Here is a 144,179-nt window from a genome sequence, read left to right as displayed (position 1 = left end):
TTAAGCCTGTGAAGCTGTATACTAGGCTGTGAAGCCTCTGGTAGCATGGTTGATGATAAGTTTCAAATTTCCTCCTTGTCCCACCCTTAAGGATTATTAAAAATGGTTACCCATCCAAGTCTTAGTAGGGAACAGATCAGGGATTTGTGCTTCCCTTTAGCATAAACTGGCACACAAGGCTTGGGGAGGTTCAAAAGGTAACAGAAGGTTTATTTACAGAAGGTTAAAATCAAAAGGCAGATAGGCAGGTGTTTGAACTGAAGAAACAGAAAGGTTTTTGTACAGGAACTTCACTAGTGTGAGGCACAAAACACTTGGTATAACACTAGGTTGCTGGCTTCTTTCAGAGGTTGACACTGCTTCACAGATGTTACACTTTATATACTCAAACACAAACACAGCGTGACTTTCCCTCCTCTCCGGACTTAAGGGTGCTCCACTGAGACAAACCCTTCCTAGATACTGGGCAGGCGTTATAGTGATGAGCTATAACCCTGTTCCTGGCACTGAAGGGGAGACTCCTCTCTACCCGCTTCCTTGGCCCTCTATAATTCCCAGATCTCTTGAGTCTAAGTAGGAGTTAGTGCTGGTTTTTCCCACTTTAGTCCTAGGACTAAAAGTGTTTCACAAACATTATTTCCTCTCATAGAGTATTCTCTGGCTGACCCTCTCTGGTCAAAAGCCAGACCCCAACTCCCTTTCACTCTCTTGTTTTCCCTCCAACTCCAGCTGACAGCTTCCCCAACATTCCATCCCCACCTTTATTGGCATAACAGGACATACATTGCACAGTCAGCAAGGAGGTGCTTCACCTACAGGATTGTGGTCACTTGGCGCAAGCCTGTCTCTTGAAAAGTTCAGGAAAGTCCTTCGTAATAATTAATGTTTATGTGCCACCTTGTGCTGCTAAAGAAACCTTGACCTTTATTGGGATCCATCTGATGGACAACATAGAGTGGAACTACAAGTGACAAAAGGCATAGGTTGGACACTTGTCAGCTTCCCTCAAGTTTTGATGGGAAATGTAGGCATCCTGGTCTTGCAGCTTGGCTCTCTGACTGCTGTTCAATGGACTTTTCAACTATCACTTGTCCAACATTCCGCCAAGTTGCCTACATTTCCCATCAAAACTTTTATTATAAAATTTTTTATTGGATTAGATGTCATTAAATTGTACATTGCAATCAGTTTCCTTTAATTTTTCCAATTCTAACCCCCTCCCTTTCCCCCCCTTTTCTTGACTTCCAACAGTTTTCCAACCCCTTGTCCTTTTTCCCTTACTCATTTTAAATTTATTCTATCTGTCAAACGTAGACTTTCACTTTCTTCTAAGCTTATCTATATAACACAGTGCTCCTTCTGTCTTCCTACTTTCTTTAACAACTAAATAATACATAACTAAATAATACATTCTTGGCATATTTTCTTTTGATAATAATCATTTAGCTAATTTTGGTACTCTATACTCTATCTTATAATCTCATCTTCAATATGGGACAAACAATTTATCCCTCATTTAGCATAATTTTAGATACTTCTATAAACAGTACATTCAATATAAGTCAACCAATTTAACTTATACTCTCTATATTACTTTTTCTACATATCTTATCTTCATACTGTTTTAATTATATAATTATATTATTCTTTCATTATGCAACTATCCACCAAAAATAGTCAACCAATTTGACCCATATATACCTCCAAACCAATTCAATCAATTTAATATATTAATATATATTTTCCCACCTTACTTAAATTCCTTCATTGCAATTATAAAGTTATCTCCATTATACAATTATTGCCAGAAATGAAATTAATTAGTTTCTATCCTTATAATTAGTTAATTTCTATCATTATAATTCTTGTAATAACACCTATAATACTTAATGCTATATATAATAGTCTAATAAAGTAGTTGCTTAGAAATTCTCATTTACCTCTCCACCCCCCGGTAAAGTCACCTCCCTCTACTTTTATTGTATTTCAGTAATTTTCAAACTGCCACAGTTCTCCTCCCACCTCCCATTTCTTCACCAAATATTGTTTCAGCTTCTCCCAATCCGTATTGAACTGTCCTGGATCAAGGTCTCTCAATTTCCTTGTCATTTTGTCCATTTCCGCCATGTACAGCAATTTATATATCCAGTCCTCAATAGTTGGCACTTCTTGCACTTTCCACTTTTGCGCGTACAAAAGTCTAGCCGCTGCTGTCATGTAAAATAGCAATGTCCTATATTTTGCTGGAATGTCCTCCATTCCCAAGTTCAGTAGCAGGAATTCTGGGTTCTTATTAATTTGAAATTGTAAAATCTCGCTTATTACTCTTATTATTTCCCCCCAGTACTGCCTAGCTACCTCACAAGTCCACCACATATGATACAAAGATCCCTCACGCTTTTTACATTTCCAGCATTTATTAGACGTGTTCAAATTCCCTAGCGCAATTTTCTTTGGTGTCATATACCAACGATAAATCATTTTGTAGACATTCTCTTTAATATTAGTGCATGTCGTGATCTTCACTGTATTCTTCCACAAGTATTCCCACGCCTCCATTGTTATTTCCTTATTAAAGTTTATAGCCCACTTCACCATTTGCACTTTAACTGTTTCATCTTCAGTATACCATTTCAGCAGCACTTTGTATACCTTAGAGATTTCCTTTTTATCCTCTTGTAAAAGTGCCTGTTCTAATTCCGAATTCTCCATTCTTATCCCTCCCTTCACACAGTCCGAATTATAAAGATCTCTGATCTGTCTGTACTGAAACCAATCGTAACTTGGAGACAACTCGTCCTGCGTCTTTATTTTGGGTTTAGAAAATTCCATTCGGGTTATCTCCTTGTATGTTAAACACTGTTGTTCATTATCGACAGTTCTCGGATCTATTACTTCATATGGAACCACCCATGAGGGGATTCCATCTTGTAGGTAATTTCTGTACTTCTTCCAAGTTGTGAATAGGCTTCTCCGAATATAATGATGTAAGAACATAGAGTCCGCTTTTACTTTATCATACCATAAATATGCATGCCATCCGAATATTTTTTTATATCCTTCTAAGGCCAGTAATTTCCGGTTTTTCAGCATCATCCAATCTTTCAACCACACTAAACAAATTGCGTCATAATAAAGTCTTAGGTTGGGCAGTTGCATTCCGCCTCTTTCTTTTGCATCTTGTAACACTTTCATTTTCACTCGAGGCTTTTTGCCTGCCCAAACAAAATCTGATATTTTCCTCTGCCATTTTTCAAACTGCTTAGAGTCTCGGATAATTGGTATTGTCTGTAACAGAAACATCACTCTTGGCAACACATTCATCTTAATTACTGCAATTCTTCCCAACCATGACAAGTTCAGTCTGTTCCATTTAATCAAGTCTTGCTCTATCTGAGTCCACAGTTTCTCATAGTTGTTTTTAAATAAATCTATATTCTTTGCAGTCAGTTCAATTCCCAGATATTTCACCTTACTTGTTACTTCGCAGTCTGTTATTTCCATTAATAGTTGTTGTTTTTGTTTAGTCATATTTTTACATAATATCTTTGACTTCTTTTTGTTTACATAAAATCCTGCCAAATCTCCAAACTCCTTAATCTTCTCTATTACTTTTGGCATATTCTCCATTGGATCTTCCACAATTAACATTATATCGTCCGCAAATGCTCTGACCTTATAGGAAAAGTCCTTTATTTTTATTCCACGGATTGCATTGTCTTCTCGTATCTGTATCATCAGTATTTCCAAAACCAAAATAAACAACAGTGGAGACAACGGGCAACCTTGTCTTGTTCCTTTACCTATAGTCAATTTCTTGGTCACCTCGTCATTCACCACAATTGCTGCACTCTGGTCTCTGTAAATTTCCTTTACTGCTCTTATGAATCTTTCTCCCATTTGTAGCTTTTCCATGGTGGCAAACATAAAGTCCCAGTTCAAATTGTCAAACGCTTTTTCAGCGTCCACAAAGAAGAAACCAACCTCCTTGTCACAACGTTTGTCATAGTATTCAATAGCATTTATAACTGTCCTTAAATTGTCTTTGATTTGTCTATTTGGCAAAAAACCAGCTTGCTCCTCCTCAATAACTTCAGAAAGCCATCCCTTCACTCTTTCCGCCAGTATCTTCGCAAAAATTTTATAATCATTATTAAGTAACGATATAGGTCTATAGTTTTTCACGTTAGTCAGATCTTGCCCCTCTTTGGGGATCAGTGATATATTAGCTTCACTCCAAGTGTCTGGGATCCATTGATCCTTTAAAACACCATTAATCACATCTTTTAGGAATGGTGCCAGTTCATTAGCCATTACCTTATAAAATTTGGCTGTAAGTCCATCCGGTCCTGGCGCCTTTCCCAAGTTTGTTGACTGTATTGCCTTTCTTATTTCTTCCTCCGTTACTTCATTGTTCAATTTGTCTCTCCAAGCTTCCGAAATTACTGGGAGCTTCATTTTCTCCAAATATGTCGCTATTGAGTCTTTATTCACCTCTTTTTTATTATACAATTTGGCATAAAATTTATAAAAGGCTCTGCTAATAGCTGTCTGTTCCACGTACACTTTATTGTCCTCACAGATTTTATTTATTATTTTCTTCTCCTTTCTCTTCTTCAATTGCCATGCCAAATATTTCCCAGGTTTATTTGCGCCTTCAAACGCCTTTTGATTCATTCTCTTAAGATTCCATTCCAATTCTTTGTTATTCATTGCTGTCAGCTGTTCTTGAAGAATTTTAATATCCTGGTAGATTTTCTTTTTCCCTGGTCTTTTCTTTAACTGTATTTCTTTGGCTTTTATTTTCTCCGTGATCTCCTGTCCCTTCTCCTCTTTTTTTTCCCTGGCTCTTCCATTTAAGTCCATTAATATGCCCCTAATTACTGCCTTGTAGGTGTCCCATACCTTGTTGGTTGGTACTTCTCTGTTCATGTTATATTGTATGAAAAACTTTGTTTCTCTTCTCAACATCTCCATATTTTCTCCCTCTTGCAGCAAATCCTCATTTATTCTCCATCCTTTCCTTTTACTCCTTTTCCCCAACTTCCACATAATTGGATTGTGATCTGAGCCTACCGTAGGCATTATTTCCACATCCTTAGTCCAAAGCGCTAAGTCTTTTGAGGCCCAGATCATATCGATTCTTGATAGCGTAGAGTGTCTCGCGGAGAAAAACGTATATTGTCTGCCTTTGGGATTTTGTCTTCTCCATACATCTTCTAAAGTTTCCTGTTGCGTTAATACAAAAAACGTCTTTGGTAATAGTCCTCTTTTCTTTTGTGCAGTTGCTGACTTTTTATCTAGTTCCAAGTTTGTCACTCCATTGAAGTCTCCTGCAAGAATTATCTGGTCATAAGAAAGTTCATCTAATTGCTTCCTCAAGTCCTCAAAGAAGCTTTCTTTTGCTCCGTTAGGTGCATAGATTCCAATCACCAATACTCTCTTTAAATTGCATATACATTCCACTGCTATAAATCTGGCTTCCGCATCTTTCATCACTAACTTTGGCTGTAGCTCCTCTTTTATATACAATACCACTCCCCTTTTTTTCTTATTAGAGGCCGCTACAAAATCACTGCCCAATTTATTCAATTTTAGATACTTTGCATCCTGTTTTCTAATATGAGTCTCTTGCAAACATACAATATCACATTTTTGTTTTAATAGCCAGTGGAAAATACTTTTTCTCTTATTCGGTGAATTAAGTCCATTTACATTCCAAGATAAAACTTTGCACTCCATATTCATAATCTTGTTGCTGGTAAGTCCTTTTCATTGTCCCTTATAAACTGCTCCATCTCTGATTCAGATCTAATGCGCTTTTTCGCTCCTCCAAATTCAAAGGACACTCCTTCTGGTAGTTTCCACCTGTACCTTATTTTCATGTCCTTCAGAATCTGAATTAGAGCTTTATATTTTTTTCGATCTAACAACACCGATCTGGGTAATTCCTTCATAATAATAATCGTCTTGCCATCAATCTCCAATGGATCTTGAAACTGTTTAGTCACAATCTTCTCTTTTATATTTCTGGTCATGAATTGCACAATCACATCTCTTGGTAGTTTCCTCTGGGTCGCGATTCTTGAATTTACACGATATACCACATCTAGGATAGCCACAACTTCCTCCTCCTCCTTCCCCAGGTATTCAGCTAACACCTCAGTGATCTGTTCTTGAGCTGTCTTTCCTTCCACTTCCGGCAAGCCGCGAAACCTCAGCTGCTTCTCCATATGTTTACTTTCCGCAACTGCCATTCTCCCCCTCATCACCCTCATCTCTGTTCGTTGCGTATCTGCTAAGTTCTCCACTGCGCTTTCCACTACCTTGACTCTTTGCTGTGTTCCCCGCAGGTCATTTTGCATTGTTTCCATACCTTTCTTCACTTCTGCCAGCTCATTTTTCACTGTCTCTTTAACCTCTTTAACCTCTTTCACCAACTCCGGTTTCATGTCCTTGAGCTCTTTAATCACTTCTAAAAGTTTTTTATCCAAATTCTCTATCGCCGATTGCCACTCTTTTTTCGACATCGTGGGGCTTGCTTTGGCTCGCTCCCACGAGTCTGCTCTCTTCCTTAGCTCCGTGGCGTTTAATTTAATGTCCTTTTAGTTTAAATGTCCCGGTCTTTCCAAAAAAAAACTTTTAAAGAGTCCAAAATGCCAGGCATCTTTTCTCTATGGTTCCTCTATGATTTTTGTAATCCAATATGGCTTACTTCCTCTTTCACTGAAGCCGCGGCTCTTCCCCTTTCAAAAATGGTGATTCCCTACTTCCTGCCCTCTGGCAAGGGCCGCCTCTCTCCAGCAACTCTATTGTTGTTACATACTTCCTGTTTCCCGACTTCCCACAGCAGTTCTCGCGATGGTGAAACTTTCTCACAGCCTGATATCTCCTTATAGCCACAGGTATTCAAAACAATAGTCCAATTTCTTTAATAACTTCGTTAAACTTAGTCCTTTTTCTAATATAATTCTTGCTGGGTCCTCCCCTCCTTATACTTAGTCTGTTGCAGTTTAAAAGTCTACTTTAATTCTTCTTTACTTTTAGTAATCTGTCCCGTTTCAAGAGATAGTGATCTTTACCTTCTCATTCACTTTCCTTGGGTTGTAATCGCTGTTTCAATCTTAGATTCCCATCCACTCTTCCTTCCCCTGTTGAAGCTTGGGCATGTAGGTCTTATGCCAACCGCATTGGCACCAGGACTGCCGCAGAGATTGTAGCCGACCTGTCTTAGGGTGGGACCTCAAGGGTCGGGAGAGGATCCGTTGCGTAGGACCCCCCCTCGCCTGAGATCGACGCACCCTGAGGTGCTTGAGCGTTCTATGCCTGTTCTCCACCTGAGAACAGTCGGCCGCAGGCTGGATTTTGCCCCGCCGGCTGCTTAAACGGCAGCCCGGTCAGCTCCACGATTAGAGCTGCGTTAGACCTTCATGGATCCCGAACCGGAAGTCCATTTCCCATCAAAACTTGAGGGAAGCTGACAAGTGTCCAACCTGTGCCTTTTGTCACTTGTAGTTCCGCTCATAGTGATATGGGGAAATCACCATGGATTTGTCCCCAACAGGTCTCCAAAAGACTATCTCATCTTCTCCTATGGTCCTTCTCCTATCTCATCCATCTCCTATGATCAAGTGACAGGCTTAATGGATTGCAGGAATACCATCAATATAGTTTATCTGGATTTCAGTAAAGCTTTTGACAAGGTTCCTCATGATGTTCTGATGGTAAACTGGAGGACTGGACTCTAGGATGGTATATGGATAGGGGACTGGCTAGATAACTATGCCCAAAGAGTAATTGTCAATGGTGTCACATCTGTCCAGAGGGAGGTATCTACTTGAGTACCACAGAGCTTGGTCCTGGGTCCAATGCTTTTCAATATTTTTATAAATTATCTGGATTAAGATTAGAAGGGTGTCAGTGTGTCAGTTTGCTTGTCAATTCTCTAGCCAGAGTCATGCCATTTTAATTTGCGATAATCTGTAGTTGTTTAGTTTTCCTCCCTCTAGGCCCAGGTGGTGCCCAGGCCGCGTATATCCATGGGAGCGAAGAGTTCTTATCAGCCCGTTCCAGCCAAAGACCTTGACGTCCTTGTCTTCCCATGCCTTCGCAGACAGGACTAAGGGGGGAGGCTGGGAATGGGTGTTTGTTGTTACTTTCATTTCATGTGTCATTCTCAACAAAGCTTTCGTTCAGCCAAGGGCCTCAAGCCTTTGGATTGTGGACACCTGTATCCTGAGCATAATCTTCCAATAAACCTTTTGAAAACAAGAAACCTTGTGCTTCTTGCAGAAGGGGGAGACGAACTCTAGATAACTGGGATTCCATAGTCTGACATTTTGTTGAGAATCCCCTTACTCCCCCGACCCCTCACCCGGGAAGAATAGATACTGGATCTATTCCAACAGACCCGTCTGATCCTGGCACGGAGGGTGCGGGGCCAGCTACCTTGCCTGACGGTAAGACCGGATACCACGAGTGAGCGGTGGAGGTGCCTGGCTGAGAGTCAGTGTGGAACGAGGCTTCAGCACGTTGACATCATTGCCAACGCCCCGGCAGTGGGGTTCGAGACCCCAGGACACCAGGGAGAGGTGTGCCAGGACCATGTTTTCCCGCTCCATGATCGACGCGAACCTAGCCCCGGTGTCAGAGGACCTGGGGCCAACCAGAGGCCAAGTTTGGGAAACTGGCCGATTTTCCACGCTCTCAGCGGGGCTGACCAGAACCAGCACTCAGCCCTGGTACCGCAGGGATGAGGAAGCAGGTTGCCTTGTGAAATGGAATCTGCCGGAGGAGACTGGCAGTCTCCTGGATTGGAATACGCCACGCACAGAGTTAATGAGCTGGGACTAAGCCGATGTAGGTTCAGCCGGAACCTGGGAGAGCAAGACTGGAATCCCGGCGGGAGAGGGGCATTGGACTAATCTGCAGGATCAAGCCCAATAGTTGCAGTACGGAATACTGGCTGTGACGGGAATGGTCAAGGGCTGGGTCGCCAGTAGTGGTGTGCAAGGCCTGCCTGTTTCGTTAAACCTGATTCGGTTTTAACTGAATCAGGAAACCGTTTCGGTATTCAGGGAATACCGAAACAGCAAGCCAATTCGGTATTCGCATTTTGGCTTGATTTGGCCATTGTTTTCAATGAGAAAACCTTCTCCAGGCTTTCCAGGAGTCGGGGGGGGCATTTTCTGTCCAAATCACACCAAACTTGGTGGAGACCTTCTCCTAACTCTCTTCTAACTACCCCCCTCAAAAACACTTTATTTCTTGAACAGCTTGAGGTTGCACAGCAGGGGGGCACACCAAAGGGCATGCCAGCAGTATCTTACAAAAAATATAACAGAACTCACTTCACATTAAAGAATCACCCAAAACACAATTGCTGTCAAAAACACTTTATTTCTTTAACTGCTTTAGGTTACACAGTAGGAGGGCACAACAGGGCATGAAAGCAGTGTACTACACAAAATAATATAACTCACATCACCGTTTTTGACAGCAATTGTGTTTTGGGTGATTCTTTAATGTGAAGTGAGTTGTGTTATTTTTTTTGTAAGATACTGCTGGCATGCCATTTGGTGTCCCCCCACCCCTGCTGTGCAACCTAAAGATGTTCAAGAAATAAAGTGTTTTTGACAGGAATTGTGTTTTTGTGATTCTTTAATGTGAAGTGAGTTGTGTTATTTTTGTATAAGATACTGTTGGCATGCCCTTTGGTGTGCCCCCCTGCTGTGTTACCTAAAGCTGTTCAAGAAATAAAGTGTTTTTGACAGGAATTGTGTTTTTGTGATTCTTTAATGTTAAGTGAGTTCTGTTATTTTTCTGTGTGGGGGACTGCTGGTGTAATGTGTCACAATGTTTTGCCTACTTGTACTTTGAAAGTGAGAAAATATTTTTTAAAAAAGTTTATTCAGTGTGTGCTTGTGTTTTATTCTTTGTTGTGCAGTTGGTTCCCATCATAGGGAACAATGGGGCTGGCTGGCCAGCCATCTCTGTAGGTGGTGGGGGAATTTGGGGGAGGGTGTCTGTGGTTCAGGTGCTCTTTCACAGGGACAAGCTCGCACTCAGGAGTGTGCCCACCATTGTGGCACCCCTGGGCTGTGCATAATTGCCCTGGGAAAGAGAGTTTAAAAGTTCCCATCACAGGGAACAATGGGGGACGGCTGGCCAGCCTGCTCCTGAGGTAGTGGCTGGTGTGGGAATGTTGGGGAGGGTGTCTTTGGGTCAGTGTGGGACTGTGGGGGGTGGATTTAAAAGGGGGACTGTTCCTGTGGCCATAGATGCCACATTCCGTGGGTTGCTACTGTGGGAGATTTTCCCATAACAGGAATCAATAGAAAGTGGCTGGCCACAGGACAGGGGAGGTTAGGTTTTGGGGACGGTGCGTGTGGTATTTGGCAGTTTGGGTGCAGGTGGACTGTGGCTGTGGCCATTGGCAGCCCCAATCCCATGTGTTTCTACGGTGTAGAAGTCTTCCCCAGAGTAGAAAGACAAAGTGGAGTGGCAGGAGAACCACCTTTGGGGGGGCATAAAATGGCCTCCCAAAGTGAGATCTGCTTGAGCCTTGGTGGAGGATGGGAGGACAGGTAGGAGGAGGTCCTCTGAAGTCTGGAGGCATTTTGCATGCAAAATGCCACCCCTAGCCAGACAAGCCACTCTTATTTCCCCCATAGGGAATAGTGGAGTGGAGGTGGATGGGGCACCTTCTTTGGGAGGCCGTAAAATAGAGGCACCTCCCCCAGATGAATGGCATCCAGAAAAGCCACTGCCCCACCCAATGGTGATAGACGGCCAAATCCACTACGAGATAGAGGAAATCTTGGATTCCAAACGCAGACACAACAAGACTTTTTACCTGGTCAGGTGGAAGGACTTTGAGGAGGGGTTTTGTGAGTGGGTGGAGGCTTCTCATGTAAATGCCCCTAAGCTACTCACTAAATTCCGTAAGAAAAACCCTGAGAAAGCAGGGGCTGAAGGGTGAGGGGAGGGGTCTTAAGGGAGGCAGAATGTCAGAGTGTCAGTTTGCTTGTCAGTTCTCTAGCCAGAGTTACGCCATTTTAATTTGCTATAATCTGTAGTTGTTTAGTTTTCCTCCCTCTAGGCCCAGGTGGTGCCCAGGCCGCGTATATCCATGGGAGCGAAGAGTTCTTATCAGCCCGTTCCGGCCGAAGACCTTGATGTCCTTGTCTTCCCATGCCTTCGCAGACAGGACTAAGGGGGGAGGCTGGGAATGGGTGTTTGAAGTGTTACTTTCATTTCATGTGTCATTCTCAACAAAGCTTTCGTTCAGCCAAGGGCCTCAAGCCTTTGGATTGTGGACACCTGTATCCTGAGCATAATCCTCCAATAAACCTTTTGAAAACAAGAAACCTTGTGCTTCTTGCAGAAGGGGGAGACGAACTCTAGATAACTGGGATTTCATAGTCTGACAAAGGGATTATGCAATACATTTGCAGATGACACCGAACTAGAAGGAGTAGCAAAAACTCTTGAAGAAAGAGATACAATTCAACAAGGTCTGAGCATACTGGAAAAATGAGCAGATATGAAGAAGATGCGGTTTAACATGGACAAGTGCCAGGTTCTTCACCTGGGTAACAAAAATGAAAAGTATGTATACTGGATGAGGGATATACTTCTGGCTAGTAGTGTGTGAATATAATCTTGGGATATGGATGGATCGGAAGCTAAATATGAACCCTCAGGGTGATGCAGCAGCAAAAAAGGCAAACATAGTATTGGGGTTTGTCACGCGCTGGGGCGCCCCCTGGCGGTGTTAGCGGCGGCGCGGGTTGGGGCCCCCTCGGCGGGTCCGTCCTGCGAGCGTCAGGCCGCCGTCGCTAGGCCCAGGGCGCGAGGGTCTCTTCCCAGGTGGCCTCAGAAATGGGCGGCCCTTGTCTGCACTGGGAGTCCAGGCAGCACGTGGCTCCACCCAGCCGACTGCGCCTTAACGTCAGGGCAGCCAGCTTCCTTCTCCTCCTTGACCAGCCTGTGGAGCCCTCCTAAATACCCTCTTCCCCCTTTAGCTCCACCCCCTGTCCCATGCACCCCCACCCAGGGCCATCCCTACCACCTGAGCCAGGTGTGGCCACGCCCGTCGGCCCCACCCGGCCCCAGCCCGTTGGTGGGCTTCGTGGGGTTTTCCCGCCCCCTTGCCTCTGCTGCCCTCCCCCTCCCTGATGGGCAGCGGGCGGGGCCTTTCCCGGCCCCCGCCCCAGCATCCAGCTCGGCCCGGCTGGCACCCTCCCTTCCCCCGCCCCGTTGCGGTGGGGAAGCGCCTGGGCCGGCCGAGAGCACCTGCGCCGGCGTCCGCCCGCTCGGCCCGGCCGGGAGCGGCTCGCCCCCGGCCCTTTCCCTGTGCCGGCACGCCGCCAGCTGCCGGAGCCGCCGCGGAGCCGCGGGGGCCGGCGGTGGCTGGCCGCGCGGCGGCGGCTGGCCGCGTGGCGGCAGCGGCGGCTGGCGCCCCGGGAGAGCGAGGGCCGCTCCGCACGCCGCCCCGCCGGGCCGCGGAGACTGGCGGCGGCCCACCCGGGGCCTCGGTCGGCGGCGCGGCAGCCACGGCGGCGGCCAGCGCCCCGGGAGAGCGAGGGCCGCGCCGCACGCCACCCCATGGGGCCTTCTCGGCAGCCCCTCCGCTGCCCTCCCCTCGACCCCCAGGTAGGTGGCAGGGGGTGGTGGTTGCTGCCACGGGGGGGGGGTAGGGGTCCGCGGAGTCTGAGGACCCCGAGTCGGGCCTCGGACAGGGTTTATTAACAAAGGTATAACATCCAAATCACAGGATGTCATTGTTCCACTATAGACTGCATTGGTCAGACCCTGCCTGGAGTATTGTGTGCAGTTGCTGCCTATGGCTGAAGGTGGGGACGGGAAAGGGGCACGGCAAAATAACGGAGATCCACACCCAGAATGGAATAAAACAAGGCCACAACTTTATTAACAACAGCAATGAGGAGTATTGGCGCAGCATGTGGATCAGATCTCCCAAATAGCATCAGCTGACCCGCCTGCCAGCTGATGAACCCCTGCCCCCCCAGACCCAGGCTGAGGGGGGGAACCAAGGAGTGGCATTAAGGGGGAGATCACCCGGTGTACACCCCTCGCTGACTCCCCTGCCACCTGGGAGTGAGAATGCCCCGGCAGCCCCCGAGCTGGGCATGCACCTCCATAACTTACTCCCAAGATTCCTTACGGGAATCCCCTCAATGGGGAGCCTGTGCTGGAGGCCCAAACTCCCTCAAAATGGGATCTGATCCAATGCCAACTGCCCACAGGTTGTGACAAAAAGAAACATTAGAACCTATAACAGGGAGAGGAGGGTGGGTGTCTGCGTGCCAGAGCCGAAGTGCGGGGCGGCGGGGCCAGCAGCGGAATAAATACCTGGCTGCCAGACCTGAGAGAAGCCTGCGGATCCAAGGTCCGCCTAAGCCCCGCCCCCATCACTCTCCCAGGCCGCCTCTGATTGGACGGCCCGGGATTCGAACGGATTGGCTGAGGGCCCGCCCGTGGCATGTCGGGCGAGCCCTCCAACATGGTGGCCGCCGAACCCCGCTCCCTCCTGGCCACCAGCAGCAACCAGGCCCCCAGGTAAGTCTGGAGCCTCCATTTCTAGAGGCCTCACTTTAAAAAGGATGTGGACAAATTGAAACGGACGCAGACGAGAGCAACCAGGGTGTTGTGGGGCCTGGAGACTAAGCCCTACAAGGAAAGACTGAGGGACCTGGGAATTTTTAATTTGGAGAAGGGGAGATTGAGGGGATACATGATTGATCTCTTTGATTATTTAAAAGGATGTCACTTAGAGGAAAGGAAGGGAGCTGCTCCTGTTGGCAGCAGAGGATAGGTCTTGAAACAATAGGTTTAAGCTACAGGAGAGAAGGTACCGGTTGCACATTACGAAAAACGTCTTCACATTCAGAGTAACTCAGCAGTGGAATTTTCTGCCCGGGGATGTAGTGAGTTCCCCCTCATTGGCAGCCATCAAGGACCAGTTGGATGAATACTTGTCAGGGATGCTTTAGGCTGTTCCTGCATTGGGCGGGGCGGTTGGAATAGATCAGGGGTGGGCAAATTGCGGCCCGCGGGCCACATGCGGCCCGCTACAGAGCCACATGTGGCCCGCCAAGCCAGTCACCTACTGGGCACCTGGCACCGAAAGAGCAACACTCTGCAGCTTTTCTCCCTCACACAATAAATAAATTGAATAAAACTACCACTATTTTATTTAATTTATATTTATTGATTTTTATGATATAATTTATACCTTTTCTGAAATGCAAAGTTAACTAATGAATGCAATCATTTTAAAAGTTGCGGCCCTCCGCTAACCTCCGCTCCCACAAAGTGGCCCCCGAGCCAAAACAATTGCCCACCCCTGAAATAGATGGTCTGTAGGACCCCTTCCAGTTCTATGATTCTATGAATTACTAGCATTTTCTCCTTCCCTCAGCAGTTTTCTGAACTTCCCCAAAAGCTGTTGCTGCCAAACCTTCTAAAACAATATGCAATGCAGCCTAAGAGGAACAGAAGCAAGAAAGGTTAATCACCTAAAACTGACCCTCCCCCTTACTCTTTCTGAAGCAGAACAAACTTCGCAGTATAACATCACACTGCCCTGTCTGAACTCATGTACAGGGCTATGCGAATTTATATTATTACTGTATTAGTATGAATTTAAATAACTGACCCTCCCATTTGTACAGCCAGAGAAATACCCTACATCGTCAACTGGAGTTGTCCCATGTAACTGTTTTATAGTAATGGTAAAGTTAGGGAACTAAGAATCCAGACAGCTGAAACTCATCATTTTCCCATCACAGGCTCTGGTAATTTCACCCTTCATATGCTCACTGTTTTGACACATCATAGGTCCATCAACTGAAAAGCTGTACTTCTTTTGTGATTATTTAGCAAGCCTCAATCCCCAGATTTCACACTTTCAGGCCAGTTTCCCGGGCCATAGGTCATTTCCTTTGCACTATCCAATTATTTCATAATCTTTTTGAAATGATGCCATCAAAACTGCATTCTTTATTCTTTCAGTAGCTCCTTCAGTGCTGTGGGTAAGTTTCCTACTTTATCATCATTACTTAACTTTTGACATATTTTATGCATGGTACAAGATTAAACTATCTCCCCCTAGTTTCTCCCCCTAGTTTCCTTTTACTTGTGATGTTTTCATAATGAAGCTATTTTTTTTAATGATTAAGCATCTTAACAAGAATGAAGTAGACAGATTATGGCAACTATTAAATTAACTATGTCTGAAGATGAGACAGAAAGCTGGAAATGCATATAATTTTTCTGCAGGATCATGCTTAACTATATATGCTGTTGAGCAGACTTTAAATGTACAATCAATAAATCTAAGTACACTATCCAGTTGTTCTTCAACTGTATAGCCATTGTTCCACACAATCAGTGGTTCGAATGTCCCCTTAGCCAATTCAAAGAAGAGACAGATGCGGAGTCCTGTGGAAGAAGCAAGTCTTCTACATTTATTAAACGTGGAGGAATGCTAGTTACATGGAGAACGAAAGAATCACACGTGCACTGCGTTCATCATTCTTATAATAGCTGTACAAGATACTTTATACCCTTTGGCTCATTACAATATTGGGGTTCTATTGGCTTAAGCATAATGATGACCCCTCTTGGTTTGTCCAGGGGGCCAACTCTAATGACCCGGTGGTCACTAATTGGCGGAACAATTCTTCCCAGCAACTTAATTACAATATTTCCCAAGTAGCTTTGCTTATCATGTTAATGCATTGTTTTCTTTTTTCCAGGAACATCTCTTTCTGCTCCCGCATTTTCCCATTCATAGAGCTTTCCCTTATTCCTTGTCGACTTGACAGTGTAACAATTTACCAAGGGCGCCTAAGTGTTGCTTCAGCAACATTGTACCATGCAGGCAGAGATGGTTCCCTTTAGAGTATTATGGGAGAGGAGCACTTTCCCCTCCTCTGGAATGTACAAAAAGTAACTTTCAGTGCCGCACATCTCTTGCTAGGGGCTTCTCACAGCCTTGGGAAGTTTAGTTAATCTAATTAACTAGACACAGGCTCGTTCCTTTTACTGAGGGGTTCACTGCTCTCTCCTTTGTCCAGTGTCTAGGGACAGGTGTTCTGATCCTCCCATTTGTAGCTGGCTCCCTTTGCCTATTCTCAGTTATTCTTGTGGCTGCATTTAGTATGCACCCTTCAGGAAAGGGTTTCCCTTATCAATTTCTAAGCATAGCATCATATAGCGCATAATGAGTACAGGTGCATTTTCCTTAGCAGCAAGCTTGCTTGGTAAGCATATCTAATGCCCTGGGTTATCCCTACTGCAGGCAGCAAGTTTGTCCCAGCGCTCCCAGTGTCTAGCATTCATTCATGTGTCTCCAGTGCTGGTTCTTTGCATACTACAATAGTACCTGAGAATAACATAGGATTGCATAGGAGTTAGCATAGGGATAGCATAAGATTGCATAGGGATAGTAAAGGCACATAAAATGTTCTAGTCCATTAAATCCATTTCCATCACCATGATATAATCTCCTCCTGCTCTTCTTCTTCTAATGGTCTGTCCATTCCACTGCAGGAAGAGGTGGAAGAAAGGCACAGGCGAAAAATGCAGAGCTGTTCTGGAGTGCCTCATGTACCAAAGGAAAGTGCTTGTGTCATTTAGCTTCCTAGTTGCAGAAGCAAAGCAAGAAAAATTCCGAGCCATCAAACTTTAAGCTGAAAGTAGTACTCACCAAAGGCTTGATATTAGTCAAAATATAAGCCTTCCAAATGTGTGCATAACTGGATAAATAAATGAAGTCAGGTAAGCGAAACATCTTGACAGAAGGTCATACAGGAGACGACTTGAGCATACTTGACTTCTGCTAAGACTGCAGCAAACTTGAGGATCACTGCCATCTATTGGTAGATATAATATACACAATATTGCATTACCTTCTCATAAATGCAAAGTTCAGCAGGCCCAGATGGCATACACCTGATGGTTCTTAAAGAACTCAAATATGAAATGTTCATCTGCTAATAAGTATACGTAACTTGTTGCTAAAATCAACCTCCTTGCCAGGTGACTAGAAAGTAGCAATGCCACTCTGATTTTTAAAAAGTGGTCCAGGCCAGTTAGCCTAGCATTTGTTCCTGGTAAATTCGTAGAAACTGTTATTGAAGAGAGAATTACTAAGCACATTGAGCAGTAACGTTTGAGAGGGGAAATCAACATGGCTTCTGCAAAGGGAAGTCCTGCATCACCCATCTTGTGGGGTTTTTTGAGCATGCTAACAAGAATGTGGATAAAGGTGATCTGGCAGAGAAGAGGGTAAATTCAGATTATGGATTCAGATTGATTAGATAGCACCCCATAAAGTTGTTGGGAAACAGGATGATGACAGACCAAAGGAAATACTTCTTTACTCAATGAGTAATTAAACTGTGGAACTCATGGTCAGTGAATATAGTGATGGCCATAAGCATAGATGGCTTTAAAATGGTGTTAGATTCATGGAGTAGAGGTGCATCAATGGCTAGTAGCCATGGTGACTGAAGGCAGCCTCCATATAGAGGCAGTAAACCTCTGAATACCCCGTGGTGGGATGCAGCATCTGGGAGGGCCTTGGCCTCTGTGCCTTGTTTACTTGGCCCTCCAGGGCAACTGATTGGCTGCTGCGTGAAACAGAATGCTGGACTAGAGGGACCACTGGTTTGATCTCATATTCAGAGTCTTGATATGGAACTTTGGGGCTGAACATTTCCCTTTATTTTATTTTCATTTTTTCAAACTTAATTTGATTTTGTTTAATTTGCTATTGGGTTTTTTTAATTGCTTTTGTTTTCATTTCCATTGATTTCAATGGGAAACACATTTCTATTCTGGATGTAATTTTTGTAGTGGTTGTTTTCCGTACACTTGGTCAGTGCATTTGTTTGTTTGTTTTAAAAAAGTGCCAGTACTTACATATAAAATTGCTCTGATTTCCTCCATCAGTACTTGGGAGAGTGCCATCACACACACACACACACACACACACACACACACACACACACACACACACACACACAGAGAGAGAGAGAGAGAGAGAGAGAGAGAGATTTTCAAGAGATTATGCTTACTGAATTTCAGACAGAAAGCTTTCCTGACCATAGGAAGCTGGTTTTTACGGAGTCAAACCATTGGTCCATCAGCTCAGTATTGTCTACTCTAACTGGCAGCAGCTCTCTAGGTTCTCAGGCAGGTTTTTCATATCATTTCCTACCTGATCCTTTTAGGTGAAAATACTGGGGACTGAGTCTTAGACATTTTGCATGTCAAACAGATGTTCTACCATTGATACATGATATCTCCCCCTGTTATGTAGGTGAGGGAGGCATTGGTTTAAACCCATTCAAGAGAATGAGGAGCATGACAAAGGTGACATAAATAATATGTAAATTATGAATGAAATGTCATTGGATACTGTGGCAGGTATAGGTGGCTAGACACCCCTACCTCACAGCCACACACAACCCTTTCACATTCATGTCACCCAGGCAGGTAAAGGCCTGCCACATGCCACCTGTCTCCTGCCACATGCCACCTGTCTGGCCTCCAGCAGGCAGACTCAAATCCTCACAGGGGACCCTGTCTTATCTTCCAGCTGCTTCACCAGACAGGCAGCCAGTTCCCTGTGTTTGCCTCTGCTCACTCAGCTACAGCTCAGGGCTATTGGGGAAAAGAGAACTCAGAAGTTACTTTCCCTCAATATACACTGCCACCATTTGATGCACTAGGCCCTTTCCACATGACCAGAGTGTTTGCGTGTGTGCCTTATTTCCTCCTCAGCTAACAACTTCAGGCCAGCCAGGCTTAAACCAAACAAAAATGAACTATATTTATAAGAAGGAATATAGAAATGAACAGATTTTAAACTAAAACACATACTTGGGTTAGACAGGAAAGGTTTAAAAATAAAAAAACAGATTTACAGTCAGCTAACTTTCTGCTGCCTCTCTGAGCAGTGGGTCTTTTCGCTCTCAGTCTCCCAAAAGCCCTCTTTTCCCTCCAATGGGTTCTAACTCTGATTGGCCCAGCATTCTACCTGTACCTATTGACTGTCACTCAGGAGAGGCAGAGCTAGAGCCAGTCCTGTCCATCACAAGTACATTTTTAGCAGGAATACTGTGCCATCTGGACATATAGGACTGGGCAAGACTATAGGTGGCAGAGCCACCTACCAATCTATCTATTCATTCTGTGGCAGTGGTGTTTTCATTTTTCCTCCTTTACATTTTCCTTAAGGCTTAACTAGATGATCATGGCTGGATTGCCTGATGTCTTTAATTGCCTTTAGAAATAATAATAATAATGCTTATATACCTCTGTTCTAGACAGATTAGTGAACAAGTTAGTGTTGTTATTATCAATTATGAATACAGCTGGAAAGCTGGGGCTAAGAAGAGTGGCTTATCCGAGGCCACCTACTGAGCTCATGGCAGTAGTGGGATCTGAACCATCAGAGAGCTGATTCTCAGCCAAACCACTTAACCACTGTGCTACAGAGCCATAGGCAGTTTAGACTGGGGATGCAATCAGGGCCGGCGCCACCGCTGAGGCAGTGAGGTGGGCGCCGGGGGCGCTGGGGCACTGGAGGGGGCGCCGGAGGGAGTGCCAGGGGCGGAGGCGCGCTCTATGGAGCTGGTGTGGCTGGCCCGCAGCTGCTGCAGCTGGCCAGCCCCGCGCCACCAATGGTGCCACACGCGCCCGGCTGGGTGCAGCAGCTGCAGGCCAGGCACAGCAGGCAGCCGGGGTGGTGTGCAGAGCACGGGCAGCCTCCGCTCGCCGACCCAGCCACCCACCAGCCAATGGGCCCGGCTTTGCTGTGTGATGACGTCATCACATGGTGACATCATCACGCAGTCCGGGGGGCGCGTGCACTATGTGACTGCGCATGTGGGGGTGGCCACAGATGCCAGAAACCCTGTCGCCAGCGGTGGATGCAATACTGAAGTGCAGTTAACACCTCCCACTTCCAATACCCTTTCCCATACAGAAATCTACTCCAATCAATAACCAAGAAGGAAAAAAGAAAAGCTTCTTTCCCTAATGGGATTAACAAGCAATGTATGGAGAAAGGTTTCTATCTGGGAAATGGTGTGTTGAAAGAGTTGGCTTTGTGAGAGTGCGGATGTGGAAGAAGCCAGTTATGCTGTACTGTATATGATTAGGAAGGAATACATGAAGCAGCCTGTTGAATGGCCAGAAATGGGCCAATGAACTGTCAAATGTCAAAGATCAGTTCCTTGTTCATGACCTCTGAACTGGACATGAGCTAAATTGATATGTGTTTGAGCATCCCTATTCCCCTCTCAGCCAGCAGTGCTACTTGTCATCAAAATGTGCAAGCATAGCATTTGCATCTATCCTCCTCCCCCTGTCCCCTCTTCCCCAGAAAAATCACTGGGGGGATGCCAAGCAAAACAAAAAAGTCTTCACTTGCTGGCAGAAGATGGCAACAGAAGGGGACAGGCAATTTTTTCAGGGGAGAAAGTTCCAGTAGGTGCCACTACTGTGAAGGCGCTAATCTTGGAAGGCAGGGGTACCCAAAACAGGGCCTCCAGAGATGACCTCAGATGTCGGGTGGGTTCATAAGAGAGTAGGTAGTCCATCAGGTATGTCAGTCTCAAATCATATGAGGCTTTAAGTCAGCATCGGCACCTTGAATTGTGCCCAGAAACAGATTGGAAGCCATTGTAGATGAACCAAGACTGAAGTGATATGCTCCCTGTGACCCACTGCAGTCAATGTCCTGGCTCCAACATTTGACATCCATTGAAGTTTCCAAACACTTTTCAAAGGCTGCCTCATGTAGAGTTTATTGTAGTAATCTATTCTTTGTAATGCCAGTTATGGCATGTAGTTAATTATGGTGATCAGATACATACAGTGCATCAATTTTCATTGTACAAGTAAGCACTACACATTCAAATCAGTGCTGGTGCTATGATGGGATTCTCTCAAATGTAAAAATCAGCAAACACAGTGAGATAAGGAAAGGGCAGCAGAAAATACTGCTTCTCACCACCAATACATGATCCACCTAAACTGAAACCAGTGCAAAAATCAGAGAGTTAATCCACAGGATTATAGAAGATGGAGGTACCATTCAATGGCTCTGTCAGTCAGTGCCAGTTTAGTGTCATGGTTAGAGTATTGGGCTTGAGGAATCATTCAGCTACAAAATTCATTGTGCGATCTTGGCCAGTCATTTCCCCCCAAGCATCATTTACCAGTGTTGTTATGTTGATAAAAGGAAGGTGGGCAAACATCTTCGTTTTTGAGATCCTTGGAGGAAGGGTGGGATTAAAATGTGATAGATAAATAAATGTGTAGCAGTAACCGATGTCAGTGTAGCTTTCCCTTTCCCTTCTGAAACCTTTTAGCAGCCTCCCACAAAAATTTCATTACATCCCTGTCAATTATATGCCTAGTTTCATTGAGGTAGTACACCTATGTCTGGGTTGTACCATCATATGGTAGATAGGCTCACATATTTTAAACTTTCCTCTATATAATCCCTTCACTTTACATGGAAAACTGACACAGTAGGGAGAGAGCCAGGCCACTTCTTGACATCTGGTTTTCTGTTTGGAAGACCTTTCAGTCATGCTGAATAGACGGGACACTGGAAATTCATCATTGTTTTTTTTCCTGATGTTTTTATTTAAAAGCAGCTGGAGGGCATTGTCTTGATCCATCAGGCTGGACAAAGAGATTTAACCCTTTCCCCCCTGCCCCGTGTTTTTTCCCTTCCCAAGTTCTCTCCTCCCTTTGGACAGTTCCCCCACTACAGAAAATTCAGGGAACCAGTCTTTTCCCCCTCTTGGGCGGTAATTTCTGTTGGGGAAACCATACAGGGCAGTGGTTGAATCGGGAAGTTTAAATAGCCCAGGGGCAAGCCAAGCAGAGCAGCCCCTGTGGTGCTGTGGTGCTCTGAGGGCCACTGATCTGCAGAATATCTTCTAGTTGTACCCAGAAATCATCAAGCCAAGATACAGATTCATAAGCAGCACCAAGAAGCTTCTCCGAGTTGTAAGGTGGTCTCTGCTCTCCATTCCTTAAAATTCACCATGGGGCTTTGTTAAACAAATGAATCATGAATGTGATTTAGTTGGACCTGAAGTAACAGTTAGTAAATTTGTAAGAGATAAATTTGAGGACATTTTTCTTCTTCAAATCCCTCATAACCTTATTCAAGTTGGCAATGGAGACTAAGGAACATGGAGAGTTATGAAATAGGGTAAATTGTGTATCAAGAGGGATTTTCTGGAAACTTAGCTTTCTACTCAGGCAAAACAAAAAATGTTAGAAATGTGAACTTGTGTAAACTAAAATACTGGATATGAAACAGGGCTGATGATATCAAAGCTGAAATGCCACTCAAACAGTTGAGGATTTGCAATGTATACGATAGCCCAATGTAACATGCTAGCCTTTGAGTTTGAGTGTGCTTATGGTAGTATGGCAATGGAGCTGAATGTACCTTTGTGAGAATTACATAGGAATTAAGCATTTCTTAGGATCTCAGAAATCACTGTGTGATTATTGGCATCAGCAAGCCAGAGGGTTAAAAAAAAGGTGAGATATGACGTATATGATATCAAACGCAGCACTGTTGTTAGAGGAGCATGTTAATGCAGCTACAAAAAAAGCCTTCTTCCAACTCAGTCCAGCCCAGAAAACGCCCCCTACCATGACATGGCTGACCTGGCCACCTGGATCCATGCCCCGATAACATTGAGACTAAGCTACTGTAATGCAGTCTACATAAGTCTCCCCTTAAAGGTAACTCTGAGAACCTAGTTGGCGAAGACAGCTGCAGCTCAGTTATTATTAAGAGCTAGGCAGAGCATACATATTACTCCCATTCTGCAGTCACTCAATTAGCTACCTATCAGTTGTTGGGCTCAATTCAAGATCTGGCTGTCACATACAAAGCCTTGATCCTCTTATCAACAAGACCACCTCTCTCCGTATGCTTCATCATGGTAGTTTTGCTGATCTGAACAGAACCTTCTGCAAGTGCCACTCTGCAAACATGCAAAATCAAAAACTGCCTGCACACATGCATTCTCTGTTGGGGCACTGACCTTACAGAATGGCCTGCCTGAGGAGATCAGGAGTGCTCCCACTCTCCTAGTGTTCTGCAAACTATACCATACTGAATTATTGAGGATGGTTTTTTGATGCAGATAGGAAGGCTGTACCATAATGAAATGGTTCAGGAAGATGCTTTGGTAAAGGGATAGGGACTGTGGACTATACAAATGTGTACTGTCTGTTGCTGTAAGTATGTCCTTACTAGGTATTTTCTGTATCATTTGACATGTCATATTTAAAATGCTTTTTCCTTTGTTTCAGTAATTGGATGTCAGCAATCTGACATTCGCTGAGAAGTCTCTTCCTGATAGCTATGGTCAAATAGCTGAAAGCAAACAAATTGAAAATGAACCCAGTCAAGACAGAAGTGATGCTGGTTAGGTAGGTGGAGATACTAAAGGACACTGTGGTCCATACTTTCATGGGGTTCAGTTGAATCTTGCAAACTTAGTTAAGGGCCTAGAGGTTATACTGGATCCAGCATTACTGCCATAGAAGCAGCTACAAAAATGCCATCTTCAATTTCAGTTTAGCCTGAGAGATGACCCTCTACCTTGAATTGGCTGATCTGGCCATTTGGAACCAGGTACCACCCTGTAAATGAACAAAATCAACAGCTGCCCATACATACTCATTCCCTGTATGGCACCTACCTAATGGAATGGCCTGCCTGAAGAGGTCTGGATAACTCATACTCTACTGGCTTTCCACAGCTATGTGGCAGGGCCGGAGCTAGGGTTGCCGGCGCCCAGGGTAACCCTAGTCCGACCCCTCGTGCATGTGTACAGCACATGCACGCTCCCAGCGCTGTGTGATGACATCATTTCTGTGATGTCATCATGAAGGGCAGAGCGTGCCGCCCGTGCAGTGTGCCGGCAGAGGCAGCATGCAGGGCTAGGAAGCCGCCCGTGCTATTCGTCTCCCTGCAGGACAGGGAGTGGCTGGCCGCCCCCTGTCCTGTGGGGCAGGCGAATGGCGTGGGCAGCCTTGCAGCCCCCCACGCTGCCTTTTGCCTGTCCTGCAGGACAGGGGGTGCACGGCAAGCCGGCCGCCCCCTGTCCTGCAGGGCAGGTGAAAGGCAACGTGGGGGGCTGGGAGGCTGCCTGTGCTGCCACCCGCGCGCTCCTGGCAGCTGGCAGCTGCTCCCAGGGCCCCCTCCTTGGTGGCACCAGGGGCAGACTACCCCCCTGCCCCCCTGATCCGGCCCTGTTATGCGGAACTGAATTATTTAGGAGGGCTTTTTAACACAGATAATAGGTCTGTGCTGTAGGGAAATGGTTTAGAGAGATGCATTGGGTAAAAGGATAGAGACTGTTTTAGGGGTGTATGCCAAGAAAATTTCCATTTCAGTTTTGGTTCTGGAGGGTACCAGAATAATTCTGTTCTATTACTGTTTCTTGTGGCTGGGGCGGTTCTGGCTCAGAACTGATCTGTTTGGTTTTTTTTTCATTTTCATGAGTTTTGGCCCATTGCGCTTGTGTTGTCTGCACGAGTGCAGATACACACTGTTCTTTTCAAGGGGGTTGGGGTGGGGTGGGGTGGGGAAATGAATCTCTAGGTCAGCTGTTTTTTCATGCAATGGCACCAAGACCACACAGAAAACAGTCCTCTTTCTAAACCATCACATCACTGAGTTTGAGAGCATGCAACAAAGGGGTTTCATGTTTGTTTATGGACTCCAAGGAATGCTTGGGGAAGGTGTACATCAAGGTGAGTGTTGGCCAGCTGTGCAGTGCACATGCATGCACACACTGTTCTTTCGGGGAGGGGGGCTTGGGGAAACAAGGCTTTATTCACTCTTAACCAAAAACTGCATCATCCCCTAAACCATTGATCTAATGAATTTCCCCTCAAAGACATGAAAACTCACACAAGAACAGACCCCAAAGAAGGTGAGTGTTGGCAGGTACACACAATGGTGGGAAACCTACAGGCAAGGCAGCACAGGTACAGCATGCCAACATGGCTCACGAGCTGGAAAGTGCTCCATTGTCAACCAGTGTAGGACAGTGTCAGTCTATGGAAGACAGGATATGTTGAAGGTGACTCCCAACCCTTGCAGCACGAAATCCAAGCTCTCTTGAGTAAATGCGTCTTTATTGAGTTATCATAGGCTTCACCATACATATGTCCATAGGTTACACAGAAGCAAGCAAAGGCTTCTGGCTGTACACAGGTCTCTTGTTAAGAATTGACGCACTGAGTACAAGATACATTATATCAACCCTTCCACATGTCTCCCCACCCCTCCGGTTCTCCCAGTCGAACACAATCAGTAGCGGGACAGGAAGGAGCTGTCCCAAGGCTGCTGCGACGAGCCATCCGAGATAAGGGCTCGACCGTCCTGGAATCTGGAAAGCAACCAGGGAACAAGTGAATGAGGCTATTGCAACATGTTACAAGCTGGGTAACAATATGGAGGGACAGTGGGCAACAGACCTGACCTTTAGCAATTTTTTTAAAATGCTTCTTTATGATAATGACAAAGCTAATAAATTATTGTTTACCTATGTATACTATTTGGCTTGTAGATATCCCAGGGCATCTTTTATCTTTGCTGGCAATTTTAATGCACATACTGGCACTATCCTAGAAGTCTTTCATTCTGTATCTCCAGGAATATCAATGGAGGAAATAAGCTTTTATAGTCATGCAGATCATCTTTAGAGATAATAAGGTCAGCCTATCAGGCAAACTAATAACCATATTTGTAGATAATAGAAAATTGATTATTTTAAAGGAAAAGTAGACTATGGGGAGTTTACTTGTTTGAACAATTCTGAGGCAAGCATTATAGATTATTTTCTTATTTCTACTGATCAGTTAATTTGGTAAACTATCTTGAAGTGGAGAAGACTATTGCTAGTGATCATATGCCCTTACTTCTATTAAGAAGTTTGTCTAATAATCTCTATATCCAAAATAGTCATTTGATACCCACTTGTCAAGATCAAAACAAATTGAAACCAGTGAAATGGAGATTGGAATCTATACTTTATGTACAACTCTGATTAAGAGAGAAATCACTTTAGGATCTTATGTGCAAGATAACTGTTACAAATTAGACCAAATTTATTCTCACTTGCTGCCTGCTTATTCTAAAGCAATTCATTGAGACAAGGCCTTGAAATTCAGAAAAAAAATAGCTGGTTCAACTTGGAGTGTAACAGTGCCATCCTATGGAGAGTTACTCCATAGGATTGCACTGTAAGTGTCTAAAAAAAGTCTGCTTCTTTTATTTGTCTAAGGCTCAATATATTCTAGCTGCAATTAAGCTCTTCAACGCCAAGGTGGCTGTGCAAAATTTAAAGGGGCTGGTATTTCGATTGATAAAATAGGTGAGTCCTTTGATGCAATCCTTCTTAAATTCCTATGCTCCATCTGTGGAATTCTTAATTATGTAGTAGCAGGGGTGGCCCTCTGAACCGAATTGGGACAATCATCTCTTGAAGCTCAGACTTTGATGAAGGCTTTCCCCCTAAAAGTTAAAATCATACACTTTGACATCCAAGAAGGCTACCTTGGCTTGATTAGAGAGGACACTTTTGTTTCCCATTGGGATAAACTTGTAGAGCAACGACTTCAACTCCTTAATCTTTCCTTGGACTCCCTCCATTCAGTCTCCAAACAGGAAGCTAGGAGCATGATTAAGAACTGTGTATTTTGGTATGATTATAACAGCATGGTTTGTAGAGCGTGACACATTTGCTCTACTCAGTTTGTTGGTATTATTCCATCTGGTCAGCTTCTTGACTATTCATATCTGACTGTTCCTCAGTATAGATATGCCTTTATGTGGGCATGTCTAAATGCCTTACCATCTAGAATTTTGCAAGGAAGGTATTGTAGGGTACAAAACTCTGACAGAGCATATGACAGCGGTGTAGGTAATGTGGATACTCTATATCACCTTGGTTTTGAATGCAGCTATTTTTCTGAATCACTTCATTTTTTCTTTGCTCCAAAATATAGATTATATGGAGACATTACCTCTTTCATTAGAAGATAATAATGGACCCATTACTCTTTCAGTTGCAAAATTTTGTGTTTGTGATTGATTTTTGCAACTGTTTAAATGTGGTCTAGTTTTTATATTTTAGTAGTCTTCTTAAAGCTAGTAAGTGAAGAAGCAGAATGAGGTAGAGAGAGAGAGAGAGAGAGAATAAATTATTACCTTTGAGTCCTGCTGTTATGCCATGTCTATCAATACCTTGAAGTTTCATTTCGATGAAGAGAAATTAATTCCCCCTAATCTGCTTTGCAGCAGCAAGCCCCAGAACAGTACAGGATCTAGGGTTGCCCACGCTCGGGGCAACCCTTGCTGGGCACCTCGCATGTGCGCACAGCACGTGCGCGCGCTCCCCGAGCTGCGTGATGACGTCACATCGGTGACGTCGTCATGCAGGGCAGACCGGAGGCAGTGTGCAGGGCTAGGAAGCCGCCCATGCTATTTGCCTCCCCACAGGCGAATGGCGCGGGCAGCCTCGCAGCCCCCGCGCTGCTTTCGCCTGTCCCGCAGGACAGGGGGTGGCCGGCTTGCCAGGCAACCCCTGCCCTGCGGGGCAGGCAAAAGGCAGCGCGGCCACCTGCACTGTTCGCCTGCCCCGCAGGACAGGGGGTGGGCAGCAAGCCGGCCGCCCCCTGTCCTGCGGGGTAGGCGAAAGGCAGCGCGGGGGGCTGCAAGGCTGCCCGCGCTGCTGCCTGCGCTCTCTGGCAGCTGGCAGCTGCTCCCGGCGCCCCCTCCCTGGTGGCGCCAGGGGCAGACTACCCCCCCCTGCCCCCCCTTGATCCGGCCCTGCCCCGGAATAAACTTGTTGGCTGCTGGCCTGTCCTTGCGTTGTGAGTAAAAATGCACAGAAAGGGAGGGCTGGATGTTGGCTGGTTTTTCTTTCATCGGAAGGGAAGTGCTTCCTATTTTTTTTACTAACATAAGTGGGAGACTGGACAGGTTGCTGGCTGCCCATTTCCCTTTCCGACTAAACCATTAACCAAGAGTTGAATGAAAAGGAAAAAGGAGAAATCACAGGAAGACAAGCAGAAGGGAAAAAAATCTGACCAGATGAATCCTTCCATGTGGAATACTGATCTGGAAAGACTTGGGTGTGCGTGTGTGTGCGAGTGGGCAATACAGATGCCTGCTACTTCCCTGTCATTTAACGCTGGGTTAACAGTTTTCATCAGTAAAATCCCGAAAGCCAGAAGGCTTTCTGGGCAGGATGAAATTCCTCTTGGTGCTCCTCAACCCGCTTTCTTTGGATGACATCTTTAGTCACACTGATGACCCTGCACCATGACACCTAAACAAAGGACAGGAGCAGCAGCAGGCCACTGAACTGATCAGCACCACATGCTTGGGACCTCCTCAGTGCAGTTGTCCTTTAACAATTGCTTTTTCTTTCCAGTTTTAATGGTTCTATACTGTACTTTACAATTTCTTTCCAATTTTCACCTCAATCTGTATAACATGAACCTTTGCAGCAGCCAGGGGCTTGGAGGGTGAAAGCTACGCCCCTCTCCTCAAACCACACATGCATGCCTGTGTTGGTGTTGCCAGCCTTTCTGTTCATTGCGTGTAAAAATGCACAGAAATCGATTGTCATGGCGATGCTGGTGCCAACAGTATTGTGCCATCTGCTGCTCCCCTCCCTGGTGCAAAGCAAACCTTTTGTGGTTTGATCCCTATGAGTCACTCAATGCCAATGCCATAACCCCATTACCCAGAAAGTATTGAAGAAAAAAGTACTCATTTGTGCCACACACATCCCCTTCCCAACAGCAGAGTTAACGCTAAGGGCTCTATCTCTTCCATTTGGATCCAATTGGTTGCATGATGAGTGCAGACAGACTTGCTGTTAAAGAAAACAGGATGCTACTGGATGGCCCATTCCACTGCCTGGCCTGCCTACACTACCCCTGTGAGGTAAGGACCAAAACAAAATACACAAGCTTTTTGGAGGGGGGCAGGACTCATTACAGCCTCTTTCCCCAAATTTATTGTGCAATTCCAGAAGTTGCTTTAATGAGCTGAACCAGTGATTTCTGTGAGTGTTTTAGGCTCTTTTTTGTTATGCACACTCCTATATACTACTGCTTACTGCCTGTTGCTGTAAGTATGTGTCTCCTGAATAGTTGTTGTTTAATATGCCATACTAACTTGCTTTATGCTTGGTATTGTTTTAGTTTTAGTTCTGTATCAGATTTCTGCTTGCTTATACTTTGCTTCAGCATTGTTTTAGCTATGTATCAGATTTCTTCTTGTTTTCAGTTTTTCCACTATCCAATACACTATTGCATTGTTTCTGGAATGTTCCAGCCATCGATCATAGTGACTTACACTATGTAATCCACCTTGAGGCTCAGTGAGAAAGACGCACTATAAATAATGCAATTAAAAATAAATAAATAAATCACATTTGAATGGATGCTAATGAGCAGAAAGAAAAAAAAGGTCTATCACACTTTTTTCCAATGAAGTAACTAAACCAGCGTCAAGGTTTTTTTGGTGGTTTTTCTTTTTAAGTTGTCTGCCACACTGTCTGATGGCTGGCAAATATATCAAATGAATTATGCGCACTGTGTGTCTATGTACTTTACTTATTTCCTAACTAAAAGGCAGCATAAATTGGTGAGATTAACCCGAGTCTCTATCTTTGCTGCTCTTTTAGAGGCTTTTGCTGGCAACGGTCACCCTGGGATTCTTTTTTAGATTAATGGGGGAGCCCTTTGAGGCTTCTGCCAGAAAGGACCTGCTGCTGTGCCTTAGAACAGGATTTCAACTCATCACAACTCCCTGGGATTAAGAAAGCCGCCTCCTTCTCCCAGGTGCTGTCTGTGTGTCACTTTTCAAATACATTCAGAAGACACATGCCCAAATGCTCTAAGCAGAGATAAGGCTTTGCACAATAAAAGAAAATAAATTTTAAAAATATCTTCGGCCCATGGGGCTGTTAAAAACAGAGGAAAAGTTATTTAAAATGGAGGCTTAGGCTTTGTAGTGTTCTTAGTACGTTCTTATTCTTTTAGGACTTGTTGCAACTTCTATGTTACTTTTTGGTTTTACAATGAGCTGGAAAAGATTTTGCCTCCAGCAAAAGTTTAGTGTTTTTCATCACACTGGTTTACCCAAATAAATAGGTAGTAAATAAGAATAAAATGGTGGTGTAATTCCTGTCTAAATTGTTAAGGAAAATGTGATTTTTGTACATTTTCATTTTTGAAGCAAATATATACCTCTGGGGCAGGAGGAACAATAATATCTTGGTAGCTCACTTAACTACAGGCCTCTTATCATGAATCATGGATTCTATAAAAAACAGATACAGTATTCAGTCGTATGCTTATTTTTTTAAAAAAAAAACTTGTATGTCACATTCTACAAAATACATCCAAGATGGCTCTCAAAGCTATTTGTATTTATTCAGTAATTTATTAAGGAAATTTTAGCGCCGCTGCTCCACCTGCTGAAGGCTTCTTACATGTGAAAAACACCAGATCTCTACTCCCTCCCTGTTCACCCTGCAGCCTTTCTCAGAGAAACTCCACGAGAGCACAGGAGGCTGCACTGAGGAGGCAGGATCATCCGAGGCACCTTCCCTTCCCTTTTCTGCTGGAAAAAGAAGTACAGTGGAGTAAACTTTCCATTCCTGACAGAAGGATGTGAGGGTTCTTTTGCCCGGTTTCTACTCCTTACTACATAGCCCTGCTATTAATGCATTTTTAAAAATAAGGACCCCTTGACCCACAAGAGAAGATTTGGCTAGCATGCAGGTGACAGCTGGGGGAAGAGGGAGGTGGGAATAAAATTTGTCTCCATGGGTTTTCTGTTGGCAGGAAATGTTTTTACTATTTTTGCCTTATTCATCTGAGAAACTTTCAAGTCATTCACTTTTAATACATTTTGGTGTTACATTTTCACTGTGAAGGAAAAAATGAAATTACTATCATTGTCTCTGTACAACATTCTGCTTTCATGTGGATGTATAGCAATTAATTATTGTTTTATAAATGTTTATAACCTCTGATGCTTAGCACATCTTTTTCTCTTCTCCGTTCAGAGGTTTCTCCTTCTCCTTTTTTGTGGCAGGAACCAACCCAAAATTATGAATTAAAAATAGTTACAGAATATCAACTAAACATAAAACATAAATAAAAATATGTAGAAAGATGCACAACCTTTTACCCCACTTCTCCAAAGCTCATTCAGATACAATTTTTCAATTTGTCATTGAAAATTTTTTAAAAAAGGATGCCAGCTAGGCTTCTCTGGGGTGAGTTCTGAAATATGAGGACATAGCAGAAGCCTTGATCATAGTTTCCATCAATCTTGCAGCTGCCATAGGTGGGCCTGGTGAAGGTGTTAAATGAAAATTCCAGCACTGAAGCGCTTATTGAAGGAGGTAGTCTTTCAAGTACCTGTTCTCAGGCCATTTAACATTTTAAAGGTTAAGCGTTTGACTTTTGCTCAGGAACCAATTGGGAGCCAGCAAAGATCTTAACACTGGTAGAATATGTTCATTTTTATAGGCTCTGATGGCTGTTACATTCTCAACTACCTATAATTTCTGAACACTTTTCAAAGTCAGCTCCATATAAAACACATTGCAGGAGTCTTTTTGGAAAGTTACCAATACATAGACAATAGTGGCCGTGTTGTTTTTCCCTGGGAGAAGGTACCACTGAAACGCTAGCCAAAATTGAGAAAAGGCACCACTGAGCATGAAAGCAACTTGGCTACAGAAGAGAGCAACTGGGGTCTGGTACATAGGGTTGCCAGGTCCCTTGACTCCCCCAGCGGGAGATTGGGAGCCCGGCACTGACCTTGCTGTGCTCCTGGGTCCTGGTTTCACGCAAACGCACAGCTTGCACATACTCCCGGCAGAAAGTGACATCATCATGCGGGTCAAAGGGTGGCTGGGAGCGCTCCCGCACTCACCAAGGGGCTGGATTGGCCCACTGCAGGCTTGATTTGGCCCGAAATGGGCCCACTGCCAGGCGTGTTTTGGCCTGAATCGGCCTACTGTGGGCGCAGGAGTGCTCTGCGCTGCCTGGGGATGCCCTGGGGAGCATGTCCCCCCACCAGCCAAGTAAGTGGGGGGGGGGAAGGTTGGGATCAGGGGATCCCTTGACCCAGGAGGGGGAATGGCATGCCTACTAGCACATCTAATTCTTAAATATTAGGATCGGGACAAACATCTGTTCTAAAGTCAGTTAAACATATTTATTTATTTCATTTGTAGCCTGCCTTTGTTGCCAGTGGGGACCCGAAGCAACTTACATTGTTCTCCTCTCTTCTATTTTATCCTCACAACAACCTTGAGAGGTAAATTAGGCTGAGTGTGCATGACAGGATTAAAGTGAGCTTTCATGGCACACTGGGGATTTGAACCTGGGTCTCTCAGATGGTAGTCCAGCAATCTAACCACTATACAATACTGGCTCAACACAGTTTTAGAAAACCACAGTCCTTTCGGGGATCTCATTAAGAAGTTGGTCCCAATGCTTTCGACAATAGTGAGAAGTTATTTCATTTTTCATTTTCAGTGTAATTGTTCATAAACATTTGATTCAGGGGCAGGCATTCCTACTAATATGTATCGTCCTGCTGACTTGTTCGGTTCAAATGTTCACACTGGACTACAGCCATTAATGGTTTTTCTGCCTTCTCTTTGTACTATGCTAGTCAAATGGGCATCACCTTTGGAATGAATAATTCTATTGCAGATTAATCTGTTTCTGTTTTTATCAAGGAAGGAGATTGACACTGCCTTAGTCAAAACTTTTTAACACGCTCTTCTGTATTTTGATATCTAAATTCAGAACTGTCGTTCTCCATAGATTAACTCAGTTTTGAGCAATTTATATAGTCTTCCCTCCTTTATTCAGCTCTAGAAGAGAGATTAATTTTTATGCTGTGTTTCACTTTCCTTCCATGAAGACATCAATACTAGGGAAATCCCACCATCATTAAAGAAAAAAACCCTCTACGCAAAGCAAAACAGCATACAAACAGAAGATATATGAGCCTGGAAGAACATCCCCTAATCTGGGTGACTGTCGCATTTTACAAGTAGCTGAGAGTCATTCTCAATTGATGGCTCTGAATTGGTGTCCTCAGGGGGACAAGTGGGGAGGAGGAAGTTTGTCAGGGGAAAAGACCCTCACTGAGCTGAAGAAGAATGATTAAGAGAGGGCCTCGTTGTCTACCACCCACCTAAAGTCGATAGCACTCAATGGGCAGGAGGAGAATGAACTATATAAGCCAGGTGTATGGCTATTAATTCCACGGGCTGCTTTTGAGCGCACCTGGAGAAATCTCGAGTGGGGAAGACTTTCTGCAGGAAGAAACAAGTCTTGCACGGTAACAAACAAATAATCCTCTCATTATCACCATTTCATTAATTGAAACAGCAAGGGCATCATACGAAAAGACACACACTCTCAATAATATTACAGGCAGCTCTTTAAATGTTATGGCTGTAAGGCACGTAGGTATTATTGCTTTTCTCATATGATTGGTATAATATTGTGGCTTGGAATTAATTAGGATGTCTCTTTCATGGCAATGAATGAAGTAATCTGTTCTCATTGTATGAGCTTGCCAGAGAGAAGAAAGGAGAAGTTTAAATATTTGGAGACAGAGAGAGGTGTGGGTATCTTTTAAGCTAGTTCTTTGGATAAAGGGATTCTGACTTATAAATCAAAGTGGGTTTGTAAGTAACTGGATTGATTTTCTGCCCCTTTTAATCATAAATGTTCGATTTATTCAGAATGGCTTACTGAGAGCATGACGGATTAAGCAGGGTAACTCAGCCCATCCTGATTCGTTTGCAGTGTGCTTTTGCGAGTTCTAACAGAAGCAGTTGTCATTGGAAACAATGAAAAAGAATAAAGAACGAGAAGTAGTCTTGAAAATGACAGTACTTTCCAATGCCAGAGATTTAACCAAAAGAGAGTGTGTGTGGAAGAAAGATTTTGTCTCAGCCTCATTCTGAGAACAGGAAGTGATTTTTTTAAAAAAATATCAATTTGAAAAGAGATGATTAAAATAAGCGACATGTCCTGGAACCAAATTTCAAATGGCATCCTAGAGGAAAAACAACAATAAACTGAACTTGATTTATTATCCTATTATAGATGTAAAATGGTTTTTTTTCAGAGTGGTGTTAAAACAGACACTTGGAGAGGGGAGTGGTAGAAGCATAATGGTCCACCTCGCCAGCCTCCCTCCTGGGCCATGCGTAAAAATAACTGCGTAAAAAAAGGCAGGCAATGCCAGCGGAACCCTCCTGGACGTTTTCTGCAGCTTCTGCTCTTCTTTCTCTTTCGAGAGAGCGAGAAAACGCTCCGCCCAGTAACTGGGTCCGACTAAGAGTTCAAACGTGTCCGGCATCGACCGCCTTCAACCCGCCGTGGGAGCGCTTGGGAGGGAAAGCTCGGCAAATCCCCCGGCATACGCCATGCCTAGTCCTCTTAATACCCTTCCCTCCTAATCCGTGTCTATAAACGTGCCTTCAGGGCGGCTAAGCGGGAAGCGGCAGGCCGGTGGGCGGAGTAGCCGCGGCGGGAGCCGTCAAAGGGAGCACCTCCCCGCCCGGCCCAACAGAGAGCTGCTGGGCGGGCGACTGGCGAGGCCCCCACGGGACCAGTTGGCGAGGCGCGCCCGAGAGCCCTCGCATGAAGCGGCTCGAGCGGACGAGAGCGCCGCCACGGCCTGATCCCAGGCAGCAGCTCCAGCGCCCCCCTGGCCGCGCCACGTGCCTTTGCCGCCACTGCCACAAGGCAGCCTTGCGCGGCGCCCCCCTCGCCAGCTGACCCCCCGAAAGCGGCGGGGCAAGTGCCCGCCTCAGCATGAGGAGAGAGCCGGGGGCGGGCAGGCGCGCGACCAAGAGCTAACCCCCGGGCGCTGCCCCCTCTCTCTTCTCCCTTCTCCCAGGAGGCCGAGAGATGCCCGAGGCCAAGAGATGCCGTCCCGCGCTGCAGACCCTCCTCTTCATCCTCCTCTTCGCTTCCGTCGCGACCCTCACGCCCGGGCTCGAGGGCAGCAGCGCTCCAAGGAGCCGACCCCGGGACCTCCAGGCGCCGGCGGGAGACAGAAGGATGCTGCTCGAGCTCCTGCTCAAAGCTCTGGGGGATGGCGGCGGCGGCAGCCACCAGGTGCTTCCACACCCCTTCGGGCCCGAGCGGGTCATCGCCCGGCGCTACAGCGGCAGCGGCGCCCTTCACCCGGCACCGGCTGTGGATCAGGAACCTCGAGGGTTGGCTCTCTCGTCCGCCTCGTCCTCCAGGGAGCGAATGGCTGGGCAGCCGGCCAGGCTCGCCTCCATTCCCAGGCACGGAGGTAAGACAGCAGCGCGCGCCCCTCCCCTCAGTTCTCTCTGTGTCCGAAGTAGGAGTGCCTCTAGACCACGTGCGAAATGTTTGAGCAACTGGAACTAGCACCGGCTTGCTGGCCGCGGAGGTGAGGCGGCGTAGAGCCTGCCTCCCCTCGGGAACAGACGGGGCCCTCATCAGCACCAGCCCTGCCACCCACGCTTAGCTCGCCCCAGCCGGCGTCAGTTAGCCCGAACTTCCCTTGACGGGGAAAGTTACTGAGAAGTTGAGCAAAGTTTGAGCCGTAGTTGACGGCTCCAGGCTCTCTTCCTGAGCCGGTTACTTGGAAGTTAGTTCTGCCGCTGTACTTAGAACAATCCTAAGGGCTACTCAGGTGTCGGTCCCCTTTTGATTGTTTGTGTTCTTAGGCCTGCTGGTGTCTTGCTTTCAGATAAAAGCGTGCTAATAAAGAGCCAGAGCTGCCGCCTGCGGGATTTCTCGCGCTGGCTGCCTAGACCCTTTGCGACGCAGGGAAGTTTTCAGCCTGCTGCGTCGGGGCTGGCCTTGCAGCGCTTCTGCGGTGCTGCCGGGGTGCTCCTTGAGCTGCGCGTCCCACCCGCAAGCCTTGCGCAGGTGATGAAACTGCCAAGCTGTCTTCCCTGGCCGCTCTGGGTAGCCGTGCTCTGTTTTGTCTAGAGCTTTTGATACTTAGCAGAGCCACCTCACTTTCCCCTCCTCCTTAAGCCCAGCTGACTTTCAAATCCAGGAGTGCTTGTGTAGCCTCTAATTGCTACAGGACTCCTAAGGCTAAGAGCTTCAAGTCACACTTGCAGGCAGAGATTTTTCTATATGTGCAAAGAGTTCTGAGAGAATCCTCAGCTGAAGTGGCAGGCAGGCTTTAAAGAAGCTCTGGCAAACAGATCAAAGGAAGATGGAGCTGTGGGGCTTGACATTTTCTCCTCTCGCTGTTTGACATGAGTTTCTTTGGGCGATTCCCACTCTTTTAAAACTGAGAGGGACGAAATCATGTTCCTTCCCATTTTTCACCTCACACATTTTGGAGACTTAAAAATGTAGACTTATTATTCCCATTTGCTTCTGGCAGCACATCTGTCAAGAAAAGAAAATCAGTCACTTGGTTAGAAGGGAACTGCTTGTCCCCAGCTATGCTGGTTACACTTTTTTATTTTTCTTTTAAAGAATGGGATAGTCCCTTTCTAAACTGCTGTAGGTCGTTGCAGTTAAAGGATAGAATGAATCTCAGAATCATAAACTACTATGCTGGCTTTTAGGCAATGTGTAATGAGGTAATTGATATCTAGAGATGAATTTTGTTGAATTTTGCTTTCTGTTCTCTAAAACGATACAGGAATGCTTAAGAGAAAAAATAGTATTGTTTAATTCTACTTGAACTGAATTAATTTCCGCTCTAGAGAAAATTATTGGGAGTGCAGGGGAGTGAGTGGAATAGGTACGTCTAAGTGATGGGAATGATGTGTCTCTTTCTGCTTAATTCCTGTTTATTCCAGTGGTGCTTAGGTGTGTCTTTCTTTAAATTATACTCAACAATAGTCATTTTTTTTCATAAGAGCAGAACCTGTGTGCAAGTCAGTTCCGTTTACATTGGAAAGTCAATGATATATAATTATCACATCCAACCTTATGTTATTGGACAGTTTCATGTCAGATGTATGCTAGTGCATCATCAGGTCACATGATCTATACTATAGACAAGGCTAGGCCTTGTATACTTATATTGGTGCTCTGGTTTTGGTACCAATTTATCCTATGCCAATGGTGTGTATGTTGACTATTCTTGCTCCAAATTGTAGAGATTCAGCCACTGATTTCAAGGATAGAGGAAGTTGTAGATTAGTTAGTTATTAATGGAACATTTGTGTTTCTAAGCTTTTAAAAAATTGTATAAACTACTCCACATGCCTTTTATTTTCGCCCTCCCTTTTCTAGAATAACTAGTTTCTACCAAAACTTTTTTAGCCCATTCAGCTGTATTACCAAGGCACAGAAGAGACTATGGATTTTGATAACTGTGTGAGAATTATTACAATTGATCAGAAACAATTGTATAATTGTGTAATACGTAGAGATTTCTGGCTGGTATCCTGAGTTCTGAATTACAGTAATTAGGTGTGATGTAGAGTAATTCATTAGACTGTCAGGCTTTTCAGAGTCCTTTGTGTGCAGAACTGAGTACATTGTAGCAAGCTGTGTCCTTTCACAAACAAAAATGGACTTTAAAAATAGAAAAATTGCAGAAATAGCTCGTATGTATTCTTTGCTTGACTCAGCTGACGATGGAGTTTAGAATGATTTAGAATGTCTTTATATTGGAAGGATTGTCAACCCATGACTGTTTCCTTTTGTGTATGTATATACTTTTCCTTTATCCCATGTCAGTCTGCTAAAATGCATGGAATGCAGCCTGTGCAACCTGTACTCTAGCACTAATATCTATTTAACCAAAACAAAGAGCCCTATGGTGAAGGGGTCTTGAATATGGAAAGCAGTAACTAATTCACTGATTCCACCTTTCTAAAGTAACAAAATCCTACTTTCAACAGCTAACTGTGTTATATAAATTGTGAAAGACGGAGTGCATATTTATCTAAAGTTTATTGTAGTTTTAAAATATATAATAAACAGCACTTACTCTCAAACAACCCTTCTCCTCTCATAAAAGATTTCTGGTTCCTTAAGGAGCAAATTACATGTGATTTAAAACTTTAGAATGGGAACAGGTATCCAAACGTGATCAGAGTAGTAGCATAGTGAGAAAAGATGTTTAATTTTTCCCCTCATGCTAATTCCTGGTTTAAATTGACCCTCCCAGACTGCTGTTAGCATATGGAAGGACAAATGAAGATACAGATGCTAGCAATCACAGAAGCTAATAGATGCAGAGGAGTTAGCCGTGTTAGTCTGTGGTAGCAAAATCAAAAAGAGTCCAGTAGCACCTTTAAGACTAACCAATTTTATTGTAGCATAAGCTTTCGAGAATCAAGTTCTCTTCTCGAAAGCTTATGCTACAATAAAATTGGTTAGTCTTAAAGGTGCTACTGGACTCTTTTTGACAGAAGCTAATGTGCTTGCTAACCTATGCATCATTCCAGGTGCTGAATTTCATTGAATTTGATGTAAAGATTATTCTAGGGTTTAATTAATCTCATGATTTTTAAATACATATGTCTTTTTTTTAAAGTAAAGGTCATTGTGATATAAAGTACGTACAAGCATGGATCCCCTGCTTCTAAGTCTCATCCACTATACCTTTTTCTGTGGAGCCATTTCCTTTTACTCATACCTGGTCAACCAATTTCCCAGTTTTTTTTCCTTCTCCTGAACCTACCCAAATGCAGTTTTCCTCATTCTCCTTGTCCATCCTTTCCTGTGTTTCCTCTCCCACCTGACCCGTCTCCTACCTTTTTTGTTTTTTATATCTTTGTGTGGATCTAGACAAATCAAAATGTCAATTTTTTTCTTAATATAATGTCACCGCATGTTGTTGGTTACTTTGCTGAAGTTTTAAAACCTTTTTATGTGTTTCTTTTTCCTCCCAAGTCCCCACATTGGCAGAAACATACACTCTAACTTTGCATGGGCAAAGCTAGCTAATGCCTTAACGGAAAGATTATGAGAACAGAAACCTGTAATCATTACTTATTCTGGGTATTTACCGGAGAAATGGCTACTGATACTAGTTTTTTGGGAAAAATTGAGTTGGAAAATTTTCTAATTAAAATTGAAATAAATAATCTAAACATTAAATAATGTTAGCAAAACAAGGTAAATACGCTGTGTGCAAGCTTCGACCATGTACTAGCAATGGAGCTTGTCCGTATTTCATATCCCACACTTAGCCCAATTTGATTGAGTCATAGCACAACAGCCATGACAACTACAGACTATGTTTACATATTTGGAAAAATATAGCAGTGGAAAATTTTCTGCCTCACATCACTGGTTACTCAACTCCTAAATCTGTAACAAATTGTTACAAGAATTAAAAGGAAAGATTATCTGATATTTTAGCCTTTAGTTCTGTTCATCTGCTCTGATATGCTGATGATTTCTGATAACCCTGTGCATGGATTAAATTCAGACACACACAAACACACACACATCACACACACACACTCATGTGGCAAAGCTTTACTCTATTAACACAATAGCTTCTAGAAGCCTTTATATATGCTGCAGGGCCTCTTTTTATGTAACTGTAAATCCACATTTAGGCCAGACTGTAATGCTGATACATAAGTAGTTTTGTTCTGTACATGATGGTCACAGCACATGTCACCAGTACTGGGGAGCCACTATGCACAGGAATTTGAAGTAGTACATCAAAATATTCATAAATCAAACCTTAGAGAAAATCTGTAACAATATTGTATAAAAATGATTGCATAAAAATAGAAAACAGTACACTAATGTAATAATGCTCTTGTAAACTCGATAGTACCTCACTGAGGGCCAAACTAAATTTGACAGTGTCCTCATACCTGAAATGGGGACACTGCTGCCATTTTAAAACCTAAACCAAGAGCCAGTTTGGTGTAGTGGTTACGAGCAGCAGGACTTTAATCGATAACCAAGTTTGATTCCCTACTCCTCCACTTGAAGCTAGCTGGGTGACCTTGGGTCAGTCACAGCTCTTCCAGAGCTCTCTCAGCCCCACCTACCTCACAGGGTGATTGTTGTGAGGATAATAATGACATACTTTCTAAACTTCTCTGAGTTGGTGTTGAGTTGTCCTGAAGGGCGGTATATAAATCAAATGTTGTTACTGTTATTAAAATGGGCAATTTAAAAATGCTGCAAGGGTCCAATTCTGTTCAGGCCTGTAGTGCAGCAGGTCATGGTGCTGTCCCCTTGTGCCTTTTCAAGCACAGAAATGGCTGGGTCTTGCTTTAGCCCTCCCAACTGATAGACACAGGCCTCAAATGTAAATAAGAAAAAGCCTCTGCCAAACCACTGAGCCTGGTGCTGGGCCCTGGCTCTTATGCTGGAGTTTGAAGGTAGCAACCAGCTTTTCCAAGGCAGCTGCTGCCGCCTAGACCTGAGGGCCTTCAGTAAAGCCAGCTCGGGTGTGAGAGCTTGAGGTGTGCTCTTCTCAGGCCGAGAATGAGGCACCTCATTCAGTCCCACAATAGTATTCCATTCAGGGAACCAAAGAGAACAGTGATGACCATGGACACAAGTCTTTGGGGGTGAGGATCCCACACCCAAAGTAGAATGGCATAGGGTATCTGGCTGAAGAAGAAATGATCAATAGTGTAAACCCTTTGGAACTCAGAGCTATCAGACGGGTCTGGTGGAATCTCAGGATCTTCCCACAGGTCACCATATGTTTATACAGATGAAAGATTACCTTGAATGTCTGAAAGAAGTACACGTAGCAGACCAGGGCAACTCCCTGGTGGGCTAGCTAAGCCAGAGATGATGGACCAAGCAGAATGGATGCTATCCAGAGAGATTCCCCAACTAGCCTCCCATAGTTTTTGGCAAGGCGCAAGAAGAAGAAACCTCAAACAACAGGGATAGACACTGTGAGTGGCAAGCTGCCTTCACATATCCTGTACGCTTTCTCCAGTACAGCTATTGCATAGAGCTGTTCAGAAGATCACACAGTAAAGTGTAGAAGTGATACTAATAGCAATCTTCGGGTCCTGAAAGACAGGGTCTCAAAACCTGAAGAATTTTCCAAGCATGGATACCTGGCACCTCCACTGAAGGAGGGCCTATTGATGCAGGGAACAATACCACACCCTCAACCAACTCTGACAAGCCTCCCAGCGTGGAGGTCGAACTCAAACAAATAATAGAGTTGGATTGAGTAGAAAGCATAATTGATACTATACTAGCCTCCAGGAAGAGCTCCACAGAGTTTAAGAAAATTCCTGCCAAGTTCTCAGAAGAGTGCATAGATAGAGACATGTAGCCTTTCCAGGCTAATTAGGGAGTTACTATCCTTCCTTCAAGAAGGGTTGAAGAAAAGTCTTAACACCAGCACTCTTAGACAACAGGTAGAGGCCATTTTGACAATTAGGGGTTATAGGAAGGGACATACATCACCCTCATGGCAATAGATTGTAAAAGGGGACCTCTGTGTCGAATCCTCCAAGGACTCACCGGGTTTTCCCATGTGAAATCTTAATCTGGTATTGAGAGCATTATCCAAAAGATGCCTTGACTCTATGATCTCATGTCCTTAAAGGAATTGACCTTTAAAGCCATCTTTCAGATGGGAATAAAATCAGCTAGACAAGTGACAAAATGGCAGGCATTAGCAGTAGATAGAGATCCATGCCCTTTGCCCCCCCTATTCGGAATGAAGACATGGATACAAGGCTTGGGTGAAAAAACAGCCATTTATTGACCAACAATAACTTTAGAACGGCAAGGGGTATAACTAGCAGTATAGGTCGGGCCAAGGGGTCAACTGGACCTCCTCCTCGACCTGCCCGGGTGAGCATCCCCTGCCCCAGGCGCGAGCCATCCAAGTGCATGGCTGTAACCTGGCCAGCCAGATGAATGGTTCCCCCCTTAAAGCTCCATACACCCATAGCCGTGAAGCCCGAGGGCAGAACTTGTACAGGGGGTCCCACGGGCAGTCTGCCCTCTCAGCTAGCAGCCATACAGCCCGCCAGCTGATCTGAGACAGACCCCCATTCCCCACCAAGGGGGAGGTGCCACCGGGTGCTCACCGGCCCGCTCTGTCTACCCAAACTAATCTGCCAACGCAAGGGCCAAGCCTCTGCTTAGGCCTTCATGCCCCACATTTGCTACAACGCCGGCCACAACCCTTGCCGTAAGTTGATCAAAAAGATGTCATTGCCCTTTGCTGACAAGTGCACACTATCACCTCCGTAGAGGTTGGCAAATGTGTCCCTGATCCCAGGATGGGGCAAGTAGACCCCCAGGCCGGAACCCAAAGCCTTCTGAATAGCCTTATTGGCTTTACGCCTAGTGCGTTCAATCCCCTCATGGTCCAAGGCCTCCTGCCACACACGGCGCGGGAGTATGGACGACCAAAAAATCAAACCCCAAACCCCAGACCACTGCTCTGATATATAACGTAGATCAGCGTGAACCTGCAGGGAAAGAGCTTTACCCTTAACTAATCCTAAGTCATTCCCCCCTAGGTGAATGATAAGAAAATGAGGTGGAGGCACACTCCTCCCCTCAAACAGGAGTGGTAGTAGTCCCGGCCACCGAAAGCCCCAATGGCCCTGCCACTAAACCTTGGCCCATCGACTGAGGCCAAGCTGGGACCCCATTGGCATCCTCTTAGCCTGATGGGCCGCCCAAAAAACCATGCTGTGTCCGCATATGAGGATTGACACCTCCCCCAGTGAAGCACAGTATCTAAGAAGAAAAAACAATTAGGCAGTGGTAGATGAAATTGCTGGCAGTGGCAGCACATACTTTCGATACGCAGCTGACCGCCACTGGCCAACCTTCTGTATGGCTGCCTCTGGGTATCCCATCGCGGCTGCAGTAGAGGCCGCCCCAATCTGAAAGGAGTGGGTACAAAATTAGACACCCACCAGCCCCAATTTAGTTAGTGCCTTCTCTATCACCAACCAAAACTGGTACTGTGGGGGGGGGGTCCCATCACAGTGACAAAACAAAGGTCCTTTGCTATTGCCCCTGCTCTTCAAGTATGTACATAGAGCTTGAACCAGGCACAATTCAGCCTCCTCACATGGGCCCAGCTGCACTACAACACCCCGCTGGCGCTGATCCATCTTGGACTGCCGGATCCAGAGAATCACCTTATCACCCTTAAACTAAACATCCTGCACCAACAGTGCACAATTAGACTGATCCCTACGGGATTGAGCAACCAACTCGCCTACCCTGAAAGCTCCAAAAAAGGCCGTCAAAGATGCTGCATGAAAAAGGGGAGCTTCGAACTCTGACAAGCACACCTGCCTCGAAACAGCCCCTAAACTCCTAAGTATAGAGGGGGAGAGAGGCTGCCTACCATCAGGTTGGAGTTCGGCCTCCCTAGACCAACTCTCCAACATTTTTCAGAACCTGAAGTCCCCAGTAGCTTCAGATAACTCACAGGCCTTGCTGGCAAAGGCCAAGGCCGCCAAAAGCCCCCCTAATAGATTTAACAGACAAGCTCCTGCCCCTCTGTTCAACGCAGAACTGTATAGAATGTTCTGCTGGGATGGGCTGGACTTGCTGCAAATCCGCCTCAATCTGAGATCATGCAAACTGCCTCACTGTGCAATCGTATGACTTCCGCGTGCTGGCGGTGATGGCTAGTTGGATGGCTCTCTGCGCCTCTACCCTACAAGGTTTCACAAATCCTGGGGCATCTGAACCGGCTAAAGGTCAGCTTCAGGGGCAAGCTGATGAAACCGTACCATCTGCTGGCGAGACAAACCATCTGCCACCCAATTGTCAGTTCCAGGAACATGTTTCGCCCTGAACAAAATGTTCAACCTGAAGCACTGGAGAGTGAAAGCCCTGACCAGCCTCATGACCCTGGGAGACGTAGATGAGAGGGAACTAATCACCTGCACAAACACCATGTTTTCACACCAAAAGTGGACTGCATGGTTGGCCAGTTCATCCCCCCACATCCAGACCGCTACCAGGATTGGAAAAAAAATCCCAAAAGATAAGGTCTTTGGTAATAATGCCATCCTGCCAATTTGTAGGCCATTGCTCAGCACCAAGTGCACCCGGAAATAAACCCCCAAGCCTGTGGATCTGGAAGCATCAGAGGCAACTTGCAACTCAGCCTCGAGCCAAAGCTCCCCCCACCCAAAAGTGACCCCATTGTCAGAAAGTCCTCCCAGACTGCCGTTCACAGACCCCACCCCTTGGAAAGGCCAGGTGATGTATAAGGCGGTGTTCACCTGCTGCCTTCTTGGGCACCACTCCCGGGGGGGGGGGACACCCTCAAATTAGGAACTGGAGGGGACGAAAAAGGCCCTAAAACTCTGCCCTCAGAACATGCCTTAGAAATCTTAAGCCTGACCGCCTCCTCCATGCTGATCACCAAATGCAGATTGGAAGACATGAAGGGGGCCCTTGGCCCTTGAAACGGAATCCAAAACCCAACAGTGGTACTGCATTGCAATTAGGATATCCCTGAAGAAGGCATTTAAGTACCTTTGGCTTTATGGGTGTGGGCCCCCATGTCAGTACCAAGTTGACCTGAACTGCCCCCTGGCTTCTTACCACTCCCACGCTGCTGAGCCCTGGGACAAGCGGATAAGGAGTGGGGCTGGTACACCGGGGGCATTAATGCCTAAACATGCATCCCTTTCGGGAGCACACCCCCTGATAAGCAAACTCCCAGCAAAGCAGCTGGGGTGAACTGGCTGCCCCACGAAGGCGCAGTTACCAGGAGGGGTGGAAAGGCATTGCACGAGATGCCCACTGTTGGACCTGTCACCTAAGTTGGGCTGTGCTGGGGCTATAAGCTGCAGCCAAAGCTGCTGATGAATTTGGTTTCATGACAGATCAGGGTTGACCGCTGCCCTCATGTGGAACTCTTCATCATACTGCAGTCAAGCTGCACCGACAAAGTCTGTGCACCCCCAGTAAATGATGTCTATATATTGAAATAAGGGGGCTGCTCTATGGGGCTGGGCACGCGCAATAACCCTGGTGAAAATGAGCATGTCTGGCAACCAGTTAGTCCAGGTGCGGTCCACCTTCCTATGCCTAAGCCTCTCCTTATCCTGATCAACCATCTCCTCTTTATCCTTCTTCTCCAGCTCCCTGAAGAGAAAGGTAAAGACATCTACAAAGTCAGCACGGAGTATCTTATCCCTTGTAGTGGGTGTCAAATGATCCCCCCAAGGGCAAGGCAGTATCCCCAAAAGGCATAGCCCTATAAGGCATGGTCCCCAAAGCTGAAGCCTGGTAATATGGCCCCAGGGGAAATGAAGGCCAAGCCAATTGTGGATGTCCTAAGGGCTGCTTGCTAATGGTGCTGCCTGACATGCCTACAGCTGGTGCTGAAGCAGAAAGGGGGGGTTCCCTCCAGACTACCAGGGCAATGCCTGCTGGCCCCAAACAGGCCAAGGACTAGCCCGTGCTGGAGATGAATAAAAGGGGGACCTGACCAAGAAGAGCAGCCCGGTTGAGGAGCAACCTGTGCAGCACTGAGCTGTGGCTGGGATGTTGCCACGCCTCAGGGAGTCTGCGCCGGACCCACAGGCCCCCATGGCCAGGTGTGTATGTCTTGCGATGCAGGGGACTTACCCTCAGGTTCCTGGGGGGCAACTACCATGGCAACAGGCGGCATATCCAATGTCCAGGTCACATCCTGTTCCATGCAGCTGCCTGTCCCTGTCGCTTCACGCTCCTCTGGTTGTCCACCAGCTTCCTCCCTGACCGCCACTGAAGAACCCTCAGCCTCGGGGGGGGGGGGGTCCACAACCATGGCCACCGGAGGCATGTCAGAAGCCCACATCACATCTATCTCGCTTCCTCCATGGGTGCAGCCGAAGAACCTTCAAGGGCAGACAAATGAGTCGTAACATCCCTATGAAAAGTCGCATCAGAGACCCATTTGGTTACCCTCTTGCTCCTGCCACCAGCGGACTGAGCCGGCACCACACCCTTGGCATGTTCTAATGCTGCCAGCTTATCCAAAATTTCCTGCTTGCCTCTAGCCACCTCTTCTTCTTCTTCGGATGAGTCAGGCTGTAACGCCCTCTTTGCAGCAGGTCTTCTGGCAGGCTGCTTGCCCATACTCTGTCCACTGCCTTTTTTTGGGGTGGCATGGTGTCACAGGCAGGGCACACCCAGCACACCATCTCTATTCAATGGAATAACCCCTTGGGTGCAATGTAAGCCAACCGGTAAGGCCCCTTGGCTCCTCAGGCAGTGCAACAAATGGCTACAAAATGGCGGCCGAAATCAGCCTAACCTGCCCCCGCAAAATGTCTGCCCCGCAGGAGCACACAATGCACAGGCTGTGCACAAATCTAGGCCTCGTCACCCCAACAGGTAGGGGTGTGTGTGGGTGTGTGGGTGTGTGTGGGTGTGTGGGTGGGTGGTGGGGGAAATAGGGCCCCGAAATCTGGCTCTCCAAATCACCACCCCCCAAAGCCTACCCACAGCCATGAAGAGATATGGCAATTAATGCAATGAAGGAGGGAAACGAGGGAGAATAAAGTGACCAGGCGCTAACCCTGCCGCAGCATGGGCAAGTGCGAATAATTATCCTCCCCCCAAGTAGTCCCACTCAGCCTGCTCCAAACGCGCCGCCAATCACCGAATAAATGAAGGCAAGCTCCATCGTTGCAGAGCTTGCCATCGCCCGCTTTGAGGCTTCTCTAGCCTCCACACCAAAAGCAGGCTGGAGCCAGGGGAAGGTGTGCTGCTCCGAAAAACCACACCACTGCTACATCCACAGACGCCATCCTTCTCCCGAACGAAAAAGGGAGAGGAGGGGAGGGCTGAGAGTGCACCTTGCCACTCGCTGCTTTGCCTCTGGAAAGGCAGTGTAGCTGCGGCAAAAGGTCCTTCTCCCTGCAGAAAGCCGAGGACGGAAAGCACCATATCCCTCGAGTTTTCAGTGGTGACTGCTGAAGGGGAGAGGCGGAGCTGGCCTATATAGGCCCAGACCCTGCCCCCCCCCAAAATACCCAGATGCCCGGGAACGTGGAGCCTTCTCTGCCTCCATGTAGGAGGGCAAATGGCAGCACCCAGGTAAGCACGCTGTGCGTGCTCCATGAGTGCCATTTTCCTTCAAGATAATAGAGCAAGTTATGAATGGAACCTACTTTCTTCCAAAGGTGAATGCTATGTTTTCATAGGACAGAAGAGATAGTACTTTCCTCCTTCTAACCTAATCCAAAGCATGAGAAAGAAAGAAAAAAAGAATCTCACTACCTTGATATATGTGGAAATGTGAGTTTCCACTTGGGCAGGACTAAACAGTTTTCACAAGTCTGGGACCTAGTTGTGTGTTTTCAGGAGGTCCTCCTTGGGACAGAGAGTGTCCTTTTCTTGGCTAAGTATGTAAAGCAGAAGGTACATAATTCTGGCATGTCAAGCCAGAGGTCTGGAGATGCCCCTAGACATCAGGGCGCATTCATTAAGGGAGTCAGTGACATAAGCAGCCTATAAATCCTTTAGTTGTTAGAAATGATTGATATTGTGGCCACATGGAAAGTATATTCTCTAATCAATTTTATATTATACATATGCCAATAAAGGCTTGCTTGGATATTCTCTCATCAAGAAATATAGGATAGATAAGTTATCCTCCCCAGAGACAACCTTCAGCAGGAGGGTATCACAACACGCCTTCTAGGCCTGGAAGCCAGACTACCCACCCTGGGGCACACTGCTCTTGTACGTCCCCAAAGTATGGACTGCCCCACTCCTAGGACCACTGGAGAATGGAAGATTTGTATTCACTTACCATGAAGCTTCCTTTCTTGGTGGTCCAGGAGGGCGGGAGTCCTACCCACCCAAGTTTCTTGGGGCGGGTAGCCTCTAGAATTGGATGAAGAGTTAGGACGATAGTCTTCCTCCTACTGGATTCAAGGGAGGGACCTTTCTATTTATTAAAGAAAATTGAGGGGAATTATTTTTCCCTCTTGGTATCGTGATGGGGAGTCAGGGCTTGGGAACGGACTGGCGATTCCATGGACAAGCCCCTCTGCTCTGGGATCAAAATCAGCTGACAGATCCTGCCTTCGGAGAGGAGGAGCTATATCTCAAAAGTATGGACTGCCCCACTCCTGGACCACCAAGAAAGGAAGCTCCACGGTAAGTGAATACAAATCTTCCATTTTCATTGCCCTGGGGACCTGTTTGGGTGGAAAAATTGCATATATTTTTAAATAAATAAAATATATGTTTTGCATGCTTGGCTGACAACACATTCTTTTAAGCATTTCAGTACCTTTTGGAAGATTTTCAGATTTTCTCTGTCATTCACCTGTCATGATAACGCCATCTAGATAGCACTGTGTTCTTGGGATACCTTGCCAAACTTGATCCATTGTGCTTTGTCAGATAGCTGGAGCTGATGCAGTATTAAACACTATTCTGTTACACTAGTACAGACCTTCTGAAGGGCTGATAGTGGAGTATGCCTTGAAACCTTTTACTTCCTTCTGCAAATAGAATTGCAACAAATCAATCTTGCTGAATTATGTCCCTTGTGACACGGTTGCAAATATGTCATCAGATTTTTTTTGCAAAGGATACCTTTCCCTCTTCAAAGCAGGGTTTTTGCTGACCCTTCAATCTCCTTGGAGCTACATTGCCCCCACCTTTTTAGAATAGTGACAGCTCCCACCTTTTTAGAATAGTGACAGTAAGGATTGCCTTTTCGCTCCACGGCACTTTGGAAGGTATTCCTTCCTTCTCCAAGCGTCCACTTTGGGACTGATAATATAAGGAATAGGTCTGACTTTGTGAAAGCTGGGCAGTGCATTCATAACTAGTGTCAGCTTTGCTTTTATGCTTAAGAGTTTTTGTGCCTTCTTTGAATTCTTCTGGTGCCTGATTTAAGATATTTTCCAACTTTTACTTAACTTGAGTAACTTTTTTGTAGAACTGATTGCAGCAATTTTGTGGATTTTCAATCCAGGAGCAATTTCTGTACCCAATCACAGTGTTTTTAAATTTCTTTTTATTTCTATTTATTTGAGCAATGTGAAAAAAGAAATAAATATAAAAAAACAAAAAAATTAGGAATTGAAGGGAAAGGTCATCATGTTATTTACAGTAATATGTAAATAAGGTGAATACTTTCCCCTTCAATTCCTAACTTTGCAACTAAGACTTCCTAGCATACACAGTTGCCAGCATTCCCATCAACAAACTTGCTTGTAAGTTCTTGTTACAGAGAACTAAAATTTAGGAAGAACCTCTTGACTTTTGCAAGCTTTCTTAGTTGTTCTTGGGAAATGGGGCGTGAGCTTTCTGAGAAAGAGGAGAAGGGAAAACCTGGTAGATAACTATGCTGGGAGTCGTTGAGAAAGATCTCAGGACTGCATTTTTCTGATTTTAGGTGTATTCTTGGAAAATGCCTTCAGTCCTATATGCAGTATTTTCATACAGTTTAAGAACTTTGAAGCATGTTGTATTCTGAGCATAATGATGCTGAAATCCTGCAAAAACATGTTTGAAAGTTAAATTTACCCTGCTTTTCTCTTGAGCTTGGCACCTTGTATGTTTGCACTGATGATACATTTGCACTTTTAAAGTAACTGTCATTCTTAGGGTTTTGGTCTGTGCAGTTGGTGGCAATCATCATTACATGAGTAGAAACATAGTAACATAGAGCTGGAAGGTACTCCAAGGTTCATCTAGTCCAGCCCCTGCATAACACAGGTAATTCACAGCTAGCCCCCCTCACCTCCCTAAGTAACACCTGCTCTATGCCCAGAGGAACACCAGAATAGGGGAGACCAACCAGGTTAGTCAGCTCAGCAAAATACAAAGACTGGGAATCAACCAATTAACTAGTTCTCAATAGTATTTTAGTGACAAGTGCAAAGTGCAAGTGCAATTAATGTAAACGGTATACAATAATAAATATTACAAATTATTCAATGTCCATATAAGCGATGCATAAATAGTCCACAATGGGAGATCCAGAGGTAGGAGAGCAGTGTGCCAAGGTGCCAATTGAATAATCCACAATCCACACAGGGATGAAGGAAAGGCGTGCTGACGGGCTGATGTGTACGTGTGTTTTTCAGTTCCCGTTTCATGTTAAAACACTTCTTCTTGGGCACATTAATCACTGACTGAAATAAATCATTGTAAAATCCATTAAAAAGTCTTTCTAAAAGTCACACAATGGCTGTACAAAAATAATTTTGCTGCTCACAAAATGCAGTTCTCCTGGTCACATACCCTCCTGGATCATATTCTGTCCCTACTACAAAGTTTCCAACGGACAATTGTTCGGTGGGGTAAAAAGCCCCACCTTAAGTGCTTTTAAAAGAGACTAATTAATTAAAGCGATAAGCGCCTGCCCGGTCTAAAAGAGGCTGGCCATCCAATAAATATACATCTTACAAAAGGTCATACATCCACCATACATTATTACAAAGAATCTCCACTAGACAGCTGGAATGTGAACATACAGTTTAATAGTAGACAGAGATAGAGAACCCCTGAATCTCTCCATTACCCTTCTGCTGAATTGGTGAGTCATCCTTAGCCTAAAAAGCAGGAAAAATCTATCTCCTGATTCAAACCTTTCGGGGCTAGGCTCTGGAGTTCAAAAATCCATTTGGTTTCCAGTTGTAATAATTTTTTCTTGATGTCACTATTCCAGGAGGATTCCTGCACTACATCCAGCACAGAGACTCTGAACTCATTGATGTTTTTATGAGATGACCAATAATGTGAAACCAAAGGAGCCTCATGGACCTTGTTTCTGATTCGGGAAACATGCTCTTGAATTCTAATCTTTAAGGGGCGCGTAGTGCTGCCCACATAATATAACATGCAACTACACCGAACCACATAAACTACATTAGCGGTTTTGCACGTCGAAAAGCCCCTCACACTTCCTTTCCTATCTGGCATGATGCTATCCAGTCCAGCCATTAGGTTACAGACGTTACAATCCCCACACGGGAAATGTCCCATGGGTCTATTTCTAGGTGGTTCAGTAGTTTTGAATTCAGATCTGGTAAGCATATCCTTCAGACTTTTGGTTCTGCGATAGCCTATAGCAGGACACTGTTCACATCCAGGAATGTTATTAATTAGATGCCAGTGTTTGCATACAATTTTGCTAATGGGAATCGCTAAGGCGGTGTAATCTATAGCCCACTTAAACTGCCTGTCATTTACACATGGTCTAGGGTTGAGCAAGTCCTCACGTGGAGTAACAAGTGCCCTATTCATGGCTGATGTTATTGCCGATTGTGGGTAGCCCCTATTTGCAAATGCTTGTGCTAACTGCCTACTGTTCCGTCTGAAGTCCTCCAAGTGGGAGGAATTACGCTTGATTCTTAAAAATTGACCAGTCAGAATATTATATTTAAGACGCCTTGGGTGGAAAGAAGTATAGTGCAGGTAGGATGCACGGTCCGTGACCTTCTTAAAGGGGCGGACCAGCAATTTATTCTCACATTTGTAAATGGTAACGTCCAAATAGCTGATGCACTCAGAATTCCCTTGCCAAGTGAATTGGATGTCAGGGCTGATAGTGTTAATCCAATGGCAAAAATTCTCAGCCACATCATGGGATGCAAAAATCGCTATGACGTCATCTATAAAGCGATGGTAGAAAATAATATGTTCCATATGTGGGTTCCTTACAGTATCCAAAATAGAGTGACATTCAAGTTGTGCCATATAGAGATTGGCGATACTGGGGGCGGTGGCACAACCCATCGCCACCCCCTTCATTTGAAGATAGTATTTGTCATCAAACTTAAAATAGTTTTGTTCCATGATCACATCCAGTATGTTAAGCAAGAATGGGGTGAAGGGATGCTGAGATCCTCTTGATAGAAGTGCATTGTCCACCACCGCCCTCGCTCCCTCATGGGGGATTGAGGTATACAGTGATCTTACGTCTAGAGTCATAAGATATGAAGAGCTAGGAACTTCCAGAGCCTCGATCACTGATGGTACATTTGCGCTTTTAAAGTAACTGTCATTCTTAGGGTTTTTGGACTGTGCAGTTGGTGGCAGTCATCATTACATGAGTAGAAACATAGTAACAGAGCTGGAAGGTATTCCAAGGTTCATCTAGTCCAGCCCCTGCATAACACAGGTAATTCACAGCTAGCCCCCCTCACCTCCCTCAGTAACACCTGCTCTATGCCCAGAGGAAGGCAAAACACCTTGAGAATCCCTGGCCAACGTGGCCTGGAGGAGTATTCCTTCCTGTCCCCAAAGTGGTGATCGACATTACCCTGGGCATATAAGGAAGGGCCACAAGAGCCAAGCACCGGCTCATCCCTTCATGCTCTTGATCTGGGTAAATTCATATTAAGTCAGAGAATTGTCATAGCTGTCAAATGACCATCTAGCCTCTTCTTAAATACCTCCAAGGATGGAGCCCACCATCTCTCGAGGAAGCCTGTTCCACTGAGGAACCACTCTGTCAGGAAGTTCTTTCTAATGTTTAGCTGAAAACCCTTTTCCTTTAATTTCTGGTCCAGCCCTGTGGGGCAACAGAAAACAACTGTGCTCCATTCTTGAAAAGAGCTATCACATCACCTCTCAGTTGCCTGTAGCTGGCCTGTAGTTGCTCTTGGACACACAATTAATTGTAAAGCTGGGTTAATGGAAAATTTAGTTACTCTGTGTATTAATATACTTGGTTGCAATGTTTCATAAATGAATACAAGCCCCATCCAAAGGAGTTCTCAGTATACAGCTTCACAGTAAGAGGCAACATGGGAAAATAGGGAGGGTTAGGGCAGAAATTGGAGAAGCATGGGTAACAAGGATATATTTCATTTTTAAGTGTCCACTCAGTTTGGAAAGCCACAAAAGCATTTCTCTTTGATGTCATGAAGTCCCGTTGTGAAAGCTAGGGAAGATTAATGTATCGGGAATATAGTCTGTGATTTAGAGCTCTTCCTCTGTTTAAGTGCCTTTCCTCAAGAGAGACACCCCCTAACTTGTCTCCTCCTTTTCAAAGGTAAAGGGAGCAGAACTTGAAGGGGATGGGGAGAGCCTGAAACAATGAGAAGGGTTTGGGTCAAGCATGTGTGCCCATCACTTAAAATGTATATTCAGTAAAATGGATTATAGCATCTAGACACTTCTAATTTTAAGATTCTTTAGTTATTTTTCTATTTTACCCTGGTAACTTCTGCTGCTGAGGCTATTAATTTAAAATATGTAAAAGCTTTAGAGAACATTTAAGTTCCCAAGAAGATATTACATGTTTTAAGGAAGCTGCATAACATTCATATCCTTTGATCTTTGAACCACAGCAGTGGCTATTTTTCTTCAGTTCACATTCTTCAGTAGTATATAACTGTGTATCTTTGATTTCTTGTTGCTCTTAACAGGGCCTAATTAATTTGCCCCAGTTTTATAATAAACTGTGTCAGTTGTTGACCTGCAGGGATGACATCCTATCACTCACTTCATTGGCAAACATCCCGGTTCTGTAAAAGTCAGCACAGGCACAAGTGGGACTAATGACTTTCAGCTAAACTCCTTGTCCTCCAGTTCCCAAACAAAAAACTATGTAGGCTTCTCTTGCTAGTAGAAAATTGTAAATTAAGAGAAAATATAATCATTTTCATCTCCTGATATGCTGAACTATAGTTGCCTCTTAAAAATGAAATAAATGCATTCCTCTTGTCCATACTTCTTGCCCTCTTGTTACCCATAGTTCTCTAATTTCTCTCCCCCACCCTTTGCCCTCTCTCTCCTTTGTTGTCTACCTCATTTGAAGCTGTATAACTCCTTCAGAGGGGTCTTGTTTTCATTTATGAAATACTGTAAAGCATCAGGTACATTAATATGCCATAGCATTCATAATAATATTAAATATGCACCTTCATGGCTCTAATAATATGTCTAATCATTCATGTAAAAAGAAGTTATGTTAGGATTCAGAACAATAAGAATCTCCCAAATTGTATGTGAATCTGTCTGTTCAGGTAGTCTCCATATACTGATCTGAGAAAAACAGTTACTAAGTTATCTGAACATCTCACTAGGTTGGATCAGAAGTACCTCACAAAGAGCTTCATTTTCAGAGCAAACCTTCCTGTCTCCCTTTCCTACAACAGTCCACACCACCCAAAAAAAACCCCATGGGGTTCAGTACACCCACACACACATGCGCACATGTGGGCGGGCGCCAGAATAGTGTTGGGTCTGCAGTGGGAGGGGGAAATCAGCAAAAATCACCTCCTGCTCTTCTGGTGGAAATGTTTTTCTGCTGTCAGAAAAAAAAAGTGTCGTACTTGCTCAGGACAGAGGAAAATTGAGAAGACAGAGAGTGCACCCCAAGGAACAGTTATTCTCTTTCCACAGTTTCCAGCAAGTACAATTTGTTTCTCTGGATGTAACCTGACCAGGGTTATTGAATTAAACTTAACCGCTAATCTTTACTTTTTAAAGGTAAGTTTTCCTCAATCATATATATCATTTTCTAAAACTGTTTGAAGTATCCTCTCTGAGGACTTGTAAAGCTACCAATACGAACTTGAGTTATTAAAAATACAGTTTTCTAATAAAGACTCTTTTCAAGCAACTAAATATGCCTATGAAGCTGCCTTCTACCATGTCAGACCTGGTCAGTTGGGCTTTCTTTTGTTTATTTTGTCTGGGAAAGAGTTTATTCCTGTACATTGACTGAAATAGATTAAAATAATATGATTTCCTCATTGGTGCCCTGAATTCTTCAGGACATTTTAATGGTGTATGGATATCTTAATGGCCACAAAAGACTTACTCTTTAAACTGAAAAGGGGCACATGCCGATTCAGTGTCTCTAAAAGTTTAGAAAGCATAGCATATTGAACTATTTCAAAATTCACATCCCAAATCATTAATATATTGGGGGGGGGGGGAGGAGAATGTAACCTAATTCACAACTATAAAGACAAGGTAGTTCAGCTGGAATTCCAGGTATTTACTTCATTTATACCCTGCCTTTCTAACCGATGGGGCCCAAAGTGGCTTACATTGTTCTCCTCTCTTCTGTTTTGTCGTCACAACAATACTGTGAAGTAAATCAGCTGAGAGGGAGTGACTGGCCCAAAGTCACCCAGCAAGTTTTCATGGCACAGTGGGCATTCTCTCAGATCTTAGTCCAACACTCTAACCACTAAACTATACTGGTTAGTAGGTTTTGATATGCAGATTGTATTGGCTCTAAAGGATGTGACTTATTTAAATTTCATTTAGTGAGTGACTGTCTACAAATAAGACCCAAAAAATCAATGAGATATGAAGACTAGAGTTGGGCATAAACTGAAAAAAAACCTAAACCGTGCGGTTTGTGGTTCATCACATTTCACAAACCACGAACTTTCATGAACCTGCCCCGGTTTGCGAACCAGTTTGTTTGGTTTGTGAAAATGTCACGTCCAGGTCAGCAAATCGTCACTTTCGGGCCAGCAGAAGGTCTGCAGGAAGTCCATCCCCTGTTGCCTAGGAAACTGATTGATCAGCGGCAGGCTGTCTACAGTGACAAACCAAAAAATGAACCAGCCTAAAGTTTGTGGTGGTTCAACGATTCGTCAGAAATGGGCTCTGATGAATCGCTGGTTCCCAAACCACAAACAGGCCTGGTTTGTAATGAACTTTGGTTCATATTTTGGTTCATGCCCATCTCTAATGAAGACAGCTTACAAAGATCTTGCAGAGGGATAGCCATGTTAGTCTATTGTAGCAAAATAAGTCCTGTGGCACCTTGAAGACTATCAACTTTAATTTCAGCATGAGCTTTTGTGAGTCAAAGCTCACAAAATCTCTTGATGGAATTAATGTTGTTACTTAGTCTTCAAGTTGCCACTGGACTTCTAGATTACAAAGATGTCTTTCATAGCCTAGAATTCTTACTAGATTAATAAACCATAAAAATAAATTCACAGGCGTCACGTGTAATTCATGTAACTAGAAAGGTTCCATTGTAACAAATCAGTTATTCAATAGGAACTGAGTCAACTAGAAAACTAAATAGTTAATGTAAAAGCAGAGAGAGCCAATCCAGTGGTTGACACTGACCAGTTTGGTGGAGATCAGATCAGATTGTCTGGACCCTAGAAATATGAGCAGAACTATTCTAAAACAACATTTTACATTGCTTATTGTGGAAGAAATCACCAGTAAATTAGCATGAGGAGAATTATTGTTAGTCCTTGACGTCAGTAGTTAATCTTATGAAATTCAACAGACTTTTCATGATGGTGTTACACATTAACTGCTGGAGCACAGTGCTGCTGTAGCACAGTGGTTAAGTGGTTCAGCTGTGAATCAACACTCTACTGGTTTGAATCCCACTACTGTCATGAGTTCAGTAGGTGGCCTTGGGTAAGCCAGTACTCTCAGCCCCAGCTCCCTAGCTGTATTGTGGGGATAATAATTCTACTAACTTGTTCATCGCTCTGAGTGGGGCACTAATTTGTCTATAAGAGCAGTATATAAGTGCAGTTGTATAAGTGCAGTTATTTAGATAGAGGAAATCTTCCAGTGGGGAAAGGGGGCACCAGGCAAAACCATCATGGGAGTTTGAAGTGAGTTCAGCATGTAGGGAAACATAATGGAGAGATGAACATTATCAGAATGGATCTGTAGAACGGGGGGAAAAGCTAAATATTTGCCTTTAGGTTATCAATTAGAGTGATTCTATCTTAGGACTATGCCTGTAACAGAACTACTGAGAGAATAAAATCAATATTAATCCCCCCCCCCCCAAGCTTATATGTTATAACAAATAAGTTAGGAGAAAAAGTCTCTGCCGTGAGGCACATGAATATAGGATGCAGTCAACCAAGAAGAATAGATAATCATCAGAGGGAATCAGAGTTAAACTATTACAAGGTCATCCATTGTACTTGCATTGTGTTTGGTACTTACAGGGCTTCTGATGTTTTTACATCCTGACAGCGTTTACTGTTTTGTTATCTACTGTTAGTATGAAGAGATAAGGTGGCATATAATTATTTTAAATAAATAAACTACTGACATAGACCAGGAGGATTTGCAAGGATATATCCTATTTGTTCCTCACTACAGAATTGCAGACAATCATGGCCATTTTTTACTGGTTCCCTTCACAGTCCTGACTGGTGAGCTTTGTCACCTTAGCCTACTAATAGTGCTCTAGATCTACTGATTTGCAAGACTATACTACTTCACACTGCAGATGAAGAAATCCAGCTTAGTTCCCTGCTACATATAGAATGTATCTGGCAGGAAGTTATAGTATAAGCTTCTTTATTGATATGATTCTTCTGCATCCTATGTGTGGAGAAACATTAACAGTGCCATCCTAAGCAGAATTTTATTACACTTTTCAAAGTCAATTGAAGTCAGTGGACTTCAAAGGGTGTAACTCTGTTTAGGATTGCACTTTAAACCATTTAATTTCTTCAACTGTGTTATAAAGTGAGGGAGAATTTAACTCTGGTTTTCTGCAAAATGAAGGAGGAGAAATAGGGACTGTGGGATTGATATGTGGCAGTGTAAAACATGGGCAGAAAAATAAGAAGGTGTCACTTACTGGAACAAAGCATAAGTTCCTGCAGCGGTAATAAAGGAATTCAGTTTAACAGGGCTGCACAATGTCTTGCAAACAAAATTAATCCTAATATTTATCCAGTGGATTGAATGTATACTGAGGTGAATCATTTATTCTTAGAAATATCTTTGCATGTCTAAGTAATAATGGTTTGCCAAAAACGGAAGCATCACTGTTTGAGGGTTACAGTTTCCATTGCTGCCAGTCAAACGGAACTTGGCCACAGTCCAATGCTGAGAGACTCATCCCACTTAACAATGGTTTAAATGCAGAAAGCTAAATAGTATTGGTTGGACTGAGCAGATCATTTGTTTAGGTATGGTATGGGTATTCTTTTTGAACATTTTGAATATTTTGATCAATGGAAAAAGCATCTCTTGGTTTTGCAGAATATCTTAAAAGACTGAAATGAATGGTGTTTGCAAAAGGCACAGCTGGTGGAGCCACATCACTGCAAATGAAGAAAGGTCAACCTTCACAATAGTAAAGCTGGACATTCAGTCTGAGAGTGAAGGCAGTTAGCACTCTGTGACATCTTTTATGTTGCCAGCTCTAATTGGCAACAGGACATTGCAACTTCATCATGCTTAGTATGTGTTCCTTGGACCTGTATCACTCCAGGAAGGAGAAAAAGTCTTAAATGCAGTACCAACGCAGTACAAGGGAACAATGGAGAACTGCTTTGATGAAAGATTTTCAAAGTTTACAGATTACTTAAAATTATAGGTAGGTGATAAAGACAGACTATAAATGACATAAATAAATATAATATGCAGCAGTCATCTCTGCCTTACAATAAGAATATTAAATGCCAAAAGCATGGTATAATAGTTGTCTTGCAGAGAAAAAAAGCTATGGCCTCCAGTTTGCAACATCTGTGCAAGGCTGTTAATGAAAGGGCATTTTGGAAGTCATTGATTCACAGAGTACCATAAGTTGGAAGCAACTTGACAGCACATAACATACACTCCTAAATTCTACTCCTCCCCTGCCCCCGCTTCCATTACCAAATCTCCAGTAATTTCCCAACCTGATGTTAGCAATCCTAATAGAACTATACTCAGTGATCTTTCCACTTTTCAAAGCAGTGTGAAGCTTGTGAGGTTCCCTTCCATTTACAGAGTCTGTAGGAAGACCTTTCCAGAAGTGATAGTGTTATGCTTTTCCATAAAAATAAATTCCTTGAATAATTAATCACTGATCATTCTGGGCAACTTAAAACTCTTGTGCATAGAGTGATTCCCAGTTTAAACTTTCTATCATTTGTGGCTGTTCCATAAATCTTACATGTGGATTATTTCATGACGTAGAGATGTAATTGTCTACTTGAACCACCAGCTGCTTGTCCTACAGTCTTTACATCATTACAAAGCCAATATATCGTACGACTTTGATCCTGCTAAATTTCAGAGAACATCTATAGCACTTATGCAGTATTATTTTCATTGTCAGTGGCCTTCATATATTACAAACCACTAAGTAGGGATATGCAATCTGGCACACCCCTATTTAGGGGTTTGTATTATAAACCATTAAGTAGAGGTGTGCAATCTGACTTTCATATACCAGTTATATTTATGTTGATCTGGCATAATCTGGCAATACCGGTTCACAATAGAGGATCCTGGATCAGATCCAGGCTCAATACTGATGGACTAGATTCACTGCCGGTGCCAGGGTTTCTGGTGCCTGTGGCCACCCTCCCGTGTGCGTGCATGCAGCATGCACGCACCCCCCCCAAACTGCATGATGATGTCATCACGTGATGATGTCATCATGCAGCAAAGCCAGGCCCATTGGCCGGCGGGTTGCTGGGGCAGCGTGAGGAGGCTGCCTGCGCTCCACACGCCGCCCTGGCTGCCTGCCGTGCTTGGCTCGCGGCTGCTGCGCCTGGCTAGGGGCGTGTGTCGACGGTGCGGGGTTGGGTGGCCGGCTGCAGCAGCAGTTGCGGGCTAGGCTTGCCAGCTCCGTGGCACACGCCTCCACCCCCAGCACCCCTTCCGGCACCCCCTCTGGCCCCGCGGCACCCACCTCACTGCCTCAATGGTGGTGCCGGCCCTGACTAGATTAAATTGATTTTATTTGGTTTAATCCAACAAAGATTGCAGGCTGGCTTCTCCAAGCTTTTTTATTTTTCTTTCCAGGAGTGATGTTGAGGAGGCAAGACCATCTCCCTTGGCCTGCTCGCCTTCATGGCTCCCCATGTGTTACCAGAACTGCTATTTTAATGGGGGAATTAGTTTGCAGTCTGGATTTGAATTAGTGCGGATCTTAACCAGCTATACCAGAGTCCTTCTTTCAGATCACTCGTGCAATAAAGAGGCGAGACTAATAAAAATAAAAATGTGTTTTACTAATAGTGTTGCATATGCCTAAAATAACACACACAAACAAGGTACATACAAGGAACTAGGTAGTAAAGAGTTAGAAAAATAGAGCCGGTTGCATTAGCAGGAGAGCCCACTTGAGATCGATGGAACTGGGTATACTCACCTGGTCACGGCGTGGAAGAAAGATGTAGCAGCGAAGCGTGGTGGTATCTAATGCCTGCACTAGACCTGTAGAGAGAGAGGCAGTGGAGGTTCAGGATAGGAATGGCACGCGCACCTCATGGCCGGGGAGGCCGGCTTAAATACCCCAAAACATACCCTGGGGCTGGTGCCTTTCCCTGTGGTTCTCAAAAGGGGAACAAAGGCTTGATGGCTTCTGCCTGTTGCCTCCTGTCCCCTGCAACCCTCATTGTGTTCCATTGCACCTATTTTTTTAAAAAAAGCTTGGGAGATCCATTCATGGATATCCCAGTATTTCACCTAGCATGCTGCACAGCTTTCTAGTTTTTTGACATGCTAGAGGACTAGGATTAATTCCTAGGAGCAGGTGTTCTCAATGGTTGTCAGACAATCGACGTATTCACAGGCTCTAATTTTCTTTCTAATTCCTGCTTTAAGGAAGTGAAATTTTGTATAGCTAGCTATCCTTCCAGTTCCATTATGGGCAATCTCAAAAGCTGCTAACATTTCAGCTACTTTCAGTATTATAAAAATATAGCTACAAAACAATTTATGAGGGAAGTTCAGATTAATATGTAAATAGGGGTCCCTATTTAGTGTGCGTCTCAAGAGAGTGGAATTGGTTAGCACTGTGTTCAGTTAGTAGAAGTGTGAAACAGAAACATCTGTCCTCTCCTTTACATTAAGAAAATTCACACCTATGAATGGAAGAAAGAAAGGTCAACTGAAGTAAGGATCCAGTTAAGAAACCATAACTGATCATTCATAAGGAGTAGAATTCAATGATCCTTAAAGAAGCTAGTAAGAATTTAAGGAAACAAATGGAGATTTTTGTATCAGATTTGTTTATTTTTAAGCAAAATAATTATGAACACAGTTATATTCCAGGAGCTACATCATGGTATCATCATGCTATTTTTGAATGGAATAGACATCATTTTATTTTTTAATGGAAAATTGTGAAACTGTCATGTGAACACTAACTTGTGTTTGAGGGCTGCATTCACTGTTCATCTGGATAAGTCTTTAGGGCTGCTTTAAATAATACATTTATACTGCAATTCAGTTCCTTTTTTCTGTGCTGATGGTATTAAAGTTCTAAAAAAGTGCTTTTAATTCTTCTATGTTAAATAATTTTATCGGTTTTATATTTGTGTTATACAAATGACTGTAAATTAATATATGTTATTGTGCAAGTGCCTAGTTCAGTTCTTTTTTAAGTCCCTTGTAAAATATGTCAGTCTGGAAATGTATGCCATGCCGAGTACAATGATATCAGTGGGAATTTTCATTCCAAGCACCAGAAGTTTGGTTGGAATTAGTAAAAAATTTCTTTACAAGTAATTTTTTCTAGCACTGTGAAGGTTAGAGTTGAATGCCAAACCACATCAGAATGATAGTCTGCTGAGATTCAAGTCCAATTCACATTACAGTTGTGTATGCCCACTTGGTTACATGTGAATGTGATTGTGTGCATTTGTAATATTTTGTAGCTAGTAAACAATGAAAAGGAAAAGAAGACAGGGAGTTGAGGTGAAAAGGCAAGAAAGATGTTTACGTGTGGCTTAAGTAGAGGAGGTAAATGAAAACAGTTGTTCAAATAATATAGACAAGTTGAATTAAATATATTCATTGTAATGCAGTATGAAAAAATCATAAAGCACAATTATTTTTAAAAGATGCTTATTTAAAATAGTCATGAAGAAATATCATATAATCTCAGGTCCAATATCTGAAACTCAATTAAGCTTATAGAATTTACTAAATAATTCTATCAAACCATTCAAAATGAGGTGTGAAAATCCATTACATACATAAAGAATTGCCAAGTTGTAGTAAATCCAGTCTTCCTGAGATAAGAGAGGGAAAATACTCCTAAAAGGTCCAGAGGCAGGGAACAGGAAGGTCAAATCCACATTACTCATTCTAAGTCGCATGTTCCCCGCATTCCCCACGCAATCCCGAGTGCCGGTCACATTACCTCATTAAACAGACGCATTTCATTTGCATTTCTCCCGAATATGTGGTCACAGGTTTTCAACGGGAGTTTCACGGTGGCCGTGAATGGGCCAATGCGCAATTTACGCGGTTTTTTAAAAAACCACCCCCCTTCCTGTCTCTCCGGCCGTTCCGAGTGTTCCTATTGGCTGATTCAACTTGCAAGTGCTCCGTAGTCTGCAAAAGACTGTTTTTGACTTCATAGCATTGGATTTATTGATTATGCTGTTTCTGAATCAAATCTGGTAGTTTGAAAAATCATTTTGGGGTGAATCCATCCTCAGAACGGACTCGCGAAACTTCCTTTTTAACTATTTTTTATTTTATTAATTTTATATTACTGTAATATCAAAATTACGAAATATTGAAATAATGACACTCCAAGGAAGTGAAACTTCAGTAAAATTCAGGCACTGAACTGTCCTGCATAGGAAATGCCCACGAAAGCTTCCCACATGCTTCCAAATTTCCAAAAAAGAAACAGGAGAGAGCCAAAAAAATTTTAAAAATGGGCAGGAAAAAAGGTCCCGCCCAAAAAAGGAGTTTTCAAGCGGCCATGTGACCGGAGGGACGCGCGAGAAAGACGGATTGGAAGCAGGAATGTGAACGAAGAGGAAAAAATCGCGGATTGGAGGCAAACGGAAGATATCCGATAAACACGCGGGTAATGGGTGAATGTGGATTTGACCAAAGTTTGACATTCCGTGGGAGACTGAAAGACCAAAGGGGACTGTGAACTGTGCTGTCATTTATTTACAGATTTGTACAAACTTGACAAATGTTATACTGATTAACTCTGATATTAAATATCCTACATTATTAGGTATGGCAAAACAGCAATGGAATATACTATTTCTCCAACAACAGCTGAAGAAACATTCTAAACATTTGGGAAATGTCATAATGCAATGTTTACTATTTAGAAACTGATACTCTCCCCCTCTTTGACAGCTTTTCAATAATACTTTATTTAAGGGAAATAACTTTTTGTTCTAAAAGTTTGATCCTTTTAAAGATTATTTTATAACACCAGTGAACAAAGAATTTTTTCATTGTCGAGACATTATTTTTCTTTTCATTAAAACAAATTTATTGTAGCTAGTCCACTTTTTGTAAACAAGATGTTTTAAAACAATGATTTTATGATATAATTTCCATCTTTCCTTTAGTATTTTGAAATTTTATTAGATGAAAACATCCTTAATTATACAGAGTTTGCAAGAGTATAGAAGTAATTACTAGAAATTCAGTAAAAATAGAACAAGCACACATATTAAATATTACTTAAGAAAATGCTTACAATCATGTGTATAGATTAAAAAAATAGATCAAGACTATCAATAGCGTTGAGATTTATGAATTCATAGCTATGTAGATTGTGGACACTAATTTAGACTGAGACACTCTTTAAACTGAGATAAATACATGAATACACAGATGTAATCTCCACTGCAATTTAAAGACATAAACAATAGGATTTTTTCAGAAGTTACCTACATCCGGAATCTACGCATGGTAATATTGAGTGCAGATCTCAAGCTGATGTGTCTCCCCATGCTGTATCCTGTGCATCATGTAGAATGTAATAGTTGAATGGGGAGGTAGCGCATTTATTTGAACGTGGATTCTCCTTGACTCTATTCCAAACCTAGCGGAGTCCAGATTTTAGGATGAGAGAGATCCCTTAGTAAAATAAACGTATTTCTTGGTGGTTAGACATTCCTATATGCACCAAAAGGGGAAAATATATGAAAAAACATGTCAATAAAATCCATGCCTGCTAGAATTGCAAAGGATTAAAGGTACTAAATTAGCTAATCTGGTTTATTTCATTTGATGGGAAGTGAGTTGATCCTAGGATTATTTGCTAGTGGCAAACATTGCAAACACCTCACAAACTGATTACAGGAGGAATCATTCGATTTCTTTTTTGGTATTCCCCCAATACAGGACTGTGTGAGCCTTTCAAATTCCTCAGCACCTGAATCAAAACCTGATCTTGATTTCCAGATACTTTGGGTTGTTCCGTTTATTACTTTACATTCATTTGAGGGATATAGACCATGCAAACATCACATTTCTTCGAGATGCTATGAAGCATATATTCTGTGACACATGCAAAAGAATCAGGAAGCTTTTCCATGTCCTTCTGCCCTCCCCCAGCAGACCTATCTGACCCTAAGAAAGTTGATTTCTGTGACTCACATGGGCTATAACCATGCAAGTTAGGAGGCTGCAATGAGGATGGGGAAGGGGAAAAATCTCCCTGCTGCCTTTTCCACAAGTTCTAGCTCCAGTAGTGTAAGAGTCAGTACTAGGGAATCAGGATGCTTGAATCCTTGCAGGCTTGGCTCTTGTCATGATTGCCAGTTGTGAATAAACACCAGGTTGATCAGATTGTTTGATTGCTGAGCCTTTTGTCAAGAGTTTGCTGGATGGCTGCATATTTATGTCTACAACAACAGCACACATATTCATGCATGAAAGAGCAAAGGATCTTGGGAATTGCATTTTTTTCTTATGGCTGCTTTAACACAGGATTTTCTTCCCATTTGGAGGCTCTATTTCAGCATATGATACTCCCACACCACTGTTGGGTATCACTTTGCAGTACAAATGTCTTCCCTTTGGGAGAATTTGTTTCAGCAATTGAAACTTCATCCCAAGTGATTTCTTCCCATCAAGGAGTTGTGTTTCAGTGTATGACACTTCTCCCTCCCTACCTGCTGAGCATCAGTTTACCTTAAAAATGTCTTTCTTTTGTGGAGGTGTATGTGTGACGGAATTCATTTTAATGAAAGGTTTCCACATTGCAGCACTCAGAGAGAGGAAGGGAAGGAGTTAATAACTGCCTGGAAGGAGAGATTGATTGGCAGGCTGTTCCCCGCCCCTTTGATTGGCTAGTCAGAGACCCTTTTTGCACTTACAGTTTAAACCACCATTTATGAACATTTGCCTCGATCATAATGGCTTCGGCATGGCACTCCCACATTCCACACTGTCTGAGGCAGTTTTGATTTGGTGTCTTGTTTTTCATTTTAGGTTAGCTTTGAAGCCTTGGTGCAGTTTCGGGCTTTCAGGGCTTTGTAATTCATAGCACACTTTTTTAAAAAAACTTTTGAGTGTGCATAGTAATGTTGCAGTGTTGGAACTGCTTTTGCTGATTGGACTGTCTCCTGTGCCCTAGAGAGGGAATTGGTGGCAGAGTTCTGAGGGAAAACATGTACTACTCTCATTTTCTTTTTAAAGCCAAGCCAGAAAAGGGTTAAAATGCTGTTGCTTCTTTTCCTTGCTGATGCTTTGATTTACAAAAGGCTGCGCAAAAAGCATTTTTTTTTGTTGAGACATTAGCAGAAGTTATGGGGAGGAAGGGAAGAGCAGCCATGTAACTATTACCTGGCTTTTCAAGCTAGGAGAAATGAGGAGTAACGTTACAACACTCTCCTAGCTTCAAAAAAATAAAAATAAAAGTGTGTGCTCATACCACTGATGGAGGAAGGGGAAAGCAGCCATTTAACCCTTTCCTGGTTTTTAAAGCCAGGAAGAAATAGCAGTGATATTTCAACACAGTAAAGTTACAAATCATTCCTGGCTTTAAAAAAAAGAGAGAGAGTCTGAGAATACCCTAGAGGGAGGATGGGGAAAAGTAGCCATTCCTGGTTTTTAAAGCCAGCAGGGAATAAGCAGCAAGGTTAGGAATCATACCTGGCTTTGAAAAAATAAGAGAGTTTGTACATACCCGGGAGGAAGGAAGCCAAAGCAGCCTTATGACTCTTACCTTGCTTTACTGAAAAAAATGGCGGAAAAGGAGTTCAGAGAGCTGAGGAGGGTGGGAGTGGTTAATTCTGCACAGACCAATCAGCTCCCAAGGAAAAGGAGAGGGAGGAGAAGAGAAGTTCACACTGACATTAATCGTGTCAACCGTGACTCGGCAGTGGCTTCAAAATAACATCGCGGTATGTCTGCAGGGAGAAAAAGTTGGGGATACCATGAACAAAGATCGGTAATGCATCCTGTGACTACCTTGCAAGGGTGAAACTCCTGCAAACATGGAAAGCAGAACAGGTACTGAAACACTTTAAAGTCCGAATGTGAAAAGGGCCAGAATCAGCTTCAGGATGACAGTTGGTATTGACAGAATTTTTCAGACTGGTACCCCTCTGAAGTGAGGGGAAAGAGAACATTTGCACTAACAACATTGTCTCAAGGAGAACTTTCAGTTGATAAGTCCAAGTATAAAAGTCAGCACAAATTGAAACTCATTTACACAGCCAAGATAGAACTGGGGATGTGTTTTTGGCAGAGTGAGACTCCATTCAGCCAAGTGAACAGTCTTATGTGTTATGAAGAATAATAATTCCTGCCCAGTGTCTAGAAAGAGGGTTTTAGTTCTAAAGAGAACCCCAGGTCTGTTGTAAAGGGAAAAGTGTGTTGAACTAATGTCTGGAAACCTAAGTTTAAATGGAGTACATTGTTACCGTAACCAAAGGAGTACAAAACTCTCCTTATCACGATCTTAGAATAAGAAACTAAGCCAACAAATTTTACCTCAGTAATTTAATCCCTTGACTGCCCATCCCTGTGTGTTCAATAAAATAGCTGTTTCTTTTGAGAGTTATTCAGCCTCTAGTGCCATTTTATATAAAGAGGAAGAGGGCTCCTGCTTTTCCCCCTATAAAGCTATTCTGGGCTGGGCTAAAAAGCCTAAAATATAACCACTTATCTGGGTGGGACAAAAGGAACTTTATGATTTTAAAATCATTAACAGAAACCCACTACTTGAAGCTGTGCAACCAAAGTAGGCAAACTTAGATTTTTGTGGGAGCAGCCTGTCACTCAAGCTCTCCATTCTAAGCAAGAATTAACTCTTTCCCTTCCAGCTCTCTGATTGCAGTGGACAATTAACATTGGAGAGAAATCCAACAGAGAGACAGAGGTGCATAATGCATCAAACAAAAATGGGCCAAATAAATGAGCTTTCACTTCTGAAAAGATGAGGAGCATGATGAGAGTGCAAAAAGGCCCTCAATTCTTTGTGCAGAGAAAAGACAAATCCCTGGAAATCTCTCTGACTCACTGCAGTTTAAAAGGACAGACGCAGAAAGCTAAAAAGGCTCACCCATTGCTTTCTGTGTGCCCTTGAAGTGACTGAATTTGTAGCCCTTGCCTTACCAGCCTCTCAGAGAGCATTGGTGCGTGGGGAGATGGTTAATATATTTTTCTTTTTCCTTAGCACTAGTTTTGCAGTCAGGTAAATACCTCGAGCATCCCCACTAAGTTTGCCGCCAGAAAGCTTGGTGACTCATGACAAAATTTAAAAGTAGCCCTGAAGCATAAAGACTGCACCTTTCTTCCCTTCCTGAATTTCAGTCTCCGCTTTTTCCAAACCTTCCCCCGCCCCCCATTTTGTGGCTGCTCTGTTTGTTAATCATGCTTGGAGATCAAGAAAATAATACAGCTGGTAGCAAAAAAGCTATTGCATAGCCACTAACCATTTTGTGAGGTGTTTGCGATGTTTGCCAGGCCAGCAAGAAAATCTGGGGATTGGCTCATCATAGTTGCTTTTCAGCCTGATAAACTCATTCATGACCAAAATCATAACATCCCTAGGCAGGAGAGAGATTTTAGCCACTTGCTATTCCTCATTTCTGTCCCCTTATCTGCATGGCAATAAGTCCACACAATCAACTTTCCTGGAGTCAGAAGGGACTGCTGAAGGGAAGAAGGAATCTCTGGAAACATCCACAACCATCACTACATCCCACAGATGGATTTCAGGATTCTACCGTATGTTTTGAGCGCTATTTCATTTTTAGAAAGCATTTTATAGTATTCTGGGAGCTCTGTCAGGTTACCATTTTTCAAATGGATATTGATTCCAACTATGGAAATCAAAACATTTATACTCATTTGAAAGGATCCTAAAGACAACACAGAAGTAATCTGATTTGAAAAAAAAGTTGAAATTGTATTGTGACTTCTGGTTGTAGGCTTCTCAGATATATATCTATCACATTTTCTGGCTTTTTTCCTGCAACCAGAAATGTTAGGAATTTACTTTAAAGAAAATGAGATCAGAAAGTCATAGGGTAAAGTGAGACCGATAAAATTGCCCTAGGGGGCCACATGTAGTTCATTAGTCTCGTGTTGCCTATTCCAGAGTTCTTGCATGTAAGAACTGCAAGGATGCTTCTGTGTTAGTGACAACTTCAGCTTATTGTGTGGTTGCCAGTCCTCAAGTGTTCTGAAAACTAAAACAGGACATGTTAAGTGACATTTTTCATAGGGAACAGATGAGTTTTTGGGATTCTGTTTATGAAATATGTATAAGCTATGAAACTTTCAAATGAACTGTCATGAAATGTGGGGTGTTTGAAATCTGATGGAATGTGGTATACTGTAAAGTTTCCAACAGTTGTTTTTTATTGCCTGGTGGTGCATTAGAAACTAATAAGCCTTATTTTCTTTGAAACTAATATTTACCCATGAAAGCCCAAAAGGAAAATATGTAGTGAAAGGATAAAGAATATATAACTGCATATAGATTATATAAGGAGGAGTCTGTACCGTCCCTTGTGTCACACTAGTCTCACTTTTCTCCCACCCTGGAGCTCGTGGCAGCATACATGGGGTTTTTCAGGAGGTATCTCATCCAGGTGCTAACCAAACCTCCTTACCTTCAGCAAGGTGGTTGTATCATGTGCCTTCCAACCATACCATGAGACACTCAGATTGTCCACTTGATTTTGAGTTATACAACATTAATAAGAGCACTACACAGGCTCTGATTTATATTCTGTTTTTCTCCTTATCCCTCATGTGATAATTCCTATTTGTCAAATGCCTCTTAAAGCTGGCCTGTCAGCAAAATTATATTTAGGATGTTAACTGACTGAGCATCATGAAAGGGAAAAAAAAGTACTAATGCTGGAATTCTGCAAAATCCCTTGTTATTCCAGAATAGAATATCTGGTTGTGTAATGAAAATTTAATTTGGGGGTGCGTGGTGCTAGATAGAAAATTTGGGTGTTGAATTCTGAAATGCATGGTGTGATTTTTTGCTATGAGATATACATTTGTGATCAGTGACTCCAGAAACTGCCCAAACATCTAGATGCTTTAAGAGAGGTTAGGTAATGGTGCTGCAAGCCTTGCACTGAACCACATGGCTAGCATACTTTAATATAGAGCTTATTCACTGAACTTATATGGCTGAAATTATACAGACAGTCTCTAAGTGGGATCCAGATAGCTTTCCTAAATGTAGAACACTAGTTTATTAACTACTCATTTATTGTGGGGAACCAAGACTTCTGTGACAGAGAAATTGTGTTGTCCCAGAATCAGACCCTTGTTATGTTGTAACGTAGATTGCAAACTTTGTGAACTTTAGTTATGCAGTGTTAACATACCACTGGATAGTGCCTGAGACATCCCTGGGGATGTGACATATTGTTTACTCAATGAGCATTAAAAAAATTAATTTTTTGTTAACATGGTTGTTAACATGTTCCGGGCTGTATAGCCGTGGTCTTGGCATTGTAGTTCCTGACATTTCGCCAGCAACTGTGACTGGCATCTTCAGAGGTATAGCACCAAAAGACAGAGATCTCTCAGTGTCACAGTGTGGAGAAGATGTAGGCAGGTAATTTATATCTACTCATGAAGGTGGGTTTGGGCTGAGTCATCCTGTAAGAGTTTCCCAGGGTGTGGAATGCTAATGGAGGGAGGCTTCACTGTATCCTGAGGAGGTTCTTTTGCATATGGATTGGTGCTTGATATGCTAATCTTCTCTGCAGGGCTATTGTAGGATGTAGAGTATTTTGTTCGCCTGGTGTTTTTCAGGACTGGAAACCATGCTCTATTCATTCTTAACGTCTCTTCTTTCCTGTTGAAATTGTGCTTATGCTTACGAATTTCAATGGCTTCCCTGTGCAATCTGACGAAGTAGATGGAAGTGTTGTCCAGTATTTTAGTGTCCTGGAATAGGACACTGTCCTGTTTGAGTTAGGCTATGTTCAGCCACTGCTGATTTTTCTGGATGGCCAAGTCTGTAGTGTCTTTCATGTTCTTTTATTCTTGTCTGGATGCTACGCTCTGTGGTCCCGATGTAAACTTGTCCACAGCTGCAGGGTATGCGGTATACTCCTGCAGAAGTGAGGTGGTCTCTACTGTCTTTTCCTGATCGTTGCATCTGTTGTATTTTTCTGGTGGTTCTCAGTACTGTTTGTAAGTTGTACTTTTTCATGAACTTTCCCATCTGATCAGTGATTCCTTTGATATATGGCAAAAACACTTTGTTTTTGTTTTGTTTTTGTTAACACTCTACAATTTATGTGCTTTCCACATAGGAATGCCAAGCTAGCCCATCTCTGCAACTGTGATTTCTACATATTCTCCTCAACAATGTTGGTAACATCTTGTTTTATGTACTTACTAAGAGAAGTAAGTTGGAAGGTGCCACAAACCCATGTCCAACTCAGGCTTAGGCTGACCTTCCCCTACCCTGAGGTAAAACTTCTCCTCTTTAAGCCTATGAAGCTGTATACTGGGCTGGGAAGCCTCTGGTAGCGTGGTTGATGTTAAGCTTCAACTTCCCTTCTTGTCCCACCCTTAGGAAATATTAAAGACTAGAAACAAAGCCCGTTGTAGGAAAAAATACAATGGGCTGTAAAAAGGGGCGAGTGGGCAGGCAGGCATTCCCTCCTTCTCTATCACTATCCTGGCTGGTGAAGGAGGGGGTGGGCATTGCCAACTGATCCAGACCTGATCTCAGCAACATGGTGGTGGGCTTTGCTATCTGCTGCACATCTGATATAGGCTGGGTAAAGGGGAGCAGGCATTGCCACCTGCTCCACTCCTGATCCCAGCCAGGTGAAGGGAAAATGGGCATTGCCTTCTGCTCTGTGCCTGATTATGACTGGGTGAAGAGGGCAGGAATTGCTGCCTGCTCCTGATCCCAGCTGGGTGAAGGGGGGGGTGGGCATTGCCATCTGTTCCCTGCTGGGTGAAGGGAGTAGTGATCCCAACAGGCAAAGGCAGGAGGTGGGATTTGCTACATGCTCCATTCCTGATCCCAATGGGGTGCGGGCATTGCCACCTTCTCTGCTCCTGATTCCAGCAGGTTGAAGGGGGCCGGAGATTGATGCCTGCTTGGCACCTGATTCCAACAAGGTGAAGATGGGGTGGACATTGCCACTTGCTCCAATTCTTGTCCCAGCTGGGGGAAGGGAATTGCCTCCTGCTCTGTGCCTGATTCCCACCCAGGTGAAAGCGCTAGGTGGGTATTGGCACCTGCTCCACTCCTGATCTGAGCTGGGTGAAGGAGGCGGGCGTTACCATCTGCTCTGCTCCTAATACCAACTGGGTTAAAGCAGAAAGTGGGCATAGCCACCTGCTCCACGCCTGCTCCAAGCTGGGTTAAGGCGGGGGTCTTGTTTGGCATACTGCCTGATCACCTGGGTGCCTCCTGGGTGTCTCTTGTAGAAATGGTTGACATTGTAGACTTTCCTGTTGCTCACCAGCTCGTGCTCCTCATAAGGCTGGACTTGTCCCTTGCGCAGCTCAACCTCTTCCCCAGTGAGGACATGGTGGGGTCTGTTCATGTCACTGCTCACAGCCTCCTTCTTCCTTACGGGTGCATCGTAGTTCAACTGTAGCGTAGACATCTGTGCTAGGCCAGATTGTCCACTTGCTATCTTTCTTCGGCCACGCCATTCTCTGGTCTTGTTGATGCCTAATTGTCCGGCCCTGGATGTTTCATGGGCCAGCTGTAATACTTGCAGCCGGTACCATCTGGGAACCACTAATTGTTTTCTCTTTTCCCAGACAACAGCACATTTTCGCCTAATTGTCAGTCTGCATGGTCTCTGTTCCAGGACCCTGAACACACAAGGGTTTTCTGGACTCAGTTCTTGGGTGTGTGCTTCTGCTTTCTCCCACAAGTCTATCAGCGTCTCATCTGCTCTTTGCTCAGCTATGAATTCTTCAGCTTGCATCAACTTCACTAACACTGTGCTCGACTGGCACTGCCTGCTGCTTTTCTGGTAATGTCTGTTGCTCTGGAGCTTGAGGTCTACTTCTGGTCATTCTGTTTATATTTCTCACTTGTGCTGCCAGGTCGTTTCCCAAAAGAATAGGAATGTCTGAGTCTTTCCATACTCCCATAACCCAGTTACCTTGGAAATCCTGGTATTTGATTGGGATTTCTGCTAAGGCTACTTTGAATTCAGGGCCTCCTATCCTGTTGATGCTGCATGTTTGGCCAGGCAAATACTGTTCCTGCTTCACCAGTTCTGGTTTAATCAATGTGATCTGAGATCCTGTATCTCTCAAGCCTATTATCTTTTCCTCATTTACTTCCACAGCTTCCAAGTAATCCTTATTTAAATCATTTTGGGCTTTCCATACTTGCATTAGCCTTGGGCAGACTCTGGCTGTGGTTCTGAAAGCTTTTCAGCCATCTCCTCTGCCCTCTTAAGGATGTTAACAGTTTTATCTTGGCTGTGGTAGGTTTTTCCCTTGTCTAGTTGAGGACACCTGGATTTTATGACAGTGATAACAAGTAATTACCCCCCTCCTGTATGTGGTTGGAGTGTCCCACCTCACTGGGTTGGTTTTTGGAGGCTCAACTTTTTCTTGAGGGGCCCAGACTTTATTCCTTTTAATGGGGGGTTGTAGTACATCTCCTCCCATGTCCCTTTCAATTTCATCTAGCACAGTGGCGGCCTCTTCCATTGTCTGGAGCTTCTTATCCCTTAGGAACCATCTTAACTGGGAAGGGACCTGCCTGTAAAATTGCTCTACCTCTATCAAGTTCTTCAGTTCCTGGAAAGTGTTCACTTTGCTCCCCTCAATCCATCTATGGAGAGCTCTGTCTAACCGACATTCCAGTTGGGAATAAGTCTCTCCTGGTTTTCTCCTGATCTCTCTAAAAGCCTTTCTGCTTTGCTCTGCTGTCAGGCCAAAACAAATTCTGACCCTTTCTTTAAACAGTTGGTAATCTGAGGTTTCCTCATCCCTCATCTCTGCATAGATTTCACTTAGCCCTCCACGGATCTGTGGGCGTAAATACAGCATTCTAGCATCATCAGGAATTTGTAAATCTTTGCATGTTCTTTCAAAACTGCATAAAAATGCTTCCATGTCATCTCCCTTCTGATAACGGGGAAATTTCTTTTGCTCTACTGAGGAGGTTCCCTCACTTCTATGTGGAATTGGTAGTTCTGCACGCATCTGTAATTCTTGCATCTTTAAAGTAAACGTATCTTTCTCATGTTCTCTGTCAGCCTCTCTCTGAGCCATTTCAGCCTCTCTGTCTCTCAGCTATTCTGTCTTCTGCCTGAATTTTGACTAACTGTTCTTTTTCTGCCTCTACTCTGGCTTTCTCTTTTTCTTTTTCTGCCTCTATTCTTGCTAGTTCAACCTTCATTCTCATTATTTACAACTCCTGACTAGGATTCTCTTCCCTAGCCACTTCTGGTGCCTGAGTATCTCCCTGTGCTACTTTATTCTTCTGTCTAGTGGCCATTTCTGACAGGAATTTTTCAGAATTATTTCACAAAATATTACTGTAGGGTAAGATGTTGTTGTTTAGCGGTGGGAACAATGGTGGGTGTGCTATTTGGATCCCACCTCTAACACCAATTAATATGCCACAAACCCATGTCCAACTCAGGCTTAGGCTGACTTTCCCCTACCCTGAGGTAAAACTTCTCTTTAAGCCTATGAAGCTGTATACTGGGCTGGGAAACCTCTGGTAGCGTGGTTGATGTTAAGCTTCAACTTTCCTTCTTGTCCCACCCTTAGTAAATATTAAAGATGGTTACCCAGACAAGTCTTAGTAGGGGACAGATCAGGGGGTTGCACTTCCCTTTAGCAGAAACTGGCACACAAGGCTTGGGGAGGTTCAAAATGTAACGGAAGGTTTATTTACAGAAGGTTAAAATCAAAAGGCAGGTAGGCAGGTGTTTGAACTTAAGTCACAGAAAGGTTTTTATACAGCAACTTCCCTGATGTAAGGCACAAAACACTTGGTTTAACACTAGGTCGCTGGCTTCTTTCAGAGGTTGACACTGCTTCACAGATGTTACACTTTATATACTCAAACAAACACAGCACGGCTTTCCCTCCTCTCCAGACCTTAGGGTGCTCCATTGAGACAAACCCTTCCTAGATACTGGGCAGGCGTTATAGTTATGAGCTATAACCCTGTTCCTGGCACTGAAGGGGAGACTCCTCTCTACCCGCTTCTTTGGCCCTCTATAATTCCCAGATCTCTTGAGTCTAAATAGGAGTTAGTGCTGGTTTTCCCCACTTTAGCCCTTGGACTAAAAGTGTTTCACTAACATTATTTCCTCTCACAGAGGATTCTCTGGCTGACCCTCTCTGGTCTAAAGCCAGGCTCCAACTCTCTTTCACTCTCCTGTTTACCCTTCAACTCCAACTGACAGCTTCCCCAACATTCCATCCCCAACTGCCATTTCAGGCTAGCCTCATTGGGGGCCGGGGGGAAGAAAACATGTCAATCATACTTTCACTTCTGGAAATCTCAGCATCTGAAGCTGAGTCCATCACAGAAGGTTTCCCTTTAAAACAATATTGGCCGTTTTCACACTGCCTTATTTTAGTGGCACATTAGCGCTGTTCTGCCGTTTAGGCTCACTTGTTCACGCTTCTTTGCAATTGTGCCATGCACAATCCATGAACAGCTCACTGTTTTGCTGCTTTAACTTGTAAAGCTCTTGTTCCACTTTTTCAAAGTTGTGAAAGTTTTTTACCACTCTTCGCCTCTTGCATGAGAACACATGAAACTGCTTTCCCCCTGAGTAGCGCCACAAATGGGTATTTAAGCACGCCCACTGTTGCTGACTTTGAGTCAGACCAGAAGAGACAGTGGGTTGGTGCAAGGTTACTTGGGAAATGTAGGAGGCTGGAGCTTCTGGCTTCCTCCAGAAAGGAGAAGGGGAGCCTCACTCGTTGAAGTCTAGGAGATTCCTTCCCCGCCCCTTCTACCTTCTGTGAGAGCAGCCTGCCAGCTGCAGGCTTCCCTTGTTTGCTGAAGAGCTGGAGAAAGCTAGCAGCTCCAGCTGAGGAATCTGCTGCTGCTGCTGCTCTGACATGCTCTTGCTTCTCCTACTCGGCATCTGTCTCCATAGCAGCTCCCCGGTGGTGGGCAGTCTTCCCAAAAGGGTTTCCCAGGCAACTGGCTGTTGCCATTTTTTTAAATTCCTTAAAATCCTTCCGCTATTGCAATGTCTTGTTAGGAAGAGGGTGATGGGTGGTGTTTTAAACTAATTCAAGATCACAGAAAGATCGATATAGCACTATTCTGTCTTTAAGAAACAAAAAAAAATGTAGGCATTACTTTGCTTTCGTCAGTGCTGATGTTTCTGAATCGTCCCGAGGAAATGGCGCTCTTTTGAGCAGCGTGAGAACAGAGGGAAGCATGACCAAATTGGTATATTCCTGATGGTGTGGACATGATTGTGAAAAACTGGCATCAGTAATGGTGCAATATTTTGTAAATCTTGTTATGTGATTGTTTAACATACACCCGATAATGTTGTAAATGTTTAAACAAATTATATAGTCTTTACTGTAATTTATAATCTCTATTTTATAATTATCTTCAATATTGTTGTACTGTTATTGTTGAAATGCATAAAAAATATTTTTTAAAAAAAGTAATGGTGCAATACAAACGGAAAAATAAGGTAGTGTGAAAACGGCCATAGTGTAGCCTAGGCTTGCAACAAAGCTTAGTAAGGGGCTTTAGCCCCTTCTCATTAAAGTTCAGTAGGCATTTGTGCAGGAAGATGTTAGCATTGCATTCACATTATGCAATGTTAACATTGTTTCATGTATTGATATGTATTTTTATCCAATCTGCCTCAACAATGTATTAAATAGCAGACACATCCACTACTGGAGAACTACCTATATAACCCCAATTCCTTGGTTAAGAGCACCCAGTTATCTGGTTGAGGGCATTTGTGAATGCAGGCATCATGTAGCATATGTGGAGCCTGATCCTTTAAGAAGAACCTCTTGTAGAACCTTCCCTCTTGCTATGTCAAGACATTCCCGTACCCCGACCCTTCTGGTTGTCAAGTTATAAAAAAAGAATGTAATGATTTTATTTTATTTATTACATTTATGCTATTTATAGTCCTCTTTTCTTACTGAGACTCAAGGTGGATTATACAGTGTGAGTCAGTACAACTGGCCTAATGTCCAAGCAGAAAAGCTTTGAGGATCTCTGTTACTTGCATACTAGATAGTTGTTGCAATGACAACAAAAATAAAACCACACTTTAGCTTTTCGTTATAACAAGCTTTGCTCAGATGAGACAATAAAAAAGTTATAAATAATAGGACAAAAGTTGCCAGACACCTCAGCTTAATGCATAGCTTTAATAAATGAGACAGTATCTTCTCAGATTGAAATTATTTCTTTCATAGTTTTTATGGGTGATTTCTGACAATTTGTTGGAAATTCTTTCATACTACAGGCAAATTATTTGTACGTAGAAGTCATCAGTTAGCAAGATTCTAAAAAATACTTTATATCTGAGCTTTAAGTAGTGTAAATGTTGACTGTTTTTACTAATTTGTTTATCTGTAACAATATTTTCTTCCACCATTACATGACAAGTACCCATCATGCAATATTTCATCATATAGTATTCACTTTTCAATCTTAGTTTAATTAATAAATGAGCAAAAGACAGTTCATAAATGGGAGAAAGATGTTGTGTGAGAAACTGGCAGACAAACCATCAGTATGCCGATGTGGGGAAGGTGTGGAGGTTTTACTGCATAATTTGGTACAGTGTGCTGTTGACATGCTCCTCAGATCTAAATATATCTTATTGCAGAGCATCACAGGTATATTAGTAACAAATAGAACCTTTGTTAGCTAGCTGTTATAGATTATAGAACTAAAAAGGATACTTCTCCTTTTGTGCTGCCAAGGGCATGTTGTAAATGTTTAATTGAAATTCATTTATAATAGTTTAATTGAGATATTTTGCAGTGGACTATGACCATTGCTACATCTGTGTTACCCTAAGCACACTCAGCAACTGTTGTCTATGCAATCTCACCTACAGTCCCTGTGGAAAGGGGACAAGGTGTACTGAAAAACCAACAGTAAATAGACATATCACTTAAACGAATGAAGTCAAATTGACTACAATTATGGGATTCCAACGTGGAGAAATACACCTTGGAATCTGTAACTGGGAGCCCTGCCTAAGATGAAGTCCACTAGGAGAATAAGGAGACTGCATTTTGCAATGGCTGCAGCACTGGAGTACAATAGGAAGAAGGCAAGAGGAAGTAGAGCTCACAACTACAATAGGAGAAGAAGCCAGGGAATGGACTAAGGGCACTGTACTAGTGCCTACCTGCCTTCTGCTGCCACACTACCATCAGCAGAGAAGAGAAATGAGCCCCAGGACAGCCTGCTAATATAATGACAAACAAGGCGGTAGGGGTGTTCAGTGCGCTAAACCAGAGAACCCCAGCAGCACCAAACTGAAGAAAGGGGGACACTGTTACACTGAGAGAAAGCACAGGCATCCAATTCCTAGCTGCTTCTGAGAGCCAGAAAGGGAAATTTATTAATTTTATTTAGAGATTTGGGGGCAGAACCTGGGGAGGGAATGGTTAGGGCAGAGAAGGAGTCTCAGTGGGGTATGATTCCATAGAGTCCATCATCCAAAACAGCCATTTCCTCCAGGGGATCTGATCTTTTTAGTCTAGAGATCAGCTGAAATTCTGGGAGATCTCCAGATCCCTCCTGGATGTTGGTAGCCCTATCAGATTGTCAGCTGGACAAGCATATTCTGTGGTTAAAATCTACCTGGAAAGTTTTTTTAAAAAAATTGAAAACAATAGTCAAGAATAACAATAAAGGATCCAAAAAAGTATAAGAATAAAACCAAAAAGATGTGAAAGTACTAAAAAACCAAATTGAAAATGACCTGAATAAAATTTCTGTGAATGTCTCTAACATAGTTTGTCATTAAAATCCGTGCAGGTGATTTGTGTATCTGTCTTAGTTTGGTTGTGTAATTCAGTAGAATACAATAGAGGCTGGTATTGTCTATATCAAAGCCTATTTAGTATTTGAATTAGTCTTTATGCCATGTTATTGGACTGAGTAAACAATAAATTTGAGGCACTGATATCAAAATACATTTCTTTTTTAAACATCCTAAAGTTTTTAAAGGAAAACAGGACATCATCATTCACAGTTTTTTCATAAGGTTATTGAGTGCTAAACTGCATCATTTGTTTTTTCAGCATCCTTTTATTGTATTCATTTCATTTATTTGTATTTCTGTGTTTTCATTATCATTTTTCTCAAATCACATTTCATCCAGTTTAAGAAAGCACTAAGAAACAAGGAGGGAATTGCAGAAAGACTGTCCGGGGTCTGGGTCCCAGCCCCCAGACTTGGTAGGAGGGAACAGCAGGTCAGCCGGGCTGATGGGCAAACAGAGGGGGCAGCCAGCAGACAGCAGGTCAACTGGTCAGCCAGCTGACAGCAGGTCAACCGGTCTGACTGGCAGGCAGAGGGGGCAGCTGGGGGACAGCAGGTCAACCCCTCCCACAGGCAAATGGAGCCAGAACCTGCCGGTGCCAGGGGCAAGGAGCAAAAGCCCAGGGCCTCAGGAGGCAGGGGGAGACAGAGAGAGGCCAGCGAGTCCCACTCCCCTAGGGAGGGAAAGGGGGCTAGGCAAGGCGGAAGGGGGCAAGGGCAGAGGGATTGGGAGCCCAGCAGTCACCCACCCAAAGACCTTACCTGAGGAGGAGAAGCAGCAGCAGCCCCAACAACCCAAAGCCATGCCCCAGCTAGAAAATAGTAGCCTGGCCCAGGAGTTGCCAAAAGCCAAGCCACTCCAGGTGGGGCTATTGGAGGCACTCTGCAGGAAGCCCTGGGCAACCAGCCAAGGAGCCGCAGCTGGACCCACCTTCAGCCATCAGCTCTGCCAGGGAGGCTGGGCTGCTAGCCAGGGGACTGCAGCTGGACATGCCTTCAGCAATCAGCCAAGGCAGGGAGGCTGGGCAGCCAGAGAACAAGGCACAGCTGGTGCTGGTCAGTGGGGCCAGATCAGCTACCCCAGCTGCAACTGCTTGGTGCAGCCCAAGGCCAGGCTGGAAGAGGGGTGGGGCAGTAGAAGGAAGCCTTATAAAAGCTGGCTGGGAAGAGCCCTGTGGTGGTGGGTGTGAGTGAGGAGTGATGATGTGGAGTGAGAGCAGTAAGATGCAAGGGTGGAGGTTTGGAGGAGAGTTCTGGAAGGAGGAGATGAAGGAGGACGCAGAGGGTAAGCAGGCCAGGTTGAGCAGGCCAGCGAGTGGACTGAGAGGGAGTCTGGGTGAGGTATACCGCCCCTCCTTCCACAGAGCAGGGTCCTGCAGAATCCCTGGCCCCCCTGTGACGTCAGGAGCAGACCGCCCAGTGCCACGCCCAGCGGCAGCGGCGGCAAGCCCTGACAAGTTGGTGGCCCGTACGGGGAGAGACGTTCCAACGCAGGCACCAGTCAAGGGGCGGCCTCCCAAGGCCGCCGCCCCAGCGGAGCTTGGACCGTGGCTGGAGGAACGCCAGGATAGGATGTGGGGAAAGCTGGAGGCAGCCTACCCAGCTGCTCCAGTAGAACTAGCACAGACAGCGGAGCTGCAGAGGCAAGCCGGCGTGCTCACTGAGGCCTTGCCAAGGGTTTGCGCCCTCGTTTGGGAAAATAACCCACCGCCTGGCAAGCAGGTGCAGAGTCTATGTGCCACTGTGAAGATAGGCCGGCTGATCCTACAAGCCCTGTTAGACTCTGGGAGTGCAGTCTCAGCAATTCGGCCCAAGCTCCTCCCAGCTGCCACCCCAGTGTACCGCTGGATCCCAGTGACGGATGTGATGGGCCGCACCCAGCCGTACCCTACGGCCCTAATCACGATAGAGTACCTAGGGGTCCGCCACCAAATGGAAGTTGCCCAGTTAGCTCACCTACCCGTACCAATACTGCTGGGAAGAGATGCCCCAGGGTTCTTCAGGCTCCTCCAGCAGGCAGCGAAGAAATTGGGAAGAGACACCCCAGGGACTGCCGGGTCTCGGCTGAAGGCGGCAGGGGAAGTGACAGACCCACAAGTTGCCACCGCTCTGCAAGTGGAGGAGGCCAACGACCCGGGAGAGGGTCCCTCCACCAGGCCAGGGGCAGAACCACGGGCTGGAGGCCCAGCTGGAACCCTTGCAGACCGCCCATTCCGTGATGCCCAAGGGGCAGATGAGTCCTTGCAGCGCTTGCGAGAGACAGCCGCTCGTGAGGAGGAGCAAGTGCGGGATGAACGGAGGTCCCAACGGCTCCCTCGCATCGAGAAGCAAGGAGGGGTCTGGGTTCGCATAGCTCGTGCCCCAAATGGCCAGGGGGAGGTCCGCCAACTACTTGTGCCAGCAGCCTATCGGGCGGAAGTCCTCCGCACGGCCCATGAGCATGCTTGGGCCGGGCACCTCGGGCACCACAAGACCCTGAGGAAGGTTCTTGAGCAATTCTTCTGGCCCTCCGTGAATGCAGACGTGAAGGCCCACTGCCGCTCGTGTCCCACCTGCCAGCGGGTGGCAGCCCGCCGCCCGCCGAAGGCCCCCCTCTCCCCGCTGCCCGTCATGGAGACGCCCTTCCAACGCATCGCAATGGACTTCATCAGACCGCTGCCACGCACACCCCGGGGCCATCGCTTTGCCCTGGTGATTGTGGACTATGCCACGCGGTTCCCCGAGGTCATCCCGCTGAAGACCATGCAGACCCCGGGGATGGTACGGGCCCTGTCCAAGTTTTTCGCGATGGTGGGGCTGCCAGATGAAATTTTGACGGATCGGGGGGGCCCGTTCCGTGCCACAGCCATGCGTCAGCTCTGCCGGAATTTGGGGATCCGGCAGGTGTTCACCTCGGCGTACCACCCTCAAACAGACGGGTTGGCAGAGCGGCTGAACCAGACCGTCAAGGAGGCTCTGAAGAAGATGACGCGGGACAAGCCTCACCAGTGGGACTTGTACATCGACCCGCTCATGTTCGCCCTCCGGGAGACCACGCAGGCCTCCACTGGCTTCAGCCCATTCGAGCTGCTATATGGGCGCAAGCCAAGGGGGATGCTCTCCCGGCTGACGGAACGCTGGGGGCCCCGGGCCAGCAGCCCCGCGCCCCCCATACAGGAGTACGTGAGCCGGCTCCGTGACCGGGTGCAACAGTCCCAAGCGGAGGCAAATCGCAGACTGACTCGCACCCAGTCAAAGCAAAAGGCCGCCTATGACCGGGGTGCGCGGATGAGGACTTTCCAGGCCGGAGAGAAGGTCCTCGTGCACCACTCGGTGTTCCCAAGAGAGGAAGGGGACCCATGGAGGGGTCCCTACCAGATTCGAAGGGTGCTGGGCCCCACCACCTACGAAGTCCAGTGTGGGGTCGGCCGGCGTCGGCGGAAGACCCTGCATGTGAACCTCCTAAAGCAGTGGCACGAGCGCCCAAAAGAGGAGTGCGGCGTGGCTGAGGACCCGCTAGAGCTCCCTGACAGTGTGCTGCCTTGGACCACTGATGCCCCGGAGTTTGAGGAGCCCAAGGTGGACCCTCAGCTCAACCCAGCTCAGAGGGCCCAGCTACAAGACCTCTGGGCTCGGATTCCCGGGGTCTTCTCCCGCAGGCCGGGCAGCACGAGCCTGATCCAACATGCCATTCCAACGGACCCGGGGCAGACAGCCCGGGCTACCTGGCGCCCCATCCCCAGGAAGCGGTGGGAGGCAGTGGAGAAGGAGACCGACGAGATGCTCAGGCTTGGGGTAATCGAGCCCTCGCGAAGCGCTTGGAGGAGCCCGATAGTCTTGGTGCCCAAGCCGGATGGGACCACCCGATTCTGCATCGACTATCGCGAACTGAATAAGGTGGCCCAGTTCGATGCATACCCCATGCCCCGAGCAGATGTGTTGGTAGACCACCTAGGGTCCGCCCGCTACCTGTCGGCCCTAGACTTGACGAAGGGCTACTGGCAAGTGCCCGTGCAGCCAGCGGACCGGGAGAAGACAGCCTTTGCCACCCCACGAGGCCTCTTCCAGTTCAAGAAGATGCCGTTTGGTCTACACGGGGCAGCTGCCACGTTTCAGCGGCTGGTGGACCAAGTGCTGGGAGAGTGCCGGGCGTATGCAATGGCGTACATAGATGACATCATCATCTTCAGCCCGGACTGGCCCACCCACCTCCAACACTTGGAAGCTGTCATGAGGGCCCTCCAGCGAGCCGGACTACGGGCTAACCCAAAGAAGAGCCACCTGGGGTTCCAGGAACTCCAGTACCTGGGCTTTGTGGTCGGGGGAGGCCGAGTTCGCCCACCACCAGACAAGGTGGCCTCAATAGCTGATGCCCCCCAGCCCCGGACCAAGAAGCAGGTCCGACGTTTCCTGGGACTACTGGGGTATTACGGGCGGTTCATCCCCCACTTTGCCTCCCGAGCCGCCCCCCTGACAGACTGCTTAAAGAAGGGGCTGCCCAACCAAGTCCGGTGGACCCCAGCACTAGAAGCAGCTTTCAAGGACCTGCGGTCAGCCCTCTCTAATACCACAGCCCTGTGGAACCCGGACTTTGACCGACCCTTTACGCTGGCCACAGACGCTTCTGACACCGGCCTTGGGGCAGTCCTGACTCAGGAACGTGACGGAACCGACGTCCCCATCCTCTTCCTGAGTCGGAAGCTGCAGCCCGCAGAGAGGTGCTATGCAACAGTGGAGCGGGAGGCCCTAGCGGTCAAGTGGGCAGTGGGGGCCCTGCAATACTACCTGGCCAATAATCCCTTTGTCCTACTAACGGACCATGCGCCCCTGCAGTGGCTCCACCACATGAAGGCACACAACCCCCGTGTGCTGCGGTGGTACCTCTCCCTCCTCCCCTTCCGGTTCACCATCAAGTACCGCAAGGGGGCGCAGCATGTGGATGCGGACTTCATGTCCCGCATGTTTGAGTCTGACCCTGACCCCCACAACTCAAAGCTAAGCGGGGGTGTGTGTCCGGGGTCTGGGTCCCAGCCCCCAGACTTGGTAGGAGGGAACAGCAGGTCAGCCGGGCTGATGGGCAAACAGAGGGGGCAGCCAGCAGACAGCAGGTCAACTGGTCAGCCAGCTGACAGCAGGTCAACCGGTCTGACTGGCAGGCAGAGGGGGCAGCTGGGGGACAGCAGGTCAACCCCTCCCACAGGCAAATGGAGCCAGAACCTGCCGGTGCCAGGGGCAAGGAGCAAAAGCCCAGGGCCTCAGGAGGCAGGGGGAGACAGAGAGAGGCCAGCGAGTCCCACTCCCCTAGGGAGGGAAAGGGGGCTAGGCAAGGCAGAAGGGGGCAAGGGCAGAGGGATTGGGAGCCCAGCAGTCACCCACCCAAAGACCTTACCTGAGGAGGAGAAGCAGCAGCAGCCCCAACAACCCAAAGCCATGCCCCAGCTAGAAAATAGTAGCCTGGCCCAGGAGTTGCCAAAAGCCAAGCCACTCCAGGTGGGGCTATTGGAGGCACTCTGCAGGAAGCCCTGGGCAACCAGCCAAGGAGCCGCAGCTGGACCCACCTTCAGCCATCAGCTCTGCCAGGGAGGCTGGGCTGCTAGCCAGGGGACTGCAGCTGGACATGCCTTCAGCAATCAGCCAAGGCAGGGAGGCTGGGCAGCCAGAGAACAAGGCACAGCTGGTGCTGGTCAGTGGGGCCAGATCAGCTACCCCAGCTGCAACTGCTTGGTGCAGCCCAAGGCCAGGCTGGAAGAGGGGTGGGGCAGTAGAAGGAAGCCTTATAAAAGCTGGCTGGGAAGAGCCCTGTGGTGGTGGGTGTGAGTGAGGAGTGATGATGTGGAGTGAGAGCAGTAAGATGCAAGGGTGGAGGTTTGGAGGAGAGTTCTGGAAGGAGGAGATGAAGGAGGACGCAGAGGGTAAGCAGGCCAGGTTGAGCAGGCCAGCGAGTGGACTGAGAGGGAGTCTGGGTGAGGTATACCGCCCCTCCTTCCACAGAGCAGGGTCCTGCAGAATCCCTGGCCCCCCTGTGACGTCAGGAGCAGACCGCCCAGTGCCACGCCCAGCGGCAGCGGCGGCAAGCCCTGACAAAGACAACAAATGGAAAATGAGGAAGCTCAAAGAAAAATGGCTGCAGTTCAATGTACAAATTGTGGGAAATCTCTGTGCAGAAAGGCCCACAATCTCTTCTAATATTCCATGCCTTGTAAATGCAGATTTGCTGTTTAATTCATGAGTTACTGTGTTAATAAATAAACATAATTCCATATATTTTGAACCAGATGAAGCCAGATTAAGATAGCCATTCCCTTTAAATCCATCCATTCCCTGTTCTTGCCAAGTTCTTTTGGAAAGTTAAAAAAAAAGTTTTTATTTCTAAAGTTCTGACATCTGGTATATCTGAAGACTGTACAAAGTCTTCAGCTTGAGCACATCTGACTAAAAAGCATCTCTTCTTAAAATTCCCTCCAGCATTTTGTAGTGTGTTTCCATTGTCACTGCTTTTCTACTTGTTGGGAAAGAATTGGTGTTAGGGTTGCCAGGGACCTGGAGTCCCTCAACGGGAGATCCCCAGGTCCCTGGACTCTCCTGGTGGGGGATTAGGAGCTGGCACTTACCCCAGCTTCCTTCTTTCACACGCACGCACAGCGTGCACGCTCTCCCAGCTCATGATGATGTCACTTCTGGGAGTGATGTCATCACACGGGGGTCAAAGGGAGCCCCTGGGTCAAAGGGGGCCCTTGTCCTTGCTGGTGCAGGCTGCTCTCGCCATGGCCCAGTCTTGCCACCACCGCCACATCCAGCTCTCGTTTGGCTCAAAGGAGCCACTGCCGTGGTGAGAGCGGGCTGCGGTGGCAGTGGTGAGAGCAGGCCACAGTGGTGGCAAGAGCAGGCAGCGGCGAGAGCAGCTTGTTCTTGCCGCTGCCGCCACTGCCCACTCTCACCACTGCTGCGGCCTGCTCTTGTGGCATGGGAGTGCACCCCCTACCTGGGGTTGCACCACACCACCCAGGGAGGGGGCGCCCCAGGAAGCACCCCCCCACACTGGCCAAGTAAGTGGGCGTGGTGGGGAAAGGGTGGGTTCAGGGATCCCCCGACCTGGGCAGGGGAATGGGAACCCTAGATGCATGAGTTCTGATGCACACTTGTTGTATTTACCTGCTGCATGCACTTCCAAATTATAATTTGCAACATGGTAGCACCTAAGCCTACAGAACTGCATTTACTGGCAGCAATGAATTCTTTCGTACTGTATGACTTGAAGGTAGGTGCTTTGTTGGTAGGTGGTAGCTCCCTTACTGAATAAATGCTGTTTCTTGGATTGGACCCTGTAAATATCAACAACTTGTCCAATAATTATCTTAATGATGTTGTCACTGTTTCCATGTGTGCCAAAAGTGCTACTTTGCTAGACAGTGACAATTAATAGAAATTTTGTGGGAGTGCCTTGCTTTATTCCCCACTTGGCATTTCACCTGTGGTATCTTTTTAAGGTATGTCAGATTAGAAACCTTGAGGGGGGAGTGCTTTAAATCTATATATTTTATATAGCATGTTATATTTTCCTTTTTTAGTTTCATATTTCTCTCTCAATACCTATGTTGCATCCTCTGGTCCGGTCTGATCTTCACTCATCACAGGATGTTCTTTTTATAACATGCAACACCACCAAGATTTAGGTCTACTATATGACTAATTGACCAAAATCCACTACTGGAATCCAATACCAAATGCTGTTGCTCCTGCTGCTTTACTGGTAATTGCCTAGTAGTTGCTTAGTAGTAGTGGCAATTACAAATATTCTTTTAGAAATTGCTTTGTTCGTATCTCTTTGGTCCAGACTACTAATAGGTGAACAATTCTCTTTTTAAATCATAACTTGATTGCAAGTTCCACAGACATTCCCAAAATGCTTGCTTTTCATGAAGTATTCTAAATTTAATTGAAAATACTCTGCAGATGTGTGTTTTTGCATTGCCCTAGGAACTCTGTGGGCCATGGACAGGGGAAGGCCCTCCTCCAGAATTAAGCCACAGGGTTCCTGCCCTGTCATCACCCACCCAACCTACCTAGAAGAGACTTAGCAGAAGATTTCAAAAATGTGGTGTTCTCTTTCTCTAGCATTTGTTTGGCCTGCCTGTTTTGTCCAAGAGACTCCATGAGGGGGGATGGAGGAAGCCAACTGAATATCAGGTGACCTAACTGGATTGCAAACTCTGCTGCTTTGGACCTGTGGTTTGTATGCAGGTGTTTTTTGTACAGGCCTAGATGTGATGCTGTGTATATAGTATGTATCATGATACCGTATCCCATGATTCTGAACTTGAATCAACATCAGCCACCAGTTGGCTGCCTACCATGATGATAAATAACACCAGCTGCGTAGAACATAGTACCACATAGTCTCAAACAACATTTTGATTTAAATAGTACATGTTATCCCTGAGGTATTTGGGACTTTGCCAGCAATCCAGCTAGTTCTGAGCTGGTTGGCCCTACAGCTTAAATTTTCCTATCTGTTGGCAAACACCAGCAAATCTGTGACATATAAAGTTGTTTTATGCATGTTTTGTGCTGCTGGAGTTTGCTGTCAATTCACCCACAATGAATTGCTGGTTGCAATAGTGATGAATGGATCCAAGTGATTTTTTTAAAAAAATATAAATGATGATGGTAAAGTTTGAGCATGCTCCAACTGCAACTGCCAGCTGGCTGCCTAATGGGATGATCTGTGCTGTTGACTAAGCAGATACAAAAACAGTACAGAAGTTCAAAATACAACTGATTTTTAATTTGCAAGTATATCAACAATTTGAGAGCATAGATGATTCATTCAAGAGAAAATGGTTACTCGGAGCTGAGCTAATCAGAATTTTTAAGTACATTTGCTAGGATTAGTCCAGACATCGTTAGTCCAGACTCATCCAGAACATTTACCTTGGTTATCACCTTCAGTTTTTCCATCTGATTCTGTTCCCTTTGAACAATACCCCGTAGTTACACTAGAGCCTTCCGAAGTACATGAATATTCTGGTAAACAACCTGTGCCTTGAAAGACATTATTGTAAGCAGGATCAGTATCTCATTAATCAAATGGGTCTGATTATATTAAATTTCTGGATGAAATTTAAAGTTGGCACAGCCCTCAGAACTCGTACTACTAGTACATCAAAAACTACTGCCTAGAATTCCAGATTAACTGCATTGTCTTTATTTGTGCAGTTCAGGTTATTCTTACCAAAACATTTACAGTCTATTTCTACAATGTGCTACTAATTTGATCTTTGAATTTTGAAACAGTTCAGCATGCAGTGCTTTGTAAGCTTTTAAGCATGAGGAGTAACCTGGAGATAATGGCAGTTTTGCAGGGCAGACTCTTAGCGCATCATACCCTACTGAGGTCCCTCCTCTCCCCAAACCTCTCACACTCCCACATCTCCAGGAGTTGCTCAACCCAGAGTTGGCAAACTCATCTAAGAAAATGAGTAAATGCACTACATTTCCGGCACTCTTTGCCTTCTGCTGAACGGGAGTGCCTGCTATGGCTACATTGCCAGCAGACTTTTGTCCCTTCTTGAATATCCATGTAGCAATTCTTTTGAGACTTCTATTAGTTCAAGGGCTTCCTTTGTTCAGAGGCTAGAATTTCTTTCATAGCTTTATGCTGTGAGTTCATTTATTTCTTTGCTGCTCTCAGTTGCTTTGAAGCTACAGTCAGTGCCTCAGTTCAGACTTTAGATAAAACGTGACTTATTTTAAATATAGTTTTTTTGTGAAATTAGGATTCAGCATGCAATGCTGTAACAAGAAGCAGCAGTCGTTAATAATTAACACCCCCCGACACACACACACACAAACATGCGTGAGTGGAACTCTGAAATGGGAAAACAGGCATCAAAAAACAGAGATACTCCCTCATAGCTGCAGCCTCCTCTTTGGCATAGTATTCAGGAAAGTATTCACTAGCTTTATATGGGGCAAGGGGAATTGCAGGGGGAAATTAAAGGCAGGGAAGATCAGCATCTGCAAATTCCTTCCATTTATGGGTGCTTAAATTCAACCCATTGAATGTATGGTTTCATTGTGGGTAATCCCAAGAGCTGTTTCTTGGACAGTCATAGCCAATTCAGAACACATCCTTTAACACATGAATTTAGAATTATTTTATTTTTAAAATGTTCAGTTATTCTGAATACTATTTTGTGCTCATCTTCCCATTCCAGAGATATAATTTTGCACCCTTTACCATCCAGGATCTTGGTTCCTCATTGTAAACCCATGAATTCGTAATAAGCACAGAAGAGAAAATGGATACAGTTTACCAGGCCAGTTTACAGTTTACAACTCCATTACATGATATGTTTTATTTATGTCATTACAGAAAGAAAACAGACTTTTTTTTAAGATTATGAACTGATGTGGGATGAGATTGTTGAGGGAGTGGTTTGTTAAAACTTTATGCATAAGCCCTGTCAAATCCAAATGACTTGTGAATGTTAAATAGAACCAGTCCTAGAGCAGGTCTTTGAAATTCCTCCAATATGAAATCTAGGATGACAGTTCAAGAATTGCATTATTACTACTCTCCCAACAGCCCCTTAGGTTTCCTTTTACATACATACATTGCATACACTGAAAAAAATTGCAATTAAAAAAAAGGAGCTGAAAGTACTAGAGGGTGATCAAAGGCCCTTCTGTGTAGCTAATCAGGTTTACTGAGTTGTGGCATACGGACAACAGATCTAAAACATCTTGTTCATGGAGGGCAAAATTCTCATCAGGACAATCTCTGCAAAAGAATGATACTAATTGCATCAAAACAGAGAATGTGCTGAAATCACCAGAGGCACATTTCCATATCCCGTGACACTCTGCAACCTTGGAGCTATTACACAGTAACAGAAAAAAAAATGACACAATGGCACAAGAAAATGAACAAATGTGATCCGTTAATAAATCTGATTGCATTTCTCAGGTTGAATAATGGTTAGATGCTTAATAACATGATTTTGTATGCTATATAAAAAGTAAATCTGTGTAGCTTACTCCTAGCACTCCAGCTTGATATTCAACAAATGTTTGCGTACTTTGTTAATGTTTAATATACCAGCAATTAGATTCATGTTTGCATTAGGGGTGCCAGCCTTCAAGTGGCACTTAGGATCTACCAGAATTACAACTGATCTCCAGGTGACAGAGGTCACTTCCCCTGAAGAAAATGGCTACTTTTGAAAGTGGACTATGGCTGAGATTCTTCTCCTCCCCAAACCCTACCCTCTTCAGGTTCCACCTCCAAATTCTCTAGGAATTTCCCATCCTGGAGCTAGCACCCTAGTATGCATTGCTGTCATCATCCTCATTTATCTCTAAATAACCTCAGCCTATATATATATATATATATATATATATATATATATGCATATCCCTACTACCTTTTTTGACCATTTTTGAATCTCAAAATATAGGGTTTTGCTTATAATGCACCACAATAAATCACTTAGTCTTTACAGTGCAAGAGCAACATTTACTTTTTCATGCAACATGTTGTTAATTGATAGTTTGTTGAATATGTGTATCATGATGGAGGTTTAAAATGTGAGAGGATCTTATACTGTGAACAAAGTATGAACCCATGAGGGAAAGCCTGTCAGTTGATAGTGTTGACAAGTAGAGATGGGCACGATCCACATTACGATCGGAAAAAACCCACGATAATGGCAATCGTGCGATCGGGACCTGGCGGATTGTTCTCGGCCACGGCCAATGATGCAGCGATCAGGGGGCGCTGGATCGGGGCGATCGTGCTCAGATCAGAAAGCCAGACACTCAGGTGCCAGCAATCTATTCCCCTGGCAACGGAGCCAGGGGAATGCCTGAGCTGTGTTTGCCCTCCTTCTGTCGCCCTGGAAACCTGAATGAAAGCCCAGCTTTCCTTGATCAGCAGGGCTTCCTTCCAACCACAGAGCAGCAAAGCAATCACACCAGTTGGGAGAAGACAGCCAGGGGAGGGAGGGGGAAGGGGGTGTTCTGTAGCCATGGGCACTCCAATCTCATCCCTGCAAACTCTGATAGGCAGCTCTGACGGCCAAACACAGGCCAGACCGTCTCCCCGTGCCCGCTGGGCCCGGTGGCCGCTGCCAACACCCACCTTCCCACATAGCTGGGAATAGCAGCATGCCCCACTTTGGTCTCCATGATCCACAGCTCGGGAACGGGAGATGATCAGTTTGGATCATTTATTGGGGATCGTCGCCGGCGCCAATCCACGATCGGCTGGATCGTTAATTTATTTTGGATCGTGCCCATCTCTATTGACAAGTAATAACTACCACACCCAAGTAGCATGAGTTAGTAATATTCCATTGAGGTCAGATTAACACAAAAATAAAGCTATCAATGTTAGCTGTGATTATTACAACTGTTTTTCACTGCCAAGCTTGCACTTGATGTTTGTAGTTATTATGCAGTAAATATGGTCTTCCAAGCAGGCCAAGGTGGCAAGTCAAAAGAAGCTTATCACCTTCTTATTTTGCTGACTGTGAATTATTCTTAATGAGAAATGAGATCAGATGATTTTCAATCTCACCATCTCAGGCACTGTAATTGCTAAAGATCCTTTGTTAACTAAATGGATAAGATAGCTTTTGTTCCAAAGATAGGAATTGAACTCAAAGGGATACTGTGCTTTCAAGCTATGTACTCTCTCTTCAGGAAGTTTTATTCCAATAGGAGTGGTATCAAGATTAGCTGAAAAAAACAACTGCTTTTTACAAGGACATTCAGGAGTTCTTGTCTGACATTGTGCATCTGAATCTAACTAATCTTGTGGCCCATCTGCTGCTACAAAAACAACATCTCAAGCATCAGACAGTAAGTGGATGTGTTCTATTACCATCTCTCCAGCTTTTCATAACAGTGGCCACCTGTGGAGTAAGGGGTGGGATTTGTTCCATAATGCTTAATTATCTAAAGAAAACTAGGCATATACAAGTTAAAAGGTCATACTGGAAATAAGAAATAAATCTCTGATGAAGAAGATCACTTTTAATTATTAACTGAGCTTATACTAGGCATCAGACTCTTCCTTATAAAATGCAATTCCATCTCATTTTTATTCTCTTGTAACATTGCCTGTGATTGCAAAGATGTAGGTCCATAATGCTTAAACAAATGATAAAGCATGCTTTATTTGAGACTGTAAAGTCTTTTTAGATCTGTATAAAAATAACACATTGCCTTTCTTGGACCTTTTGTCATGGGGAAAGTGGTAGTGGTGAGGCTTCCTCTAGGCAAGATAATATAACATTTATGCTTGAAATTATTCTTTAAATATTTCACAGAAAGGACTCTGTTTGTGCACAGTAAAGATCCATGTTAAGAACTCTGAATTAAAACTTGGCATATACATTAAACAAAAAAAAATGTAAACCAAATATTTTTGCTAACTGATTGAGTGTGCTTATCAAAGTGTTTACAAAAAACTCCAGACATTTACAGCTTAGAATTTGGTTTCTTCACATTTGACTGAAACTATGCTGTTTTCCCCATGTACAGTCTATCAAGATGACAGCTACTATTATAAAACAAAACAGAGGTTCATTAAGGTCACCACTTTTGGTTTTTGGATTCTCTTTGTTTAATAGAACATGCTGTTATTTGTTAATTCATTGTATAGTGCCCTACTATTGTAGTAGAATTGGGTAACCCACAGTGCAGTTCTAAGCTTGTATACACAAAAGTAAATCCCATTGAGTTTAGGATTGTAACTTAAATTCTTAAAATGTTCCAGTTCTAGTTGAATAAACTAGAAGTTGTATGAAGAAAGGAACTTGTACTAAGCCTTCTGGTTGTATAGCTTTACCTGATAATAATGTTAATAAAAACATCAAGATTAAATTATAACTCAGAGTTCCATACAAGGGTAACAACCCAGTTCTTCTATTCATAAGTGGAGAACTGTTTGCACTGTTGCACCCTAGGAGTTAAACAGAACTCTCCTGTCACTCAATAGGTTGTTTTGCACACAGAAGTACTATTGTCATACCAAGTGTAAGGTCACTTCCACATGCTCCAATTTTTTCAGGCTTCCCCTGTCCCAAAGCCATGACTTCCTGATCCGCTTCGAGAACTCACCTTCCACATGCATTGTCCTCATGCGTGTTTTGTGGGTGTTTGTCACGGGGGGGAAAAAGGTCCCAAAACAGAAAATGCATTCTTTATCTTTATTCCTCATTACAAATGACGTTGGTGCATTCCCACCCAACTTTTTTTTTTTAGCGCATGCGGGATTGCACTATATGTTTTTCAGCTTCTGTAGAAACTGGGCATGCGTAGTACTCCTTCTCTACCATTGATTTCCCACTCAAAGTTTTAAATGCAAAAGAGTTTAATAAATATGTGAACAGTAGAGTAGTGCGATCATGTGATTCCATATCCTACTATATAAAAGCCAGACCATGTTCCCTACCACTCAGTTCTTATCCCTGCAGAGGCACAGTACGCAGGGATAAGAAGCGAGTCACAGCGGCAAAGCCCTCCCAAGGTCCCACAGCAGAGTAGGTGGGGCTCCCCACCACCTCCGTTGGGGGACTTGGGAGGGCCGCCCACAAGCCAAGCAGTGGTTGAGGGGTCGAAGGAGGAGGGAGCCCTCCTCTCTTCCCCAATCTCCCCCTTGTCTGATGCCATGGGGAGAGGCGGGGGAAGGGAGCACTGCTAGGACCCATTGTATTTCCCGTAACAACGGGCCTCATTGATAGTTTGAAATAAAATCAGAAATGGCATTCTGTTCTCAGTGTTGATCCTAGACTGATACTCTGATTGATGAGTGATCCAATGTAGCAAGGACTGCAGTATGATTCCCTTTGTATACATAGATATCGTAATAGTGCAAGGACCATTACAAAAGTAAAAAGAAGAGATTTGTGGGAGGGCACTTCAAAAGCACAAAAAAGCCTTAATGTGCATTGATACATGGAAAAAATGGCATCAAAAATGAAAACGGAATAAAACAGGTCTCACAAAAATTGCTTAAAAACTGAGATTATCATGACCTGCTTGCCCATGGGAAACAATGATGTGTGTAATGAGTGAGATAACTCGCCAAAGTTCTGTTGGCAGGCTGTCTTATTAAGGACATGTGGAAGCGACCTAAATTAAGGGTCTGCCTTGACATGTGTAGTGAATTATACTGGGGTTCCCCCTGGTCCTAGCTTTTGTCAACTGGCTGGTCTATGAAAGAGCAGTTTTCAGAAAATGAGTGCAGAGTGAGGGAGGGCCAATTCCATTTAATTTACAAGATTCCTTCTGAGGGACTGATTTATGTCAAGAGACTATATCTTGTGCTGGAGTTTATGAGATAGATCCTCTATTGGCTATCCTGTTGCCTAACAACCTTCTTAACTGAGCTGGTCTTGACCTGTAGAATTTCAATTTCTCTCCTGCATTAGCAGGGACAGCTCAAGAGTTCCTGGTGACCATGGGCTAGATCTCAGTATATGTTTCCTCCTAACCATATTGTGGATCAAAAATTCAATTTAGTCTTTGGTTCTGATCAAGGATGGGAATTAGTCTTGATGGTTTTGCCACTGCCGTGGATAAATCATGGCAGCTGGGCTTTTAGCCCTTACTGACACTGTTAGCAGGGCAGACCTATTAAGATGGTCTGCCATCCAAGGGCTAAGGATCTAGTTGGTTTTCAAATAGCCTTAGGCGAATGGGAGATTGGTCTGGTTTGCCTTTGCTGTTGGATTAGGGAGATGAGCCAGGAAATAGATCATCAAAGTATATTCTCCTTGCTGCCAATGTGCATTGCTTGTCATGATTAAATAGGAATCTTAAGTAGTAGGTACAGTGATTTAAACTTAAATGGAGTGAAACTCACAATGAATTTAATTAATCGTGGGCTGGAACCCATGAACACTTCTCTTTGGCAGTGAAGGAGTCTTACATCTCTGCCATTAATGTGTCTTCTTAGTCCTGTACATTGGAGCTGTTTTAGGGTGTTAAGGGTTTACTGCATCTTATTCCTCCCATAGTAGATTTTGACATCATTTAGATTCCTTGAGGATACTATGCCGTATTTGCTTGTTAGTGGAATTGTTCAGTAACACATTTTAACTTCTAAGAGAAGGCATAAAGCTGTCTAGTATGAAGGAAGCTGTAGTGATACTCTTTTGAAAAAGCATTCTCTTAATTCCCCAGATGTGGGAATTATGTACCTGTGTCAGATCTCCCATTCTTAGGCAAAGTGATCAAGTAGTCAGTGACTGAGAAGACTTCGATGTTTCTGTGTAAAATGGGTTATCAGAATCCATTTAGAACTCCTGGTGATCAACTGTGACACATTTACTGTGTTCTTTGTGGATGAAATTCTTCCGGTCTCCTGTCAGTGGTGGGGGGGGAGGGGAGCATATGGTCCATCTACCTCCCCATGCTTGAAGAGTTAGAGGTTCACCAACCCACACCTCCACCCTTTTCTTCCCTTGTGAATGGTGGGCAGGGAAAGGGGGAAGGGTGTCCCATTTGGAATGTGATGTTATTTTATTGGTTTTACTTACTGTATCTTATTTATGATTGTGACCCACCCTGAGCCTGCTTGCGGGGAGGGCGGGCTAAAAATCCAATAAAAAAATAAAATATAAACATTTAAATGTCCAGTATTTTCATGTGGTGGAGACCAGCAGCAGCCAAACCAAACAAGATGAGCAGCTGGGCCAGCTGCTGCTGTGCCTGGGCTTGCAAGAATTTTGGTGGGCAGCCCTCAGTGCCATCAGGCTCCTACGGCTGCTGATATGCCAAGAGGCTGGCTGGTGACACAGTGTCTCATAGGAGGAGAAGGCAAGCGCAGGCTCTCACTGAAGAGAATGGGGCTTGAGCTCTGCTGCCACTTTCCTGCCTCCTCCCTTGTCCTCCTCCCCCCCCCACCCCACACACACCTGTGGTTTCACCCAGCAGCATATTGGTTCCACCCAATAAGCTGCTGGAGGCTCCTGCTGAGGAGAGCAGAGCTTGAGCTCCTCCTCCCTGCCTCCCTCTTCCAACCCTCCCTCTTCCAACCCTCTCCGCTTCCATTTAGCAGCCAGTTGATTGCCCAGTCACCTCAGCCAGCATCACATTCTCCATCTCAAGGCAGCACTGCACTTACTCAGATTTCCCATTCAATTCCCTTCCCTCTCGCAGTCATCCACCTTTTCAAGTTAATAGCCAGAGCAAGTGATGGAGCCTGCCTGAGTTGGATAATTGACAGTGGTGTTGGGGTGTGTGTGTGTGGAATGCACGTTGATAACCTTCAACTCTCATTTTCTACCTCATCCTGATGCAGGAAGATTCAGGTAGGCTTCCCCCCACCCAAATCTCAAAATGGGAGAATGATTAAATGTTCAAAACACACACCTTTCCCAAATGCAGTTTCAGGCTCCCTTGACAAAAAAGTGCATGTTTCTTCCTTATTGTAACATAACTGAAATAGACTGTGGCTGCAATCCTAAACTAAGCTGTAAGATCTACTGTGCTCCAAGGGATTTACTTATGAATCTGCAGGCTTAGGGTTGTGTGCAAAAATGCTATGTTTTGGGCTGATTTTGACTCCACTGAGACCTACAGCGTCTGGTTTTCAACAAGAAGTGATGTCATTGAGGCTTCTGGAGCCCATGCACATGCTACACACATGCATAGGAAACATGGAGAGTGTCCAGTATTTGGGTTGAAACCATCTGGCAACCCTAGATATGGGGAATGTGTGAATCTCCTAATTTGCCCAGCTCTCTCTTCAGCTTTGGTATTCTTTTAGACCAAGTGATCTAGGATCTGGGGACACCAGCAGTGGTTCCATTCTTATCTTGCCTGTAGGAGTCATTGGTTGGTCCTCTGGGTGAGAGCTCAGTTATGGGCCTTCACAAATCTATGCTGTTGTCTATGTTTTTATGAAGCTGCTGAAGTAGTTTGCCTAGAATTGTAGAGTGAGTTCTCATTAATATGCAATTGACACTCAGCTCTGTTCTTCCTGTTCATTTGAACCTAGTGAAGTGGTTTCATTTGTGAGCTGCTGTTTAAAGTCAGTGATGGACTAGATGAGAATGAGAAAGTAGAAACTTGGTCCACACAAAAGGGAATTGCTCACAACAGACAATCCAATTAGAATGGTGGGAATACCTGTCATAGATAAGGTTAACTTCTTCTAAAACATCAGATTAGTTTAGGAAGTGTATTTGGACCCAAGCTTCTTTTTGGAAGGGTAGGTAGAAGAAATAGCAAAGTGTGTATTTTATGCACTTTGCCAACTTCCTGAAGCAGAAAGACTTGGTTTCTGTGGTGCATACCCTTCTTATTTAATTGGCATGCTATCAGGCTACTTTTGAATGTGGCTTTATTCGTTTAGGATATTTCTATGTCCCCTCTTCAGAATCCTACTCAGAACGGCTAACAATTAAAACCACATCACTATATTAAAAACAAGCCATTGGACAAAAGCAGGCATGGTATTTAAGATCTGTTGCTTCTTATGAAAGAGCTACAAGAGGCAGGTATACCCTCAGCAATGCTGTTTTGAAGAACAGATGGTAAAAGATGTATACTCATATTGTAAAAATATCGCTGAACATAAAAATGAGGGAAAACATTAAAAATAATGTATTGATGGTATTTCACACCAGATAACAGTGGCTACATTTGAAACAGCATCGACCAAAGTGTACTTGAGGTGCAATAATAAAGTGGGATCCCTCTTTTGTATTTGATGGCAATGTTCAATAGCTAAGGTTTATTGGTCTAGTGTATTTAAAATCTTAGAAGATTATTTTTAAAGCCCTGTATGGCTTTGGCCAGAGATACTCCAGGGAACACCTTCTCATATATTCCAGGCCACTCAAACTTTTGGGTTGTGGTTCAGTCTCACTTCAAGCTGTTGCTACCACTAAATGTGTATCTCATAGCACTAAAATAAGTGCCAAATGGAATTCCTTAGCACTTTTCTGTCTTTGAGAGGCTTTAAGGATTCATTTACTTGAACTTTTATTATGTAAAATATATGTTGTCTGTTAGTTGTTGTAGATTTTCCAGGCTGTATGGCCATGGTCTTGGCATGGTAGTTCCTGATGTTTCACCAGCAGCTGTGACTGGCATCTCCAGAGGTGTAGCACTGAAAGACAGAATTCTGAAGATGCCAGTCACAGCTGCTGGAGAAACGTCAGGAACTACCATGCCAAGACCATGGCCTTACAGCCTGGAAAATCTACAACAACTAATGTTCATCTGCGGTCTTCCTGTGCAGTCCCACATGGGACTGCGCATGTGCAGGCCTGCCGACTTCAGAGACTTTTACACCTCAAAACCACTAGGGGGCGTCCCTGCCTCCTAGCACGCATGCGCGGCCGTCTTTCCTGCCGAAAAACGGCTCCTAAGAGGCGAGGTGCCCCGACATACCCTCAGGTCCTCTTTTGCCGCCGACTTGAGAGGTTCTTGCTAGCTCTGCTCTTCGGAAAGCCTCTCATCGTGATCTGAAAGATGTCGGAAAAAGCTTTATTTAAGAGGTGTTCTTCTTGTGATAGAAAAATGACAAAGTCTGACGGTCATTCAACTTGCCTATACTGTTTGGGGGAAACCCACAACCCACAGGCCTGTAAGTACTGCCGCATCTTCACTCCAAAGGCCAGGGCAGAAAGGGCGGGTAGACTTCAAGCCTATCTGTGGTAATGCGCGATGGCGGTGACTGACCCTCCAATGAAGGGCAAATCCACTGCGCAAGAAAAACCTACCACTCCGACTTCGAAGTCTTCGGAAAAGTCGCCTCGTTCCCGCCAGTCTCCCGCCCACACCGTCTCATGACAGCCGAGCCCGATTATGCCAGTTCAGAGTTCCTCGGAACCGACTGCTCCCATCTTATCGGATCCGATCTTGGAGTCGAGACCAGCTTCGGAACCGCTGCGGTCCTTATCAGGTGATCGGCCCATGAGGGAGAGTTCTGCAGCCCTGTCGGAACCGAGAACCCCTTGGAGCGGATCGAAGTCGGACCAATGCAGCACTTTACGAAAATCTTCAGTTCCGAAGGGCTCTTTGGAACCATCAGGGGTGACTCTGGAAAAGAAAAAGAAGCATCAGTCTTCTAAATCTGACAAACAAGTACTTGAGAGTGTTATTACCCCTCAACTGACAGTCACTCAGCAAGGTGTTTCTGGATCCGAGCCACCTTCTAAGAGTCATCGTGGGTCTGGGGATGCAGCTTCCCCTCGGAGAACCCCGGCATCCAAGAGGTCTTGAGAATCGGATGTCATTATGACTGAAAACCCCCCAACTCCAACGGGGATACCTTGGTTGCCATCTCGCGACTCTTGGTCCTCTCGCTCCTCTTGCACGGATAGAGGTCATTCGAAGTCGCGCCGAGCTGAGAGATACAGCCCTTACTCGAGACGACACCATTCTGCGGTGAGTCCTTCGTCCCACCGCTATTACAGAGAGGGATCCTATGGTTCAGAGCATGGAACCAGGAGACGTTCTAGGTCACCCTCTATGCATGCGGGTTCCTCGGGGGAATCCAGACGGACCCCTGGGTTTTCAGACATGGAGTATGAGACTTATGCCTGTTATTAGAGACCCTATGACTGCCCCCCTTTGGATTCACCCAACGGGGTGATCGGCCCATCGGAGGAGGCTTCCCCAACTGACGATTTTTGCACCTATAATGAACTCCTCCAGCGGATGGCGAAGGCGCTTGAAATCGAGGTGGCTTCTTCGGAACCACGTTCAAATGATAAGATCCTAAAACATATATACTCGGGGTCGACTCCGACAGTTGCCTTCCCTATGATTGAGGGCTTTGTGGAACTCCTTTCAGGGTTGAACCTAAAGCCTGCTTCGACCCCTGCCACGAATAAGAAAGTGGAAAACTTGTATAGAGTTAAGGATGAACAGTGCCCATTCCTCTCTCTCCACCCGCCTCCGTCTTCACTTGTAACAGAGGACATGCAGGCGAAACCTAAACAGGGATCTTTGTCCCATCGGATAAGGACAGCAGAAAGGTCTACTCCCTGGCTAGGAAGGTTTATACCTCCGCGGCGTTTGGCATCAAGATCGCCAATTATGCAGCTATGATATCTGCCTATCAATTACTTCTGTGGACAAAGGTTGCGACATTCGTACCTCAATTGCCTGAAGATCAAAGAATCTTCCTTAGAGTTATTCAGAAAGAGGCTGTTTGCTTGTCTCGCCATCAAATTAATGTGAGCAGGAACATGGCGGATACTTCTGCCAGAGCACTTCTGTCTGCTCTCGTCCTACGCAGATTTGCATGGCTGAGGACCACTGCCTTGCCACCAGAGACGAGGTCCAAAGTTGAGGATCTCCCTTTCAAAGGACAGAACCTGTTCTCTGACAGAACAGATGATTATCTCTCTAAGAAGCGTAAGGACAGGTTGACAGCTCGATCCTACGGTGTCTTACATCAACACCAGTCTACTCGCCCTCAATTTAGATCTTACGCAAGGAACCTTCAACAACGCTATCATCCCTATTATGGGTACGGATTCCAACATCAGCGCCAGTATCAGAGTCCACAATCTACCTTCCCGAGGAGGAGGCAGGGCAATAAGAACAGGCAGGGAAATAACCAGCACCAGCCTAAAGATTCTGGACATTCCCAAAAATAGTTCTGACAATTACAGGGACCTGACCCCTCCTTTGGGGACAGGCTGTCTCTTTTCTCTGAATGGTGCTGCATCACTTTGGATGTTTGGGTGTTACAATTGGTTAAAGTTGGATATAAAATTGAGATTGTTCAGTGGCCTGGTATCCAGCTTCCTGTTTTCTCTTCTCAAACACCTCAACCGGGAGTAGTTTCAGAACTTTTGGCCTTGTTACTGAAAGGGGCTATTGAAGAGGTGGCACACTCTTCCTCTCCACTCGGTTTCTATTCAAACCTTTTTGTGGTGGAGAAGAAAGATGGGGGACTCCGCCCTATCTTGGACCTCCGAGAACTGAATAAATCTATACGGGTCCGAAAGTTTAAGATGAACACACTGCAGATGGTCCTAACTCTGATACCCTCTAACTGTTGGTTTGAGGTTTTACATCTCAAAGATGTGTATTTTCACATCTCTATCTTCCCTGACCATAGAAAATTCCTTTGCTTTACCTGTGGTACTCGTATCTTTCAGTACCGTGTCCTTCCCTTCGGTTTGTCCACTGCCCCCAGGGTATTTACTAAATGTGTGGCGGTAGTGATTGCCTTCCTTAGAACACAAGGCTGTTGTATCTTTCCTTATCTTGATGACTGGTTGATCCTTGGCCAGTCGGAGGAAGATGTGACCAATCAGATTTCCATCACCTTGTCCACCTGTTTGAAACTGGGATTGTTTGTCAGTCAAAAGAAATCGAAGCTTGTCCCCTCTAAAGTCACTCAATTTATAGGGGCTATTATCAATGGGTCACAGGATGTGGGGGTTTTGCCCATGGATAGGGCAAATAAGATCAAAGCACTCATTAAAAAATTTAAGAGGTGCAGGTTCCAACCAGCTAGGTTCATTCAAGTGCTTTTGGGCTATATGGCTGCCACTATGGCTGTAGTCTCCCTGGCAAGACTTAGGATGCGACCATTGCAACTTTGGTTTTCTAGAACCTTTTTCCCTGACAAAGACTCCCAGTGTAAGAAACTTAGTATTCCTCGCAGGGTTCTCTTATCTTTAGATTGGTGTTTGCAAGACTCCAACCTATTTGAAGGGGTCGGTTTTGGCTATAGACAGCCAGACCTTTTGGTCACCACAGATGCATCTACCCTGGGGTGGGGTACTCACTGTCAGGGTTTATATGCTCATGGTATGTGGGATGAGTCAGAGAGTGAAGAACACATTAACCTCCTTGAATTACGCGCTGTTTATTATGCACTGATTTCTTTTTCTGATATGGTGCAGAATAGGACGGTTCAAATCTTAACAGATAACACCACTACAATGTTTTATTTGAATAAACAAGGGGGCACTATGTCTCTGGCGCTATGCGAAGAGACTGTGAAGATTTGGAATTGGGCCATTGATCACTCAGTATGGCTCGTGGCAGTTCATATACCAGGTGTTGACAATGTTATGGCTGACCATCTTAGTAGACCGGGGGGCGACAACCATGAGTGGTCTCTTCATGACAAGTATTTACATCCTGTCTTTTCAGAATGGGGAACCCCAGACTTAGACCTTTTCGCCACAGAAGAGAACTGCAAGACTCCCCGCTATTGTTCCAGAGGAGGCATCAGCCTCGAGTCTCTTGGGGATGCATTTCAGTTAACTTGGTCTGGTCGCCTTCTTTACATTCCCCCCCCCCCCCCCGTTTCTCCTGTTAGCCAGGGTAATCTCCAAGATCCAGATGGACAGAACGTCAGCCATTCTGATAACTCCTTACTGGCCACGGCAGCCGTGGTTTCATGCACTTCTGAGACCACAGCCAGATGCACCATTTCCCAAACCAGCCAGATCTACTATCCTTCCGGGGGGGGTGCTTCATCACAGAGTGCATACACTCAGACTGATGGCGTGGCTGATTCTTCAGGACGGGGTTTCTCTGAGGGAGTAATGCATGTACTTCAGAATGCCCGCCGCTTGTCCACTCAGCAGTCATATTCCCTGAAGTGGAACAAGTTTACTGTGTGGTGTGATGGAAGGGGGGGTCGATCCTTTGGCCTCCTCCCTCTCCGATGTTCTGGACTTTTTGTGGGGGCTTAAACAATCTGGGTTGTCAAACTCTTCTGTTAAGGTTTATGTGGCTCCGATTTCTGCCTTTCACCCCCCCAGTCGATTGTAGAATAGTGTTTTCCCACTACACGTCTAAACTGTTTTTGAAGGGTCTCAACAACTTGTTTTCCGCAATACGGGTGTTAGTACCTCAGTGGTCATTACCACTGGTGTTGGCCAAACTTCTTTCCAAGTCCTTTGAACCATTAGCTACTTGCCCTCTGAATTTACTTTAGTTTAAAGTGGTGTTTTTAGTTGCTGTCACGTCGGCCAGGAGAGTGGGCGAATTGGCAGCTCTTTCATGTTAGGCTCCTTATTTGAGTCTTCATCCTGATAAGGTGGTACTTAGAACAAAGTTCTAAGTTTTGGACACCCAAAGTGGTGTCCAAATTCCACTTGTCAAAAGAAATTTCCTTACCTGTGTTTTTTAAGGATCACTCTTCAGAGGCAGAGAGGTCCCTTCATGCCCTAGATGTTCGCAGGGCTCTCCTCTTTTATTTGGATAGGGTGAAGTCCTTTAGAAAAGATTCCCACCTTTTTGTTTGTTTTGCGGGTCCAAAGAAGGGGATGGGGGCCAATCCTCAGACTTTGACTCGCTGGGTAGTTCAAGCAATTTTATTATGCTATAAATGTGCTAACTTACCTTGTCCCTTGGAGATACATGCTCACTCCACCAGGTCTCAGGCATCTTCAGCAGCGCTCCTGAGAGGTGTCCCTCTACAAGACATCAGCAAGGCTGCAACTTGGGCTTCTGCAGACACGTTTGTCAGACATTACGCTCTGGATGTCCTAGACAGGAAAGAAACCATAGTGGGGACAGCGGTCCTTCAATCAATCTTCCTGTGATGATGCAACAGTACCTACCACCCAGGTATTTAAGCTTTGTAATCTCCCATGTGGGACTGCACAGGAAGACCGCAGATGAAAAACAGTGTTTCTTACCTGTAACTGTTGTTCATCTAGGTCTTCCGTGCAGGCACACATACCCTCCCTCCTTCCCCGCTAATTCTCTTGGTACTTACCTTGTAGTGCGGCGGCGAGAGAGGACTGAGGGTACGTCGGGGGCGCCCCGCCTCTTAGGAGCCGTTTTTTGGCGGGAAAGACTGCCACGCATGCGTGCTAGGAAGCGGGGATGCCCCCTAGTGGTTGAGCTGTAAAATCTCCGAAGTCGGCAGGCCTGCGCATGCGCAGTCCCATGTGTGCCTGCACTGAAGACCTAGATGAACGACAGTTACAGGTAAGAAACATTGTTTTTCTCCGGCCATGAAAGCCTTTGACAATATATGTTGTCTGTTAATTATGGTATATTGGATGTAGGTTTCTTTAACTTTCCATTTAAATTATGTTAATGACTATATTGCACTATGTTTCTGTCAAAATTTTCTGAATAAATAACTAGCATATGTAGTCACTTCTTAGCAAAGGAACTCTTACTCTTCATTTTGCTGCAGCCACAGAGCACATGAGCTACTTGAAGAAGAAAAAGGGAGCTGACTCCCTTTACCCACAGAAGGATATGTATATACATGATAGAACTGATGCCTCTGTTGAAGTAAAGAGATACAATCTGTGTACATTGGAGTTCCCCTTCAGTGGGGGAAGGCATCCAAACTGGTTAGGTCATGCCTCCTCTCGCTCCAGGCAGGGCTATGCAAATTTTTGTGTATGCCTTCTGGGATTGTTTGTGTGCTTCCCTCCAGTTCGAGTAGCCCTGCCTCTCCAGGAGCTTAGCCCTAATGATTTTGTGATAAAACGCAGAAAAACCCAATTATACAGAGGGACAATGATGGAAAATAATCCCCCCCAAAGACCCAGGGTATATGAGGAAGAGGGATCGTGTGAAGGAAAAACCCTCCCTATCTGAGGCCTCAGGCAAAGAGGATGAGCAAATAAGGGACGCTGAGTTCACAGTGATACAAGCTGACTGATCAGGAATTTCAGAGGCATTTGATCGCTCCTTGATCAAATCTACCTTCCATGCTGTTGTCAGCACAACAGCATGGAAAAGGCGAGGAGGGTCAGCTTCTCTGTGACATGGAGGTCGCCACACTGAGCCATAATTCCTTCACACCGACCGTTAACAGCCATGTGGGTGGTGAGTCGATGCCTCAGATGATGGCTCAAGCCCCCCCTTGGTTCCCTCCTGGTGGGCCAAGACTCCAGAATTGGGGCTTCCCCAGCAAGTTCCCTTCTGGCAAGCTCAGACGGCCATTCTGGGGACCCCGGCTGCATCAGGAGCTATGAATATGGTGAGCACACCATTTTTTCCTGCTCTCTTTGGACCACCCCCTATGAAGTGGATGATGCAGGTCAGTCTGGATGAACCCCCCACAAGTTGCAAGCCCCAATATTAACCCCGTTTCCTCTGAAATGAGAGGGAAAGAGGGAGCAGGGGTCAAGAGATCATCAGCGGGCAAATGCACTGAGTCTAGGAAAAGGCTCCGAGCTCGCAGCCCCACTCTCTCCACAGCCCCAGAGTCCTCAGACTCTTTTGTCTTATCGACTCCAGAGAGAGAGCAGCCCAGGCATAAATGTTTTAAAGAGTCAAATAAAAGTGCTAAGAGGGGCAGATCAGACAGAACCAGATCCCCGTCCCCTCAGCCCACAGAGCATCGCAGATGCACTCAGACAGGGAGCTGTCTCCAAGACAGGACTCTGGCATGGAAGATTCTGTGTCAGCTAACCCTTCAGCTACCATGACATCAGACAGAGAGGAGGAAGAGTGGTCAGGAGAGGAATTAGATATGAAGGATAATCCAACCAGGCTGTTCCAACCAGAACTCTTTCAGAAGCTGCTTTAAAAGGTGGTTACCACTTCAAATTTTCCCAGCCAAGAAAACTCTTCAGAAACTGCCCTGCCCACTCTGGATGTTAGAGGTTTTAAAAAACCATCAAAAAAGATGTCCAGATGTCCTTTTCCTGAGAACTTTGATGAAGTCATATGTTCAGAATGGTCTATTCCTAGCTATGGGTCTACTCTGCACTCAGTTGCAAAGAGGTTTTATTCCTTGCCTAATGAGGCCATGGAGAATCTCAAAGTCCCCCTAGAGGACACTCCTGTGGTTGCACTGGACTCAAGTGCAGTTCTGTCAAAAGATGGGGATAATGTATTAAAGGACCCAGTAGACAAAATCTGTCCTAAAAAAAAATCATGAGGTGGTTTCGTTAGCAATAAGAGCTTCAGCAGTCCTGTCCAATTTCACTCATGCAATTGTAATATGGACAGATGACTTATTACAACAGCCTGAACCAAATACACTGGTTCCAAAAAGGTCTCTGCTAAAAATAAAGAGAGCTGCCCAGTTTGCTTCAGATACATCACAGGACAGCATCCAATTTTGTGCCAGAGCCCAAACAGCAAACATTGTTGTAAGAAGGAACCTCTGGCTGAAACACTGGAAGGTAGATGCCCTATCTAAGTCTAACCTATCCACTGAAAAGTATTCTGGTCGTCTGCTCTTCGGAGAAAGAACGCTTGACAAAGTTCTGGTTGAAACCAAGGAAAAGAAGAAGGCTATGCCATCTACCTCCTCTAATAAAGAGAAGGACTACAAATCAAAATCTTTTCAGTCCTTTCATTCCTACAGGACACCGATCAGACCCAGAAACAACAGGAAATCAAGACGTGCACAAAATCATGTGCACAATCCCAGAAGGCATACACAAAAATAAGCATAGCCCTGCCTGGAGCGAGAGGAGGCGTGACATAACCAGTTTGGAAGCCTTCAGCCCACTGAAGAGAAGAAACCTTCAGGTAAGGTCTTTCCAGTGTTTTGTTCTACTTGTATATGAGGGCTTTGTACATTTAGGAGTTTGTGCATTTAGGCTGATGTTTAAATGGTTATAAACAGTGCAATCCTAAGAAGAGTTACTCCTGTCTAAGCCCAGTGAAATCAATGGACTTAGACTGGAGTAACTTTCCTTATGATTGCGCTGTAAAAGAAAGTTTCTATGTATATTTCTATATGTGTATCTATTTTGCATGCAGTTATATTTAATGTGTTTATAATTTTTTTCCACAGAAGTATTTCCAAGAGATTCCAATTTAAAAGACAAGTTTATAAAACACTTTACAGGTAAGAAGTTTTTGTAAAGGAAAAAAAAAGCAAGCAAACATATATTTAGTTTCTCCTTGATGTTGCCTGCATTGTTTTTGTCTCCCTCCCACTGAGTGGGGCCAATGTAGTAAATGGTGACCTGCTCATCCAAGGGTCAGTGGGAACCCCCAGTGTATGGAGGAAATCCTAAGATTTGTGACAAATCTTAAGCTCATCTGTTGGAACTGACTGCAACTGTTGAAACATCTCCTTTTAGTGTGTGTATCAGTTGGCTTCAAAGGAGTTTGCCCTGTTAGTTTGTAGCAGCCAAACAGCTAGACCATCCAATTCCAATGCAGTATGAGCCTTCAATAACCACAGTTCTCCCTGCCAGATGCATCTGACAAAGAGATCTGTGGTTCCCGAAAGCCCATGCCAGGTACCACTGAGCTCCCCCAGACCCCACCTCTGTAAAGGAAATCTGTTACCTGTGATAATGTGATAACCATTCATAGTCCCTATTCAGTCCCAGCTTGACAGAGTCAAATTTGCATATGAATTCCAGTTCAGCAGCCTCCCGTTGGATTTTGTTTTTGAAAGGTTTCTGTTGAACTACAGTGACCTTTAAGTCTTTGATGGAATGTCCTGGTAGATTGAAGTGTTCTCCCACTGGTTTCTGGACGTTTCCATTTCTAATGTCAGATTTGTGTCCATTTATTCTTTTGCGTAGAGGTTGGCTGGTTTGTCCAATGTACAGAGCAGAAGGACATTGTTGGCACATGAGGGCATATATCAGATTGGAGGATGAGCAGCTGTAAGAGCCAGAGACAGTGTAGTTGATGCCATTGGGTCCTGTAATTGTATTCCCTGGGTAGATATAGGGGCAGAGCTGGCATCTGGGTCTGTTGCAGGGCCTGGTACCTGTGCTGGTGACTCTGCTGGCCGATTCATGGTTGTGAGTGAGAAGTCGTTTAAGGTTGGGGGGCTGTCTGTAGGCAAGGAAAGGTCTTCCACCCAGGGCTTCTGAGAGAGAGGTATCATTTTCCAGGATGGGCTGTAGCTCACTGATGACAGTCTGCTCCAGGACAAACCCAAAGGAACTAACAACAGAACACCACTGGTTGTCACCTATAGCTCCCAGCTCAAACCCACGTTGGATGGGTTTGAGCTGGGAGCTATAGGTGACAACCAGTGGTGTTCTGTTGTTAGTTTCTTTGGGTTTGTCCTGGAGCAGACTGTTTCTGGGTACTAGTCTGGCCCTGTTGATTTGTTTCTTCACTTCATTTGGTGGGTACTGTAGTCCCAAAAATGCTTGTTGTAAATCTCTTAAGTGTGAGTCTCGGTCGAGAGCATTGGAGCAGATACGGTTGTAACGTAAGGCTTGGCTGTAGACAATAGACCAAGTGGTATGTTTAGGGTGGTAGCTGGAGGCATGTAGATATGAGTATCGGACTGTTGGTTTCCGGTATAAGGTGGTATTTATTCGTCCATTATGTAGTTGTACAGTGGTGTCCAGGAAGTGTACCTGTTGTGTAGAGTGGTCCAGGCTTAGGTTGATAGTAGGGTGAAAGTTATTGAAGTCCTGATGAAATCTCTCAAGAGCTTCCTTCCCATGGGTCCAAATGATGAAGATGTCATCCAGGAATCTTAAGTATAGTAGTGGTTCCAGTGGATGGGAGCTGAGGAAGTGTTGTTCCAAGTCCGCCATGAATATGTTAGCATATTGTGGTGCCATGCGTGTGCCCATGGCTGTGCCATTAATCTGTAGATATAAGTTGTCACCAAATTCGAAGTAATTGTGAGTGAGTACGAAGTGACAAAGTTCAGTGGCGAGGTGTGCTGTGGTTTTGTCCGGGATAGTATTCCCTATGGCTAGTAGTCCATCTGCATGTGGGATATTGGTGTATAAAGCCTCCACATCCATGGTTGCTAGGATGGTGTCATCAGGTAGGTTGTCAATGGACTGTATTTTCCTGAGGAAGTCAGTGGTGTCCCGTAAATAGCTGGGTGTGCTGGTGGCATAGGGCCTGAGGATAGAGTCCATGTATCCTGAGACTCCTACCGTGATAGTGTCTCTTCCTGAGATAATGGGGCGTCCTGGGTTACCCGGTTTATGGATTTGGGGTAGTAGGTAGAATTTTCCTGGTCGTGGTTCCTGGGGTGTGTCCGTATGGATGCATTCTTGTATGTCCACAGGAAGAGTCTTTAATATTTTATTGAGTTCTCTTTTATATTGCTCCGTAGGATCATCAGGTAGTATTTTATAGAATGTTGTGTTGGAGAGTTGTCTTTCTGCTTCCTGTATATAATTCTGTTTGTCCATGATGACCACTGCTCCGCCTTTGTCGGCTTCCTTGATTACAATGCCAGAATTGTTTTGGAGGCTGTTTACGGCATCTCTTTCTGCATGGCTGAGGTTCTGCTTTAGGTGTTGTTGTTTGTCAATTATTTCAGCCTGGGTGCGTCGACGGAAGCATTCAATGTAAAAGTCCAATGAAGAGTTCCGGCCCTCAGGGGTGTCCATGTGGAATTCTTTTTTCTGGAGTTTTGTAACGATGATTGTGTATTGCTGGGTTGGGAGGGTGATGGCTGCTGTGATGGTGTCTGTTCAGTGCTTTGTTCCTCATTTTGTTCAGCAGAGTAGTTGAAGAATTCTTTCAGTCTTAGGCGTCTGAAATAGGCCTCCAGGTCTCCACAAAGTTGTATGGTTTGTGTGGGTCTGGCTGGGCAAAAAGATAGTCCATGTGAGAGGACAGATTCCTCTGCTGGGCTCAGTTTATGGCTGGATAGATTGATGATGTTGCTGGGTGGATCCAAAGTGTTCTTGTTCTCTGTTGCATGCAGTTGCCCAGCAACTGGCTCGCCCAGGGAGCAAGATGGGATTCCGGCTAGCAAGTCTCTCAGGTCTCTGCATGTATATTTCTATTCAGCACAACTTCTTTTCTATCTTTTCATTATTTCAATAGTTGGTATTTATAGTATTGTATTTGTGTGAGATTAAGCATAATTCAGGGCTATAGTTGTTGAAGTATAAGGACCATGAAGACTCAGGTATAACAACAACAACAGTAATAGCGTGCTTATGTATCACCCTTCTGGACAGGTTAATGCCACACTCAGAGCGTTGAATAAAGTCAGTGTTATTATCCCCACAATACAGCTAGGGATCTGGGGCTGAGAGAAGGTCACCTGAAGAGTGGGTGTTGAACTAGCAGAACACTGATTTGCAGCCCAGCTACTTAACCACTATGCTACAGCAGCTCTCATTATGTTTCACTGTACGTCAGCCAAACTGGTTGTTGTGAGAATGAAATAGAGGGTAAGGAAGCATGTCTGCTACACTGAGCTCCTCGAGGGAAGAATGAGATAAAACTCCAATAAGTAATAATGTTGTTGTTAGTGTGAGATGGATGGTTATAAATCATATTTAAAGCAGATAAGGACCATCAACAAGGAAGAATATTTAATCGTTATGTGTTAGTTAGTAAAACTTGTTGGTTTTGTTTATACAAACAGGTCCAGTCACATTTTCAGCTGAATGCAGCAAGCATTTCCACCGTCTCTATCACAATACACGGGACTGCTCGACTCCAGCCTGTAAGTTATATTTAAAACTGCATACTTTTGGCATGTATCATTGTTTAACGTCATGATCCTGTGTCTAGCTTTAGAGATGGACAGATTGTTTTTGGCACTGGCCATTTTCCCTGGTCCTTCTTCAAAATAAGTGCAAGCATGCCTGCTGCCATTTTTTGGTGGCACCCCTGAAAATTTGCTGTTCTGCAGAGTATCAGAGCCTAACTAGATGAGATGAATTACACGCGTCTATGTGAGTGGCCAGATTTGATTTTTTTTCTCACCTTCCCATGTCTTTTTTACCATGTTCATGGCTCTGCTCTGTGCACATGTCAGCAAAAAAGTGGTTTATGTTGGTGAGTGTCCGTAGACCATATCATCGAGTTGCTGTTGGTGAGTGGTATTTCTGTTTTGCTTCTGCTTCCCTCTTCCCACACAGAAAGGCAATAGGGGACAGGGGACGGTTACAGGGGATGGTTTAAGCATGCACAAACTGGCGGTGCATGATGGGATACCATTTCTGCATTTTGGAGGAGTGCAGAAGAAACCCGTGCCAGCACGGACACAGGATCAAGCAGAGTCTGGCTGCGCTGGCGAGTGTACAGGATAGCAACAGGGAGACATGTGTAAGTCCATTCACATGTCATTCGCATGTAATTTGTATCGTGTAGTTCGGCTCAGTGGATAGAATTGGGGCAGGGCAGCTTGTAGCATAAGTCAAAAGTCTCATGTCATGTTAGTCCAATTCTTCGGGGCTTGGGGAGGGTCAGCGCAGCACACAAACTGTACTCTCTCTCTTTCTTTGGAGCCAACAGTGCTTGGCTAGGATGTTTGCTTGAGGAGACACCACTCATAAAGATATATTAATTTCAAATAAGATGGCTTTGGTTTTTTTACAATCATTAGGAAAGGAAATATATTATGTGTAATTGTTATTGGAGAGTATTGTATTTCTATGAGGTCAAGCAGTCAAGGTTTTTTCGGGGGGGGGGGAATTTTCAAGAAGAAAATTGTTACTTAGCACATATATTTACCCTATATAGCTTTTATCTTTTAAAGTTCTTAAGCCATTGTAAACTGTTCTGGCATTATTCATTGTAGATTGATATTTTTATCATCTTCTTCAAGTTTATAAATATTTAAGAAGCTGATGCTTTGCTTTATTGCATTACTTCTTCTTCTTACAGTATTATTTCATTTATTCATGAGTCTTTTATTTATGGTCTTTAATATTGAAGCAACAATGTTTCACAATTGCTTACCCAGTGTAGCACTGTTTCACAATTGCTCACACAACAGCTTGCTCATGAACTCATACAGTTATATAATAGGAAGATTCTGCAGCACTTAATGGTTCTGTACAAGCTCCTGTGCAAGCAGAAGAAAAAAAATTATAATGTGCTTTCACTTTTATTGCTCTAACATAAGCTGTAAAATTGATATTATGTGAGTAGCAGACCCCTTCTCTTGCAGAAAGGCGCTTTTGGATCTAAATGTATGAAATAAAAAGCAGAGATAAGATGATATTGCAATGTGACTAGAATTTTGCCATACATGCATATTTTTAAGATATTTGCTGCTGCCATCTGAAAACAGATTTTCATTCTGGACAGTAGTTTTCCTTGGCTAAATGATAATTAATTATTATTATATTTGTGATTTTTAAAAGATTACAAAAGGTGTGCAAGATTGCTGACGAGGTTAGCAATGAGCCCGTTGTGTACACAGCCATAGGAGATCTGCTTGTAAGTATTTTTCTGTTTTTTTCTTCATAATCTAATGACTGGTTCCTTAAAAGGCAAGCAGTATTCCTGACCTTGCATTTTACTTCAGTATTGATTCCGAAGTATTTCCTATTTTGATTCTTTTTCATACCAGAAATTAAAAGTAAAGTGTTTCTCTTCATTTGTAAACTTCGGTTCATCTATGGTCTTCAGTGCAGTCCCACACTGGAACTGCACTTGTGCAGGCTGCCCACTCAAAACAGGAATTTTTTTTAGCTTTTAGGCTTCTGAGGGGGCAACCCCTCCCCCACGGACCACTCCATAGTGTTGTTTCCAGCCAAAATGGTCATGTGGCATAGAGAAGTCACCCCCTTTCCCCTCAGTTTGTTTCTTGCCGCTGTGAAAAACAGACATTGTTTTTTGCTAGCTGCTCTGCTTTCTACTGGATTGCTATTATAGTTAGTTGTTAGTTGTTAGTAGTTAAAGTTGTAGTTTATAGTTCTAGTTCAGGTTAGTGTTTGAGATTTTTTTTCCATTCACCATGATTTGTCTGATCTACCGTGGGGTTGGTGAGTCGTGTTGCTTTTGTACAGCTTTGATCTTGCCTGATTGATAGTCTTTGCTTGGTGTTATGGTGGACAAGTACTTGTTCAAAACATGTGAGGAGTGTGGGATCAAGATGGCCAAGACGGATGGCCATTCTCTGTGCCTTGCATGCTTAGGCGAAGGACATGTGGTCAACTGGTGCAAGCACTGCCAGGTGTTTACACTGAAGAGAAGAGGAAATCAGGATTCCCAGTTAAAAGCTATGCTTTGGGAGAAAGTCGTGTCTAGTGCCACAAACCCAGCAGCAAAAAAATTTGCTCCAGAAGAACACTCAAATCCACTAATGACTGAGCCCTTACTGGAGTCAATGCCAGCCTTGGATCTGATGCCTGCTGTAGTACCATTGGGTCCAATGACCTTTCCTTGGAGCTGACACAAACTACATTCTCAGTCCTGAGAGACATCAGCTTCTGCTTGGCTGGCTTCCAACATGATAGTTCTGGAAGATGCTCTCCCAGGTCTCAAAATGGGTTCCAGGTCTCTGCTGCCTAGTATTCCCAGGGAGCGCTTAACTGACCCTCCATCACACAAGCACAAGAACAATTCAAAATGTGTGGATAAGCCTCAGCGTAAGGCTTGCCAGCAGACTGGTCATTCAGATCCAACCCGACCATTGAATCCAATGGTGAAGATGCCACTGCCTCCATCTATGAGTAGGCAATTGTGCTCTGCTTCCCCAGAATTGGGGGAGGAAGTATAGGTGGAAGCTGTTTGCCCCTGGGAGTCTCATTCATGCTGTTCAGGGCAGTCACAGCACCTGTGCCTTCCAGCTCCATGGTGTCCCCAGTATCCATCACCTATGTTCACATCACAACCGGGGTGACTTTTACCCAACTTATCCTTATTTGGCTCCAGCTCCAGCTTAGTTTGATCCAAAGAAAAAACACTGTTCTCTAGATTCAAGTTAGATCCCTTCTCCCCATCCTAGTTCTTTGAGACATAGATCCAAGTTGGAATTGGATGTGGAGTTGGTTGGTTCCGAATGTAGTCCGAGCTTCACTTCTGACTCTTCTCCTGAGGAGGCTGTGGGTGACTTTGAGCATAACTCACCAAACATTGATTATAAACTATGCTGAATAGATGCTCTGTATGGCAAAGATGCTGAACATAGGTATCTCTCTTCACAACAGAAACCAAGGGACAGTATTCTACGGCATATATATTTAGATATTCCTAATGCAGTAGCCTACCCTATGATTGAGGGATTTGTGGAAGTTATAGAGAATCTGTGCCAAAAGCCTGCATCTATTCCAGCAGCCACCAAGAAGATGGAGGATGGAACCACTTTACAAAGTGGTTCGTCACTTATTGCAGAAGAATTGCAGGCCAGACATCGGCAGGGCCTGTGACTCCACTCCTGTGGATAGGGAAGGAAAAAGTTGGACACCATGGGGAGGAAAATGTATTCTGTCTCTGTCCTTAATATCAAGATGGCTAACAAACAGGTATCAAATTTTCCTCTGGCAGAAGATATCTTCCTATATGAATGACCTACCAGAGGACAAGAAGTCTCTAGCCAAGCTGATTCAGGATGAGACAATAATCCTCTCAAAGCAGCAGACTAGCGCGAGTAGGCATGTCTTGGATATCTCTGCCAGGGTCCTCAACTCCTCTGTGGTCTTATGCAGAAACGTGGTTGCGCTCCACTGCCCTCCCATTGGAGACTTGAAATAAGTCAGAGGACATGCACTTTGAGACACTTCATTGTTTTCAGAGAAGACAAATTAATATCTTTCTAAAAAGGAGAAGGATTGGCAGGCCACCAAATTTTATGGCATTCTGCCAGTCTTCATGTGTCTCAACTTACAGACAACCTGTGAGACATGATTATCAGCCAAGACAAGATTACAGGGCCTACAGACACCATCCATATCAGCCACAGTACCTGCCTTACCAGGCCTTCTATTCTGATCAGTCCCAGTCAAAAAGAAAGTCCTCAGGATGGCACAAACCAGCCCATCAGAGTGAGTCCTCTAAGAACTCTTCCCAAGGTCAAAAAGGCTAATTCTGACTAGACCTTCATACAGTGACTGCCTCTGCTTTATTTAACAATAGACTGTCACAGTTCATTCATGCATGGCAGAATATTTCTACAGGCACTTTGGTTATTTCAATAATAACCAAATATTTCTACAATATTTCTACAGGCACTTTGGTTATTTCAATAAAACTGGTTATAGGCTAGAGTTTATTACACTACCTCCCACTTGTTTGCCTTCACAAGCTCCTAATAATATGCTCCCGCAGTTGCAGGAGGACATTGTTGGCTAAAAGAGCCCTCCAAGAAGTTTCAGGGTCTGACAACCCCTTTGGGTTTTTCTCTTGCTTCTTCCTGATAGATAAGAAGGATGGAGGGGAAAGGCCCATTTTAGATTTAAGGGCCCTTAATGACTTCCTGAGAACTGTGAAATTCAGGATGGTCATGCTCCCTTGGATCATAAATATGGTTTCCCAGAATGTCTGGCTTGAGGTCCTTGATTTACAGTACATTGAAGTTACCTCCATTTTGTTTTCCATAGTGTGTGTTTCAGTATACTGCCTTACCCTTGATTTGGCTACGGCACCACAAGTTTTCACAAAGTGCATTGCAGTAGTAATTGCTCACCTTAGACAATTGGGCTTCTCTGTTTACCCCTATCTTGATGACTCACTGCTCAATCCGCAGAAATTTTAAGGGAGCATATCACTCTTATATTGTCCACCTGTGAAACTCTAAGACGGGTTGTGAATGCAAAAAAATCTAACTTGACCACTACCTGTGCCATACAATTTGTGGAGGCAATCCTGGATTCTAGAGCCAATAGAGCATTTTTACCTAATGATAGGATTATCTGGCTGACAACTTTGGTGCAGCACTTTTTGGCAAATAGATTTCGGTTTGTACAATCTATTCAAGTTATGCAGGGGCTCATGGGCTCTACCACAGTGGTAGTTCACTTTGCTCGTCTTAAGATGAGAACTTTGCAGCTTTGGTTTATTAGAAGTTTTAACCTTAGCTGCCAGTCCCCCCAGACTAAATACTCAATCCCAGAGCAGCTATTGCGCTCCTTGTTATGGTGGTTAGAAGCAATTATCTATCCAGAGGAGTTGCTTTTGGCACGTCCTGTCATGATGTGAGCCTTAATACAGATGCTTCCCAGAAACAGCAGGGGGCTCATTGTGATGCCATTTCTGTCAACGGTAGTTGGTCAAAGGATGAGAAGGCATGTCATATTAATTTACTTGAGTTGTGAGCAGTTTATTATCAGTTAACTCTCTCACAGATATGGTATCCTACAAAAGAGTCCAGGTCTTGACAGACAACACAACAACTTATTCTATATAAACAAGCAAGATAGCACAGCTTCCAAGGCACTCTGTGCAGAGGCTATCTGCTTGTGGGAGTGGGCCATAACTCATGGTGTTACTCTCTATGCCCTGCACATTGTGGGATATGCTACATTGTGTGTATGCTACACACTTTGGATGTAAAGAGAGCTGTTTTATTTTATCTGGACAGAACTCAATCCTTTTGGAAGGACTCTGGAGAAGAGTCAGAAGGACTCTGGGGACGAGTCTGCCTCCTACCTTCACTGGAACTGGCAGATACCATAATGTTGCACTGTGCTTCCATAGTTCCGTGCAGATATGGCAGCTTTCACTTTTACCTTGCAAAGTCAGACAAACCACTGTTGTAGATTTGCACAATGCAAATTCATCACAATCCTAAGTGTCTGTTTTCAAAGCTAGTGCCCATGTGGATGAAGCAATTACTATTACCATTTTAGCACTGTACTATGGAAAACAGCATACTGGCAGGGTATGGCCTAATGGTAATGGGTAATGAGGGGCAAAACACAGGGAAAGACAGAACAGAGCAAATGCAGGAAATTTATGGGCCTGGACTTCCATGCATCATCTTATACTCATGATCTGATGCTATCTTGAAACTGAGCACAGCCTTGCAAACTTTATTTTAAAAATGTTTCTTATAAGAGGTTGAAGCATTTTTCTACCTTATTGATTTTGTCAGAGACTTGTTCATGGCTTTCTCCTGTATCTATTTCAGGACCATGGAGAAGTCTATTGTTGCAATAGGTGGCTATATTAAGCTGCACAAAATACTGTAATCAAAATTTTCAGTTCAAGACACAATTTTGTCTTAGGAAATATTTTAGACATGGTTGTATTACATTAATTTTTTAATGAACAAAAGGTGATAGGAAATACTTTAATGACATGTGAGATATATATGCAGAATTTGTTTTCTTAAAAAATGATTCACTTCTAAAACTTTTTAATAGCCTTGTTCAGGGGATATTTTCAGATGGTAACATCATTCCTCCAAAAAAAGGACAAGATTTAATAGAACTTTTGGCTCTAGTTCAAACATAGTTGAACTAAGAGTTCAATTTAACTGAGAATTAAGATAAATTAAAATTAAGAGAAATTGAAAACGGGTAATCAAGATAGTCTAATTTAAGTGCAATTATTATTTACTTCATTTACATCCCACCTTTCTCCCCAAGGGGGACCCAAAGTGGCTTACATTTTCCTCTCCCATGTTTTATTCTCTCAACTATCCCGTGAAGTAGGATAGGTGAGAGTGTGTGACTGGCCCAAAGTCACCCAGCAAGCTTCCTTGCAGAGTAAGGATTTCAGCCTGGGTCTGACACTTTCACTGCCACTGGCTCCCAGTTAACTTCAGTGAGCTTGAAACACTGCTTTTTCATTAGTGCCAAAACAGCTAAAATGGCTGCTATTGTTTTGCTATTTTTTTTGCATATAATGTGGTTTTTTTGAATTGGATATTATATGTCTTATTTTAATGTTTGACTTCTTTTTCTAAGCTGTCTCTAGCATTGTGGGTAGATTAAGTATAAATGTTTTTAAATAGATAAATGAACATTTTAAAACTGTCAATAAACCACAAGCCATAGATAAGTTTGGTCTGTACTGACAGTATCATTATTAAGTAACTATGACTCTAAGCAAACATAATGTGTGCATTGATCTTTCAGGCTTTCCTGCTAAGACAGAACTCTGGTTTGCCAAGAAAGTGCCTTGAAATCTACCCCAAGACAACAGAAAAGACATCTTGACCTTACGTCATTTTTTTGTCTCGAGATGTGTTTTATTTTCATATATGTTGGACATTCCATATTTGTCTGAATGAAACATATTTTATTTGAATGTGTAAATATATTGCGTATAGCTCAAATATACCAATTTATTTAAATAAGTTGTATATAAAGATTACTAATAATATACTAATTAACTATTATGCAGGGAGTTGAGTAGTGTTCTCTTGTTTTGTTGTATGTATGCCATTTTGCTCAGGCTCTTACTTTCATTATTTGCACTAACTTGAAATTAAGAAATCTCTGTAACTGAAATCTGAAAAAGTTGGAAATGCGATGTTCAGTGGAAAATATTTTATATTATGAAGCTTTGGTTTATATATATATAAATTGGTATGTGTGTGTGTGTGTATGTGTGTGTACACACACACACACACACACACACACACACACACACACACCAATATATATATATTGGTGTGTGTGTGTATGTGTATATACACATATACACTATATATATTATTGCACATCAGAACAAAATGCTCAGAAATGTACATTGCTTTGGGGGAAATTTGTAATGTTGTTCTGGATTATCATCAGTTACATTTGTACTTGTACTTATGGAAGGGAGTTGCAAATAATGTAAACATAAAAGACTGGAAGACTGCAATGCAGTTGGGTTGAATAAAGACTATAAAGATAACCACATTTTTATTTTATTTTCTTAAAACTTGGAAAAGGTTTAATTAGTGAATTTAGTTTTGTGGAGAAGAATAAAGATGCATCTGAAAGTTAACCAAATGCAAAGTATTTAGAGGTCATTCTTGGGACAAGTCCACCAAGCAGCTTCCTGTGCTTGTGTTCTTTACTACTATACCAAGATTAAAGGAAAAGGCAGGTATCTTTTCTTCTAAGTTGTTTCTGTGCTGAAGTAATGAGGCCAGTTAATATGGCCAGACAAATAAGTTGTATATAAGGGTGATTGCCTTGTTAACTGTGTAAATTGCAGGCATGAACCACCAGTGTAGATTAAAATGAAACCAGATATGCTCCTAAAGTCACTTTGACAATTTCCATTTATGCTTGGTTATCAGTGTGAGTGTAAGAACATACCTAAGTTCACTTTGACTCGGATTTGTGATGGTTGCAAAGAGTACCAAACTGGGATAAAAAGAGAACGAAGGAATTCACACAGCAGGAAGGCAGAAGATAGTGGTTTCATGGCTTAATCCTGATCCTTAAACCCCACAATCTCATCCCTTGAGTGTATTTGGGATTACATATTCTATACCCTCATCCTAAACAAGTTTGTTGAGAAATCCTGTCACTTTCAACAATACTAGCTTCAAGGCTACATGTTTAAGATTAATTTTGTAGCATGAAATAGAGGGCAGTGGGCAGGCCTCATGAGATGAACATTTTCCTTGAGGAAGAGGAACATGCTTGGTGTTTTTTTTCTCTATTTCACATTTAAAGCTTCCAAAAATTAGAACTAAGGATCATTAACAGGAATTTGCCCTTTATCTGTGTTTATTCTTCAATCTTTCTGTGCCATGTTTTTTCTGTTAAACAAAGCATGTGTTCTCTCTCCTACCAATTTTTTTTCATTTGATAAATTATTTGTGCCACAATTGCAAAATCAACAGAAGTTCCAATGAATCATCACATCCTACTAAAATACACTTCAAGCTCTTGTTGAATCAAGAGACAATTTGGCAATCAGCTGGACATATTGCCATCTGTACTAAAGATTCTAGGAGCCCTCTTGGGGATGGAGGAAAGCAAAATACATACATGATATGCAGGACCACATTAGGCTTTTTCAAAGAAACTTGGCAGAAATGGGTACGTATGGCCCCCATGTGTTCAAAACTATGTTTTGACAACTTCTGTTAGATGCTCAATGTACTTTATTCTGAATATGCTGCATTACATTTTACAAAGTTTTATACTGGTAAACATCTAGTTGAAATTAATGCTGTGGAAGACTTTAAAATTATAATTTTTAATGATTATTAAAGGATTATTAAAACAGCTTCACCAGATAGCCAGTTAAAAACAAAAGCAAACCACTTTCAATAACAAAAAACAAAAGCATTCCACTTTATTCCTAACATGTTGATTACTCATAATTTCAAGGAGGATCTTGCTATGATCAGCAGGACAGCTAAAGGATTATTTCTCTGCCAGATTTTAAATATTCTAGCATTATGTATCACTAAATAGTATGATCTTCAGGCAATGTTGAGTTTTACAAAGGACTAAGTTGTCTTGTATTTAATAAACACTGCTCCATACCTAGTACCACCTTCTTCAACAACAAAGATTCTATTGTTACAAAACCTTCCCTGATCCACTGAATGAATGCAATAAAAGATGGCATGCTAAACTTTTAACACATGGCCTTTGTGGCTTAATCAACTGTAAAGACATGGTTGATGCAAACCTGTTACATGAAGAGTGCTTAATGTTCCTAGAGTCAATTTTAAAAAGACAATTGGTAAAGCAGGATTTGTGTGTAGTAGCACTTTGGAAATCAACAAGATTTTCAGGATATGAGCTGTCGAGTCAAACTCCCTCCGTCAGGTATCTAAAGAAGGAAGATTTGACTCTCTGACAGTTATACACTGAAAATTTTGTTGGTCCCTAAGGCACTACTGGGTTTAAATTCTGTTGTTCTACTGCAGGCTAACATAGCTACCCACTTGAAACAATCTACAAAGCAGTCAGTCCTAAGGGTTATATGTGTTTTCCCTGTCTTTTAGTTAACAACTGGAAGGGAGATCTGTCTTCCCTAAAATCCCTCAATATAAATTCTGTTCGTTAGCAGATGAGTAATTATTCAGCTTTGGAACATGAGAATATCTAGGGCCTGTCATATCCTAACTGGCCAAGGCTTGGAATGATGATTTTATTATTAATATGTGACTTTTATGCTAAACACACACACACGAACACAGTGGGACCAGTAGTTCTGTTCCTGGTGCTCGCATAAAGCTTCATGATGAGTTTTCCAAGTTAGAAATGGCATAGAAGGAATGTAGGCATCAGACACTCTCCTTAAATTATATCACAGAGCCTCAGTGCACTTTTCCAGCGATTCCTGAATCAGGGAAATGTATACTCAAGTAACATAATAATAATAATCCTACTATATAAAAGAGTAAGCATGTTCCAGACAACTCATTTCCTACACTGGTGTGCCTCTAGAGGGTGCTGCCACAGTGGGAAACCCAGGCCAAGATCAGGAGCGGAGCAGGTGGCAATGCCTACCTCCAACCTTCACCCAGCAGGGATCAGGAATGCAGCAGGAGGAGATACCTGCCCCCTCTGCCTTCACCCGGCTGGGATCAGAAGCAGAGCAGGTGGCAATGCCTGCCCACTGCCTTCACCCGGCCAGGATCACGCACGGAGCAGGTGGCAATGCCCACCAAACCTTCACCCAACCAGGACCAGGAGCGGAGCAGGTGGCAATGCCCCCCTCCCCCTTCACCCGGCCGGGATCAGGAGCACAGCCGGTGGCAATGCCTGTCACTCCATCTTCACCCAGCCGGGATCAGGTGTGGAGCAGGTGGCAATGCCCGCCCCCTGCCTTCACCCAGTTGGGATCAGTAGCGGATCAGGTGGCAATGCCTCCACCCCCCTTCATCTAGCCGGGATCAGTCACAGAGGAGGAGGCAATGCCACCTTCCCTCCTCCCCTTTCTAGAGTCTGTTGTATTTTTTCCCACAATGGACTCTGTTGCTAGTAATAATAATAATAATAATAATACTGCACTTATATACCGCTCTTCTAGACAGATTAGTGCCCCACCCAGAGCGGTGAACAAGTTAGTGTTATTATTATCCCCACAATACAGCTGGGGAGCTGGGGCTGAGAAGAGTGGCTTCCCCAAGGCCACCTACTGAGCTCATGGCAGTGTGGGATTCAAACCAGTAGAATGCTGATTTGCAGCCAAACCACATCACCACTGTGCTACAGCAGCTCAGAAGAAGTTGGTTTTCCCTGGTACCCATAGCTATCAAACACCAGAAACCCTTCCAATAATCCTTGAATCAAAGTTCACACCTAAAGTACTGACATTTTGTTCTCCCCCATTTTCAGCAGCCTCTACACACTCCGAAGAAAAAGAGATGGAGAGAGTGCAAAATTGGTTGACCAGCTCACTGGACGTGATTGGATTGGTTTTTGATATGATAAGTAGTACAGAGGGAAGAGACCCAGGTTCAAGCATGAGGTCTGAAGGAATTCTGCAATCATCCTTTGTAAAAAGTCATGATTCTTGCTCTATGGACTGCAAGTCCCCATCCCCCAAAATCAGTAGGTTGGAATGATACTTCCACTCCCTCCTCTGTTACAAACTCCCTAAGATGTAGGAAGGAGAATCCTCCAGGAATATGAATGGACTCCTAGATTTCACTCATGTGCATCTTTCATATTAGTAGAAGCTCTAGCTAGTTTATTTGGCTTTATTGCTCTTCTTAATGGTCTGACACAGGAAAGTATTTTAGAGGGGCTGGACTTGCATGAGCACAGCAGAATGTCTTTAATATAACTTTCCCCCATCAACCTTCACAAAGAAGACTGGGTTCAATATCTTGTAAAGATGAAAGAAGTTGGTATTTCTGAAATGAGCAATACTAGATTATGTGTGTGGATACCTCTCTACATATCTGTGGATAGCTCTACTTTGGTCTTTCAGCTGTGCTCCTATGCATTCTGAGATCAAAGTCAAAAAAATATTGCTGCTTCATCCAAGAAACGTGTGTGTCATATTTTGTGTCATAGCTCATATTTTGAATTTTAGGTGCCAGGCAAAACCTTTTATCTTTCCCAGGAATTTAATAAAATGTGTATTTTCTTCTTGTTTCTTCTTTCCCCTTTATGTATAAAACTTAACCCAGTTATCTGGTCATTTCATCCTCTGCCAGTTTTATTATGTTTGCTCTGGGCTTGCCATACCCCCACCCCCACTTGCCACCCCATGCCCCTGCTCACCTGGCCAGTGGAGGGGGGGAGACATATTGGGTGGGAAGCATGTGTCCATGCTCCTGTGCTCTCATGATGGAGTTGCTGCAGGGTGCACTGAAGCCCAGTTCAGTAAAAATCAACTCCAAACGGGAATTTTTTTTATTGAAGTGGATTTCAGCACATCCTGCAGCTCCTCCATCGTGCCAGAAAATGACACAAGCACCCTGCTGCCACAGCCCTGCAAGCCACATCTCCCCCCCCCCTTGGCCCCTTGGTTCCCTGGCAAGCCTAGTTTTCTCTGTATTTTGGTTTATTTTTTATATTTTTTTATTTGAACTCAAGTAAACACACGCACACGCACACACCCAATTTTATATGGTGGGGTTTATTAGTATTTTTATGTACTGTTATTTAATGTTTTAACTTATTTTGCAACTGCCACAAAACATTGTACTGGTAGTGTGACTTACCAATATTTCAAATAAATTAAATATGAAGGAGGAGTGGGAAAGCATTTCAGAAATGGGGAGGTTCAGAAACAAATTCCTCTAATGTCAGAAATCATTACTGTCATACCCTAAAGTTGTGACAAGAACAGAACAAGCAGCCAAGGAAAACAGAACTACACAGGAGGCCCATATGCCAACAGAAAAGAACATAACCTGCCAAGTGCAGAAATCCAGAACCTAACCGAGGAAGGGATGGGTGGGATGCAGCCCAGAGATGACTGCTGGAGAGACCCAGTTGACTCCAGAATTTAAGCCTGACCAGCGAACCTCTGGCTGGGCAATTTGAACTTATTAACAGCTATGCATCCCTATGGAGACTGCTGGGAGCAACCTGGGCCTGGAAGAATTGGCAGCTGCTTTGCACTGCACCTGGCACACCACAGCCCTCAAACAGGGGTCCCAGGTAAGTCTGGGGCTGGGCTTCCAAACAGAAGAACAGATTTCAAATCATCTGATCTCAAATCCTCTCTCATCTCTAAACCATAGTGACTTTCAAGCTTTGGTAGAATCCATAAAAAGTGACTGAGAGTGAGCCAAAGAACAAAATAAATAACACTCGGGTCTTTGATTCGGTTATAGGATTAAGTAGAGTGTACTTGAATATTTCAGTGAAGCAATTCCATATTAAAGAGTTCAGCATTCCAGAGAGGACAGCTCTATTTCCATTAACAAGAACAAGTGGCTCTTGAGTTGACCCCTGCCCCCTACAAGTGTAAAAATATTTGCTTACCATATGCTATTCCTCTTCACCTATGAAGTACCTGTTTCAAGCTGTTTCTGTTTTAAATCAAATGAATAAATATTCCAATTTTTACCAGCTGTGTTTATCCTTAGATCAGGGTCAAGAGAATGGTTTGCATCTTGAACAGCAGTGTGTATAATACAGGGCACCAGGGAAACTACAACTGATTGATTTCCAAGCAACAGTTCCAAAAATGTTCAGCAAACTTAGGATGTTTGCAAAGTTGATGCGTTTCTCACCAAATAATGCTAGCAAGCAACAGAATGTTCCTGACTAATCAGGCCAGATTTATTAAACAAAATATTCCAGTGGAATTAAACTATTGTTTCTGACTCCGCTGATTATTTACTTGTATATTTATTATATTCATATACTACTTTTGGCATATGGTGCCCCTAAAGTGGGTTATAAAAACCATGGATGCTGGATGAACCCATAATAATCTACAGTACAGTATAGGACACAATAATACAAAATATATAGTAAACAGCAACTGTTTATGATTTGTCTTTCGGATGTGTCAGGATATATGACACCCATATATGACAGCCATTTTTTTAGACAAATGATTGAATTAAACAGTTATATTCTGGAATCCATGAGAGAGCCAAAGTTACCATGAATGTGATCCCTCCTACAACCTGGTGCCTGTGTATAAAGTGATTCTGGTAGTTTTAAGAAAGCCTTTTTACTCACATGCCAACTCAGCACACATGGACACTCATGTAGAGCATGCCAGGACAATTCAGAGAACAGTATGAACCTTCCAGATCTAATCCTGTCCCTTTGCTTAGTTAAGTTACATAAGCTTAAGAGGGGAGGTGCATACAGACCTCCCATTGCCCGCAAAGGTCCATAGTTATGCTGCCTGCATACTATGTGTGTGCTGTGGAAAGGCTGGAAGGAATACTTTCTTTGTCCTTCTGCATGTTGATTTCTCCCTGCAAGCTGAGGCAATATATAGAAACAACCAAATGTTTGCAAACTCAAAAGTTTCTCAAGAAGTGCAGTGTATACATTACAATCAGATTATAAATAACACAAGCATTTTCAAATCTATCATTTAGTAAATGACTATTAAGACACACTTAAATAAGGTTTTATCAATAGATAATCAGCAATAACACAACATAAACAGAATTTCAAAACAACCATATTCATCATTCTGTGAAAATAACAAGCACGGGGGGTGGAGGCGGAAGGGAAAGCACTTTGTTAAGGCCTCTAGGAAGCTTCCTGTGTTGTGTTCATCCCTGTAAATTAATGTTTTCAGTAAGGAAGGATAACACATTGCTGTACATTAATTCTTCTCATTAAAATAGTTTTTACCACTTGAAAGATAATTGCCATGGAGAAGAAAGGTCAGAATGATTGTTGACAGAAAGATGCCAGACCATTTGGACCAGATCTGACTAGTGGCGTACCATTACATGTTTTGGAATATGTGTGCATCTCTTCAGTCTATCATGAATATGAGAACAGGAAAGTTTCTCATGGATCAGCCCTGACAGCAGCTACAGACAGTGGATTGGGCTCATCTTCAAGTTTCCTTTCTGTAAAGACATGTTCAGTGACAAAAATGGCCCCATCCACACATAGCAGAATTCGATAGAAGAGTCCCAAGTAGCACTGTAACTGGTCGGCTCTGGCCTCTGCCATATTTAATATATTTTTAATACAGGCCGGTGATATAAAAATCACAGGGCCCCTGGATTAATGCAGCTTGGTCTGCATCAGGGGAAATTCCAAGCCAGCTGGGCAAAGCACTGCGAAGACCCACCTGGGAGATTGAGTCACACGCAGATTGACTCAGATACAATGCAGAAGACTGGAGTGATTGAATTTACTGTCCTCCCAGCAACTGGCATGAGACCATGACAGTAGTGGGTCTCGCTGAGTCACCCCATTAGCACATTCCAATGTCCTCTTCCTGTGATTACATTTCCCACCCCAAGCTTGTGAGCAATCAATCAGCATCAATAAGTTAATTTCTCTCTGGGAACCCATATTTTTCATATCTAAACTCATCAACTCCGCTCTGGTGGCCTTCATTAGCAAACTGCCCCTTTTGTGCAGTTCCAGGAGAGATTTTGCCTTTTCTTTCACACACCCCGAAAGCAAGTAATTAGTAACAACAACAACATCATTTGATTTATATACCGCCCTTAAGGACAACTTAATACCCACTCAGAGCAGTTTACAAAGTATGCTATTATTATCCCCACAACATCAAACACCCTGTGAGGTGGGTGGGGCTGAGAGAGCTCCTAGAAGCTATGACTGACCCAAGGTCACCCAGCTGGCTTCAAGTGGGGGAGTGGGGAATCAAACCTGGTTCTCCAGATTAGAGTCCTGAGCGTTTTTAACCACTACACCAAACTGGCTCTCAAGATAATCAAACTTTTGTACTTCCCAGACTGACCTTTACAGTCTTTGTCCCAATGGCTGAGGAGACTCCCACAGCCTCAGGACGTTTTGCCCTATAAGAACCCGGGCTCTTGCCCCATTCAAGTGTGTACACTATGCCTCCAGATCTGAGCGTTGTACCTTTGGGGTCACTTCCCTAAGCCTCTCTCTCCTGGTCAAGAACACGGGACGTTGGAAGCTACTCTCTTCCTCTGTGAACCACTCTACTCTCCTGGATCAGTAAATATACTTCCCTTCCCCTCACTCTATTCCATCTTCTGCCCAGCTTTCTAGGACTCTGTGTGTGTGACTATTTTATTATTTACTGCTGTGTGCATTTGCATTTTTCTCTTTTAATAAAAGATTGCTCTTTGAACCTAAAAGCACCAATCTCATCTGCTACCTTGGGGAAAGGATCTCATAAACACTGGTGGAGCTCATCCCACAGTTACCCCCCTCGTATAGCCATCATCCTTGCTGCTAATTCCCCCTCATTCTCTTATTTGCAAGGAGACCAATTCAGGTAACAGCACCACTTCAGAATTCAGGAGGGGTACGAAAATTTTGAATAATCCAATATATGAAAGCAAAAGAATAGCACAAAAGGAAGAAAGGTTCCAGTCCACTCCCAACTGTTCTTGTTTTCTTCATTTGTAGTGAGTTGTTACAGAACACTGCTTTTTAAAAATATATAATTCCTTCTCTGTTTTTTGAAGTGGCAATGTCTTAGGATTTTTACTGCTATGGCCCTAAGCTGTGAAACTTGTCAGGGCTTGCCACAGGCGCCGCTGGGCGGGGCGCCGGCAGGCCTGGCTCTGACTTCAAAGGGGTGTCAGGGATACTGCAGGACCCCGCTCTCTGAATGGAGGGGCAGTATACCTCACCCAGACTCCCTCTCAGTCCACTCGCTGGCCTGCTCAACCTGACCCCATCATCACTCTTACTCTCCTCCTTCTCCTCCTTCTTCTCCTTCATCAGCTTTCCTCCTCCCCTCCTTGCACTCTCTCGCTTCTCTCCACTCCTCCATCACTCCTACACAACCCACCAGGAGCACGCTTCTGAGTCAGCTTTTATAGGGTTTCCTTTAGCTGCCCCCGCCCTTCCTTCCAAGGTCCTTCCCTCTCCTGATGCCTCCCAGCTGTGTCTGCTCCCATGTGTTCCTTCTCTTTCACTAACTCCTCCTTGCCTTCCTGGCCTCTCTAGCAGGGCGGGGCTGAATGTGAATGTGTCCCAGCTGAGGCTTTCTCCAGGTGCCTCCTTTCCCTCCTCCTCCCTTCTCTTTCAGTCTTTCCTGCAGGACTGGGCTGGCAGGGCCTTTCCAGGTGATGCGCCTCAGCCATCTCTGCCTCTGCTCACGAGGTGCCACCCCAACCGGCATCTGGGCTGCCTGTCCGTTGGGGCTGGGCGTGGCAGCACTTCCCTGGCCTTGCTCCCGAGATGCCGCCCTGGCCAGCATCTGGGCTGCCTGTCCATTGATGCTGGGCATGACTATCCTTCCCTGGCTGGCTTCCCCCTTTGGATCTCCCCCTCCCACACTTGCTGCCGGCTGTGTTGCCTTCTCTGGAGCCTCTGGGCGCCCTGACTTGACTGCTGGGGTGCCATGACTGCTCCACCCCAGATAATTGGCTGTTGAGGCAGCTGGGCAGTTGTCTCCCGGGGGTCTCCCAACTTTTTTTCCAGGTAAGTCCGGGGGCTGGGCTGTGGACCCTGGACACACCTCCCCTCTTAGCCTGGATGTCGGCTCGGCAGGGTCCGGTTCAAAGAGCCTTGACATGAAATCCGCATCCAGGTGGTTGGCCCCACGGCGGTACCTAACGGAGAATCGGTATGGCAGTAGGGAAAGGTACCATCTCAGGATGCGGGGGTTGTGCTCCTTCATCTGGTGCATCCATTGGAGCAGTGCGTGATCCTTCATCAGCGTGAATGGGTTGTTGGCCAAGTAATACTGCAGGGCCTCCACAACCCACTTGATGGCAAGAGCTTCCCGTTCTACGGTCGAGTACTTCTGCTCTGCTGATTGCAGTTTGCAGCTTAGGAACAGTACTGGTACCCTCGTTCCGTCCTGCTCCTGCATCAGGAGCGCCCCGAGGCCTGAGGTCGATGCATCGTTCGCCAATATGAACGGCTTCTCAATGTCCGGGCTCCAGAGCTTTGTCGTGTCTGATAGGGCGGTGCATAGGTCAGCGAAGGCGGCCGCGCGCTCCGGTGTCCAGCTGATGCGATTGGGGCCGCCCCTCTTTAGGCAGTCTGTGCTGAGTGAGTCAGGAAATGGGGGATGAAGCACCCATAATATCCAAGGATCCCCAGAAACTGTCTGAGTTGATGCTTGGTCTGTGGTTGGGGCACGTCTCCTATGGAGGCTACCTTCTCGGGGGGTGGCCAGATCTGCCTGCCCCCCACGACAAACCCCAGGTATGTGAGCTCCTGAAATCCAAAGTGGCTCTTCTTGGGATTGGCTTTAAGACCTGCACTAACTTTGTAGCCCCGGGACGCCTCGAAAAGACCCCGGGCACTCGCATCCAGAGACCTTGCAGCTGGGCTTTGTACGAGGGGTCAAGCTGAGGTCCCATCCTCGGTTCCTTGAACTCTAGGGCCTTGGCGGTCCATGGTAGCTCACTGTTGGGTAGCTCCAGGGGGTCATCGGCCAGCTGGCACTCCTCACTGCCTCGCTCATAACACCTCTTGAGCAGGTTCACGTGGAGCGTCATCCTCTGGTGCCGAAGAGGACCAAACTGGATCTCGTAGGTGGTGGGTCCCAACACTTTCATCACCACATAAGGGCCTCGCCACGGATCCCCCTCCTCCCTGGGGAAGACTGTGTGATGGACAAGGACCTTCTCCCCCAGCTGAAAAGTTCTCTGTCACGTACCCCAGTCGTGTGCAGCCTTTTGTTATGCCTGGGCGCGGGCCAGATGTCGGCCAGCTTCAGCTTGAGACTGCTGCACCCATTCCTGTAGTTGGCTCATGTACTCCCAGATGGGCGGGGCTGGGTTGCTGGCCCGGGGACCCCACTGCTCTGCCAAGCATGAGAGTAGACCCCACGGTTTGCGCCCATACATCAGCTCAAACAGGCTGAAACCTGTGGAGGCCTGTGGGGTCTCCTGCAGAGTGAACATCAGGGGGTCATTGTACAGGTCCCACTGATGGGGTTTGTCATGCACCATCTTCTTCAGTGCCTCCTTGACAGTCTAGTTCAGATGCTCAGCTAACCTGTCCGTCTGAGGGTGATAGGCGGAAGTGAACACCTGCCGGATCCCCAGGTTCTGGCAGAGTTGGCTGCGCATGGCATTTGCAAGGAAGGGCACTCCCCGATCAGTCACAATCTCAGTCGGCAGCCCCACCATCGTGAATAGTTTGGCCAGTGCCCGGATCATCCCTGGGGTCTGCATGGTCTTTAAAGGGATGACCTCTGGAAACCGCGTAGCTGAGGCTTCCTCCAGGTGTGCCTCCTTTTCCTCCTCCTCCCTTCTCTTTCAGTCTTTCCTGCAGGACTGGGCTGGCAGGGCCTTTCCAGATGATGCGCCTCAGCCGTCTCTGCCTCTGCTCACGAGGTGCCACCCCAACCGGCATCTGGGCTGCCTGTCCATTGATGCTGGGTGTGGCTATCCTTCCCTGGCTGGCTTCCCCCTCTGGCTCTCCCCCTCCCACACTTGCTGCCGGCTGTGTTGCCTTCTCTGGAGCCTCTGCGCACCCTGACTCTGCTGCCAGAGTGTCGTGACTGCTCCACCCCAGACCACTGGCAGTTGAGGCAGCTTGACAGTTGTCTCCCGGGGGTCTCCCGTCCTTTTCTCCAGGTAAGTCTGGGGCCTGGGCTGTAGACTCCGGATAAAACCATCTGTCAAGAAACCAAAATATGTTCTCCCCTCTTGAAAACCCATTCTATTTCATCTTGAGCTTGGTTGGTGTACCATGGCTGTGATAATTGATATGTTTGCTTTGTTTTTATTTTGGTAATTGTACTGTTAAATTATACTGCTTTAAATTATGTTTTACTCTTTGAGTTTTGGAAAAGTGGCATTAAAAGTTTTAATTCAATGCAGCTTTCTTTGGCAGTACAGCATCCTAACCATTTTATATGTTTCTTATATTCAAATGTATTCACAGGGAGGAATGTCTGAGTCCTGAGTTAGCCCTTGGGAAACTTGGCTGTGGTTTTCTCCCTGAGCTACTAGGCAGCTCATAGGGCCATTTTCTGTGAGCTTGTGTTTACAATTCCAGGTTTGCCTATCCCTTCTTCCTTGAAAAGTTCACAGACGTGTTGCATGTGGGTTGGAAGTAAGGACAATTGGGAAACTGGCCCTCTTCCTCAAACCTCTTTCTTTTCTTATTTATTTACTTAAATTTATAGTCCGCCCACCCCAACCAAGTGGGCTCAGGGGTGGGCTCACAAGTGGGCTCACAACAATTTAAAACACACTACACAATCAGCAGTAGCCATTAAAAATATAAATAATACATATCATTCATTTAAAACATATATTAGCACCATGTATGTGCACACACATGATTTACATATACACACAGTTGGAGAAGAGACCTGGGCAGACAAAGCCCTGGGTCCTGGAAGAGGTGGTCTTAGGTTCAGGGGAAGCTCATAGTAGCCTCTCCAAGTTGAAACTAGTGCAGCTCTCACTCAAGTTAGCCTCTGCATCACTTATTATATGTTGATCTGAGCCTTTTCCAATCCAGCTCACTGTAAAAGTATATGAGAAGAGTAAAATTGTAGAGTTGCTCAGTTATTTTCCTGCAAGTGCGTGGCTTTCTTCAATATATACTCTTGTCCTAGCCGCTCCATTCCTCCCATGTCTGTGCTTAGTTTTCTGCACACAGACCAACTGAGTTCAGGGATCCAATACAGAGCAAAGTGCGGGGTTTATACTAATTCAGACATCCCCATGCTGAAGGTCCTGCTGACAAGTTTGTTTTGAAGTCATACAAAATTTAATAACGTCATCCTCAGTCAGCAGGATAGTCTTACGGATCAACACTTCCAAAGACCTTGTGCAACATCATTCATTTCTCTTTCTCTAATGTTATGCATCATTACTGTAGTGTGCCATACAACATGTTTTTGTTATGCAGAAGTACTTCACAGCAACCACAGGCGAGGCTACCACAACCAAGCCATGCCATGTTTATCTGGCTCTCTTACACATTGACAGGAGACTCTTCTATCAGTGGCATTAAGACTGCTGGCCTAAAGGTGCTGTTTCAAAGACATACAATACTTTTTTTGGACAAAACAGCTTAAGACTTCTAGGATTTAATATTTCATGCCCTAGATATGATCAGTCATGCCCTGTTATGTGGTGTCAGTATTAGAGACCAACTTTGAGGGTTCCAAAGTAGGAATTTGTGTAAACAAAATTCCAAGCTACAAAAATGCACACACACATGCACGCACACTTGTTTTTGAGCCTTACTTGTAACTCTCTGGAATGGAAAAAGTAGTCCTGGCTGCTTGGTAGTCACAGAAACCCTCCCTCATGAAATCTGTATTTTCTTGTGAAATTTAAAAAAGCCTAATGGTAGGGGGGCAGTTTGCTCAGGGGCCTGTAGAATTTGCTTGAAACCTTGGAGGTTCCTTCAAGGACAGACAAGAGACAGCCCGCTGTAATTTTTATGAAATTTGTTTGGAAAAAAATGACTCCACCCACTCAGAAATCCCTCATAGGGAATAATTAAAGTGAAAAGATGGCTGGGGAGGGGATCTACAGTGGAAGCCTTCCTCACTTTCCAAAAGGAAACAAACAACAAACCACAACAAGGAAGGAAGGCAAAAGCAGAGTTTTCAGTGGAAAGGTTAAAAAATTATTGTCAGTCACTGTAAGAATAGGGAAATGAAACGAATACAGACAGGACTTTGGTTTTTTACATGCTGATGACAGGCTGGAGATGGTAGATAGCCATTTGGGCCATTGGTTTAGAAAACTTAGTGTGGCTAAAACCACCCTTTCAAACTTGCTTGAAACTGAGAGGTTCTTTCGATTAGAGGGAGGATTATGTTCTATGCGATTTTGGTACTGCTCCAATTGGTCCCCTTCCCCTTTTCCATTGAAAAGAACAACCTCAAAAATTATGAAAATGGAAAATAAAACTGATCAGTTTTGTGTTTGACTCAGCAATGCCCCACCAGAAAAGTAACCAATCACAATAAACATTTCACTCTCAGGTGAACAATCCTACTCAATGTCATGCCCCCAACAGCTCTCTATTGTATTTGTTATTTAGAAAATGTATATGCCACCTCTTTGGAGAAGCTGCATGAGGCAGTTTACATATTAAAACATGATAAAATAATACAACAATGTAAAATCCGTAAAATCAACTATTAAAAAATGGTCAATCGTTTAAAGCACCACAAAGAATTTATCAGCCTAAAGTGAATCTTGTAAAACAGTCCTCAGGCTAAAAATAGATTGTGCAAGAAACTTTTTAGAAAATTAACTCCTTTACTTAAAAGCCAGGACACAAAGAAATGTTTTGGCCAGGAGACCAAAAGAGAGTAGGGGGCTCTAGAAGCCAGCAGGGTGACCTTGAATCAGTCACAACCTTGCCCACCTCACAGGATGATTGTTGTGAGGATACTAATATCACACTTTGTAAACCACTCTGAGTGAGCATTAAGTTGTCCTAAAGGGCAGTACATAAATCGAATGTTATTATTATTTTATTCTCCTAGCCAAAATGTGAGGCTTAAGGAGGAGAGCATCCCATATACATCTATCCTGAGTGCGTAGAGTTGCCTCAAATAATAGACTTAATATGAAGCTTGTGTTTGCTGGAGTGTAGCATATGTGATTCAGGCAGATTAGCCGCCAACCAGATTAGCATATGGTTGAGGCTGAGCCACGGCTGAGTTTCCTGCCCGTCTCCTGTTGGGGCAGGGTAGTAAAATCCGCATCCTGGTTTTCCATCACCTCCCACCTCATGGAAATGTTTTACTGGGGCTGGGAAAAATGGGCTGCCATCTAGAAAAGTTTTTATGACTGAACTGTTATTTATTGTGGCTTTAATGTTACCATTTTAATGTAAATGTAATTTTTAATGTTATCCACTCTAAACCTGTTTGCAGGGAGAACGGGCTACAAATGTAATAAATCAAATCAATCCATTCATGTCTCAGCTACTCATGAGGGTTCTTACAGCTGCCTGTCTATAGCAGGTGAATATCTATGATGGTATGAAATTCTTCCTATATTGCACATGGTAGTATTGAAGCCTCACTTGTTGCACACATGCTAGCCTTGCTGCACTGCGACTCTTTAATGTATTTTGGTTTCAGTGGAATTTAAAGGTTTACATTATCTTCTGTAGTCAGATTCTGCTGACTAAGCCTTCTGACACACTCTGTAGCACAGTTGACTGGCAGACTGGTTTACATTTGTTCCTCAGTTGTACAGACAACCCATCAGTTCTCCCAGCAGTCAGTTGAATCTCAAGAGAGTCACAATGGCGCCGTAACAGTTATCACTTCTGGTACTACAAAACCAATCTCATCCTCCTAGGTCTACTTCAGTTTGGCACTTGCCCCAAATGACCAGGCTTGATTTCTCACTAACCATACTGAAAGCCAAGTCACTCCCTAGTCTGAACCTAATGCTCCATCAGTCTGCCTGTTATTGTAGAATGCCTATGTTAGCATACCTTTGTGCCAAATAAGGACATTCCCCCTTATATCATTTAGAAACACAAGATGCCTCCTGGAGTCATCTAAAATTCAAATACAATTGTCCTGCATATTGGGCTAAAGCTATTACCTCAGTGGATTGTTTAGTTTCTAAAGATCTGGGTGAAAGAATGAATAACCTCTTGAAAATGCTTCACTGATACAGTTTCTACTGATTCAGTATAAATCAACCACTGAAGTTGCTACAGAATGCTGAGGATTACTGCATATCAGTCCTTACAATCCTTATTGGGTTTGCATCTTTGGGCCAAGCTACACATGACGAATGACACTTGAATGGCAAGTGGATTGAGTGGAGGGCAAGTGAACAGGGAGAAATACACTTGCTGTTCAAGTGTCATTCGTCATGTGTAGCTTGGCCCTTTACTGGAGTATTCAGTGTGTCCAACCTTCACTTGTGCCTGTAACATGAGCATTCTTTGCATGACTTAGGGTCAATCCTATGCAGTAAGGTTAGTGCTTCCATGATTCCCATGGATTGGCTGCTGGTTGCTAGAATTACTATCAGTTCTCAGCAGTCTCTGAGAGTATCCTAGCAACCAGCAGTCAATCCATGGGAATCATCACATTGATGTCAGGGAGAACAATCAAGCACATCATCTGTAGTCCTGAGACTATGAGAACAGGGCATCAAATAATAACATTTATTCCTGGAATGTTCAGGAGATGCACATATTGTGGAGAGCAATAAGACTCACTCCATAGGTTTACTGTTTCATCAAGAAGTGTTGACAGCCATTATAGAAAAACTATGTCCAATCCAGGAATTCAGTCAATTCAAGGCTACACCTTAACAATGTAATTTTCTGAAAAATTTAAAACATTTTTTTCTTTCTCCAAATGCAGCTTCTGGACCTTCGTTTTGTCAAAGGGGAGAAGAGCATGGGAGAAGGGGCACATCAACCATTTCCTCATCTGTTTCTTTCCACTGAAAAACAGCCCATGTTGCTGAGGAAAACAAAAGGTTAACAGCTAACTCACAAGTTGCTTACCAGACACAATTTATTTAACTTTCATGAGAAATCAACAAGAGCTACAAACCTATAACCTATACAGAGATTCTTGGTTCTTTCCAGAAAAACTTAATCATGTGTACTGTTTTCTTCTCACTCTTAAGCACTTTGATGCTCTGGGCAACCACAAGAGAAAGAAGACTGAGAGCGCAGCTTCCCTCAAGACAGTCCTCTGGAGAATCAAAGAACATGGATTAAGAATGCCTCATACTTAAGATCATTTAATGTGGATTCAATGCACCACACCTCTGTCAGATTAACATTGCAAGTGGTATGGATGGATTTCTCTTCACCAAGCTTATAAGCAGAAACTTAAGTTCTTTTGAATGTGCATTAGACATTGTCAATAAATGGAATAAAAGCATGATACTAGCACCATATACATTAACAGAGTATCAGGGCATGCATTTGTGTGTGCTAATGTGAGTTTTACTTCCCTTTCTATAGTTCAGAAGGGTTTTCAAGATATATTCTGTTTCACTATTACCCTGTCAGGCTTCTAACTTTATGTTGTGCTGATCAGGGCTGTTTTGTGCCGTTGTCATTTAAAGGATATTGTGGGAGCTCCATCCAGAGACTAATGTTCAAACAGATGTATGTAGTATGCCTGACTTGTGCTGGGACATGGGAGCACAACTGGACTAGCAGCCAGATGTAGATTGGGGAACTTACCTTGGCATGTTTACTTGCAGTTGTGAGGAAGAACTGCAAGGGGGAAGAAGGCATTTCTAGTGTTTCTCCTGCCCCTTTTCATCAGCAGAATCAGTGGGAGGGCTTTTGCCTATCTGGTTCCAATGTGTCTTTACAGGGAAAGGGAGGTGAAAAGAATTTTCATTTTCTCTCAGGCCAAAGGTTGTGAGTCTAAGAGCGGAACTACAAGTGACAAAAGGCACAGGTTGGACACTTGTCAGCTTCCCTCAAGTTTTGATGGGAAATGTAGGCATCCTAGTCTTGCAGCTTGGGTCTCTGACTGCTGTCCAATGGACTTTTCAACTGTCACTTGTCCAACATTCCGCCAAGCTGCCTACATTTCCCATCAAAACTTGAGGGAAGCTGACAAGTGTCCAACCTGTGCCTTTTGTCACTTGTAGTTCCGATCTAAGAATCCTGACTCAGGTATCAGTCTATCATGCTACTTCTGAGAATCTGGCAATAATTATAATATCCTAGTTCTTAACGGAGAATTCTAAAAATTAAAATAAGCAATGATTAATGAGTGTTTAGACAAATATTTTAATAAATGTTTTCTTAGGCACTTTTAAAAAGCAATATTGCTTGACCTATTAAAAATATTACAAGCATAATACTACTTGTAAACAAAAACCTGTTTTTCTTTATTTTAAAGTGAGACACTGGCTGCTTTAACACTGCAGTACTCTGAAGATTGAACATATGCTCATTAATAAGCTGGTATTATTGTTTATTAAGAAAGTTCCATTTGTGTGGCACAGTAAGGGAAAGTTGTGATTGTCAGACCTTTTGGAATGACAACTGGCAGCTGTTTGCTGTTAACGGTTTTTCCCAACTGTGTAGTTTGAGTCCACACGAGTGTTCCTGCTAATGTGAGCAACTGAGCAATTGCTCACTTATTCTGACTCCTCCACTCACAGCTTCTCAGCTGTAGCTCACAGGTACTAACTCTCAGGAAGCCCCGTCTTCCCACTCAGCCAGTGCCTGTGAATGGGCCCTATAGGGATGGAGCCTTGTCCCGCTTCTCTCATCTCTTCCCAGCTGTGGCTGGCTTGGCTTGGCCCCTGGGGCAGAGCGACAGAGCCCCTCCAGCTTCCGGGTTCTCTCTAGCTGGGGAACAGAGCCAAGCAGAGCGATGGGGCCTGGCCTGACCTGTGCAGCCTGAACCTGCTGGGATCCCCTCAGCCCCAAAGAGCAGAGGAAAGGCGGGAACACCTCAGCCACTGCCATGGTGAAGGAGTTGATTAACTTGGCCTTGGCACAGAAGGAGCCTGGCAAGAAAGACGACGAGGAAGGGAAGGAGGGTGGAGGCCATTGTGCCCACTGATGGCCAGATAATGAGGAGGAGATGGTCATTGCAGTGCTGAAGGAGGCTGGTTGAGCTTTGCCATTGATGAAGCCTCCTTTTCAAGGTATCTTCCAAAGTGGATTTTACAGCCTAAAATGCAAACTCAGCCAAGACAGAGCCAGATCTGGCTGCCCTGTCCCAGCAAGCTGAGTGTCTCCATCTAAAATGAAATCAAAGGGCATAGATTGGAGTAACTCTGCTTAGGATCGCACTGTTTGGTGTTTATTTTAGTGTGACCATTTTGGGGCTGGCTCCAGCTTGGCTCTCTCATTTTCTTTGTTAAAACTGCCTTTTTCTTTGCAGGCTCACAGACCTTCTTCACCTGCCACCTGTCATGATCTGGCGGTGCCAGAAAGGCCTAGCAAGGCCTCAGAAGCCTGTTAGCAGTGGGAGTAGGCCTGCCTACAATTCCCAGGAGCCCCCGGGCCATTTTGGCACCCTTTTTGGGCAATCAGAACACAGGGGGCTACTGCTATATAAGCCTGAGAGGAAAAAAGCCTGTGTTCTTTCTCCCAGGGAGCAGGCCAGGGGAGGTTTCTGCTAGGGCGAGAGGCCCTCATCCAGGTAGGGTGAGAAGACAGGCCTGGCAGACAGAGGGACAGTGAGTTCAGTCATGCTAGGGCCTTTTGTTTATTTTGCTTTCACCCATCTATTGTTACTAATGCACCTTGCTTCTTGCTTGTTTGTTTGTTTAATATTAACAGACCTCCTTGTAAATAAATTATTTTGTTTGTTGTTACTTTGCTGGGTCCTCACACCTGTTTATTGGCCAAGCTACGGAGGTCAGAAGGGTTGGGAGGGTACTCTGGGCCTTCCCAAGGGACCCTAAATCCCAGAGTGGTGGCAGCGTAAGGTGGCTCACCCCACCTGAGGCATGACAACTCCAAATCTGGATCTGAAGCTAAAGTGAGCCTCCAAGGGCAACTGTGCCTGACTTGCCTTCTCTCCTGCAGGAGAAGCCAAGGGAAGGCCTCCTTGTTCACAGGGGAGTCTGTAATAATATAATAATAACATTTGATTTATATACCACCCTTCAGGATAACACTCAGAGTAGTTTACAAAGTATGCTATTATTATCCCCGCAACAATCACCCTGTGAGGTAGGTGGGGCTGAGAGAGCTCTGAGAAGCTGTGACCGACCCAAAGTCACCCAGCTGGCTTCAAGTGGAGGAGTGGTGAATCAAACCCAGTTCTCCAGATTAGGGTCCTGTTGCTTTTAACCACTGCACCAAACTGTAGGAGCAGAATTAAACAGGAAGCCTTAAAGATTTTGCAGGTTTTGAGTCTAGTAGCACCTTAGAGACCAAGATTTTCAAGATATGAGCTTTCCAGAGTCAAAACTTCAGATACGAAGAAAAAGGGAACTTTGATTCTCAAAAGCTTATACCTTTAAAATCTTGTTGGTCTCTAAGGTGCTACTGGACTCTGACCCTGCTGTTCTACTGCAGACCAAGATGGCTACCAAACTAAACTCTTGGTGCCACAAAGACTCTTTTTCGCTTTGTCCAAAACTACTGGTTACTGGCTAATTCCAGAGCTTCCATGTTAACTGGCTTGCAGCCTGCTGACGGGCCCGGTTATAGGGTATCCTAATTATGATAGTTTGAAGCATTCTGGAAATGTTTCCTCTTGTCACCCTGACTTCTTATAAATTATGAGTTTTTTTGTTTGTGAGCCACCTCAAGCAGCTCTCTGTACAGGTGGTACCTAAGTATTCTAAAGAAAAATCAGACCTCTTAATTCTGTATTTGTACGTTCTATCCCTCTGAGCTGCAACACTGTGCAGATTTGTTTATTTGCCCCAGAAAACTGGCAGATGGACTTCTGGCTATTGAAGTTGCATGCACAAAGTTAATAAGGCACCAGGTTTGTCATCCCGAATCCTGAGCTTCTGTCTAAAATGAAAGGGTAGCTGAGCCACATTTTCTTTGTGCCATGGAGAATAGAAGTCTATGAGAGAGAGACTGCATTTGGATAGCTTTTATGTGTTTTGTAATTGTCTAAAGCACAATTTTTCCAAATGTTGTATGGTGTTAGATTTCCAGGTATTTGTATAGGGTAATGGCTAACTGCCTGAGCTGAGAAATCCACAGTCAGAATTGCACCTGAACTACAAGAAAGCTAGTCAGCATGAATGTAGAACAAAAGTCCAGTAGTGTCTTAAACTTATATTTCAGTATGAGCTTTTGTGAGTCACTGCTTACTTCTTTAGGTGTGGAAATCAAACTTAGAATCCTTCTTATGGGGCAGGTTGGGTGGGGTGGGGATTCTATCATGAGACTTTCAAGTGCAGATTCATTTGTAGGAAAAAAGAAAATGTAAGAATATTCTCAGATTGTTTCCCATACATATCTGAAGAAGTTAGCACTGATTCACAAAAGCTCATCTTGAAACAAATGTGCTCATCTTTAAGGTGCCACTGGGTGTCTCTTTTACGGGATGCACTAAAACGAATGACAGGATTGCCCATTGGAAATAATGGGAGAGGCTTGAATGCCCATAGGAAATAATGGGAAACTGGAATGCCCATTGACTTGCATGGGCTCCATTGAAACACATTAGAGCAAAAAAAGAGGAAAGAAAACGTGGAATGGATTTTGAAGGAAAGTGTCTGGGCTCAGATAACCTGTTCTGGGACTGGATTGACAGGCCCCATGCTGGAATGACGGCCCCTGGGTGTGCCAGAAGGGCTCTGGGACTGGAATGACAGGCCCCTGACTGGAATGACGGACCCTGGGTGTGCCAGAAGAGCTCTGGGACTGGAATGACAGGCCCCTGACTGGAATGATGACTTCTGGGTGTGACAGATGGGCTCTGGGACTGGAATGAAAGGCTCTATGCTGGAATGACGGCCGCTGGGTGTGACAGAAGGGCTCAGGGACTGGAAAGACAGGCCCCATACTGGAATGACGGCCTCTGGGGGTGCCGGAAGGGCTCTGGGACTGGAATGACAGGCCCCTGACTGGAATGACGACCCCTGGGTGTGACAGATGGGCTCTGGGACTGGAATGAAAGGCTCTATGCTGGAATGACGGGCCCTGGGTGTGACAGAAGGCCTTGGGGACTGGAATAACAGGCCCCATGCTGGAATGACGACCCCTGGGTGTGCCAGAAGGGCTCTGGGACTGGAACGACAGGCTCTGTACTGGAATGACGGTCCCTGGGTGTGACAGAAGGGCTCAGGGACTGGAATGACAGGCCGCTGACAGGAATGACGGGCCCTGGGTGTGCCAGAAGGGCTCGGGGACTGGAATGACAGGCCCCTGCCTAGAATGACGACCCCTGGGTGTGCCAGAAGGGCTCTGGGATTGGAACGACAGGCTCTGTGCTGGAATGACGGTCCCTGGGTGTGCCAGAAGGGCTTGGGGATTGGAATGACAGGCCCCTGACTGGAATGACGGGCCCTGGGTGTGCCAGAAGGGCTCTGGGACTGGATTGACAGGCCCCATGCTGGAATGACGGCCCATGGGTGTGCCAGAAGGGCTCTGGGACTGGAATGACAGGCCCCTGACTGGAATAACGACCCCTGGGTGTGCCAGAAGGGTAGGGGACTGGAATGACAGGCCCCTGACTGGAATGACGGGCCCTGGGTGTGCCAGAAGAGCTCTGGGACTGGAATGACAGGCCCCATGCTGGAATGACGACCCCTGGGTGTGCCAGGAGGGCTCTGGGACTGGAATGACAGGCCCCTGACTGGAATGACAGCCCCTGGGTGTGCCAGAAGGGCTCGGGGACTGGAATGACAGGCCCCTGACTGGAATGACGGGCCCTGGGTGTGACAGAAGGGCTCTGGGATTGGAATGACAGGCCCCATGCTGGAATGACGACCCCTGGGTGTGCCAGAAGGGCTCTGGGACTGGAACGACAAGCTCTGTGCTGGAATGACGGCCCCTGGGTGTGACAGAAGGGCTCAGGGACTGGAAAGACAGGCCCCTGACAGGAATGACGGGCCCTGGGTGTGCCAGAAGGGCTCGGGGACTGGAATGACAGACCCCTGACTGGAATGGCGGCCCCTGGGTGTGCCAGAAGGGCTCTGGGACTGGAATGACAGGCCCCTGACTGGAATAACGGCCCCTGGGTGTGCCAGAAGGGTTGGGGACTGGAATGACAGGCCCCTGACTGGAATGACGGGCCCTGGGTGTGCCAGAAGAGCTCTGGGACTGGAATGACAGGCCCCTGACTGGAATGACGGCCCCTGGGTGTGCCAGAATGGCTCGGGGACTGGAATGACAGGCCCCTGCCTGGAATGACGGGCCCTGGGTGTGCCAGAAGGGCTCTGGGACTGGAATGACAGGCCCCTGACTAGAATAAAGGCCCCTGGGTGTGCCAGAAGGGCTCGGGGACTGGAATGACAGGCCCCTGCCTGGAATGACGGGGCCTGGGTGTGCCAGAAGGGCTCTGGGACTGGAATGACAGGCCCCATGCTGGAATGACGACCCCTGGTTGTGCCAGAAGGGCTCTGGGACTGGAACGACAAGCTCTGTGCTGGAATGACGGCCGCTGGGTGTGACAGAAGGGCTCAGGGACTGGAAAGACAGGCCCCTGACAGGAATGACGGGCCCTGGGTGTGCCAGAAGGGCTCGGGGACTGGAATGACAGGCCCCTGACTGGAAGGACGGCCCCTGGGTGTGCCAGAAGGGCTCTGGGACTGGAATGACAGGCCCCTGACTGGAATGACGACCCCTGGGTGTGACAGATGGGCTCTGGGACTGGAATGACAGGCTCTATGCTGGAATGACGGACCCTGGGTGTGACAGAAGGGCTCTGGGACTGGAATGACAGGCCCCATGCGGGAGTGACGGCCTCTGGGGGTGCCGGAAGGGCTCTGGGACTGGAAAGACAAGCCCCTGACAGGAATGACGGGCCCTGGGTGTGCCAGAAGGGCTCGGGGACTGTCATGACAGGCCCCTGACTGGAATGACGGCCCCTGGGTGTGCCAGAAGGGCTCGGGGACTGGAATGACAGGCCCCTGACTGGAATGACGGCCCCTGGGTGTGCCAGAAGGGCTCTGGGACTCGAATGACAGGCCCCTGACTGGAATGACGACCCCTCGGTGTGACAGATGGGCTCTGGGACAGGAATGAAAGGCTCTATGCTGGAATGACGGACCCTGGGTGTGACAGAAGGGCTTGGGGACTGGAATAACAGACCCCATGCTGGAATGACGGCCTCTGGGGGTGCCAGAAGGGCTCTGGGACTGGAACGACAGGCTCTGTGCTGGAATGACGGTTCCTAGGTGTGACAGAAGGGCTCAGGGACTGGAATGACAGGCCCCTGACAGGAATGACGGGCCCTGGGTGTGCCAGAAGGGCTCGGGGACTGGAATGACAGGCCCCTGACTGGAATGACGGCCCCTGGGTGTGCCAGAAGGGCTCGGGGACTGGAATGACAGGCCCCTGCCTAGAATGACGGGCCCTGGGTGTGCCAGAAGGGCTCTGGGACTGGAATGACAGGCCCCATGCTGGAATGACGACCCCTGGGTGTGCCAGAAGGGCTCTGGGACTGGAACGACAGGCTCTGTGCTGGAATGACGGTCCCTGGGTGTGACAGAAGGGCTCAGGGACTGGAATGACAGGCCGCTGACAGGAATGACGGGCCCTGGGTGTGCCAGAAGGGCTCGGGGACTGGAATGACAGGCCCCTGACTGGAATGACGGCCCCTGGGTGTGCCAGAAGGGCTCTGGGAATGGAATGACAGGGCCCTGACTGGAATGACGACCCCTGGGTGTGACAGATGGGCTCTGGGACTGGAATGACAGGCTCTATGCTGGAATGACGGACCCTGGGTGTGACAGAAGGGCTCTAGGACTGGAATGAAAGGCCCCATGCTGGAATGACGGCCTCTGGGGGTGCCGGAAGGGCTCTGGGACTAGAATGACAGGCCCCTGACTGGAATGACGGGCCCTGGGTGTTACAGATGGGCTCTGGGACTGGAATGACAGGCCCCTGACTGGAATGACGGCCCCTGGGTGTGCCAGAATGGCTCGGGGACTGGAATGACAGGCCCCTGCCTGGAATGACGGGCCCTGGGTGTGGCAGAAGGGCTCTGGGACTGGAATGACAGGCCCCATGGTGGGATGACGGCTTCTGGGTGTGCCAGAAGGGCTCTGGGACTGGAATGACAGGCCCCTGACTGGAATAAAGGCCCCTGGGTGTGCCAGAAGGGCTCGGGGACTGGAATGACAGGCCCCTGCCTGGAATGACGGGGCCTGGGTGTGCCAGAAGGGCTCTGGGACTGGAATGACAGGCCCCATGCTGGAATGACGACCCCTGGGTGTGCCAGAAGGGCTCTGGGACTGGAACGACAAGCTCTGTGCTGGAATGACGGCCCCTGGGTGTGACAGAAGGGCTCAGGGACTGGAAAGACAGGCCCCTGACAGGAATGACGGGCCCTGGGTGTGCCAGAAGGGCTCGGGGACTGGAATGACAGGCCCCTGACTGGAATGACGGCCCCTGGGTGTGCCAGAAGGGCTCGGGGACTGGAATGACAGGCCCCTGCCTAGAATGACGGGCCCTGGGTGTGCCAGAAGGGCTCTGGGACTGGAATGACAGGCCCCATGCTGGAATGACGACCCCTGGGTGTGCCAGAAGGGCTCTGGGACTGGAACGACAGGCTCTGTGCTGGAATGACGGTCCCTGGGTGTGACAGAAGGGCTCAGGGACTGGAATGACAGGCCGCTGACAGGAATGACGGGCCCTGGGTGTGCCAGAAGGGCTCGGGGACTGGAATGACAGGCCCCTGACTGGAATGACGGCCCCTGGGTGTGCCAGAAGGGCTCTGGGAATGGAATGACAGGGCCCTGACTGGAATGACGACCCCTGGGTGTGACAGATGGGCTCTGGGACTGGAATGACAGGCTCTATGCTGGAATGACGGACCCTGGGTGTGACAGAAGGGCTCTAGGACTGGAATGAAAGGCCCCATGCTGGAATGACGGCCTCTGGGGGTGCCGGAAGGGCTCTGGGACTAGAATGACAGGCCCCTGACTGGAATGACGGGCCCTGGGTGTTACAGATGGGCTCTGGGACTGGAATGACAGGCCCCTGACTGGAATGACGGCCCCTGGGTGTGCCAGAATGGCTCGGGGACTGGAATGACAGGCCCCTGCCTGGAATGACGGGCCCTGGGTGTGGCAGAAGGGCTCTGGGACTGGAATGACAGGCCCCATGGTGGGATGACGGCTTCTGGGTGTGCCAGAAGGGCTCTGGGACTGGAATGACAGGCCCCTGACTGGAATAAAGGCCCCTGGGTGTGCCAGAAGGGCTCGGGGACTGGAATGACAGGCCCCTGCCTGGAATGACGGGGCCTGGGTGTGCCAGAAGGGCTCTGGGACTGGAATGACAGGCCCCATGCTGGAATGACGACCCCTGGGTGTGCCAGAAGGGCTCTGGGACTGGAACGACAAGCTCTGTGCTGGAATGACGGCCCCTGGGTGTGACAGAAGGGCTCAGGGACTGGAAAGACAGGCCCCTGACAGGAATGACGGGCCCTGGGTGTGCCAGAAGGGCTCGGGGACTGGAATGACAGGCCCCTGACTGGAAGGACGGCCCCTGGGTGTGCCAGAAGGGCTCTGGGACTGGAATGACAGGCCCCTGACTGGAATGACGACCCCTGGGTGTGACAGATGGGCTCTGGGACTGGAATGACAGGCTCTATGCTGGAATGACGGACCCTGGGTGTGACAGAAGGGCTCTGGGACTGGAATGACAGGCCCCATGCGGGAGTGACGGCCTCTGGGGGTGCTGGAAGGGCTCTGGGACTGGAAAGACAGGCCCCTGACAGGAATGACGGGCCCTGGGTGTGCCAGAAGGGCTCGGGGACTGGAATGACAGGCCCCTGACTGGAATGACGACCCCTGGGTGTGCCAGAAGGGCTCTGGGACTCGAATGACAGGCCCCTGACTGGAATGACGACCCCT

General features: G+C 45.1%; 1 protein-coding gene across 1 annotated transcript; it reads left to right on the top strand.

Moving 5' to 3' along the window:
- Positions 1 to 34,771: 34,771 nt before the first annotated feature.
- On the top strand, positions 34,772 to 117,350 carry ALKAL1 (ALK and LTK ligand 1). Its single transcript, XM_054985741.1, has 5 exons — positions 34,772 to 35,470; positions 105,912 to 105,965; positions 109,443 to 109,523; positions 111,172 to 111,247; positions 116,833 to 117,350. The coding sequence occupies exons 1-4, from the start codon at positions 35,077 to 35,079 to the stop codon at positions 111,234 to 111,236; spliced, it is 594 nt and encodes a 197-aa protein (XP_054841716.1). The 5' UTR covers positions 34,772 to 35,076; the 3' UTR covers positions 111,237 to 111,247; positions 116,833 to 117,350.
- The last annotated feature ends 26,829 nt before the right edge of the window (positions 117,351 to 144,179 follow it).

Source organism: Eublepharis macularius, chromosome 7, assembly GCF_028583425.1.
Source record: "Eublepharis macularius isolate TG4126 chromosome 7, MPM_Emac_v1.0, whole genome shotgun sequence".
Taxonomy (NCBI): Eukaryota; Metazoa; Chordata; class Lepidosauria; order Squamata; family Eublepharidae; genus Eublepharis; species Eublepharis macularius.
This window is presented reverse-complemented; position numbering and strand designations above follow the sequence as displayed.

Bases quoted from the DNA above. Each gene is read 5' to 3' on its own strand.
- ALKAL1 (XM_054985741.1), top strand. From the start codon at position 35,077: ATGCCCGAGGCCAAGAGATGCCGTCCCGCGCTGCAGACCCTCCTCTTC. The intron at 35,471-105,911 runs GTAAGACAGCAG...TTTTTTCCACAG, and splicing joins CTCCATTCCCAGGCACGGAG to AAGTATTTCCAAGAGATTCC. The intron at 109,524-111,171 runs GTAAGTTATATT...GATTTTTAAAAG, and splicing joins GGACTGCTCGACTCCAGCCT to ATTACAAAAGGTGTGCAAGA.